The sequence below is a fragment of the Cyprinodon tularosa genome, unplaced genomic scaffold (assembly GCF_016077235.1).
Source record: "Cyprinodon tularosa strain WSP-4 unplaced genomic scaffold, ASM1607723v1 ctg61, whole genome shotgun sequence".
In the NCBI taxonomy this organism is placed as follows: Eukaryota; Metazoa; Chordata; class Actinopteri; order Cyprinodontiformes; family Cyprinodontidae; genus Cyprinodon; species Cyprinodon tularosa.
In genome coordinates, this window is record NW_024039352.1 from 33164 (window position 1) to 177342 (window position 144179).

General features: G+C 40.1%; 2 protein-coding genes and 3 long non-coding RNA genes across 5 annotated transcripts; 3 read left to right on the forward strand and 2 right to left on the reverse strand.

Annotated features, from left to right (window-relative positions):
- The first annotated feature begins 5305 nt into the window (after positions 1 to 5305).
- On the forward strand, positions 5306 to 17782 carry LOC119798121. The gene is made up of 4 exons (XR_005282671.1): positions 5306 to 5424; positions 14125 to 14251; positions 14907 to 14996; positions 17716 to 17782. It is a non-coding gene; the product is annotated as an uncharacterized LOC119798121 (long non-coding RNA).
- A 4803-nt stretch (positions 17783 to 22585) lies between these two features.
- Positions 22586 to 38586, forward strand: LOC119798105 (NACHT, LRR and PYD domains-containing protein 3-like). The gene is made up of 11 exons (XM_038307451.1): positions 22586 to 22589; positions 22910 to 23037; positions 23143 to 23371; positions 23510 to 25286; positions 25996 to 26169; positions 28238 to 28411; positions 29886 to 30059; positions 30761 to 30934; positions 31220 to 31393; positions 35259 to 35305; positions 35448 to 38586. The coding sequence occupies exons 1-11, from the start codon at positions 22586 to 22588 to the stop codon at positions 35939 to 35941; spliced, it is 3549 nt and encodes a 1182-aa protein (XP_038163379.1). The 3' UTR covers positions 35942 to 38586.
- A 5599-nt stretch (positions 38587 to 44185) lies between these two features.
- LOC119798106 lies at positions 44186 to 47160 on the forward strand. Its single transcript, XM_038307452.1, has 2 exons — positions 44186 to 45025; positions 45076 to 47160. The coding sequence occupies exons 1-2, from the start codon at positions 44186 to 44188 to the stop codon at positions 47158 to 47160; spliced, it is 2925 nt and encodes a 974-aa protein (XP_038163380.1).
- A 13467-nt stretch (positions 47161 to 60627) lies between these two features.
- On the reverse strand, positions 60628 to 60879 carry LOC119798070. Its single transcript, XR_005282660.1, has 2 exons — positions 60842 to 60879; positions 60628 to 60755 (listed from the first exon to the last, which is right to left on the reverse strand). It is a non-coding gene; the product is annotated as an uncharacterized LOC119798070 (long non-coding RNA).
- Positions 60880 to 65483: 4604 nt separating this feature from the next.
- LOC119798101 lies at positions 65484 to 76472 on the reverse strand. Its single transcript, XR_005282670.1, has 7 exons — positions 76406 to 76472; positions 75661 to 75782; positions 73799 to 73921; positions 73699 to 73720; positions 73304 to 73342; positions 66204 to 66300; positions 65484 to 66107 (listed from the first exon to the last, which is right to left on the reverse strand). It is a non-coding gene; the product is annotated as an uncharacterized LOC119798101 (long non-coding RNA).
- Positions 76473 to 144179: the final 67707 nt, after the last annotated feature.

Consider the following 144179-nt stretch of genomic DNA (forward strand, 5'->3'; position numbering starts at 1 on the left):
CGGCTATAAGAACCTTTGCTGTTTGCACTGCATCCAAACACCGGACCCCATCTTTGGAATTAGCTGCATCTGCAGAGTCGATAAGAGCAAGCTGGAATATGCAAGGATCATTGAGTGCGCTCACTGTTCGCTCAGCTGGTGCATCCTGTGCATCAGCTGATCGGAGATCATGCCTTACATGAGGACTCAGCCAGTTTTCATAAAAGAAGCCTAAAGCTTTTGGTTTTACTTCCTTAATCTGAACCGGAGACATAAAAAAAAGGAAAAAGAAAAAAGAAATGGACTGGTTTAGAGGGAAGCTGTTTAGTGTAGTTTTGCCACAATGTGTTCCTGTTTAATGTTTTGTAGAATACATCCTTTTTCAACCCCTTTTTTTTTTAAATAAACTTGTTTATGAGTATTTGTTTTCTCCTTCATTAGTGATATACAATATTTAAATCGTGACACCCTTTGATCAAAAGGACGTAGTGTTCTTGTTTAATATGAGGCTTATTAATAAAAATATCCTCCATTTTTTTAAGAATTAATAGCAAATTCATTCGAGGCAAAACTTTACTGCTCTTTTGATCTTTTTTTTTTTTTTTTGGCTTTTTAAATTTGATCCATAGGGCTTAGTAATAAATATTATTTCCTTTTAAATTTCTCTTGTTGAAAAATACAAATTTAATTCAAAAATACTTATCCCAAAGGGAGATTAAATAAATGAATGCAAAGGGCCAATGGGATCTCTTTGGATGTATACAATTAGGGTTGTTTCAATACTCTCCTGAATAATCAAAGATTTTATCCACATTTCTTTATATTTAGTCTAGAATTCTCAAAAAAACGTCTTATAAAATATATATAAAACATCCTTGGAGCTTTTTTAAATCAAATTATTTCATTCTTTGCTGGGGGGGTGTTTTACTGCATAGGGTAGGTTAGCATTTTTGATCACTTGCATACCCCTTACAAATGGAGTCCCACCCGTCCCTCAGTGAGGTCTAGAAGCACAAGATCTATATCCAGCCATTCAGCAGAGATGCTGCTACATGACTGTACATCTTATTTTGGCATTTGACCAATTAGCTGAGCCCTTGAATGATATATTACCTACTGTACACTCAGCAGAAAAAAAAAAAGTTTACAAGTCAAGAAAAAAAGGTCGACAGCTCATTGAAAAGTTAAAAAGTTAATACGCTTAGTTAATAATTCTATTTAGGTTTACAAACAAAAACATGTAAGTGCCAGTATCAGCATTAATGCCTCTAAGCCTTAGAGGGTCAGACATTTTATTCTTTCAGTTGTATTTTTAAGGAAAATATTTACACATCAATTCAGACCTTAATGGGACTGTTAGGAAAGTAGGGGCTGTAAAAACAGGAAGAAACGTTGGTTTAACCTTCTTTAGAATAGAGCTCTGCTGCCCTTTTGTGGAGAAACTATGTAATAGACAATATAGTGAGACAACGGCAACAAAAAGAAATACTATGGATATATCCTCAGTAGTTATATATGTGTTGTGGATTTATATTCTATTTAATTCCCAGCCAGCTGGAAATTTACATTTATGACACTTTAAGATGTTTATTTCCCTCCCCGGTAGGGATGGAAATATCTTATCTAATCAGATATTATTTTGGCTTTTATTTATTGTTAATGAACATATGCCCTACTAGCTGTGTTAGAACAATAACTGAAAGAGTGATTAGAGCACTAATTATGGTCAAACAGTTAATACTCCACATACATGGAATAAAATCTCCACAACTTCTGTTCAAAATATAAGAGTTTATTAACAAAAATCATTCAGCTCCAAGTAAAACATATTTCAGTTTAACACTCTTAACTAAAACTAATGAAACTCAACTAACTAAACTACTATGTACAAAGAGGAAGGGGAAACATGGTGTAAAACCATATTAGCAGTTTAAGATGGAAAGTTTATCTGGAAGAATTTGGGATATGATCAAATTAGCTTGTCACTAATTTAGAGAAATTAGAATGTTTTCAGACCAATTCACAAATCCATGTGAATAATGTTTTATTCCATGAGGTGAATAAAACATTATTTGGCCAAATAATGTTTTATTAAATGATTTGCTAAATCGAGAACCAATAACTTTTAGTGAAATGATTATGTACCCTCTTTGAAATAGCTAGCAGCAAATAGACATCAGGATTCCATTAAATTACTTTTAGTCATACTTGGTAATCGAAATGTAATGAGCATATGAGAAAAGAAAACACATGAACACTAATGCTATATCAGTGTTAAAACCCTTAGTGAAATAAAGTTTGCCCAAGCTTAAACAACCGCTCAACACGTTACTGTATAGCATAGCGTAGCATGCAGTCCATCCTGTTATTCTTGTTCTCAGTCATCAGTGAACACATGAAATGATCAACATCATCAAAAGACATATTGTTTGTTCTGTCCCTAATCATGCCTGACCTGCAAACCTTTTTGTCCATTTCCATTTGGAAGGCTTGAGTTTCATCCAGCTGCAGCTCAGCAGTCGAGCCAGAGGAACCAGAGGTTTCATTGTCTCAGTGGCTCACAGCAGGGTTCCTCTTTGTCTCAGGCTCACAGCAGGGCAGCCTTTCTCATCCAGTCTGGCTCTGTCCTCACACAGAGGCGGGTGGTTGGTCATACCTCTGTGACTTGCCATGTGACTTGCAGAGATCTTACTTTATCCTCTTCTCTGGTCATCATGTCAAGATGAAATATGGACACTGGCGGGGGGAGCTCAGGTCCTGGCTCTTCTCCGTGGAGCCCACTCGATTTTGGCTCGGATTGCGCAGAGAGCCAGTTTGAATTCCCGTGATCCTGGCTGCTGGATGGAGCCAGTTTAAAGTTGTGCAGTTTTCCAGGTCTTGTCTCTGTTCCTCACAACCAGTGGGTTTGACTGTATCCATCTGAACATAATGTTTATTTTAGATAGGAGTAATGTTTTGGATACGTGCAAGTAACAGCCCAATACACATAAACAGGGAAAAGTGTGGTCATTTGTACTAGTAACTGTAATTACATTTCAGATATCTAAAATGTTCCTTTTAGATAGGAAGAATACTATCTAAGATATCTGAAATGCATATTTCAGATATGTCAATATATTTTCAAGAAAATATATGTTAAAACGGCCAATTAAAATAAGTAAAGATTTGTAGATATTTGAAATGTAGTTCTTACTAGTTCACATGTGACTCCGGATTACTTATAATGTAATTTATACTGGTAGAAATGTAATTATTACTCTAACATACAATTTTGATAGGGACATTGTAATTGTAAGTAGGTAGAATGCTTTAGTGCTATTGAGATAAGACATGTGACAAGTCAGGCCGCCTATTTTCATTTAAAACAGAGCCCCATTATTCTTTTGCAAGTATCTAAAACTGCAGTTAGATAGGCCTTATTTGTCATGATCGCACCCCAGTAGCTGATCTAATTTATCACTTCATTCACCTGCTGTATTGTGGTCGGAAAATTTAGATTTCTCTTGTCTTACAGATTTAGTTATGCTATTTATCCAGTGAAAAATGTTTTTACTCTGTTTGTTTCACCTTCAGGGCTGAAAAAATGTCTTAGTGAGGGCTGGTTTTAGATAAAACATACTTATTCCCACAACAAGCCAAATTGTTTCTCAAGGTTTGTTAAAGTGTGTGTGATTTGTTTTTACTGAGACACAACCTTCACAGTTTTTTCATCAACATAAGTAAGGGAGACAAACTCTGTCTAGTCAGAATAGGGCCAATCACTGTGCCGTAAGGACTGTATGATGAACTGTTCTCTCTTTGCGAAGATACGAAAATAAAGAGCTGACTGAATGAAATGCATCGATATCCGTTTATTTAACTAGGGTGAATAGTTGAATACTTTTTCCCCCACTACACGTACCCTCCCTGCTCTCTAATTATCATTCATCTTATTCACCTGCTCCTTCTGCTTTATATACAGTTCAGCACACTTATCGGGGCCAGATCATTAGCTATTCATGTTTGTTTGTTTGTTTAAGTTAGATTTTTAGTTAAGTCCGTGGTTCATGTCCTGACTCTCGGGGGCCTGTGTGATGAGACTGTTTAGTGTTTGTCTACTGTCTCCTAATCGTGGCCTGGCTGGTCATGTTTGGCTCAGCAAGGTGGGGGGAGCTCAGGTCCTGGCTCTTCTCCGTGGAGCCCACTCGATTTTGGCTCGGATTGCGGAGAGAGCCAGTTTGAATTCCTGTGATCTTGGCTCCTGGATGGAGCCAGTTTAAAGTTGTGCAGTTTTCCAGGTCTTGTCTCTGTTCCTCACAACCAGTGGGTTTGACTGTATCCATCTGAACATAATGTTTATTTTAGATAGGATATTTTTGAATATCAAAATGGCCGGCCATAAACCTAGTCATCACAAGAATACCGATGCAGACGCTGCAGAAGCCATTTTGTAGAATTGGTGGGGGGAGCATTACATGCAGCTGCAGTTGGATGATTTGCTGTCCCTGAAAATCCCACACCGTGGCTTGATTGAAATTTAAAATATCTCCTCATAAGAATTATTGAAAAAATGTACTACTAACATAATCCTAAATTAACATATCTTCCTAGGGTTTGTGTCAAAGAGTTGGACTTTCCAGGATTTCCTCTATTGTTTACCAACAAAAGCTGCGATTGTAAAACGGTGGGGGGTGGCGGCCTAGAGGTTAGGCAGTGTTGGGCACGTTACCTTGAAAAAGTAATTAGTTATATTTACTAGTTTCTTCTTTCAAAAAGTAACTGAGTAACAAACTGAGTTACTCCACAATAAAAGTAACTAGTTACTAGTAAAAGTAACTATTGCGTTATTTTTGCGTTTCTCTCCCCCGTAACCCCTTACCAACTGTAACCTGCCCCCCACCTTCTCGCTTTGTGTTTCCAAAGCCAGCTTAATAGAGCGGACGACAAAGACAAGTACCTGCAGAGAGTTTTGCATTTATTGCAACTCAATGTAAAAAAACATCAGGGGGGAACGCTATCTGACGGGCCTATTAACCCCAACAGATAGCGTTCCCCCCTGCCTAACATGAGGGAACGGTATCTGATGCGGTGTAAATATCTTCAGGCTGCATTACCTCTACTCATGGGTGTGAAGTTTTTTAACAGGGCATTCAGATCTGGTGAGTGTATGAAATTAATAACTTGGGATGTCTAATTCTGAAATCATGTGTGTTTGTGTTGTTATAGATACTGCAACATCCAAAAAAATTTAATTTCATTTTCTTTGTTCCTCCATAGATCCGATAGAAGGGAACAGAAACTGTAAAGAAATCAGTACTGTATAACAGCAGTGCATTTTTATTTTGACTTTCACTTTGATCTGTTCTTGTTCAGACAGAAAACACTCCAGGTCTATTCCAGTTTTGTTTAGACTCAGTCTGTTGTTCAGATCTCGTTTTTCAACCCTTTGGACCATTTCATCAAACTGTAAGTTTGCTTTGTTTCCTTCTAGAACCTTGACTTGAGGATATTTACTGTTTGTTTCTGCTTTCTAATACTTGAACGGCAAGCTCACTTCATATTCAAGTACACCATTTAATCTCTGCTGTTTGAAGACTCAGAATAGAATAGATTTCAACTTCATTGACTTCACACTGTCAAAAGTACAAAGCAATGAAATGTGGTTTGCATCTATCCAGAAGTGCTATACAGGATAAAAATATTTATTTACATGAGCACAGATACTATGTATGTATCGACTATAAATAGTACCGTATATATAAACAGAGAGTAATTGTAAAAGGCTATAAAAGAAATAAATATGAAAACTATATACTGATTATACAGCAATGTTGGGATATGGCTTTTATGTATATATTAGTGGGGTTATTATACAGTATACATAATGAGAGATAACAGCAGATAAAAGATTTGCAGATTATATACAGCTATAGTTGAAAAGTGCGTGTAAGTGGAGTTGGATCACTGGATGAGCACAATCCACATTTTATTGTTGGGGCAGTCCTTATAGTTGGTGTCAGGAGGCGTTCAGCAGCATGAGTGCTGTGGGGAAGAAATTGTTCTGGTGACTGGGGGTTCTAGTCCGTAGGCTTCTGTAATGGCTCTTAGGGGGTGTCATGATCTTTTTAAGGGATTTGACCCACATGCAAGAAACAACTCAGAGAACCAGAGAAAAGCTTTAGCAGATTTATTGAAAACACGATGAGTTGGATCCAGTGTTTCTCAGAACGCTGGTGGACGGGAACAGGAAGTGAGAAGGGAAGTTCAGTGTTTAGTTCAGCCTCAGTGGGAAACTTGAGCGGCAACTTGCAAAGACAGAGACTGAAATGGGACTCACGTTTCCGGAGAAAAGGTGTCCTTCCCAGAATCCAGTCGGTGTAGGTTAGTACTGAACTTGGTTGACTCGTTGGAGGGCGGACAGGGTTCACTGTGGTTTGGTTGGTTTCTGAGGAGCGATGGAGCTGACTGCCACTTAAATTTCCAGAAGTACTTGAACGGTTCGTGTGGAGATTTATCCCCTGCTCTGTGTGAAGCTCAAACAATCCTTTCAGAGGGAGGAGGCCAAAACGTCCAGTTAGCTGGATGACTTCCTGCCGAGAGGCAAAGACAAAGACAATAAGGTTAGGCTCGAGGAAGCAAAAAAAATTGAGTTAGACTCTGCTAGACTCAGCTTGGCTAGAGTACCCAAAACTGTCAAACACTCTGGCATCGAGGTAGTGGCAGTCAGCAGCTTAAGAGTCCTCAGATAATGAGGCAACCATCCGCAGGTGTGTGGAAGGGCCAATGAGAACCGGGCACCACCTGGTGGTGGAGGGAAAAAACACAAACACACAACCCACACAAACTGGATTTGTGAGGGTTGAAGCTGAAGTCCATGATGAGCTCCTTGGTATTTTCAGTGTCCAGCTGCAGGTTGTTTGTGTTGCACCACTCAGCCAGCCTGTCCACCTCCTCCCCTGTAGGCAGCCTCTTCATTGTCTATGATGAGTCTGATCGCCATGGTGTCATCTGCAAACTTGATGATAGCATTGAACAATAAATTAATATTGAACTGAAATTTTACCTAATTATCCATCCATCCATATTCTCCTGCTTAGTCGTTGTCAGGGTTTGCGGTGGGGCCGGTCCCTATCTCCGGAAGTCTATGGATGACAGGCAGCGTACACCCCTGACATATTACCAGTCTGTTACAGGGCAACAGAGAGACAAACAATGACACAGAACTATCAACACACTCACACCAAGGAGAATTTAGAGAAGCCATTTAATGTAACATTCATGTTTTTGGGCTCTGAGAGGAAGCCAGAGTACCCAAAGAGAACCCACGCAAGCACGAGAAGAACATGTAAAATCCTTGCAGAAAGACCCTGGGCCAGGAATTTAACCCACCACCTTCTTGCTGTAAGGCAACAGTGTTGCCCACTGCTGCACTGTGCAGCCCTCAAATATGATAATGATTGCATATTTTCTTGCTTTCTTCTTTTGCCTGACCAAACTGCATCAGGTTTTTATTTACTAGAGCTAAACATCCATACATTCCATTGAGACAACAGATTCCTCCTGCCGATGAGTTATTTCAGTATAAAATTTAATCAGTATAAAAGTATGTTTCATTCAGAATGTCGCAACCATGGTTGACACCCACACTTTTCACACTGCTGACCACTGTCACTTTCCCCCCCAACACTTGTAGTCTGTTACTCCATATTGAGTGTGAAACCGTGAGTGTGATTCATCTGTACTTGGAACACACCCTCCGGATGGGGGACCACCACCCCAGTCTGTCAATCCAGGGGAACTGCCTTCGATGTCAAACGCAATACTGCAGAGTTGAGCTAACCAACACAGCCGCAAAACATTCAGAGCCTTAAGGTACTCAGGGCGAATCTCATCGACCCCTGGGGCCTTCCCACCGAGGAGCTCTTTAACCACCTCAGTGACCTCAGCACCAGAGATGGGAGAACCCATCCTGGAGACCCCAGGTCCTGCTTTCCCAATGGAAGAAGTGTTGGCTGGATTAAGGAGGAGTTCAAAGTACTCCACCCATTGACACATAAAGTCCTGATTTGAGGTGAGCAGCACACCACGCCCACTATAAATACTGGTTGTACTGCACCGCTCCCCCCTCCTGAGACGCTAAATTGTTACCTGAATTTTTTCGAAGCCACAGTCTTTCACAAGGCTCTATCCATAGCCTCTCCTAACTCTTTCCATGCCTCAGCTACCAGCTGAGCCACCTGCCGCTTTGACTGCCGGTACACATCAGCTACTTCTGGAGGGCCACAGGTCAATAAAGCCTGATAGGAATCCTTCTTCAGCTTGACAGCTTCCCTCACTGCTGGTGACCAACTGTGTAATTGAGGGTTGTCACCGCGACATGCACCGACCGACAACCTTGCGGCTACAACTCTGACTAGCCACCTGAACAATAGAGGCACGGAACATGGTCCACTCAGACTCAATGTCCCCCACCTTTTTTAGAACGTGTTCAAAGCTCTCACAGAGGTGGGAATTGAAACTCCGTCGCTCTCTTTTTTCAGCAAGATTCAAGATGAAGAAAATTAAAGGGCGAGTGAAAACAGATCTTTTCAAAGAGAAAATTCTATAAATGATATAAAACGAAAGGAAAAATTAATAAATTAAAACCTTTCTGTGGTGCACTTTTGTTTTAAACAAGCTAATTGTTGAGTAAAGTTACTTATAATAAGTCAAGTAACCAGACATTTTAAGAGTAGGGATAATTTATTCAAGTCAAAACTACTCTTGAAAGCAGTGGGTCACTTCCTCTTCTCCCTTTTCTGCTTTGTCATGGAAATGCAAGGATAACTGTAAACACATCTGGTACATTCCACTTCTGCAATACTGATTTTAAAGCCTTTTATGTATTTAGATATTTAAATTCATAACTATGTATTTTCTTACGAATTGTAGTCTCTCAACTAAATGTGAAGAAATAGAATACATAACCTTTGTGTGAAAGTTTTGTATCAAAGTTGATTTGTTTGTTTTTGCTTACACAAACAAAATACAACAGCACCTCAACAGCAGACATTTCACAAATGTAACAGCCTCAAAGTGTTTAGCTTTAGCCCACACAGGGGCTATAGCTAAGCTGGAGTTCTATTTATTTGTCTTCATACAGTAATTCAGTTCAGTTTATTTATATAGCTTCAATTAACAACACACCATCTCAAGGCACTACAGAGACAATCAAACCAGATCATAAAATCAGATTGGTTCAAAGTTTTCTATCGAAGGAAAACCAGCTGATTGCATTGAATTATTGACTTGAAGGCAATTCCTCACATCAAGCATGCCTGTACCAACAGTAGAGAGGAAACCTCCCATTTGATAGGAAGAAACCTCCACCAGAAACAGTCTCAGTGTGAGCAGCCATCTGTCGATGCCAACTGGGGTTCAAGGAGACAGAAGCAGACATAGAAAAAGAAGCAGAGATAAAAAAAAAAAAGGTAACTGTCAACCAGTTCTACAGGCAGCCCATCCAGTAAACACACAGCCAGGCAGATGAGCTCCAAGACAGCTCCCATGTTAGAGCATAAAGCAGAGCACATACACAGGCTCTGTCAGAGAAACAGGACTACAATGACAAAAGGCCAAGCTCCAACATGTATAAGCAAAGGTGTTGATGGCAGTAGCACAGCTGCTATTTCTCTCCAGGATGGTGTTACAACCAAACAAGAACAGACCAGATGAAGCTACTATGAGAAAAAGCAGAGAGATCATAATGTTAGAGATTGAAGTAATAAATACTGCAGAATGGGAGAATATAGATAGAATGAAGCGGCATGATCAAAAGCTGTCCACATGTCATCCAGCAGTCTAAGCCTATAGAAGCTTAACTATAGAGATAGCTCCAGAATCCAGTTATCCACCCAGCTGATGAGCAGCTGCTTGCTGTATAAATCTGTAAAAAAAAAAAAGCGAGTTGAAAACTGTATGAATATTGGGTCCTAGCTTCTGAGGCTATTATAGATAGAAGCAGCAAAAAACACCTGCTGCTTCATTTTTTATGCTTGTACACATTAGGGTCCGCCACGCCGCAAGAGAATCCTCGATGCTCCTGAAGTGCATCCACTAAAGTGTGTACAGATGTGTCTGGTGCTTCTGCTGCTCCTGTGTTCAATGACAGAGAGTGGCTTTGCTATATTAAGAGAGAAAGTCCACCTCTTAAACATCACATGTGCAGTCAGTTAATCAAGATTACGATCCTGCCTTCAAATATTATTTTGCTGTCGGACTAGCACAAAACCTCCATACACCGGTGGTGCTCCGTCATGGGAAATCCCCTTCAATTGCAGCCTCTGGCCTGGTTGCCTCTTGGCAGTTTTCTGCAACTATTTTCGACAGCTGGAAGGATATATTAGTGGTTTTCATGTATGTAATCCAAACTGAACACACCAGAACCATAAAAGGTTTCGACATTTTATGTAAATTTCAGGCAATAATAAACTGTTTCAGAGGAGTGATCCTAGTTCTCTGCATCAGCAGTGCTGTGTCTGTCTCCCCGCCAGCTCCCAGATCAGCTCCTCTAATTGGTTGATCTGGCACGTCAAGCAGCACAAGTTCAGTTTTTCCAGCAGCTGCAGCTTATAAAGGATGTCAAACGCCTCAGATGCTCAGAAGCTCATGAGGCGCTGCTTCGGCTGCTCAGATGAGTCAAAATGCGCTGCTCCTGGTGCTCGAAATGAGCTGCAGGACCTTTTGCTGCACCTTGACGCACGTCAGCCATTGACTTTGCATGTAAATCAGCTGTTTTTGCTGCTTCCATCACGTGTGCTGTGAATGTAGCATTAGATTGTCATAGAAAATGAATGACAACATGATAATGAATTGATCTTACCTTGAAAACTATAAAACAATAATTAAAACATTTTATTTCTTAGTACTTTTCCCTCTAGTCCTTCTACTCTAATGCAAGAGACATCTTAATTTCATATGAATTATTCCATATTTGCTAAATTGAAAACTAAACTGAAGATTTCCCTTGGTTGCTTTGGGACAGTTGTGGTCAACAATATCTGTACACATTTTAAATAAATATGAAGATTAGTCCAAATAGCATTATCATTATGCCAGGTAGCAATATAACAAGAGAGTAACAACTTTACAAAAGACTTATTTATTAGATGTTGAACGGCAAAATTTTAAGTATTCCTACGTAGATGATAGGGACGTCTTTAGGACCCTATATTTGGGGGAAATGTGTGGCCTTTGCTGACCCACTGTTTGAAGCAACAAGGTGTGGAGCTGAGGCTGTGCGCTTAAAGACTTTTTAAATGAGCAGATGCTCACAGGCACTCTTAAAACAGTCTGAATGGCAACCTTTACAGAAAGAAACATGTCTATATAGTAAAGGAGTTGGTGCGCAGTTAACATAACCCGGTTGGTGGATACCAAGCCTGTCTTTTCCTGGCAAGGAAGCTTCTTAACACCTCGGCCTCTGTTGACTTATTTTACCACACCCCAAGATTTCCCCCTCCAAACAGTTGACTTTTCATAGGTCTATGCCATACACATGAGCTCTGCAATACCATGATCGAGTCAGTCATCCAAGGTGGTTGATACTGAGAAGGATTGGAAACTGAAATCCTTAAAGGTGTCATGATGGGTTCACAAGTGAGACCCAGTTATGCAGAACACCACGGAGACGGAAACAGAAGTAAAAGGTTTAACAATGTTTATTGTTACAAGCACAGAGTTAACCACTGGTTCTGGTTCAGGCCTGGGGAACTGGTTCACTGGAGTCTGCGTGGGAGACAGTTCAGTTAGCGTTTGCTCAGAGGAGTTTGATTCAGACAGTTTCAGATTTGTACCTTGAGGGTTCTTGGTTAAAGCCTTGAGAGGGAAACTGTTGGGTCCGGAGATAGTTTGTTCAGCAGAGTCCGTTAACTGCTTCAGCGTCTTACTTCTTGAGAGTGAGCTGACCTTGGCTTTGAGTTTCCAGCTCTTAGTCCAGAGCTGCATGGGAATCCAGAGAGAGACTTCAGGTTTGGCTCAGAGGGTAGGCTCGGCAGGTTAAGCTCTTCCTGAGCTTCACAGGAGAAAAACAGGTTTCCTGGAAAACAGAGACAAAGGTTAGAATCCAGTCTGGATTCAAAAGTCAACAAAGGTTCTAAGAGATACTAGGCTTAGGTGCTAACCAACTGGATCAACACTGCGGCGTTGAGGCAAGGTCTGAAGACAGCTTAAGTACTGTGGATCCTCTGATGATGGAATGAGCTCCAGCTGTGCAGGAGGCTCGACTCAGGAGGATCCACGGCGGACTCTGCTGGAGGAAGGTGGTACTTCTCCAGCTCCCAACAAAAGGATGAATTAATGAAATGAAACAAAACACATATGAATTAAGTGTTACTCACTGGTTTGAAGACAAAACACCAGTCCTTAAAATATTTCTTTCTCATTGATGAGGCCGTTAACAGAGCACCTGTCGTGCTTAGCTCATAGCTTAGCCATGTCTGCGTGGAGTCAGTTTGCAGAAAGATACATAGTGCCTGTTAGAGAGGGGAGATCAGATGCAGGAGTGTTTTCCCCCCATGACGTCATAAAGGGCGTTTATTTCTTATTTTTCTGACCGCACTCAGTTCATTCAACTGAAGACCCTCAAATCCACCCCCTCCCCCATCACCTCAGGTGTGCCCCAGGGCTCTGTTCTGGGGCCCCTGCTCTTCTTCATCTACCTCCTTCCCCTTGGCAATATCTTCCGTAAATTCAATATCCACTTCCATTGCTATGCCGATGACACCCAGCTCTACCTCACCATGCAGCCATCGTCCTCTCTTCCGCCCGCCTCCCTCACAAATTGCATCTGTGAATTAAAGGCCTGGTTCACCAACAACTTCCTTCAATTAAACAGTAGTAAAACCGAGGTTCTCCTCATTGGCACCAAATCAACTCTTTCCAAAACCGACAGTTTCCAAGTCACTATCGATAGCTCCTCCATCTCCCCCTCCCCCCAGGTTAAGAGTCTGGGTGTCATCCTCAATAGCACACTATCTTTCCAATCCCATATAAATAACATTACCCGGTCTGCCTACTTCCACTTAAGAAACATCAACCGCCTCCGTCCCTCCCTTACCCCACACACTACTGCCATACTTGTGCACAGCCTTGTCACCTCCCGACTAGATTACTGCAACTCTCTCCTCTTTGGACTTCCTCAGAAATCACTCCACAAACTACAACTGGTCCAGAACTCAGCTGCTGGAATCATAACAAGAACTCCCTCTATCCACCACATCACTCCGGTCCTCCGACAGCTCCACTGGCTCCCCATACAGTTCCGCATTCAATATAAAATTATCATGATGACTTTCAAGGCACTTCACCACCTTGCCCCCCCATATCTGTCAGACCTCCTGCATGTTCCCACCCCCTCCCGTGCTCTTAGATCCTCATCTGCTTTGCACCTCTCTGTCCCCTCCGCCCGTCTCACCACCATGGGGAGCAGAGCATTCAGCCGCTCTGCCCCCCGCCTCTGGAACTCTCTACCACCCCAACTTAGAAATACGGACTCAATTCTCCATTTTAAAATGCAACTCAAAACCCATCTGTTCAAGATTGCTTATTCTCTTTGAAAATATCAATTTCACTGTCACAGCCTCTGTATTTTTTAAATGTTTTTAAATGTCTTTATAATTATTATTTTTATTTTTTCTGACACTTTTTATGTTTTTGTACGGTGACCTTGAGTGTCCAGAAAGGCGCCTTTTTAAATAAAATGTATTATTATTATTATTATTATTATTATTATTATTATTATTATTAAGTGTACCTACAACCTTATTAATAAATTGCTAAATTGCATTACTTTTACTTATAATGTTAAATCTGACATACTAGACTCACTGATAATCACACCTTATATTTACCCTTTTTCCCACACATCCCACCATCAATATAATGTGTCCCAGAGAGGTCCTATGAATTTAATTGGATTTTTTCCTTCATTAAGACCCATATCTTCTCATGTACTCTTGAATAAGCAGTTAAAAATAAATTTAATCTACGTATGAATATCCCTCTATTATTATTATTTTCTTAATTCGTATATTATTGTTATTTATTATTATTACTGTCGTTTTATTACCTTATTATTGATTTCTTGGTTTTTCTTGCTCTTTTTTTTTCTTAATCTTTCTTTTGCAGGTGAATGTGGGATCTGACTCGGTTGTGAATTCAACAGGATGGATCCAGGTGGGGACAGGGGGGAGGGACTCCCTCCCTCTACAACTACTCTATGTGGGGAACATAAAAGCCAGAGCAAAGCTCAGAGGTAAGCTCTCAATCTCTAATAGTCCATATATATCAGACCAAAACAGATGTGGTTATAAAGCTGTTGCTGTTCATTTTGGTTGCTTCATCCAGACTGAACTGAGGCAGCTCAGCTTGGCATTTGTAGGTTCTCACCAACAGCAAGTCAGTGCTGCAAAAACAGCAGAATGACACCAGCCTGTTGGTTAGAGCTCTTGGTTCCAACATGACATATGTGGAAAAACTCACCAGCTTCCAACACATTTCCTGGATTGTGACGATCAACATTCAACATTATTCATTCTAGAATGAAGGATGGATAATCACCAAATATGAAAGAATCTCTTTATTGATTTTTAATCAATATACAACCCAGATTAATGGAACTAACTAGTCACGCTATGTAGGCATTGATTGGGTCTCAAATTGGTTTTAAGAAAATTAGCTTAAATGTAGCAGAATCTTTGTTACTCATGTTATTTCAGTTCCTACACAGTTTTTCTGCATCAAAACTAAATAGACAATTAACATGGAGCTGTTTTTTATCTTGTAGACTTTCACATTTGGGTGCCAGAATTTAGCCTGGTTCTTGCACATATGTGTCCATATTATAAATGCTATAAGGGATGTAGGTAGAAGCTAACAGAAATGTGTTTTTTATATTTTTTTACTGTCAGGATGTATGAAGCACTCACATCACAATCAGATCCCAGCCCCTTGTCCTCCAGGACCATTCGTTCATCTTCTGAACCTTTAACTTCAGAGAGGTGAGTTGCATCCAACTGCTCTAACTTAGGAAAATAAGTCATTCTGAAATATTATTTCAACAGGTACTTTTCAATTCAATTCAGTTTATTTATATGGCGCCAAATTCACAACACATGTCATCTCAAGGCACTTTACAGTTCAACCAGATCATACAGTCAAATCAAAGGAAAAGTACACCCAAAACATGATTAGCCTTCATTTTCTACTCACCCCCATGCTGAACAACACTCTGGAGTACTTTTTTGATATCTCAAATGCATCTGGAGATCTGGGAGGCTTCTTGCTGTCTGCTGACATTCAAATAATGGAGGTCTATGGCGCCCGAGGCAGAAAGGTCCATAAAAGTCCACAAAAAACGTGTCAATATTCCTCCATACTGCTCGTCCAATGTATTCCAAGTGTCCTGAGTGGGTAGCATCCAGAATTTACTCGAAACGAAGTCGTTTAGAATGTTTTTAGAGCATAAACAGTAGTGTATAGGATTTCCTAAAAGCGCGTTCATGAGTCTACGGAAACCGCGGCAGACCAAACCAGATGAAAGTGCGCATTCAGCTCGGCAACGAACTCATGCTCTTCCTCAACACTGAAGTCCTCAGACATTTTTCTTTCGTTGTTTCTTTCTTTGCACAGGTAAACAGCACATTTCTTCTTCTACGTTTGCATTATCGGCAGAGCACCTTTTTAAATGTGTGGCATTTTTTATAATTCAGTTGTTGAAAGTCCCCACTTGGTTTGTATAAAATGACACAAGTCCCCTCTGAGATAGGATGGGGCGACATACACACTCCAGAATGGGTGAAATTAAAAGAAAAGAACTGAACTGAATAATTATTTTTAAAGACAAAAAATATGTATGGCAACACAGGCTCTAAGTGTATTATCCCACTATAGAAAAGGACTATGGGGGCTTAAATATATAATAAGCATTTATTGTTAAATGTTAATCCTGGAGCAAATGTCACATAGCAGTGAGGGAGGAACAGTGAACGCTCGCACAGCATAGAATTTACAGCCCTTCACTGCACGGTTTAGGTTCTGTTGCATTGATGAAATTATAGAAACACAATAAAGAGGATCTATGGTGAACGTGTTTCTGTTGGGTGGAGTTGACTGAGTCATGTGGAACCAAGCAGGAACTGACATCCTTCGGAGCAGAGCTCTCTAACCCTGAAATCCCACATCCTCCGTCACCATCGTTCCTTGGTTTGATTTATATTTTTAGGATTTGGGGGAAAAAATGGAAGAAAGTTCAGATACCTGCATCAAAGCGCTACCTGTTTGATCTGTGGATGGTTTTCCATCCTTACAGCAAAACTAGCAGCAGTAGTGGAGTTTGGAGATGCAATCCACTTCTTAAATCCAACTTTGCGCTCTTCTAATTTATCCAGAAGTTCTGCAATCATACTTTTTCTCTAACTCCCAACTTGGTGGTCGGCTGCATATTTAGCCTTCCCTGGAAATGCCTTTCCAAATGTTTCTTTTTATTTTTTGACAACCTCTCATTAAAAAAGCAAAAATGATCATGAAAGACCAAGACCAAATGATTTGGTCCATTCTTTGAAACCTCTTTCCTCATTAGCTATCTTCTTTTTTTCTGTTTGGGATCCATGGTCTGAGACACACCCACCGCTTTGTTTGCCTGGCACCACGCCACGCTGGTTGCAAGTGATGACCACTGATATCTATGGCTGTGAGGCAAATTATTGTTTAAATATATTTATTATACAAATGTTTACAGCATTGAAAAACATAATACATTTTTGATTGACCTCCTGCAAACCATACAAAAAAAAAAATCGATTTTCATACATTTTTTAAAAAGCTCCAGGGAGCCGCAGGGGGGATGCTAATTAGCCGCATGCGGCTCCGGAGCCGTGGGTTGCCGACCCCTTGTCTAGCCGTACCCACTCAATGCATGCGCTGTATCACCAGCTCCCCAAGCGAGTGGCCCAGCATTACTGTAAGCTCATGCTGCAGGAACTTTATCATGCCTTTGCCTTCCTTGGACTCATATTTTAAATATTACTTCCTCTATTGTCCAAACTTTCCAAATGGGCTCTCACTCTTTCTTATTCCTCAGTCCTTAGCTCAGTCTCCAATGGTCCTCTGCTTTCTTCCTGCACAACCACTCTCTCCTCCATGTCATCACACGTGATGGCAGTGTTCTAAGCTTCACCTTGATTTCCCCTATTTACGATTTAATATCTCTCATTGTCTGTTCAATGTTCGCAATTGAGTCACATATTGCTTGTATGTAAGGGACCAAAAACTCTAGCGTTATTATCCCTTTAACCTTGGCTGCGGCACTTGTTGTAGCAATGGATGTAGCATTAGCATTGGCCTGCTGTGGCTCAATCAGGCCTTTGCTAACATACGTATCCATCTTCTTGTTAATTTTAGCCTGTTGCTCGGGCAGGGGACCGGGGTGTTGAATCTTTCTAGTACCACATCCAGGCATTGGTATTAAAATCAGTTTAGCTTTGGAAATGTTATTCTCACCCAAAATACAGTCCTTTCAACAAAAATGGGCGGACTAAAGTAACGATATAAATATATTTGGCTTGGGGTAATGGATCATCTTTTCAAGCGGCTATCTTTGCTAAGAGCCCACCTGATCCTCTCTCTACTATTTTAAAAGGTTGTGATGTTTTAGTTTGTCTGTTTTTAATTCCTTGGACTATATCTCAGATTAGATTATTTTTTTCTTTTTTGTGTCAGGACCCAACAGACATTTAAATTTGATCAAGAACTAAGCAATGTGTCCTTCAAGAGTGATCGATCAAGGCCTCTGCCCCCTGACTTTAAATCTTCTGGACCTCCATCCTCAGACAGGTGAGCTTTATCAAAACTGTAAATGTTTGAACAAATTTCTCTCATTTGAGTCAAATAAATATTGGGACTCAAGCTTGCTCTGATGTTTTTTTTTTCAATTATGAAATTCACCAGGTCTACTGACCGACTAATGAAATTAAACTCCATGTTCCTGTCCCAGAAAATAATGTCTGAAGAGAAATTATTTTTGAATTTAAAGTCGAAGCTACACTTTTACCTTGTAAACATCATCCAAACTGTGTTTTCATTACATTTTTCACAACTTCTTATCATGTCACAGAAAGAAAAAAAAACTTAGAGGAAATAACTTCATGCCTGCCTCAGCAAAAAGGGTTGCATAAATAAATTAGAATTCACAATTCAAAGTGGTCAGACGAGAGAGACATCAGGCAGGACTCTTTTTGTCCTGCCCCAGACATCACAATTATGTAAAGTGAAAGCAATTCCAAAAAATGTTCAAGAGCTACATTTCTTATTGATATTAAATCATCAGTGTCCTTTAAACTTACTTACTAGTTACTATGAGTTTACAGCCTCCTTCAGCAAGGAGTGGGGGAGTGAGTCTCTCTTTCCCTTCCCCAAAGGACCGAGGGGGAGTCAAGAGGGGCTCCATTCCTGCAGGCAGTAAATGAGTTACATATGCATAAAGCTTCCAGTAACCCCATTAAAATTAAATTATAAGATGTTATTATATTTGTCTTTTTTTGTTTTTGTAACTTTTACAATATTTTAGGTCCCCTTGGATTCAATTAATGCACAGCCTAATCAAATGTCAAACTGTACTTTTTAAAATATTACTGAAAATTACTTTTATTCAGACTGTTTTTCACCATTATCAGTCTGATATTTATATTTATCTCTTGGCAGGATCAAAATACTACCAAAAATGTATCCTTTATTATCATTTTTAATCCAGAGCTTATTTAACTTATAGAATTCATCTTCAAATTCCCTGCAACATTTTAACATGCAATAATAAAAAACAAGTTTTTTTTTTTACACTACATATCTTTGTCATGATCGCAGCCCTAATAACTGCTCTGATTACTCACTACATTCATCTTTGGTTCCCTTCCCACACTCTAATTATCATTCATGCTATTTACCTGTTCGGTCGGTTTTATATACTCCAGTTCAGTCCAGTTATTCGGTCCAGATAATTAACCCTATTTTTTCATGTTGGTTATTAATGTTTGTTTGTTTTTGAGTTTTAGTTAGGTCCCTGGTTCTTGTTCTGACTCTTGGGAGCCTATGTGTCGAAAGGGTGTTTGTCTCCTGACTCATGCAAAGGGCAGTATGCAGACATGGAGACTGGTAAATCTGCTGCAGTTAGTGTGTGTGGGAGACAATAAAAAGCATAGATCTTGTCAAACAAGTATATATATATATATATATATATATATATATATATATATATATATATATATATATATATATATATATATATATATATATATATATATATATATATATATATATATATATACACTGCTCATAAAAATTAAAGGAACACTTTAGAAACACATCAGATCTCAATGGGGAAAAAAATCATGCTGTTTATACTGATATGGACTGGGTGATATGTTTGGAACAAAAGGATGCCACATCATTTGATGGAAATGAAAATGTTTAACCTACAGAGGGCTGAATTCAAAGACACCCCAAAAATTACAGTGAAAAAATGATGCTAGTCCATTTTGCTGAAATTTCATTGCAGCAACTCAAAATGGTATTCAGTAATTTGTATGGCCCCAACGTGCGTGTATGCTTGCCTGACAACGTCGGGGCATCCTCCTAATGAGACGTCGGATGGCGTCCTGGGGTATCTCCTCTCAGATCTGGACCAGGGGATCCTTGAGCACCTGGACAGTCTAAGGTTCAACCTGGCGGCGTCGGATGGATCGAAACATAATGTCCCAGAGGCGCTCCATTGGATTTAGCTGAGGCGGGGGCCAATTGATGGTATAGATTCCTTCATCCTCCAGGAACTGCCTGCATACTCTCGCCACATGAGGCCGGGCATTGTTGTGCACCAGTAGGAACCTAGGACCCACTGCACCAGCATAGGGTCTGACAATGGGTGTAAGGATTTCATCCCAATACCTAATGGCAGTCAGGGTGCCATTGTCTAGCCTGCATAGGTCTGTGCCTCCCTCCATGGATATGCCTCTCCAGACCATCACTGCATCACTGACCCACCACAAAACCGGTCATGCTGAACAATGTTACAGGCAGCATAACGTTCTCCACAGCTTCTCCAGACTCTTTCACATCTGTCGCATCTGCTCAAGGTGAACCTGCTCTCATCTGTGAAAAGCACAGGGCGCCAGTGGTGCACTTGCCAAATCCGGTGTTCTGTGGCAAATGCCAATCAAGCTCGACGGTGCCCGGCAGTGAGCACAGGGCCCACTAGAGGACGTTGGGCCCTCAGGCCACCCTTTTGAAGTTTGTTTCTGATTGTTTGATCAGAAACATTCACGCCAGTGGCCTGCTGGAGGTCATTTTTTAGGGCTATGGCGGTGCTCCTCCTGCTCCTCCTTGCACAAAGGAGCAGATACTGGTCCTGCTGATGGGTTGTAGACCTTATACGGCCCTGTCCAGGTCTCCTGGAGTAACTTCCTGTCTTCTGCAATCTCCTCCATGCTCTTGAGATTGTACTGGGAGACAAAGCAAACCTTCTGGCAATGGCACGTATTGATGTGCCATCCTGGAGGAGTTGGACTGCCTGTGCAACCTCTGTAGGGTCCAGGTAGCGCCTCATGCTAACAGTAGTAACAGTGACCCTAGCCAAATGCAAAACTGGTTAAAAAGAGTCAGTTTGATAGTTATCTCGTTGTTGCCCCTCTAGGGCACCTGTTCTTAAATTCATTAACACCAAAGCAGATGAAACGGATTAACAATCTGAGCAATCTCAATGCGAGATTGCTCTCGGAGAACGGGATTAACTTCAAAGAAACAAATAGCCATTAAGAGTTAACAAGGCTAACGAAATAGCTCTAATGCTCAGCCGAAAAACTAAAGTTCAGTCTTTTAACTCACTTCAACTATTTTCAGCATAGTAGTTGGACAATTCTGGCTCAACAGAAATAATCTGACACTGATAAATGGTAGCAGGCGGCTTAAATAGAGGCAGGAGCAGGTAGATCAGATAAGCAGTAATGAGAAAGCAGGCAGAGTTAGACAAGTGAATGAAATTAGAAATTAAGCCAGTCATTAGTGCCAAGATCACGATAGCCTGGGCTTGTTAAAAGGGAAGGTACAATATAATGTCGGTAGTCACTACCTGGGTTTCTCATCCCCATGGGCTAACCCAGCACTGGTAAGGTCCACAGTGAGGTGGGCCATAAAAAAAATAAAAAAATTGTGTTTGTCAGAAGTGTATGCTTATGTTGTGAGTGTAGTTGGATCTCTGAGGATCCTTGTTTGGGGTTATCTGCCCTTATTTATTTATGAGTGTGGTGGCTGTCTTTGTCCATATTTATCTTTTCCTTATAAGAGAGGTGGTTGGTGGATGTATATGTAATGAGTATAGTTGGATCTCTGAGGATCCTTGTTTGGGTTTATCTGTCCGTATTTCTTTATCAGTGTGGTGGCTTTCCTTGTCCTCTTTCCCTTAACTGGGTGGAGTTGTCCGCTTACAGTTCACCTCAACAATAAGTCTTCATTGTCATGGTTTGAGTCATAGGCTGGAATGCGTTTGGTCTGATGTTATTGATCTAAATTTTAGATGTAGTTCCTGTTTAAGTTCCTAGGTTGTTTGCACAGTCAGTGCCGTCCAAGCAGGACTGTGTCCACTCTACCTCATAGCTAGTCCTAAATTAGAATTCCAGGACTAATGACCTGATGATTAGTCAGATGATTATAGTTAAATGTAATTGTGGAAGTTGGAGTGTAGCTACGTTTTGTAAATGTAGCCTTCCAATGTTGACCACTTGACAGTAAACAAAGTGCACAAAGTTTTGAAGCTTAGAAAAGAAAAGCCTAGCAGTTGTATCATAGAAGGCTTTTGGTTTTAGAACTTTATGTAGCTGCTGAAGGAGCCGTCTAGCTAAGTTGTTCAATTTAGCCTTCAGTTTTTAAAGGAAATGCAAGTAAAAGCTGTAGAAAAGGTACATAAAGTGGTGTTCTAAGGGTAGATGCCAGATGGCTTCCCTGTGTGTCTGGTTCCAAGGCCAGACCATCCGGTACTGTAGCTCCGCTGGAGCTGGTCTGCTCCCAGAGTCAACCAGCCTCTGGACTCCCCTGCTGGCTTCTTGCACTTCTCTATTCTTCAGTGGAGGCTTCTCTAGTCATGCTAGGTTAGGTGGTGAGAACAGCTGGTTGCTGGAGGCCGCAGCAGGTAACAATGAATAGACAGCAATGGAAAAGTACCATATTTAAAAGCTTAGATGTTTTACAAACCTTATTCTCAAATTCTCCTCAGGCACCAGTTCCCCCAACCCTGCTAAATGGGACAATTGTGGGCTACATAGTATACTGTTCATTCAGTAGCCTACAGTATATCTGTATTACCACACATAATGTAGACAGTTATGTTGCATCTTTGGGCTTCATATTTAGGGCTTCTCATTGTGTCAGATAAATGTAAATCTTATACTGCGGTAATAATGTTTGTCATTGTCTAAGCTGAAACAGTGAATTATAAGATAAGATACAATTTTTCAATATTTTTTGTTTATATTTCTTTGTGAGCTTTGCAATGTCCCTCATTGTGAAATGAGGAACATTACCTATACAGACATCTTTTTGGAAAAGCATGGGTATGTCCTTTCTCCACCTAAAAAACAGGATCTAATGTAAAATACGCTCATATAACAAACAATTTGCCAAAAGGTAAATTTGCTTACTCTGGATCTTAAATATTTTTTTGAAAATTTGATTATTTAGTCTACTAAACATGGTATAAGGAATATTCAGAAATTGATTCAAATAAGTGCTAAATACTTTAAAGTAGTTGAGAAAAGTTTAGAGAAACACATAAGAGTATACAAGCACCTGGTACGAGTAACAACAAGGGCAGTTACCTTTTTGTTTCAAGATTTTAACAGTGCTACACTTGATGATCTAATCTCTGAAAAAGCTAGATGTTCATTTTTATTCTCTTATAATGATTCCTGGTTCTTTCACAGACTGGACTTGCAGAACTCAGATGTTCAAATTGATTCATCTTCCCAGCAGCTTAACACCCAGCTTGACTCCATATTTGTGGTCTGTAAATGTTCAACAACTGGACTGTCAACCTGTACATCCTTTTTCTGATGTTGGCTGCATTACTTAAATCTGATGTGTCTTCCCTAAAATATTCTGTTACAGCTGCTGGAGGACCATATTGTCACATTTGTGAAGAAGGAGCTGAAAAAGATACAGAAGGTTCTGAGTTCGCATGAGCCAGGATCCATAGAGAGTCAGAAGGATGATATTGGGATTTTGGAAGGTGAGGATAAAGAGCTGAGTGGGAACAACAGGCAGGCATTAATGAAGATCATACTAAACTTCCTGAGGATGATGAAGCAGGAGGAGCTGGCTGATCGCCTGCAGAACAGTAAGAGGATTTTTACAAAGATTTAACCTGATGGATAAATCAAACATTTACTGATGTCTATAGAGATGTGATTACAGTTAGTGAAAAACAAATTAGCTGATTGTGTTCCTTTTTAATTTTAATTTCTGTTTCATTCAGAAAATCTTTTAGCAGTTTGTCAACATAAACTCAAATCTGGTCTAAAGAAGAAGTTCCAGTATGTGTTTGAGGGGATTACTAAAGCAGGAAGCCAAACCCTTCTAAACCAGATCTACACAGATTTGTTCATCACAAAGGGAGGAACTGGAGAGGTCAATGAAGAACATGAGGTCAGACAGATTGAAGCAGCATCCATGAAACAAAACAGACCAGAAACAACAATCAGAACAGAGGACCTCTTTAAAGTCCCATCCGGAAGAGATCAACCAATCAGAACGGTGATGACAAAGGGAGTGGCTGGCATTGGTAAAACACTATTGACGCAGAAGTTCAGTCTTGACTGGGCTGAAGGGAAAGCCAACCAGAACATCCAGTTTTTATTTCCTTTCGCCTTCCGAGAGCTGAATGTGTTGAAAGAGAAAAGGTTTAGCTTGGTGGAACTTGTTCATCACTTTTTTGTTGAAACCAAAGAAATATGCAGCTTTGAAAACCTCCAGGTTCTGTTCATCTTTGATGGTCTGGATGAGAGTCGACTTCCTCTGGACTTCCAGAACAAGGAGATCCTGACGGATGTTACAGAGTCCACCTCAGTGGATGTTCTGCTGACAAACCTCATCAGGGGGAAACTGCTTCCCTCTGCTTTCCTCTGGTTAACCACACGACGTGCAGCAGCCAGTAGGATCCCTCCTGAGTGTGTTGGCATGGTGACAGAGGTCAGAGGGTTTACTGAGTCACAGAAGGAGGAGTACTTCAGGAAGAGATTTAGAGGTCAGGAGAAGGCCAGTAGGATTGTCTCACATATGAAGACATCTAAAAGCATCCGCATCATGTGTCACATCCCAGTCTTCTGCTGGATCACTGCTACAGTTCTGGAGGATGTATTGGAGACCACAGAGGGAAGACAGCTGCCAAACACTCTGACTGAGATGTACATCCACTTCCTGGTGGTTCAGACCAAAGTGAAGAAGGTCAAGTATGAGGAAGGAGCTGAAACAGATCAACACTGGAGTCCAGAGAACATACAGATGATTGAGTCTCTGGGAAAATTAGCTTTTGACCAGCTGCAGAAAAGAAACCTGATTTTCTACGAATCAGACCTGGCAGAGTGTGGCATTGACATCACCACTGCTTCTGTGTACTCAGGATTGTTCACACAGATTTTTAAAGAGGAGAGAGCGCTATACCAGGACAAGGTGTTTTGCTTTGTCCATCTGACTGTTCAGGAGTTTGTGGCTGCTCTTCATGTTCATCTTACCTTCTTCAATTCTGGTGTCAACCTACTGGAAGAAGCAGAGATAAAATCTAAAGGGCCCAAAGAAAATTCTCTCTATCAGATAGCCATTGATCAGGCCTTACAGAGTCCAAATGGGGACCTGGACTTGTTCCTCCGCTTCCTCCTGGGACTTTCACTGAAGACCAATCAGAAACTTCTACAAGGTCTGCTGACACAGACAGGATGTAGCTCACAAACCAATCCAGAAACTATTGAGTACATCAAAGAGAAGATAAGTGAGAATGTGTGTGCAGAAAAAAATGTCAATCTGTTCCACTGTCTAAATGAACTGCATGACTGCTCTCTAGTGGAGGAGATTCAAAACTTTTTGGTTTCAGGACATCTCTCCACAGATGAAATGTCTCCTTCTCAGTGGTCAGCTCTGGGTTTCATCTTAATCTCATCAGGCAAAGATCTCAATGTGTTTGACCTGAAGAAATACTCTGCTTCAGAGGAGGTTTTCCTGAGGCTTCTGCCAGTAGTTAAAGCCTCCAGTAAAATGTTGTAAGTACAAAGATTGTTACCTCATTGCTTCTCATTATGAGAAATTGTTAATAATGAAGACCTTATTAATTCAAATTGGTTTAGTTTATTTATAAAGATCCGTATTACCACTACAGGCAGCATGAATAATAGAATTGATAAAAATACAAATGAATGGAATAGACATGCCATTTATTGTCCAAAACTTGGAAAATTCCTTTGTATCAGTTTCTGAAAAAATAGGTAATGAAAGCCGACAGATGGACAAAAGGCTATAAAACCTGAAAAAATAGTTTAAAACAGGGATACTTAACTCTGGTCCTCATGGACCAACTGTACTTCATGTTTTCGATGTGTATATTACAGTGTAGATGTAAATAACAGATATGGAGCAGATGCAAACTGTACAAAATAGCAAATTAAAATTAACTAAAGAAGTAAAGGAACACAACAGTATCATCCACCCTTAAAGAATATGACCGGAATCCCACTCTCAATAACTGACTAATAGAGCCTACAGAGGCAACTGTGGTAACTAGAGGAAAACTAATTTCACATAATGGGAAATTTTAAAAGGAATTTGTGATAAAGAAAAACAAACATTTAAATGAGCAGTTGTCCTTTAAATCAGACAATTCATTATTTTTTCCAATCAGAACATTATTGGCAAGCGTAAAGAATTGTAACTGTTTTTGGATTGTTAGCTGATGTTTCTCCCTTTTCTCCTTAGATTGAGCGACTCTAACCTGTCAGATAGAACCTGTGAAGCTTTGTCTTCAGTTCTTTGCTCTCAATCCTCCAATCACATAAAACTGGACCTGAGTCACAACAAGCTGCAGGATTCTGGAATGAAGCTTCTATCTATTGGACTGGAAAGTCCAAACTGCAAACTAGAAACTCTCAGGTAAATGCTCTCGACCCTGTTGAAACCACACATTTATTCATAACCTGCCACCAATGATGATGTAATTGCTTATTCTGTAAAATTTTATTCCCTTGTTATGATCCAGCTGAGCCAGAGAACACAGAAATTAGAATTTAAACATGTTAGAGGCTTACTGTTAAGTCTGTCAGAGCTTAAACAGAAGAAGAACCAACTTATGATAGGACACACTACCAAAAGTTATAGTTAGACTTCACATTTAATGAATAAAATCATCAGTTTAATAGAAATTAGTATGTCATTTAACAAATAAAATTTAGTACAATGTTTGCCTCAGTTTAGGCAGGCCACAAACCACATACTTAAATATGAACTATATTTGTCGGTAAAATAATTTTAATTACACCAAGAGAAAGCATAGACTTTCCATATAAATCAGATGCATTGACAACTAAAACACTTTTGGTGTCAGCGCACCGAAAGAATTGTCAGCTTTTGGTATGAATTACTGCTGTGGGGTCACAATCCTAGATATATTAATGACTCGACGCAATAAGATGTATTCCTTTGCCATACATCCTTTACCAATCTGACTATATGACTCAACTCTTTTGTCTTGGTAAAGTGTGTTGAGATTACATGTCTTGCGAATTATACAAATAAACTAAATCAAATTTGATTTAAGTATTCCTGAACAGGTGATATCAATTGGGTAACAACACTCAGCAGCTAATCAACTCTAAGTTTAGGGTGAGCACAAGCACATAAGAGGGTCAAATCAAGGTAGTGCGTATAACATGATTCTCCCTGGAAACAAGTACAGAAGCCTTTAAAATCTTAATTTGAAGCTACACCCTCAGGGCATAGGGAAAGAGAAGGAAAGGAGAGCTTTCCTTTAATGGATGCCTCCTTTTCTTGTTGGTGCATGATGCCCGTTAGGTGTTGACAGACTGCATATGCCATCATCAAAGTGTCCAATTCGATGGCTGTGAAAGATGCATTTTTAGGCTTTTGCCCTGCCATGGTAAATCTCATTATCTGTGTTACATTGATTAAGGATTCTTATATGTTTGTGCTGTGCCTTATCTCAAAGATACAGAGATGTTAAGTTTGGTTACAAATGATATTTATCTGAGTAGGGAAGAGTAGGGTAGATCTACTGAATATATGTAGAAGTGGTCTGCAAATTCTTGGGGTTGCACATTACAGACAACCTCACCTAAACTGTAAACACCACCTCACTAGTCAAAAGGGCACAAAATAACTTGTTCTTCCTGCGGAGAATAAGGAGAGCATCAATGACCCCTCACACCCCCACCATGGACTGTTCTACCTACTGCTCTCTTGGAAGAGGCTTCGAAACATCTGATGCAGTTCCAGCAGGTTCTGAAACAGCTTCTTCAGCTTCGCCATCAGACAGCTGAACTGTTTAAAAATCTCTAAATCATGTTACAGACTCTGCATAACACTGATAACAACAAACCAAAAATACTGAATATTTGCACTATATATAATAGTGTTCTGAACTTCCATATTAATGCATTTTTTTGACCATGTTTTTTCCTTCCACACTGTTTACATTTGATCACCGATGCAGTTTATGAAATGGAAAAGTTCATTTACTGTCTAAGAAAGCAGTTCTAAACAAAATTTCATTTTTCTATAAACTGACAATAAAAGTTGTCTAAGTGTAATATACTTTTTACTCAGCGAAGGTTGGTCATTCTTTTTGTCTGACTAGGTAAGAGTGGGGTAGCCCTACTTGAAGTATCTGCTTTTTACTCAGCTAGTGGTTGTTATTATTACTGAAATGCAGCTTAGATAAGCTGGGTTTCAATTGGAGTGTCATATCTGTGATTAGAGGAGCAGGAGAACAGTCCAATCAGGTTTCAACCGAAATCTCCTATGAAAAGAAATTTTATTTTATTTTTTATTTTTCTTTGGATTTTTTCAAAGGTTTTGCATATGTGCACTTTTAGTAGGTTCAGTAAAGTTTAGACGTTTTATAAACGGGACTCCAGTTGTGTATGTAAATTCTACCACAAGTTTATCATGATTACATCATGTGTGTTGAATTGTGTCTCTGCAGCTTGTCAGGGTGTCTGATCTCAAAGGAAGGCTGTGCTTCTCTAGCCTTAGCTCTGAACTCAAACCCCTACTATCTTAAAGAACTGGACCTAAGCAACAATGATCTTGGAGACTCAGGAGTGAAGATGCTGTCAAATGGCCTCAAGGATCTTTCCTGGAGACTGGAAACTCTCAGGTATGGAGGGACATGGTGATGGTGCAAAGGCTTGTTAGTGGAAGAAGAGCAACAAATGTATTATCTGTCCTTCAGCCAGTATAACAGATAGTATTTTAGGTTTGTGTTTTTAACACAAAAGATCATGGGTTAAAAATAAAATGGTACATTTATTAGCTACAATCACACAGTCTTATATCTAATAACTAAGCAAAACACTAAACAATACTGAAAATAAGCAAAATTAAAGAAATAAAACGGGAAGAGGGGTTTAAGAGTCCCTTTAAAGTCCGGGATGTTCGAAGTTTAAGGCTTAATGCATTTGAAAGTGTCCTTTATAATAGCAGGAGAAAAAATGTAAATAAACCCTAATACAGATGTTAACTGCAGTCAAAACAGTGAAGTTTCATTCAGTTTATGGTGGAAAATGAATAATGACTCAGGAATGCATTAAACTCTGATGAGACTCAAAGACCCGCTAGCTTAGCTGGCCGCAGGGGTTTTGGTTCTGGTCGGGTCTAACTGAAACAAAGAGAGGGTTAGCTGACGATGTAGCAGTTATCTTCACCAACATGTGACTGGTTTGATCTGTAGTGAGCATTAGCATTCAGTTAAACCTTTAACCATCAGTTGAATCAGAAATCTTATTTCAATTAAAAAAAACAACACGACTATCTATCTCTACCTATAGTTTACCCAGGCAGAGCACTTATTAAGCATCAGATATGAAGGAGGGGGAAGGATGCAGTTCGGTTCAGTGGAGTGAAGGCCTTCAGCTCGGCCTGGTGTTCTGCAGACCCGTCTTCGGTCCAGTCCGTTCATCCAAAAGCAACTCAAAGAGGTTTGGATTAATCCGATGTAACAATAAGAAGCGATTTGCAAGGGGGTTAATTTTATAACTCACGGTAGCACGCGGGTAGTCTCCCATCTAGCTGCGGTGGTTAGCACGTAGCCAGAGGTTGTAACAGCACCTCCATGGCGCTGCTCTGTACCTCTGCTCACAGGAGGTTATAGTCCAGTGGCTTCTAACGGCTCCTGTTGTTCGGTGGTTAGCAGAGATGGATTAGCTCTGCCTGTCTCTGCTTGAGCAGAATTCAGGATACACCTCATTCGCTCGGTTTCAATCGGTGGAAGAGTAAAAACACTGCGTTCAGCTCCTTCTGAAATGCAGGAAAAGGGCAGTCTGACTCGATCCAGCAAGCACAGACTTCTCCAGAGGGATTTGGTTGCTACGTAGCGTAGCCCTTAGCTGGAAGCGCTTTTGTCTAGCCTTTGAGCCACCGGAAAAAATAGGATGCTGATATGGGAAACTAGGGTTTTTAAAACCTCCAGCCGAGGGGTGTGTCTTCAGAGCGGCGTACTACAACATCAGCAAGAATGGATCGCAACATTTTTATAAAATGAATTAGACTTTCTAGGGGAAACTGAAAATTATAAAAATTGAATTAAGAAAAATGCATTGCTTGACCATTTGTTTTTCTCCCTGTCTCCTCAGATTGAGTGGCTGTGACCTCTCCGAACAAAGCTGTGAAGCCTTGGCCTCAGTTCTCAGCTCTCAGTCCTCAAGTCTCAGAGAATTGGACCTGTGTAACAACAACCTGGGGGATTCAGGAGTGAAGATTCTTTCTGCTGGACTAGAGAGTCCAAATTGCAAACTGGAAACTTTAAGGTACTTGTTTCCAGTCCTTTCAAAACCAAATTTCTATCTATTGACAGCTTTTAAATATGATCTGCTTTATACTTTAAAAATAACAGGACACATCTTTGACAACCAAAACTGTTAGATTTTGGCCAGAGATGGTTTAAAAGAGGGGTCAAGGAAGTTATCTTTATCAAGAGAGAAATATCATTACTAAATACAGTGGGAGGCCTATGGTTTCAGCTTCCAAGCATTGACAATGTGGTCCTAGAACTCATTCGAAAAAGCACTTACATCACAAATAAAATAGTCAAACACATAACCTCTACACAACAAAAGACTTCAACAACCCTGGAGTGTCTTTGACTTGAATCGGACTTTAAATGTGCTTTTATTATGTTGCTTAAAACATAAGTGCTCCAACTAAAGCTTGCTTTACAGAAATGACAAAGACTTTTGAATATGTGTTAAAAAACTGAACGAAAGTCCAGTTGCCTGATTTAAGACTATTTTATGTTTGCCATGGTTCAGATTACTGTGATTTTATACAGGGTGGTGTAAATTTCAATAATAGCTTTGGTAGCTCTTCTTATCTGACCTTTATTCTCTTTGAATCCACACCAGTGCTGTATATTAACAAATTAGCATCGTTTCTTGCATAGATGTATATATGCATGTATGTGTGTATGGATGGATGGATGCTTATCAGCAAATTATTCTCACTGTTTCAGACTCAGTCGATGTGACATCTTAGAAGGAAGTTGTGAAGCTCTGGCCTCAGTTCTCAGCTCCCAGTCCATCACTCTTACAGAACTAAACCTTAGTAATAATAACCTGCATAATTCAGGAGGGAAGAATATCTCTGTTGGACTGAAGAGTCAAAACTGCAAACTGGAAACTCTAAGGTGAATGTTTTCAATCTAAAGCTACCTAAATACCAGAATAATGGTTCCAGTAGGACCACCTGTTTATATTTGGTCAGAGTTTGAAGAGGGCTTAAAGCAATCTCTTTTTGCAGAGTTTGTTATTTTTTGCTAGTTTTTACTTTCAGGATTTATAAGTTTGAATGTGAGAAATGTTACTTTTATGACCTATAAAACTAAATACATTATATTTATATCATAACCTTATTAAGAACCAATTTATGGTGTTTTTTTATGTTTTTTCTTTTTTTATTTGTGTGTCTGTAGCTTGTCAGGCTGTCTGATCTCAGAGGAAGGGTGTGCTTCTCTGGCCTCATCTCTGAACTCCAACCCCTCTCATCTGAAAAAGTTGGACCTGAGCTACAACCATCCCGGAGACTCAGGACTGAAGCTGCTTTTGGCCGGAGTTAAAGATCCACACTGGAGACTGGAAGATCTCAGGTATGGATGAACATGCTGCTGGTGAGAATAATGTCAGATAGAGCAAGGAGAGTGGGAAATGTGCTCTAAGGGTTATTAATCTGACTTGCTGAAACAGATCATCTGATTATGATGGGGTTTAGGATTAGGGAAATTTTAAATAGTAAAAGGTAAATGTATGGAATTTTACCTGTTTAAATTAAAAAAAGAAAATCTTGGCAATAATTCAGTAGATAATGCCATTCCTGTGTGGTAAGTTGATTTAGACAGAAGACTACAGTTCAAAGCTTAATTATATAAAACACACACAAAAAATAATTCAAATGGAAGTTCCCTCTGTGAACCAGTGGAGACCTTGGAACAGCTAAAAGCAGATCATCTGCAGTCTTTTCAAGCAGATCTGACTAATAACATAAAAAGTAGATCAAGTGGGGACGTGTTGGACATCCTGGAAACATATATGTTTTACCTTTCATACATCAATTTAAAAAATGGTTAGTGAACAAATTTGACTTTCAATATTAAAAGTAACGTTTCATCTAACTTCCAAATTTTTAAGATACAAATTGCACCATTAAATCATGATAACAAGCAATAAATATTTGCTCAAACATAATTACTTTAGTCTTGTTTTCAATAAAAATGAGAGCTTTAGAACATTTCCAGCTGTAGCAGCCAAACATTTAATCAAGATAATGTTATTTTTGGTTAGATTTTTAGATGTTAGGATTGGCATATTGTTTGTTAATGTGTAGGTCAATTAAGTATGTGCAGATATTTTATCATTTACCAACTAGTCAGGGGAGGAGAAGGGGGTGAGTGTGTCAGTTGTGCTCCAAACCTTCTTCTCAAATTCTTGTTCTTCTTTCAGAACTCATTCCCTTTTCTCATGTAAATGCCCCATTGGCACTTACCTAGGAAGGACCCAGTTTGGGTTTGTGGAAAGTGCTAAATGGGACAGTGTAGGCTAACATACACTATATTGCCAAAAGTATTTGCTCACCTGCCTTGACTCACATATGAGCTTAAGTGACATCCCGTTCCTAATCCATAGGGTTCAATATGACGTCGGTCCACCCTTTGCAGCTAGAACAGCTTCAACTCTTCTGGGAAGGCTGTCCACAAGGTTTAGGAGTGTGTTTATGGGAATTTTTGACCATTCTTCCAGAAGCGCATTTGTGAGGTCGCACACTGATGTTGGACGAGAAGGCCTGGCTCTCAGTCTCCGCTCTAATTCATCCCAAAGGTGTTCTATCGGGTTGAGGTCAGGACTCTGTGCAGGCCAGTCAAGTTCATCCACACCAGACTCTGTCATCCATGTCTTTATGGACCTTGCTTTGTGCACTGGTGCACAGTCATGTTGGAAGAGGAAGGGGCCAGCTCCAAACTGTTCCCACAAAGTTGGGAGCATGGAATTGTCCAAAATGTCTTGGTATGCTGAAGCATTCAGAGTTCCTTTCACTGGAACTAAGGGGCCAAGCCCAGCTCCTGAAAAACAACCCCACACCATAATCCCCCCTCCACCAAACTTTACACTTGGCACAATGCAGTCAGACAAGTACCGTTCTCCTGGCAACCGCCAAACCCAGACCCGTCCATCAGATTGCCAGATGGAGAAGCGCGATTCGTCACTCCAGAGAACGCGTCTCCACTGCTCTAGAGTCCAGTGGCGGCGTGCTTTACACCACCGCATCCGACGCTTTGCATTGCACTTGGTGATGTATGGCTTGGATGCAGCTGCTCGACCATGGAAACCCATTCCATGAAGCTCTCTGCGCACTGTTCTTGAGCTAATCTGAAGGCCACATGAAGTTTGGAGGTCTGTAGTGATTGACTCTGCAGAAAGTTGGCGACCTCTTCGCACTATGCGCTTCAGCATCCGCTGACCCCGCTCCGTCAGTTTACGTGGCCTACCACTTCGTGGCTGAGTTGCTGTCGTTCCCAAACACTTCCATTTTCTTATAATACAGCTGACAGTTGACTGTGGAATATTTAGGAGCGAGGAAATTTCACGACTGGATTTGTTGCACAGGTGGCATCCTATCACAGTTCCACGCTGGAATTCACTGAGCTCCTGAGAGCGACCCATTCTTTCACAAATGTTTGTAAAAACAGTCTGCATGCCTAGGTGCTTGAATTTATACACCTGTGGCCATGGAAGTGATTGGAACACCTGATTCCAATAATTTGGATGGGTGAGCAAATACTTTTGGCAATATAGTGTATATCCTGTTCCCACTGACTGAAAAACCCGTTTAAACCCGGGATAAATCGGTTTTAAGTGGTAATGGGAACAGCTCACTGATATGTGTATACCTGGGTCAAACAACTCGCAAGTGCCTTGTTTTAAAAGCGGCTCAGCTCTGATCGGCACACGGTTTCACTCGCTAATTCACATCTTTTCTAAAAAGCCAAAACAATCCTGTTTAAATTTAATAAAAATGGCACGGCACTGGTGAGAAGTATTGGGATAGACAAAGCAGTGAAACAATACATCACATTTAGTAGACCCTGGCTTCCTTACATGTTGCTCTTCATTGTTTACTTCCCTGATTTTTGTTGCAGTGCTCCCATTATCAATGCTAATCCAGTGTGATGTGTCACCAGACATCCAACAGCAAGGGACAGAGGCCATGCATTTTGCCAGAAGGATGTTAGACCCTCCATTTTTGCCAATGGGTGGGAAGCCAAATTCTGATTGTTAGCCAATCGACCCCTGTTTGAAAACCCGGGTTAACCTGGTAATTTCAGTGGGGAAGAGGCTTTAGTATGATGTACATACTGTAGCCTACATTTGTCTTCAGCTCACATACTGTAGACAATGGACATATATTATGTTACATTTTTGGGGTTCATATATAATGTAAAATAATGTTATTTTTATGTTATATATGTCATATTCTAAGCTGAGACTGAGAAGTGTTTGATAAGATAATATAAGATGTGTCAATAAGTTGTTTTATCTTTTACATTGTGAACTTTGGAATCTAGTCTCTCATTGAGAAATTGATACGTTCCCAAATAGATAATATACATTGCCTTGCAAAGCATTCGGACCCTTGAACTTTGAACTTTTGCCAAATTTCAGGCCTGAAACATGAAGCTATAAAGTTGTGATTTAATGGTGTTTTCAGGGTGATCAGCTGTGTTGTTTTTACACTAAACATAACATGCATTGTTGCCAAAAATTTCGATTTTGGTTTTGTCTGAACAGAGCACCTTCTTGCACATATTTGGTGTTTCTCCTAAGTGGCTTGTGGTAAACTTTATGGATATATTTAAGAAATGGCTTTTTTCAATGAAGGTTGGATTCATGCAGTACACAACTAATTGTTGTCCTATGGACAGAGTCTGAAACCACAGCTGTAGATCTCTGCAGTTCAACCAGAGTGATCATGGCTCTCTTGGCTGTATTTCTGATCCGTCTTCTCCTTGTTTGAGCTGAAAGATTAGAGGGATGGCCGGTTAGTCGTAGATTTACAGTGGTCTGATGCTCCTTCCATGTCAATATTATCTCTTGCTCAGTCCTCCTTGGGATGTCTAAAGTTTGGAAAATATTTCTGTATCCAAATCAGACTTTAGACTTCTCCACAACAATTTCTTGGACTGGCCTGGTGTATTCCTTCATCTTTATGATAGTCTCTGCAGTTTGAATTGACCTCTGAGACTATCATTGAGCAGGAATTTCATTCCTCCTCTCTGTTGGAGTTTTCCTCTGTTTAGTGAAATATGTTTAATTACAGCCGTACCAACTGTCCTCACTGCATTATCTGAAGTTTGCAATGTTTTAAGCACCATTTTATAATGTATGACAATAGCATGTTTGAGACACATGTAATATCCATGTTTGCATGCTGAAAATGATGATCTGACCTCCCCTTTTCAGGGTGGAGCCTGCTGGAATCCGATGGTTGAACCCTGGTCCCTGGAGATGTAAGTGTGATTCATATAAATGAAGTAGCTAAGATTAAACCAATGTTTAACTGTCCCATCACCTTTTCAGGAGTTTCCATTGCAGTGTAAAAAAAAAAAAAGGTAAAAGCTGAAATTTGATTATGTTTGTTCTCTTTAACAGACTTCTGTCTACTCACATTCGACACAAATGCAGTGAGCAGATACCTGAAACTTTCTGAGGACAACAGGAAAGTGACATTTGATCATTTACACAAATTTGATTACTGGCCTCAGTTGCTGTGTACAAATGCTCTGACTGGCCGCCATTACTGGGAGGTTGAATGGAGAGGGAGAGTTGATATCTCAGTGAGTTACAGCAGAAATAGCAAGAGAAAAGAACCTTGTTTTGGAAGGAATAATCAGTCCTGGAGTCTAAGCTGCTTTGATGATGGGTATTCTGTCTGGCACAATGACATAGAAACACATATTTCCTCCCCCATCTCAAACAGAGTAGCAGTGTATGTGGACTGTCCGGCTGGCGTTCTCTCCTTCTACAAAGTGTCACCTGAATCATTGATTCTCCTCCACACCTTCAACGCCACATTTACTGAACCTCTGTTTCCTGGATTTGAGTTCAGATGGCACCGATCTGGTTCATCAGTGTTGTTGTGCTGAATTGGAGATAAAGACACTCCAACTCTCAGAAAAATACTCTTATTGATGAACAGCCTGTACGTGTCTGTCTTTTTCAGATAAAAAAAAAGCTAATGGATTTAAAATGTTTCCTTTTTATAATTCATTAAAACTTCATCCTCTGCAAGTCCTTTAAAGTTAGAAGTTGAGATTATGCCATGGTTCCATGTTTGTCTGGCTGTTTCTAGTCAAGGCTTTACACTGAATATAATGATGTTTCACTTATTATTTTTATTTGTAAGGAAAGCCAATGTTCGTCAATAATGACTATGACAAAATTATGTAGTTGATGCTCCTTTTTTTCATGACGATAATGAGAACCGCGAGCTAAACTTGGATCTTTGATGACAAAAACTTGATGACTTATGGGTTTGAGTCTTCGTTGACGAGACTAAATAAAAATTTGGGAGTGGGAGTTCAGTAAGACTTTTAAAATTCCTTATTGTACTGCAATCGGTTAAACAAGCCAGGTAGTATCAGTTGAGCAGCTGCGTCCTGTTTGCTCATCCTGCCCACCTGGTTTGTAGAGGTGCACATTCTGCTTGACCACAGATGGATCATGACAGCAGCAGCATCGGTGAAAATAAGCTGGAATCATCCGGTAATGCACGATGAACTCTGACAAACTATATTCTTCCTGCTGTGCTTGTTCAGTTATGCATCTTTGTGCATGCTTAGCTCAGAGTCTGCCCTTTTAGCTCCAGACTGATGGTTCGCTCTCAGCCGAATGGCTCTTCCTGCCCTCACTAGTTCATAAACAATGTGTGGCTGATCATCCTCTGCCAAGCGTAAAATATCCCTTTCTGTAACTATCAAGATTTTATTTCTTCCAGCCTACAGTACAAGCGGTGATGCTAAGCATTCTTTAATTTCTACCTAAATTTATCTATAACTTAAATCCTAAGAATGTATTTGATTGCATGCTGTTTATTTTTGGATAAAGACCCAGATGAAAAGATAAATTTTTCTCATAGATCTCGTTTCTATCTATTAAAATATGATATAAATGTTTCCTTGCATTTTCATTAAACATTTTCATCGTTTCCTTTAATTATTTCAACATTTAGGTAACATATTCATTAAATTTACATCTGGATTGCCATGGCAGTACAAGGCAATTATGTAGTTTATCTCTTTACTTTTTTTTTATATATATATCAAAACCCTTTGAATTTAAATCTACTTTGACCCCTGAGCAGCGGTAACTAATGGGCAAATTCTTAGAAATTAAGCTAAAATTGCCAGGGTAGAGAGAGGGTTGTTTTTCTGTTTTTTGCTTTTTTAGAGCAATGAAGATTTATTGATCTGTGTGTAATGCACAATTCATAGTAGATGAGGAAGTGTTTGCTTTGGGATGGAAACCTTGTATGTCTAAAACCGTTCCTTTATTGTACATTTTTTTTAGCTTGTCTGTCTGCTATATTAACCAGTATGATGTGTTGAACTACTGTAGATCTGTTATTTTCACAACTTGTGAGACACTTCTATGTAAAGTGGGGCATTAATTCATGAAAAGGTTTATTTGAATTCTATAAATAATTTTTTTTTTTTTTGCCAACAGCAATGATGAACATAGCAGAATTCTATACCCACCAATTGTAGTATCTAGGCAAGAGCTGTCAGTCTGGTAAAGAATCTGGTTGTTATTTGAAATTTTAAAGGTTCACTTTTTAGGGAATTTCTGAGTTTTAGTCGACTAAAACCAAACTAAAATAATTACGAATCAAAATTACTAAACTTTTGTCCTGAACACAAAAACTATGAATAAATCTAAGATGTCTGTCAAAAACAAAATGGAGGTCATTCATTTAAATGTTGGGCAGTTTGTCTTAATCACAGAGTATTTTTTGTTTCTGTCTGAATCGATTATTCTCTACAATTTTTAGATTCAAATGTTAATCTTATACACTATATTCTGCAGTTCTATTCCATGTGTAATAGCATGCAATACATTTTTTTTTGCATATGATTCATTTGTTGCTCATGCGATTTTGTCCTTCTGTTCAAATTTTACTGTTTCAATAACACAGTAAAGCCTGCCTAATAAAACTGTAATTCTTTATCAAAAAACTATCCCATAAAGATTTTCATAGCCTAGATACCAGAAAGCATCATAAAAACACTTTATGAAAACAAAATGTTGCTGCCACTTTTTCATATATGCCTGTTTTTGTGTGTATTTCATTGCTGTTGTGGATGTGCGCCACCAGGGGGCGCATGGAGGGGCTTTGCAGAGTAGAGGTTAGTTTTCCTAAGAAGAAGCGATCCCCAGAGAGACCTGATGCATGTGTCAGTCACAAAGTTTAAGTGAACCAAGAAAGAAGAAAACTATTCTGGTACTCAGCCAACTAGGTTTTAAGTCTGTTTATTTGTGGCAGTCATCATATTTGTCAATTGTCTTTATTTTTTGTAAGCTAATTATTGTATTGTTTGTGCCTTTTAGTTTTCACGGTGTGGTTAATAAGTCTGGACAAGCAAGATTCAATAAATCCATCGGTAGAGAAAGCCACTTGTGCCTGTCGTACCTTGGGGAATTACACAAAACATAATTTCATGTACAGGTTTACTTTTTGTACATAACTCTTGCCCTTCTGAGGCTTTGTAAAGGCAAATCTGTGTTTTGAATGGTCCAGTAAAAAAATATATTTTTATTAATGGAGAAGCTATTACTCAGCTGTATGTTTTTATTATATAAAAATTATTTATTTTCTGAGAATGTGTTTATTTAAGAACAACTATTCAAATTAACAAACATTTAGAAAAGGCCCCAGGGAAGAAATACATCACCAATCTGACTAAAACGGAAAACAGCTTTACTCGTCATTAAAGATAGATATTAGATATTTATCTTCTCGCATCTAAAAAACTACTTTATAATTTAATTTTAATTTGTTTTTGTTTTTTTATTTTAATCAAGGTCTTTTGGTGGATGGGGCGGTGCCCTAGCAGCCTCTATTGGCGAGCTACCATTGACTGTTATGCTGATGATACCCAGCTATATCTGTCTATGAATCCAGATGAAGCTAACCCATTACATAGATTACAGGCATGTTTTGAAGACATAAAAACCTGGATGACTCCTAACTTTCTGCTTCAACGCCACATTTACTGCTTCAAATGCAATGTAAATGTAATCCTTGGACCAGAGTCTCTGAAAAAGAAGCTGATTAGCCAGTCACTTCATTTGGATGGGAATAAGTTGATCTCAGATAATAAAGTAAAAAAATCTTTGTGTTATTTTTGATCAGAACCTGTCATTTAAATCCCATATCAAAGAGGTCTCAAGAATTTCCTTCTTTCATCTGCGGAATATTGCAAAAATTTGAAATATCCTCTCTAGGGATGATGCTGAAAAAAGGACTATTGTAATTCTTTACTATCAGGAAGTCCACAAACTGTAGTTAAAATCCTTCAGCTGATCCAAAATGCTGCAGCCAGAGTTCTGATGAAAATTAAAAAAAGAGAGATCACATTTCTCCTATCCTAGTTTCTCTTCATTTGCTTCCTGTTATATCTAGAATATAATTTAAAATCCTCAAGTTTAGTTCTGATGCGTGGCTGAAGCATCTTTGCTGCTCTGGCTGCGCGGTAGAAAAAGTGGGTCTGATGCGTGTTGGACGGAGCTACCCTGTCCTTTCTTTGCCTTGTTCATGTGTTTTGAAGGCGTGGTTTCGAGGGGTAGTCTGAAGGGAGAAGCATGGCTGTGTATGTTCAAAAATATAGCATGCCTGAACCGTTTTTCCAAGATCTTCTACAGCACTTACACCTACACCTTTAATACTTTCCTTTTTGAGAAGGCTTAGACTAGAGTTAGAGTGGCTCAGGTTATCCTGAGCTATCTCTATAGTTATGCTGCTATAGGCTTAGAATGCTGGAGGACATAGGACCCACGTTTTCATCATTCAGCTTCATTCTCTCTCTATTCTCCCACTCTGCTGAACATGTTTGTTCAAATTCAAACACTTTGCTCTCTTTGTGCTTTTCCTCATAGTAGCTTCATCTGGTCTGTTCCTGTTTGGCAATGACTCCATCCTGGAGAGATGTTGGAGATCGGCCTGTTTTTCAGTGTAGTCCTGTTTCTTTGACTGTGACTGGCTGGCTGTGCTCTCTTCATCCTCTGACATGGCAGCTAGCTCAGGGCTCTTCTGCCTGGCTGTGTATTTCCTGGACGGGGACACCTGCGGAGCTGGTTGACAGTTGCCTTTTTGTATCTATGCTTCTTTCTGTATGTCTACTTCTGTCTCCTTGAACTCTAGTCGGCCTCCGCAGATGGCCGCTCACACTCAGCATGGTCTTGCTGGAGGTTTCCTCCTGTTAAAAGGGAGCTTTTGTTAAATCTGTTCTGAAAAAAATATTTCATAATCATCCATTTTTTTCCCTCCATTATTTTCCCATCTGTTATACATGTTTCTGAGATGGCCACCACCCTAAACTTCTCCTTAAATGTGCTTAAATAGTCCTATATTTTGGAAGAGTTTCTGTAGAGACTCAAGCTATAAAAATGTATAAGATAAATACCCTTCCTCTTAACCCTAAAGTCCCCTTCTGAATACTTTAAATATGAAATTATTACATACAGTTCAATAAAGTGTTTTTAAATAAGAGTAATTTTAATTTGGAGGCATGCATGTTCGTCAAAGAACACTACTGCCACCTACTGGTTTGTAACGTCACGGTGCGGTATCGGCTGTTGATCAAGTCCCAGTGCTGTATCTGGTGTTTGTCACAACGCGCTATTATCCAAGTCATCTTGAAAACATTCTCCTTCCAAATGTTGGCTACATATTACGTGTTTTTTCTCTGGCCAGAAGTTTGATGGCAAATCCTCCCTCTGATCAGGAATCAGAAGGTGAAATAGATCTTCTTTTACCTGATGAATTGCAACATCCAACTGTCATGCATGTGGGCATTGTCACTTTAAAAATAGTTCTCACCAATTTAGTGAAGTCTTCTCAAAATCTAAAATAACTGTTATTGATTGCAGATGTGTATACAGTAACAGTACACATTGATTTAGCTTGTAAAGTGGGGAGAATGGTGCTAGGCTTGCCGCACCGTGAGGTCACTGCAGGAAGATGTCAGGAGTGAAGTGTTTCTATGTTTGGGCAAAAATGGCTGGTCTCAGACTCAGTGATCACAACGAAAATTATTACTATTACTTTTTTTTACTTAAAAAATGCATAATTCAGTAAATTACCGCAAAAGTATTAGTTTTAGTTATAGATAATGATCCATTGATTATTCCTTTCTGACTGGACTCCTTTAAATTCTTCCAACTCTGACAGTTTTCTTATGGCAATGATTTTTGCTTTCTCTGGTGGTAACTTGAGTTTTATTTTATTTTTTTTAACAATTTCTAGTCCATATGTCCTGTATCTTTCCTTCCTTTTTCAAAATCCTTGCTTAACGGGCGATCTCCACATTCCTTTTAGTTAAGTACTCATTCACAAACACATTTATGCCCTTATTGCACACATTGAATGTCGCTTGGGTGTGGTCGTGAACCAGTTTTGCTGCTATGCTTCTGCACCGTGGGTCTGGAATTTTATAGGGACTCACAGCAGTTTCCTGCCAAAAGGCAAGGGGGAGCCTACACAGACAGTCGGAAAGGCATACCAAGGACCCGTCACAGCTGCTTTTTGTCTGCGCACTTCCAATTGAGGTCTGAGCGGGTTAGTCACCGTCCGAAGCGTAGTCAGGATTTTTTTGAGGTGCACAGAGACAGTTCTCTTTCATAGCATTCGTTTCGTGTCTCACATTGGGAACGCCTCCAGCGTGACCTCATCAGAAGCTCCTTTTACATTACGCCAGCCAGGATTGGCTGGAAAATAAGCCTGTCAGTGTCAGAGAGGGCAAGGTCCCTCCCCCTATAAATAGGGCTGACACTGTGCTGCTTGTTATTCAAAAACCTCTTCTCGCAACGAGCAGAAGTTCCCAATTAGCTTCCTCTTGGATACCGTCTCTCTTGGAGCCTAGCTTAACAGTCCAAAGACTCGCGCGCAAGCTCGGTCGCTGGGCGCTTTGCTCCGAACTGGTTCGGTATCAAGCGGAGACGTTTTCCTGGTAGAAATACCATAAAACGAGTAGTAATACTCGAGTCAACGCACCGCCTCACGGCTGTACGTTGGTCGACACTGAGTAGCAATACTCCGTAGCTACACCCCGGGTGGCCGAAACGCCGTCCCCAACCTAGCCACACCTGGTTAGCTTAGCTTTCACAAGCTAATTCCCGTGTAGCCCCAAAGCCAATCTCCAAAATAAAAATAAAATAATGGAGACTGCTAAATCCTCTGCGAAAGCGGAGGGGAGCCCCAAGGGACGAACCTGTCCGTGTGGCAATAAAATTTCAAGCTGGGACACCCACCCATCCTGTGTGGTATGTCTCGGTCTGAAACACACCCAGGCAGCCCTCCAATCTACGGAGGAGTGCTCACACTGTAGCCGGTTCTCCCTGAAGGTGCTTCGCCGCCGCCTGGCTCGTCAATCGACCATGTCCGGTAATGACCCGGTGATGGCCTCCACGGCACCGACACAAGAACCAGCCGACCAGGCTGTGTCTTTACCCACCGATGCAGAGGCCGGACCGAGCTGGGGAGAAATCCTCGATTCCGTGGACCCATTGCCACGGGAAATGCCCGAGCTAGGTATCGCTTCGAGCCAGCTCGATTTGCTGTTTGAGGGGGACGAGGAGCTCTCTGACTTGGAGTCGGAGCTACCCTTCTCAGACAACGATGAGGACTATGACCCGGCCCCGGCGCCCTCGGTACGGATTGCAAAACCCGCACCCCCGGGCTCGGAGCAATCCGGTCAGGAAGGTTCCCCGTCGGAGCTGGATTTTGACATGCACGACGTGTGTAAACGCGCTGCTGCAAAGCTCGATATTCAGTGGCCAGAGGTCCAGGCAGAAGCTGCCCGCTCCCGCTTTGACGGAAAAAGGCTGCCTAAGACCCGCAAGACGTCCAGACAGCTCCTACCAATTTTCCCGGAGCTGCTGGAAGAATTGGCCGTCTCCTGGCGCAACAAGCCGTTTAAGGAGAAGCACCCAGTAGCCGGCAGTTCGGTACTGGATTGTGATGGGATGGAAAATTACGGCCTTCGCCAAATGCCACCTGTCGAGCCGGCCGTTGCAACACACCTGCACCCGAAGACTTCCATGTCAGCGGGAGGTCCCGCCCTTCCATCGAGAGCGGACCGCTTTCAGTCAAGCCTGACTGATAAGTGCTACAGAGCAGCCGCGCTCTCAGTCCGCGCTCTAAATGCCTCCTCTATGCTGATGGCCTATCAAGCAGAGCTGGAAGAGCAAATGACTGCCGCACCAGATGCTGCGCTCTGGGAGGAGGTGTGCGTCATTACCGACCATTGCCTGCACCTCCATAAGGTGGCGATCCAAGCGATGGGCAGATCTATGGGACTAATGGTTTTGCAGGAGAGAGCCAGGTGGCTGAATCTCACTACCCTGGCAACTAAGGAGAAGGAGGACCTCCTGGACACACCCATATCAGCTCAAGGGCTGTTTGGGGAAGCAGTAACCTCCATGCAAAAGAGATGGGAGGAGAAGAAGAGGGATGATGAAGCCCTAAAGCTGTGCCTTCCCAGACGTACGTTTTCCGCTGCGTCTGCGACCCCCGCACCCCAGCGCCAAACCTTCGCCCAGGCAGCAGCCCGCTTCCCTCCTGCCTTCAGGATCCCAAAACTGCCGAAGACCCAAGCAGCACCGCAAGGTGCGCAGAAAACATCTGCCCCCAAAGCTAACTGGCAGAAAAAGCCTGAAGGCCCTCGCACGGACCAACCACCCCCCACCTCCACACCGGCGGTGAGGAGAAGGAAGCGGTTGGCCTAACACCGTTCCAGAGAGGAGGAAGCGAGCTGGGATCGCCCTCCTCCGTGGCTCCGTTCCTGAGCCTGTTCAGAGAGTTCAGCCAAACACAGCGTGTGACCGACAGGATGTTCCGGCCTGCTCACCACGCCAGAAAGTCGAAAGACTCTGTTCAATGCGGGGATATCCAGAGCGAACCCCGAACATGTTTCACAAGCACGTCTTTGTGTTCAACTGTAATAAATGCTTCCAGACTGACGCATCCAGGTCGAGAACCAAGGGCGCAGTCAAAAATGTTGAAAAACATAAACATTTCACTCGGGGAGCCGGTACCTTCTTTTTCAAAAGAAGTGAGACCTCTCCCCAACATGAGCAGCTCTGTAGCGCACCAGACGCTACGCGCATGCGCAATGCAGCACGGAGCTGTTTACGTCCCTCCACCCATAGAGGGCGCTCGCAGCTCGCTGTCAGACTGGCCAGTCAGCCAGCTGACAGTGAACATCCACCTTTGGGAAAAATGCACAGACTCAGAGTGGGTGTTAAGAACGCTCAGGAGGGGATACAGACTGCAGTTCACTGCAGTTCCTCCAAGCTTCAGAGGAATAATCCAGTCACACGCGGAGGGACAAGCCGCTCTCTTCCTAAAGGAAGAGATTTCCTCTTTGCTGGAAAAGAAAGCGATACGGCTGATTCAACCAGAGCACAGCAGCGAGGGTTTTTATTCACGTTATTTCCTTGTGCCAAAGAAAGGCGGCCGAGGAATGCGTGCAATTCTAGACCTCAGAGCGCTGAACAGGCATCTAAGAAAATACAGATTCAAGATGCTGACAAACGTGTCCCTGCTGCGCTTTCTGCGTCCAGGCGATTGGTTTACATCAATCGACCTCAAGGATGCTTATTTTCACATCCCAATTTACCCCCCACACAGAAAATACCTGAGATTCTCTTTTCACGGGAACTGTTACGAATACCTTGTCCTCCCTTTCGGACTCTCTCTGAGCCCGAGGGTGTTTGTGAAATGCACAGAGGCAGCGGTGGGTCCGCTCAGGAGGCGGGGAATACGTGTGGCAACGTATATAGACGATTGGCTGATCGCCTCGTCCTCCCACCAGGAAGCCTCACTTCACACAGCTATGATAAAAGAGCACCTGATGGATCTGGGTTTCAAAATAAACCTGGAAAAGAGTTCCCTGTTTCCCTCTCAGAGAATAGCTTTCATAGGTCTCTCTCTGGACTCAATCCATGCCAGAGTAAGCCTAACGGAGGACAGAGTGAAAACAATGCTCAATTGTTTGTCCAGGTTTCAAAGAGGGAACCTGGTATCATTCAGCCTCTGCAGGAGGCTGCTGGGGCTGATGGCCGCAGCATTAGTGGTGATCCCTCTGGGACGTCTCCACATGAGAGGAATCCAACGATGGGTAGCCTCTCACAGGTTAAAGTCACATACCCCCCATCATATGCTAAGAGTCACGGCAGCCTGCATGGCTGCACTGCGCCCATGGCGGAGCAAAGAGACACTGGCACAGGGTGTCCCAATGGGAGTGGTGCAGAGCAGAAAGGTTGTCACAACAGATGCCTTTCTGTCAGGCTGGGGGGCTATATGCGAACGGAAAATGGTGAACGGAACCTGGGGTCCAGAAATGCAGTCCAAGCACATAAATTACTTGGAGCTGAAGGCTGTTCACCTAGCATTAAAGCATTTCCTTCCCATCCTGAGAGCTCACCATGTGCTGATCAGAACAGACAACACAACAGTGGTGGCTTATATCAACAGGCAGGGGGGGCTGAGATCGCTGAGGCTCCACACGCTTGCTCACAAACTAATCATTTGGAGCAGCAGACACTTCCTGTCTTTGAGGGCCACCCATGTACAGGGAGTGTTGAACTGTGGAGCAGATCTTCTCTCCAGGGGGAATCCCATGTATGCAGAGTGGAAACTCCACCCAGATGTGGTGAGGATGGTCTGGCAGCGGTTCGGTCAACCATCCGTGGACCTTTTTGCTTCTCAAGAGAACAATCAGTGTCCCCTGTTCTTCTCCCTGCACGATCGGAACCCACCTCTGGGGGTAGATGCGCTAGCCCACCACTGGCCTCACACTCTGCTTTATGCGTTTCCCCCAATAGCTCTCATTTCACCTACACTAGCCAGGGTACGAGCAGAGGGTCATACAATGATCCTCATCGCACCCAATTGGCCAGCGAAGCATTGGTTAGCAGAGATAACACAGCTCCTCTGGCAGGAACCATGGTCACTCCCTGTACGCAGGGATCTGCTGTCTCAGGCACGAGGACAGATTTTTCACCCCCACCCAGAAAGACTGGCTCTATGGGCCTGGCCCGTGAGTGGTTTAACCTACAGTCGGTAGGGCTTCCACAAAATATTATTGAGACGATACAGGATGCTAGGGCTCCTGCAACACGATCTCTGTATGGGTATAAATGGTCCGTTTTTGAAAAATGGTGCTCAGAGATGAAAGATGTTCCTTTTCAGTGTTCTCTGGGGGTAATTTTAGCTTTCCTACAGAGCCTGATTGATAAAGGGAAAGCTTTTTCCACTATTAAGGTCTACTTGGCGGCAATTTCGGCCTGCCACATAGGCTTTGAGGGGAAAACTGTGGGCCAGCATCCCTTGGTGTGCCGCTTCATGCGGGGAGCTCGAAGGAAGCTCCCTGTTTCAAGACCAATTGCTCCATCCTGGGATCTACCCCTGGTGCTGGATGCTCTTACTACCACACCCTTTGAACCTCTGGATCAGGTGGAATTAAAGGTAGTAGCTCTAAAAACAGCGCTCCTATTGGCACTGGTTTCTGCAAAGCGCGTGGGTGAAATTCACGCTTTATCAGTGCATCCATCTTGCATGAAATTTTCTTTAGATGGGACCAGAGTGGTTTTGCTTCCCAACCCAGCTTTTGAGCCTAAAGTGTTGGGGTCATATTCTCCCATTGAGTTGATGGCCTTCCATCCTCCCCCTTTTTCATCACAGGAGCAGGAAAGACTACACAGTCTCTGTCCTGTGCGCGCTTTACGGATTTATGTGAGGAGGACAATTCAGGTCAGGAAGAGTGACCAGTTGTTTGTCTCCTGGGCTAAAAATCATAATGGAAAAGCTGTTTCCAAACAGCGGCTTGCACATTGGATAACTGATGCAATTTCTTTGGCTTATAGTTCAAAGGGACATCAGCCTCCGGAGGGCCTGCGGGCCCACTCTACTAGGGGCTTAAGCTCTTCATGGGCCCTACTCAGAGGAGTATCCCTGCAAGAGATATGTGCGGCAGCAAGCTGGGCATCATCTCACACGTTTACTCGGTTTTACAAACTGGATGTCACAGCTCCATCACTGGCGCATTCAGTTCTAAGTGTAACACCAAGCAGGGAGCAAAAATAATATATATATAAATATATATATATATATATTTAAATTCATATAAATAAATGATGATGACAGCAGGCGCATAATGTGGGATCTGCTGAGCAATACGGGAGTCAGAATATCTTTCGTTCCCAATGTGAGACACGAAACGAATGCTATGAAAGAGAACTTTAGGTTACTTTCGTAACCCCGGTTCTCTGAGTAGCATGAGTGAGTGTCTCACCAAACCACCCTCCTTGCTCTAACATTGCGAGGAAGAGGTGGTCATTCTTTTGAATAACAAGCAGCACAGTGTCAGCCCTATTTATAGGGGGAGGGACCTTGCCCTCTCTGACACTGACAGGCTTATTTTCCAGCCAATCCTGGCTGGCGTAATGTAAAAGGAGCTTCTGATGAGGTCACGCTGGAGGCGTTCCCAATGTGAGACACTCACTCATGCTACTCAGAGAACCGGGGTTACGAAAGTAACCTAAAGATTTGATGGTTGCAGAGGCTATGCATCAGAAGCATAAATTGGCCTTTATATATCAGATGACAATGTATGGTGTTTCGGCCTGCCTTTGAGTAATTTTATAACAAGTCATGGTGGATCTACTGTCAATAGTAATGTCTTTAGTATTGTAGAATTTGATCACTTGTTGTTCGAGTTTAAGCCGTTCACTTGATGGTGCATCCTCTCCTTTACTCCCTCACTCTGTGACCCGGTGTTTAGTCTCCAGCCCAGATATCACCACTCCCTCCATTTTGGTGTAGTGCTCCAGCTGTTCCAGTCTATTTCCCAACTGTTCATTCTTTGTTTTCAGTTACATATTTCAGTTGTTTACTTCATCAGTCAGTGATTGTTGATCCCCCACTTTCTTTATCTAACCCGACCTAAATTTCAGTGACTGGTTTACATCTTCCATGTTTTTATGACCAGCTCTTAGCCATGTTATGATGTTGGGCCTCCAGCAGGCCTTAATCCGATAAAAAACACACAGAAAAAAAGTGATTTTGATGTACAAGACAGCAAAAAGGATCCTGTACTCTTACACGAAGAACTAAAAAAAAAAAACTTTCTGAATTTCCCTTTTACATGCATGGTTTATACAGCTATTACTTATTTGTGCACCCCCTTCAGTGTCCACCACAGTGAATTAGTCAATTTGCTGCGCATGTGCAGAAAGGTCCAGACACAGAATTAGATGTTAGTTGTAAACAGACGGCGCAAAGAGACGAGCAGAGAAGAGAAGAGAGGAAAAGAAAGATGAAAAGAAGCTACCCTAGTGGCGCTTAAAAGAGGAGGGGAAAAAATTAAAGTAGGAAGCTGCTTTTAAAGTTACCAAAAATGACTGACTTCTGCTCCTTCTCTGAGGCAGCATCTAAAACCAGCAACAGCCCACAATTAGCATTCTGATGAAGGTTTTCTGTCATCTAGGTCATAGTCATGCAGGAAAACAAAGTCCAGTGGATTGCTTTTTATTTTGTTTTTTTGAAACCAAAATCGGCAGCTGTAACATTGGTCAGGAACTGTTGAGGAGGGTCCGTCGTGTGGAGATTAACTACTGGTGAGTATTAAACCTTTGAAGGGGATGTCCCCCCTATATTGTTAAGTATCTATTTACCTTGAAGAAGGGTCATTTTAGAGTAAGTTTTGAATTTCATTTGTATTTGCTAGTCCAGCATCATCAACTCAGCTAGTAAACAGAGTACTTCTGGAATATGACCCAGTACTCTGGCGAAAGCAGCTGTCTGATTGAGAATTTTTGTAAAACAATGAAAAATCTATTTAGGTGTTTTTGTTTTTTTTTTTCATGTTAAATTTCAGGAAAACCTCAGGCTTTTAGTTTCAGGTGGTTTAATCCTCAAAAAAACATAAGGAAGTTATTATCAACTTCCCACTCTGCATTACAGTTTTGTATTAACATTGCTTTAATGTGTGTTTGTGTACAGCTGTGGGAGCTGAGGGTGAAGTTAATTATAGATTAAATAATTTACTGTTAATTTACTGTAATATATGTATAAATATATAGACAAAATTGAAGTTGCATGACTTTCTCAAATTTCTACTTTAGCAATTGAGTAAAAATACTTTTACTACTATTTAACCACTGGGTAAAAGCCTTATACTGTGTTTTATAAGTGATTGTTTTCAGCATGAGACAGAGATGGGCTGCGATGGAGAGAATTCTAGAATGATCCAGCCAGATTTTCTTAATGATGTTGTTCCACCAGACTGCGAGAGTCCAGCATCATCCACTCAGCTAGTAAGCAATGTACTTCTGGAAGATGACCCAGCACTCTGACTCAAGAAGCTGTCTGATCGAGCACAATGCTCGATAGTACGGAGAGGACCACTCCAGGTGAAGGACTGGATCTTTCCGAAAAATGGAGACGGGCACAGATTTACTTCCAGCTATTATTTCATTCAAATGAAAAATGGAGAACAGATAAGCAGATCATGGCTTGTCTACAGTGAAAAGAAGGACTAGGTTATTTACTTTTGCTGGCGCCTTTTTGGAAACAGGAAGGAAGAATCAGCTAAGTGAGCTTAGTGCTTGGAAAAAATCTTCAATTCCTTTAGAGACAGCACGAAAAGTCACCTGAGTACAAAACATAGAGAGGAAAACAACAAGAAAAGAGACAAGAAGAGAGGGAAAAAAACCTAGAACAAATAATGGATGTCTATTCTATTAACATTTCTGTATCTGTATAATGGGTCTGTTTTATGTGTTGTCTCTCAATTCAGAGGGCCCCCTGCCTGTCTTTACCTAGGGCCCCACATTTCCTAAATCCGCCCCTGCTCTCCACGCCGCCACCAGTGGTAGAGCAAAATAGGTCAGTGCCTCAATCTAAACAGAACACCACCACCAAACCAAACAAACCATACCTAAACCTCAATGACTATAAATGGCTCTTTAAAATACTTATGATATTCTATAAGATTATGTTTCAGTATTTAGAAACAGGATTAGTGAGAAGAATATAGTATGAATATAGTGTCTCTCCTGATCCACCCTCCTTACTGGTTGGTGGCAGTAATGCACCAAATAGTTGATTGCCTGAAAGCCTTGGTTAGTAAGCATCCAGCATTTTTCTCTGTCTGTTTACCTGATTTCTGCCTCCTGATTTTTGAGCCTGCTTCCTCTTTTGACCATGATTACCTGACAAGCCTCAGTGAGAAATAACTCTCTAAGAACCAGAGTTTCAGGAACCAAGACACCCCGTCTGCTTATAAAAGGTTAGTGGCTTTGCAGTGTGAACTATTAATCATCCATCTCAGCCACTAACCTGTTCTCTCCCCTCCAGAGGCTCTGGTTTCCCTAATCCTGAATTACCTGCAATTTCTGAAATAAAACTTTTAAAGTTATTATCCAATGTGTTCTGGTTGTATCTGGGTCCTAGGTCTGAATCTTAATCTGTTTATCACTCTGGCTCCTTTCACTATTTGAATCTAAGTTAGTTACCTCATATTACAAATGTCAAACTTTATAGAAATGTGTCTTTCTCCCATGTCCGTTGTTTTGATATAGAAAAATCGAATAATCTTCATGACTGATAAAATTAAACCCAACTGTATGAAGGACAAGAGATGGAATAGAAGACAGATGATTAAAATCTGGAGGCTCACTCACAAATTTAGGAATATGTCTCACTCAGAGTGAGTTGAGATCACAGATTCTGTAACACCGGCCCTAAGTTAAATGCTGCACATCATGTCACCAATTTCGCTGCCCTCTGGCCCCAAAATGCAAACTCATAAATTAAGTAAACTGCAGAGTCATTGCTACCAACCTCTGACAGGTTATGGTTTGGCTATTAAAAAGGGAAAAGTAAAATGAAGATGATGTAAGTTTCAGTGACTAAACACCTCATACCTCACTTTTCTGTAAAGTCATCCTGAAACCATTCATGTGTGGGGTTGCTTCTCAGCCAAGGGAGTCGGCTCTCTCACAGTCTTACCTAAAAACACAGCCATGAATAAACAATGGTACCAGAATGTCCTCCGGGAGCAACTTCTCCCATCCATCCAAGAGCAGTTTGGTGATGAACAATGCCTTTTCCAGCATGATGAACCTTGCCATAAAGCAAAGGTGATATCTAACTGGCTCAGGGAATAAAACAGAGATTTTGGGTCCATGGCCTGGAAACTCCCCTGATCTTAATCCCATTGAAAACTTGTGGTCAATCATCAAGAGACGCGTGGACAAACAAAAACCTAGCCCCTTGAACCCTACGGACCCACCGGCGGGTCCAGCTGCTACGTGACCTCGTAATTTTACCAAACCCCCAGTATTGATGTAAAAAACATATTTGGCACAGTTTGGTGACATTTATGGATAAATGTGCCAAAATGGCCTCTCCGCCTAAGAAATTTCTCACTAATACCATTCTAAAATAAATATGATTCATCTGATTGAGTCCAAATTTGGTATATTTTTACACAACATTTAGATTTGAAAGTCTGTACTACTTTTTTGTGCTATAAATAATATTTTGGTAGTGTTTTGCAATGTTTATTTCAAAGAAAATTTTGGCGAGGTTCAAAAATGCAAAATATTTTGTATTTTGTCCCTAATAGTTCAGGCAGGGTCAAAGCTACAATGGTGCTGACACCAGAAAACCATTCTATGACATCTTACCTTTACAGACGTACCAAAAGTTTCTTCTTAAATCTAATAGCTTTGAGGCTATAAGTTATTTACTTTTGTGTGTTTTTGTCAGGCAGAAATTTATTTATACCCCCTTAGGGTGTAAGAGGCTAGACGTTCTGATAAAATGCAAGCATTGATTGTGCAAGGATGTACTGCTATCAGTCAGGATTTGGTCCAGAAGTTGATTGAGAGCATGCCAGGGAGAACTGCAGAGGGAGGTCCTGAAGAAGAGGGGTCAACACTGCAAATATTGACTTGCTGCATTAACTAAATCTGTCATTAAAAGCTTTTGTTACTCATAATATAATTGCAATTGTATTTCTGTATATGATGACAACATCTGAAATACACACATGAAAACCAGAGGGCAGCAGATCATGTGAAAATACATTTTTGTAATTCTCAATACTTTTGGCCATGACTGTAGATACTTGTAGGGATCAAAGACTGGTCCCCAAGATGTTAAGTTTCTTCTTCAGTTGGTTGTTAGGTTTAGAAATGAGATGTGAATTGAATATAGGTTAGGGTTAGGTTTGTGTTGGAAAATGGAGGTTCAGGATCAGGCCATTGAAACGAGTGCAATATGAATGGAAGTCAATGGAAAGTCCCCAGAAGTACAGTGTGACACAATGTGTGTGGGGTGTTGGTCTGTTTGAGCTACAATTTGGGGCTGTGTCTTGTTGAATATCTCTCATGTTGGGGATTTACAGGTCCAATTTTGAACATTCAATGGATCCCTAAGTGGGTAAGGGTCTGGTTTAGGCCATATAAAATGAATGTAAGTCAATGAATTGTCCTCAAAAGTCATGCAAACAAAGGCTGTGTATGTGACGAATCTGAACCAGAAGGAGAGAATAGTATTTATTTATAGTGTTTTCTCACTTATTTTTGTCACTGACCCCCAGCTAAGAGTTTTTTTTTGCTTTATCTTGTGCTTTTTTGTGTTTTTTCCTCTTCTTTTTTTGCGCATGATTTCAGTCTATATCAAATGATCTGTAGATGTGGCTTTTCTCCATGACCAAAGAGGGGAACCAGCCAGGCAACTGAAGAAATGGAAAAGACAGCGCCCTCTGCTGTTTATCTGTGTCCTATAAAAGCCACAGATCCTTTGATTTGTCTCCTCCAGCATTTCATTTGTAAAGTGATTGGCGAAAATGTAACTTGTGAAGGTGAATTTGTGACTCACAGTAGCAGATTCAAGCAGTTGTATTTACTGATTTGTAGTTGCGTCAAGAAAAAACTGAATAAATAAAGAAAGCGGGAAGATTCTAATATCAGTGATTTAATGCATTTCCTTTAGATAAACTAAAAAAAAATGGAGAGGTCAGGATGTTTTATGTGTGACTCATAGCACAATTTGTGTACTTGTACTTCAGAATATGAATAGTATGTGAGAATATAACTTTTTTCTGTAATAAAAAAAAATGTACCAGTACAAAAACTTTAAAGCAGAATAAAGCATATAAGTGGTTTAGGATTTGTGACTACTTCTTGTGTAACTGTACTGAACAAATTGAGGAAGTGTAACTTTTTTCTCATGGTAAAAAAAAAACAAGAAAAAAACAAAGTCACAATTACAAAAACTCTATTTTGTTTCGCTCAATAACTTCAAATTAACAGTTTTAATGCACAAATTCTTCCATTGATCCAATAATCCATTCTGTTAGGTTACAGTATTTAGAAATACAACAACTTTTTTTTAGTCATGTTAATCTGGAGAAAAAAAGGATAAAACCAACATCTTTAATCTGTTAATTAGTGTTGCTCTGATGCCATTTTTGGCCCCAATACGGATACCTGGCTGTGCAGTATTGGCCCATAACGATACCATACAGATACTATCTGTTTGAAATTTATGTGTGTGTATATATGAAGAACTTCATACTACTTGGATGTAAAACCATTGCCATCATGGCTTTCTCAAGCTGCTGCCTACCTTTGTGAAGCAGGAAAAAGACTAATATAAAGTGAATCCAGTAGAACTTTTTATTGCCGACCTGGAATGGGGGACAATAGTTGAATAAACTTTTGGCTCTCAAAATGATATCGGTGCCCTATTTGTTGGTACTCACCGATACCGATACCACCATTTTAGTGCTGGATCGAGGAACCCACCCAATACTGGTATCGATGCAACACTACTATGAATGGAAACCAGCCTTCGGATAAGAAAAGAATGACTCTCAAATTTCCCTCCATTGAAATGTTCAAGCCACAAGAGCAAGAATTACAACAATGGCCGCTGTTATGAAGATATGAAATTCAGTTCAGGTTTCACCAGATTCTTGGATCTGTGTTTTTAATTGGGTCTTGTGTCTTTCACTGTCACTGATAGGGACACACCCTTTAAAAACATCTGGCCTCGGAGTTGCTCAAGCCTCCAAGTTCTTTCGGATTTTGGAGAAAATGTTGCATTCACCATGTTTCCTCTGTTTCTGATCTCTCAGGTACAAACAAAACCTATTTTTCACTAAATGATTACAATTCTCGTCACTTAGAAGCAATTGACGATTGTATTAGACTACATCATAATATATTATGCAACTCTGCATTAATAAATTTCATTTCTATTCAATGATGATAGAACTATAGGTCACTAAACCTGCATCTGGCATGCCGGTATTTAGGGGACACTGGTTATAAAAACAGTCAGCGAGCTCTAAGTGAGATCAAGCCACTCTTTAAATAGAACAGAAAATAGAATGGGTGGAGGCAGAAATTGTCTGGTGATATTTAGTACATAACTTTTTTTTTTTTTTTTTACTTGGTAGTACACCATAACCTTTACACCCTCACAAAATCGTGTTTGTGTGGGGGTGTGTTGGGGGGGGGTTGTTTGGGGGTGTCATTGGGTCGGAAATTTACTGGGGAAATAAGCTTTGCCTTATCTCTCAACCACATCAGTTTACCTAAGAAAGAAATTGAAGAGAAATGATGAGTGTGGGTGTGTGTGTGTGTGTGGGGGGGGGGGGGGTAATTGACTGTAACAAGATAACAAGAAGCGTTTATGGAAATGCTTTTATGATGTCTAAGATAAAAGGTTAATCTTTCGATTTCATTGGAATCTTGTCCTTACTGTCAGCTCTGCTTGTCTTTCCTGTAAGGCTGCCATGTTAGGGTTGATCTCATATAGAGCTTTGTTTCTCATGCTGGGGAAATTTTGTGCATTGCTTTGCCTTATCTCTCACCGGTGCAACCACACCCAATTTAAGAGGACTGTGGAAAGTGTGTACTTGTCATTTTGTTTGTTTTTAGTTTTGGTTTCTTACCTGCGTTTCTTTCACAATAAAAATTGTTCTGGTGGTGCTTTCTGAAAACACAAACCGACAACCTCTGAGAGATATTTAGATTCCCTGAGATAATATCAGACCCAGTTTTTTAAGTATGGCATTTGGAGGAATGTATTCTGTAAATGTGTTTGAATGCTGGGAAATGATCTTACCTTTCTGGTTAATCCACTTGCAGGAAATTGTTACATGGGCATTCCTAACTGTGATCAAAACACACATCATGGTAACACTAACCCACTTACATAGGCTGATACCCACACCTAAACAGATAAGCTGCAATCATATGCAGTCAAATGCTGCATCCAGGGACAGTGAGCAGCCTACAGGTCACAATGGGATGAATTCAAATCTGCCGTCACTTTGGAGGAATCATCTGTTTGTGCAGATATCCGTTTGATGAACATTAATAAAGTTGTGCCAAGATAACACACCAAAAGGACTGTAATTGAGGAAGACTGGTCTGGTCTATATTAAAGATTTAGCACTAAAAAAAACTTATCTAAATAAGTAATTTTTTCTTAAAATAAGTGCATTTGTTCTTGGTTTGAGGAGCTAAAAAAACATCTTGTCAGTGGAACAAGACAATTTAAAATTGCATTGTCTTATTTCAAGTGCATATTATCTAATTGCCTTATTTTAAGAGTAAAGATATTCATTCCATTGGCAAACTATCTCATTTACCTACTCAAATTAAGAATAAGTACACTTAATGAAAGAAATTTTTACTTATTTCTAGATCGTTTTTCCAGTGAGCTTACTTTCAATTAGCAAAAGTTAATACGTTTGTCATAGTCTTCTTGACTATATGAAAGATTATCTTAAATGATCAAACATTTGGCTGCAAGTTTGGAATTTCTGTCACGATTTGGTCACATTTCCTGCATACTGTTATCTATAGAGCACATCAATGGTCCATCAAATATCTTTTTTATCTGATTTACTGAAAACTACTTTAAAAAGTATTCAATAATCACATCATTCATAAACATGTCTTTATCATTGACCTCAGCATGATGTTTGAGGTGCTGCAGTTAATTCCTCTATGATTGTAGAGTTTTATTCAATTGACTTTGTAAAGTGCCTTGAAATAAAATGTGTTGTAAATTGGGATTACATCAATAAACTACATAAAATTTAATGAAAACACATCACTTCTGCTTTCAATTTCAAAAAACAAACTTTCAGGTACAGTATCATTAAACCTAATAGTGTTCGGGACAAAAATAAACCTTTACACTAGATACTTTCATTTTGACAGTCTCTGTCTAAGTTTTCTACACAACACCAATTGACCTTTTTTATCTCAGCATGCTGAAGCTCGGAAATCCCTTACCTCAAAGAGAGGTGATGATGTGGAAACAAAGAAATGCAGGTCAGATATAGATGCAACAAAAGTCTGTTTGCATAATGATCTAATATAAGGCGCTTTGTGTGTAACCTCAGCCACTGCCGCATATCAATACCCCTCGGACTTTTATCTCGTCTCTTTCTACTTTTAAAACTCATGCTCTATCTTCCTGGTGTTTCATTCCGGACCTGTACAGTGACGATCAAGTTTTGGCTGCACATCTCTGGAATACTATCTACTCCAGAAACACCAGAAAGACCAAGCTCTTCTCATCAGGTTTGGATTTCTGCTTTATTTTTATTTTTTATTTTTTTTGCATGTATACAGTAAATCACACCCTAGAAGTTGAAAGTAACTAAGTACAAATCCTTTGCTTCTTGTTTGTACATAGGGACACTGCGAGGAAAGTTTTGGCCTGATGAAAAGGCCAAAAAATGTCCACGTCATAAGGATCTCACTGATTCTTCAAATATTTTACATAACTATATTTAAACTCTTATGCCTATCAAGCTTTTTGTAGTATCGATACAACACTACCACTGACGGTAAACTGTATATGCAACAGACTGCAAAGGTTATGCATTTTACTGTAACACATAAGATTAAAAGCAGAAAAAAAATGATTTGAATACCCTATTGCAAGCATCCCCAAAGTCGGTCCTCGAGGGCCGCTGTCCTGCAGGTTTTAGAGGTTTCTCTGCTTTAGCACAGCTGATTCTGATTATTGCAGTTCAGCATAAGCCTGTTAATCAACTATCAATGTAAATCAGCTGCGCTGGAGCAGGGAAACCTCCAAAACCTGCAGGACAGCAGCCCTCAAGGACCGACTTTGGGGATGCCTGCCCTATTGTATATTCTCCATGTCGTTATTAGCTGTAAGAATCCAAATTCAGCAATTACATTGATATTTCTTAAAGATAAAACACATATTTAAAAATAGATTTTTTACTATAGACTAAAACTTTGAAATCAAAGGACATGGTTACCCTTTATTTGAAGGGGTGTGCATAAAATCAAATGACACTGTCATAAACAAGAAGGAGCCTTTATGAATGTTTATGATTGATAAACGCTGATCAATGATTGTCATACGGTAAATTATGACACTTGTAATCCAATAATCACAGTGTTTAAAATGTTTTTCTCATGACAACTAGATATTAACCAAGACAGTATAATCTATCATAGATATGTCATATAAAGTCTAGTTATAAACTGTTGTTATTTAGATAACATTAACTTTTATGGTGACTCTTTTGAAGGGTGTAACTTTGTGATGGGGACACTCTAAGGGTAGTTACTCCACCCAAACGCTTTCATTTCGTTATTGTATTTTCCAAAAATGAGCTCAAAGATATATTTATTGAATGCTTTCCTATTGTTGAGAACACAAGAGAACAATAATACACTGATATTTCTATTAATAGATAGTTAGAGAGATGCCTTTTAGGGCATTACATATATAGGGCCCTAAAACATTAATGTATAAAAAAAAACAAATAAAAGCAGATTCCGATGCCAAAATTGATATATCATGCAGAAGTACAATTTCAATTCCATCCATCCAGAAAAATATAGATATGCTGCATCTAAAATATACCATAGCATTTTTTTGTTCTTATAAACTTTCTGGTAATCTTGGATTTTATTGCATGTTGCATATCCCAGTAAATCTGTTTCCGCTTTAAATCTGCAGCTCTCCCTACTTCTCTCTGTGATGTGTTTAAAAAGATTTATAAGCTTTTTACTAATATAATGATGCCAGAAGCAAAATTTCACAATATGTAGAAAATCTGCAGTCTGATTCTATCTGTACTTCATTCTAATCTGTAATTCATTCATATCTGTGTTCATTCTAATCTGTGACTGGGAGTCATGGTCCACTGAGAAGCCAAGCTTTTTTTAACTAGTAAAGAAAAACAAACTACCAGTATGTTTTCTCAAGCTTCTTGTGTTATAATACTAATAATACTTGTATAAACTTAAAATCTGTTGCCATTTTTAGATGAAAAAGCTCTGTATGTCTAACGAACGGTCTTTTCGGCGGAATGATCTCTAATTTTTTTAACCTGCCCGTCTCCTAACCTTTCCTTAAACATCTAAGTAGCTGCTGGTTAATATTCACTCAGTGCTGCTGTGTCTTTTCTTTCAACCACGTAGCTACTTTGTACGCAGTGAAATTCCACAAATTCCAACGCAAATCAGATGTCTCAAAGCGACAGATTTGATGATGTAATAACAGGATGTGGGACACATCTTGGACACGGGAGAGGGGGAAAAAAAAAATCATAGACTCAAAACTCCCTGAATGAACACAGATAACTGCACCCAGCTCTGTTACTGTCAAGTGTCCTATAATTTCATGGCTTCCTACACTTGAAAAGGAGGACTTGAAGACTTCAGGAATTCACTCAGTCTTTTTATTTTCACCAATGAGTGAGAACCAATAAACAGAACAGAGCAGAGCAGGTGAAAAACCTACAAAACACATACAAAATACTTTAACATACATTTTAGACATTTGGTTCAAAGTTAATAATTATCTTAATGACTAATTCAATTTTTAACCTTAAACATACATTTCTTTTATGATTTTAACCATAAATTCAAGTGTTAAATTATTAAATTCCATATCTGGTTGAATTTGAACCAAACAAAACCAAACATTTTAGAATGACATTTTTTTTCTTTTTCTTAGGACATAAGTTTTTACATTAGACTTCTTAAGATACATTTAGTGGAACCAAACTGTAAAACTAGCAGTGCAAACTTTTACTTCAATAAATTCTGCATTTAATTTCTCTAATCTGAAACTACAGTTAAATTGCAATCAATTGAGCCCAGTTAATGGCTTACCGGCAGAGATGGCAAAAGTACTCACTTTCCGTACTTGAGTAAAAGTACAGAAACTTGTGTTAAAAAATACTCTGGTAAAAGTGGAAGTACTGATTAAACTTCTTTACTCAAGTAAAAGTAACAAAGTACAGGCTTGTAAATTTATTTAAAGTATAAAAGTAAAAGTAGAAACCACTTTTTTCATGCCGTTGCCTACATTTTAAATGGATGTCTGCCAATAGGACTAGATCTCCGTTGTGTTCATTTTCAATCATCTCGTCGTCCATGCTACTATGCTAACGCCACCAAGCTGCAATGATTTGCCGCCAATGAATACCGCCGAATCTGTCGATTCATCTTGTAGTGGTGCGTCAAATACAACGTAGATTCCCATCCAATTAGATTGAATTTGGTATTGATTACGTGAAAAATAATAACGGTAACTCCATTGAAATGATTCAAAACTAAAATAACGAGCCAATTTTTTAAAATGTAAGGAGTAGAAAGTACAGATATTTGTGTAAAAATGTAAGGAGTAGAAGTAAAAAGTCGCCATAAAAATAAGTAGTAAAGTAAAGTAAAAATATCAGAAAAATCTACTTGAGTACAGTAACGAAGTATTTGTACTTCGTTACTTCCCATCTCTGATTACCGGTAGTCCTAGTGATGGGTTGATGAGGCGTCATGTTTCGACACATTACCAAACTGTATTGATACTGTGTCGATACTGTGTCACTGAATACTGACACCTGCTGGACATTAAAAATCCCTACAGGCAACCTAGTTGACAGAGTTAACTGACACTGATTTGATGACCTATTATATTCACTAATATGATGCAATTCATTGTATGATGCATTGTATTATTATTAAAACATATTTGATATTTTAGACACAGTCAATGAATAATGAGAACCTGCATCATAATTTAATAATCTCTAATCTGTATTTATTTGTCTATCCTCATCCCCCAATACATCTTCCTACACCTTATTTAATTGATTTTATTTTTCTATTGTATATACTGTGTCTAAACATCCTCTATTTTCTTGTATGTGCAATTTTTCCTGCTACTGGAAATACAATTTCCCGAAGAGAGTAATCCCAAGGGATTAATAAAGTCAAGTCTAAGTCTAAGTCTAAGTAAACATGTAGTAAATGAAGATGCTTGTTCACTGGTATTTTTTTTTTTTTTTTTACAAATTTTTATTAAAAAAAAATAAGTTTTGAAATTCAGTCTGTTGCGCTTTTTTGATATTAGTTCTCCAGCTGTGGAAAACACCCGCTCACACGGCACAGATGAAGCTGGAGTGCACAACAATTTTAAGGCCAGGCGGAAGAGGTTTGGATAAACCGTCCTTTAGTTTTTCCAATATACAAGAGGATCCTGGGACCTCGCAATATTGCCCTCTGCCATGTATCTCTGCACCTCAAGGATGGCATCAGCTGTGGCACTTTTGGTCTGCCTCCCCACTTCGAGATCAAAATGTTCCCAAAGGTCATCTTAAAAAAAAAATAGTATTTTAGTACATGAATCAAGTGGAAACTCTGAGAGGAACAGGATGAAACAAGGACATTAAAACAAATACCTTATTTTCCGAAATGACATCAAAGTGGTCCCACACGGGAGAAACCTTTCTTTTTGCTTGAGGAAGCTCCATAATTTTTGATGAATTTTATATTCGCAAAACACGCAAGATTGTTTTGGCAGATGCGCATCCTTATAAAGGCTTGTCAATCAGTTCGAAACATCGTGACTTTTCCGTAGCGATACACACGTCGACACAGGTTTCGCACTATGAGACAGACACATGCGCCGACGCATCGGTGTTGCCCGACCCATCACTAGGTAGTCCTTTTAAGTCCTTTTCCATAAAATGCTGCTTTGGAGGCTGTGTTTGCCTTCCTCAGCTCTGTTGCAAAACCAGTAAAGCTGTTTGTGAATTCCTTATTACCTGAGTTGAGGGTGCTGCTGATTGGGCCAGATTTCTTTCACCTGCTGAGAAGTGCTGCAGAGTGGCACACTAAAATGTGTGTGTGTATGTGCACACACAAATGTCTGTTCATGCACCCCCATCTGAACTAATGAGCAGATCTGCCAAACAGTTACTTTTGGCTAAAGTAAATGAGCAGCAGGGGGAGAAGAGCAGAGATTATTGGTGGGACATGTCAACACCAGTCCTTTAGAAAGTTATGCCTGTTATGTAAATATTTGATGGTATCAGTCGCATAAATGCCTTCCTTGCAAATAGTCCTACTTGTTTAACTTCACTTGAGGAAAGAGAAAATATTATTGACACAATTAAAATCCTCTTATGACAGCAAAAGAAAAGACCAATTACTCACGACATTGTAAATTAATGTTAAAAAAGTGTTTAATTAATTAACATACATCTAAATACTTTTTTAAAGGCCATAAACATTCAGAGAACTTTCCTCTTCATGACAGGTGAAAGTTAATCTTGCCCCTCTAATATGCTATTTAACAGCCAATAAAGGCTTTTTGCACTTACTCACAAAAACATCAGTCTTAACATTAGTTAAAAATGAAAGCAACAAACTGGATTAATTAGATTGATTTAATCCGAGCACATAGAGAGCAGACCGCACCAAGGAGCACAGATGTCAGGCCAGGGGTGAACTCATGAGGAAGTTAAAAAGATCTAAATATATATCTTGCACCTTAAACATGCACAGCCCTGAACACTGCTCATTAAAACATAAAAGAAAAACTTATTGGAATGAAAATTTGAAGCTCAATAATGGGAATGTCTTCATTTTTCATCTAGATCATCACATCAGCCCCGTATGAAGTTATCTGCACAGAAATAGCAAAAACATGGAAAACGGCGTGTGTGTTCTGACACTTTGGGGAATGGCGGCCTAGTGTTTAATTCAATTCAGTTTATTTATATAGCGCCAAATTTACAACACATGTCATCTCAAGGCACTTTACAGTTCAACCAGATCATACATTCAAATTGATACAAAGTTTTCTATCTAAGGAAAACCAGTTGATTGCATTGACTCATTGACTCAAATACAATCCCTCACACTAAGCATGCTTGTAGCGACAGTGGAGAGGAAAAACTCCCTTTTAAGAGGAAGAAACCTCCAGCAGAACCAGGCTCAGTGTGAGCGGCCCTCTGCTGAGGCCGACTGGGGTTCAAGGAGACAGAAGCAGAGACACAAAAAGCAGCTGTAAAAGGCGGCCCCGTCCAGGAAACATGCAGCCAGACAGACGAGCTCCGAGCCAGCTCCCATGCCAGAGGACCGGAGTCCTCTGGGTTTTGGCTCATTATGTGGGGAGGTTCAGTTTTTATCCAGTAAGCCTGGCTCCAGGGAGGAGACCAGTTTAAAGTCCTGCTTCAAGTTCCGGTTCCTACGTCCTGTCTCTGCTACCCTCTTCCACTGAGCCTGCCTGTCTGCACCTGGTCCTGTCTGCTCCTGTGCGTGACCACCTGGTCATGCTTCTGGTCCCAGTCAGACTCTGAACCCTCCTGGGAGCCTGTGGATGCCTGGAAGTCTGGATCCTGCCACCTGTTCCTGTTCCTGCCTGATCTGGATCCTGCCTGTTCCTGTCTGTTCTGGATCCCTCACCAGGATCAGCTTCCAGCATGACCTCTGGGACTGCAGTACTGGGACATTCGTGGTCTGGACTGTTAAACCAGGTAAGTGACCAACACAGATAATCTTCTATCAGTTTATCGTGGTCACTTACCTGTGTTTCTCCCCTAGAGTGTCTGAGATTGGGCGGTGCCCCGCCCCCCCGCCTGCAGTGTCCGCGAGCCACAGCTCCGCTTTAGTTTTTGTTTTGTTAATAAACGTTTTGAACTTTCCTACTGACTGTCTCTCCTTGAATACTGGGTCCATCTGTCCTCAATTCATGACATTTCACAATTTAAAGACTTGTTTGCGTAAGTATGAGACTGTATCATTAGATTTACACATTTCGAAACTTCTAAATTTAGGAAGTATCCTCTGCTCCTTCCTCATTTACAGTACCACTATCTTAACAGATAAAGCCAGCTTAATAGCAGGGTATATGCCTCCTCATCCTCAGCTATTTTTTTTATAAAGTACAAACCTCAAATTCCCTGTCTGCTTGGATTAAACAAGTTAATTTAAAAAAAACTTAAACTTAACTCTCACTTGAGTAACTGCTTAGTTTAGTTTGTGCACCAAACTTATGAAACTTATTTGTAAAAGAAAATTAAAAACATAAATTTTTACACCTTACAGGTATAAAATCTAAATCTGAATTTTTTGCTCTATAGCATAAAATCCCAATCAAAATTAAAATGTTCTTTGGTATCAATAAGGTATTTCTGAATTGAATTGAACTGAAAAGCATTTGTTTGTTTTTGTCTTGTTTTAAGAGACATACAGTACTTTATAACTTTACTCATATTTTATTTGCAAAGCAGTGAACAAAAATCAGCATTGTTACAGTAAGGCACTTTAAACAAAATAAAAGCAAAGCATTGACAATGTGCAAGTTGGAAAGGAAAGTGACTAAAACAATAACTTAAAGAATAAACACATTAAGAAATAAAACACTTTCACGGTTATTCAAGATGAATATTTGCTCCTGCAAATATTTAGGATATACTTTCTGATTAATACTACAATATAGAAAATTACATTTAAAATAAAAAATTTAAATTAAATTAGAAGCAGGATGTTTTTAAACATGTATGACAGTTAAAGCAGGAATCTTGTTGAAATTGTAAAAAAAACAAAAATAAAAAACGCAGAGCTAAGAGACTACTTCAAGTATAAAAGTATAAAGTAACTTTTAAAAAAACAGCCAGATGCCACTATATGAATTGAAAGCTCAACTTTTCGACTATTTAGAAAGATTCTTTGAGATAGAGCCAAAGATGAGGGAGGTCTTGTTGGTCTCCGTCTCCCGATACGCTCTCGCCTGTGTCCGACCTTTCAGACATTTCAACGTCTTTTTCTGAATCCGACATTGTAGCATGGCATAGACAATTCACGTTTGCAGTTTGAAGAACACCTGCTTGATTCTGATGATTTCCTTTAGCTAACCAATGAGTGTTTGCGTTATATGACTCATCAAATTACACTAGTTTTCACTAGATGTGGATGGAGCCAATGATCTGCATTGGATGGCGCACATGACATGAAATAAATATTTATAAACATTAAACCGAAGCCAAGAGTAACGAGTAACGTTTGTTTTAAAAATGTAAGGAATAGAAAATACAGATACATGTGTGAAAATGTAATGATTAGAAGTCAGAAGTAGGATGAAAAATAAGTAATGGAGTAAAGTATAGATACCTAAAAACTGTACTTAAGTACAGCAAGAAGTATTTGTATTTCGTTAGTTGACATCTCTGCTGCTGATTAACAGGCTTTTGCTGAACTGCAGTTATCATAGAATAGCACCGCACTCATAGCATTAATAGTCATGCGCTGTATAACGGCCAGAGGAATCGTTTAAAAAAGCTCATATGCATCAACTCTTTAGGTCACAAAGTCTGCGGTGTACCTTTAAAGATTTGTCATCCGATTAGCATTTCATTTAACTTTGATTGTCATTATTAATAAAAAAAACTAGTTTTTTTCTTTTCATATTTAGAAGATACTCTGATACTGAGATAAAGGGGATGGGTTAAATGCAGAGAGTGAAATTTGTTGCTCTGTACTCGTGACAGTGTAATGACAATAAAAGCTGGAAAAAAATATTGTTCTAAAGTAAAACATCAAACATTTTTGTATATTTCACAATTTAATGAGTTGCTTTACATAAGAGACTGTATCATTAGATTTACACATTTCTAAACTTCTAAATCAGGAACTGTCCTCTGCTCCCTTACTCATTTACCACTATCTTAACAGATAAAGCCAGCTTAATAGCAGGGTATATGCCTCCTCATCCTCAGCATTTTTTTTATAAAGTACAAACCTCAAATTCCCTGCCTGCTTGGATTAAACAAGTTAATTTAAAAAACTTAACTCTCACTTGAGTAACTGCTTAGTGTAGTTTGTGCACCAAACTTATGAAACTTATTTGTAAAAGAAAATTAAAAACCTTAATTTTTACACGTTACAGGTAGAAAAAACAAAATCTGAATTTTTTGCTCTATAGCATAAAATCCCAATCAAAATAAAAATGTTCTTTGGTATCACTAAGGTATTTGTGAATTGAATTGAACTGAAAAGCATTTGTTTGTTTTTGTCTTGTTTTACGAGACATTTTTGCTGAACTGCAATTATCATAGAATAGCACCGCACTCATAGCATTAATAGAGTCAAGCTCTGTATAACGGCCAGAGGAATCGTTTAAAAAAGCTCATATGCATCAACTCTTAAGGTCACAAAGTCCGCAGTGTACCTTTAAACATTTGTCATCCGATTAGCATTTCATTTAACTTGGATTGTCATTATTAATAAAAAAACTTGTTTTTTTCTTTTCATATTTAGAAGATACTCTGATACTGAGATAATGATACATTATGCAACATGAACAATCCAGTGGGGAACAGGAGAGGTCATCAGATATCCATTCCTCATGGGACTTCATGCTATCCTCACTCACAACTGCTGCTCTCTGATGGTGACCTCCAGAGATCCCCCCTTTAAAGTTTGCAATAGACGATCTTATCGGCGCCAACCAGAGTCTGCAGAGATGCATGAAAATGTTATGAGAGGATTATAAATCTCATAATGTCGTCTTGTTTAGCCTGAATGGCTAAGTGCTTGTTGTTTTTAGGCGGGATCCCTTGGAGGTGATGACGTGGACTCCATGTGCTGTTAAACTATTTCTGCCTTTGCTTGATCCTGATTGTTCCTCAGTGTTAAATCATGTTAACACGTTCTCTCCATCTGTATCCAAACAAACAATTACATGTTTCTTTAGATCATATAAAAATTGTACAGTGCTGACTATGCTGTGAAAATATACAAATGTTGTGGACATACCTTGAATGTATGTTTCGTAGAACATAGCAGCAAATTACAGCAATTGCTACTGCTGAGATGACAGAGACAGGAATAAGCCAATGATTTGTCTGGATTTCTGGGGGGAAAACACAGAAATAGACATTTGATGATTATTGTAAAGCTTCATTAAATACTTTTTTATCGCATTATCAGACGTTTTAGGCAGGAAATACCATAGTTGGTAGATCCAGGTGTCTAATTGGACACTTGCTGGTTCAGCTTAAACGTGGGACAGGATTAGCAAAGAATTTAGAATATTAAAGAGTCTCAGGATTCTTTTCTCAAAGCTTGATTTTAAGCTTTGGAGTAGTCAGTTTAAACCCCCTCTTGGCTTTCTGAAGGCCTTTCATTTTTATTTAGTGTTTGGCTTTTCTCATTGACTCTCTGTCCAGTTCAGGTCCCATGTGATGTCCCGGTGCATTACGCATACTTTTCCTAGTTAATTATTAAGAATTTAAGGGATAAGACCAATTTAAGTCTAACGTCTTTCTTTAGGATTCAGAGTCAATTCTGTAAGGACTGGGATAAACCTTTCCTTACATAATCTGCAACATCTATTTGACCTACAGCTCCGCACCTCTGTAGGTTACATAAGCATTAAAAGGATATTTATGTTTTTTCATGTGTATTAAGTAAAATATTAATCTTGTTACTTTTTTCCCCTCAGCTTTTTATTGTCATTACAGTCACAAGCACAGAGTAACAAAATGGAATTCTGTGCATTTAACCCATCCCCTTGGGGAGCAGCGGGCTGCCATTGTGCGGCACCCGGGGGAGCAGAGTGGGGTTAAGGGTCTTAGCTCAGGGACCCATGGTGGCAGTCTGTGGGAGTGGGGCTTGAACTCACAACCTGTGGATTCCACTAGGCCACAGTCCTGTATGTCAATTAATACCCAAAACTTTGCTAATTGTTTATAGGTTGCTCTAAAATAGGCAATTATGCCCAAAGAAAGACAATGAGAATAAAATATATAAATGTGCATATACTTTTGTGTGCTTTTACATAACTCTAAAGTGGAGAATTGCAATGTTTTTGGAAAAACCTTTCTTAATACAACATTTAAATCTTTGGAGGATAAAAAGTGCCAAAATTAAATAAATAAATACAGCATTAAATAAATAAATAAATGTGTCATTCATTAATTAAAACCACGTCACTAATATAAAGTGCCACAATTAAATAAATAAATACAGCGATAAACAATTAATTAAATGTGTAATTCATTAAATAAATAAGGAATTAAATATATAAATGTGTCATTAATTTAATAAAATATGTCTTCATTTTATAAAAAAAGTATATATAATTATTTCAGTGTGCATTTAATTATTTCATGGTCCTGTGTCGCAGTGCATCGAAACCATTAAAAGAATCTGTCAAACTCACCCATCAAAGTTAGGGGGCAGGGTTGATGCGAATCGAGTCTCTGTAATCGATTTGCTTCGCCTTAATGTGCAGGGTGACCAATCAGGTGTTAGATAACCGCCCCCTAACTTTGATGGGTGAGTTTGACATTCTTTTAATGGTTTCGATGCACTGCGACACAGGACCATGAAATAATTAAATGCACACTGAAATAATATATTTTTTTTTAATAAAATGAAGACATATTTTATTAAATTAATGACACATTTATATATTTAATTCCTTATTTATTTAATGAATTACACATTTAATTAATTGTTTATCGCTGTATTTATTTATTTAATTGTGGCACTTTATATTAGTGACATGGTTTTTATTAATGAATGACACATTTATTTATTTAATTCCACATTTAATTAATTATTGACACATTTAATTATTTATTTAATGCTGTATTTATTTATTTAATTTTGGCACTTTTTATCCTCCATATAAACCAGTGTTCTCCATTAAATAGTAAAAATGTTGGAATTTAAAGTATACATTTCAAATTAGTGGGCGTGTTATGGGTGATATACTAAAACTGCATATTCATATTTTCTTTTTATATGTCCACATTTTACGCATAATCTACAGCAGATTATTCACTACATATGCCAGAACAGTGGGGTCTCAAGAAATAAATTAATTGTGTGATTGACTTTAATGAATCCAGATTCAATATAGAATCAAAGTAGGCAGTTCATATTGACATAGTAACATGGGTATTACCTGTTATTTAAAATCAGCTGCCATAATAAAGTCTACTACAGTTTTCTTAGTGGTTTTAAATAGTTTTAGTTGCAAAAACATTAATGTTGGAAGCAATAATGGATGTTATGGATGAATTAGTAAACCTAAATAATGATGATGTTATTATAGCAGCAGTAAGAATAAATATAACTTTTCTGTTTGAAATGAGAACAAAATACTTGCTCTACAATTGTTGGAGTAAAAGACAGAAACATACATTCTCTATGGGAGGAGCAGGAGCTAAAGAAGGATAAATGTATATTAGGACAGCCTCTTCATGCTCAGTCCTTTGAGTTTCCACTAGGGTTGATAATTCCCTGAGAAAAAAGGGACGCCTCATGTGCGTTCCAGCTGACCCGTTTGCCTTTACTCCTTCCTGGCGTGGTGATTTTTTTTTTTAGCCCCCCCTCTGTGTGTGAAATGACTTTTTTTTTTTTACTATTTGACTCAAATCTGCATTGAATTAGTTGCATATTTGCAAGTGACCTGAACACATGGAAAACAAATTATTATCCAGCAATTCCCTTTAACACAAAATAACAAACTTCGCTGAAAAAAATAAGTATCTTAAACAAAAGCTTAACTTCAAACTGCAAAAATTAATATAAAACAATAAATAAATAGTGCACATTTTTGGTGCAACAGCAAACTTGTGCAAACTTGTAAAGATATTTGTGCCTTAAATACAATGACTGTAGGCTACAGTTGTAAAACAGAAAAAAAAAATCATTATGTGGTGATAGCCTACTTTTTCTACTTGTATTTCCTCTGAGCTCTTGCAGCAGTGAGGAGTTGTTGCAGAGTACAACTCTGGGCAAGACAGTTGATAATTGAGGCTGACAATGAGCTCAGCTTTAATTAATTCAGTGGAACATTTGTACCACACATTAGTTTATTTGTTCTTCCTCCATCCATCCATTTCCTGTCATGCTTTATCCCAAGTGGGGTGGCAAGGGGTGCTGGTGCCTATCTCCAGCTATCTACGGGCGAGAGGCGGGGTACAACCTGGACAATTCGCCAGTCCATCGCAGCATTTGTTCTTCATTAAGGAGAAAATCCTCTCCACAAAACCAGTGCAAGATGGGATGCTGAGGACAAAGGACACAGCAGCTTGGATGTTGGGAAGGTAAACCCATTTGCTACAGAAGAAAAGCGCCGCCACACTGTGCAGTGTGCTTTATATTCATTATGGCAGACTTTTTCCACCCAGAGATTTGTTTTTTCCCATTCCTCCCTATATTTCTTCATCCTTTTTTTTTTCGTCGCATCAGTATGCGAAGGTGCACCGCCCCAAAAACAGCATCAACATTTAATTTAATATATTCGTTCCCCATACTGCTCTGTTGTCTCCCGCTATCTTCTCCATGAGCAACCCTTTATTCTGGATGGTTAAATATACATCATGGCTAAAAGTTTTGAGAATGATTCAAATGTTATTTACAAAGTCTACTGCTTCAGTTTTTGTAACGGCAATTTGCATATACTCCAGAATGTTATAAAGAGTGATCAGCATAACAGCAATTAATTGCAAAGTTAATATTTGCCTAGACAATGAACTTTATCCCCCAAAACACATTTCAACGTTATTGCAGCCCTGCCTTAAAAGGACCAGCTAACATGGTTTCACTGATTGCTCCATTAACACAGGTGTGGGTGGTGATGAGGACAGGGCTGGAGGTCAATCTGTCATGATTAAGTAAGAATGGCACCATTGGACACTTTAAAAAGAGGCTGGTGCTTGGCATTATTGTTTCTCTTCTGTGAAACATGGTCATCTCTAAAGAAACACGTGCAGTCATCATTGCACTGCACAAAAATGGCCTAACAGGACAGAGAATCACAGCTAGAAAGATTGCACCTCAGTCAACAATCTATCACATCATCAAGAACCTCAAGGAGAGAGGTTCCATTGTTGCCAAAAAGGCTCCAAGGCGCCCAAGAAAGACCAGTAAGCACCAGGACCATCTCTGTAAAAGTGTTTCAGCTTAGGGCTGGGCGATAATTCAATAACGATATATATCGATCGATAGACGTGTGGCGCAACAGAAAAAAAGAGGGTCGATAAAAGTTCGATAAAAAAGAAACGCAGTTTTCCTTCCTTCTCATTGTAGCCTAGCATGTAGGTTTATGCTAGTCACTGCTTCCTCCCAACCAATCACAATCGCGGACCCAGGCACGCCGTCACCAAGCGCCGCCCTCTCAGACCACAACACAGAGCACATGAAGATGTCGCAGCAAGGAGAGGCGGAGGAAATTGTTTCAAAGAAGGGTTTCTGTAGTTCGGCAGTTTGGCAGTATTTCAGTCATGGCAAGTCGGACCAAAAACAAACCACAGTCATCTGGAAAATGTGTCGGGAACCAGTGAAAACGAAGTCTGATAACGAAACCAACTTTTTTTTTATTTTATTTTTTTTTTATCATCTCAGCCGCTCACAGCCGCAGGAGTACGAGCTGTGTAGGCCCCGGTGCGGCTCTCCTCCGAGGAATCTTCGGAAAATGTATATATATTTTCAGTTCTGGGCAGTTTCCCACGTAGTTCTAACAATTGAGATAAAAATGCTGAGGGGCCAGAAACTTCAAAGTAATAACTCAGGTTAAAGCAGGAAACGGGGGCGGCGGTGGCGGTGGGGGGGCATTTATTTATTTGTTACCGGTATATTTATTTTGGTCACTTTTCTGGTCACTTTAGTTTATTCTCTGTCAGTATTTAATAACATGACTCAGGCCTCTTAAGTTATTTTTCTTTAAAACAATTGTTATGGTTAAAAAAGTAGATTAAATAAAGATTTAATTAGAAGTCTGTGTTTGTGTTTTTTATTAAAATTAAATCATTTAGCAATATTATAAAAAGTCCAGGCAGAGCTGCACATAAAATATGGTTTCAAATCTTTTCAATAATTATCGATATCGATCAATATGCATTTTTTTTTATCGATAAGCTTTTTTTCTATATCGCCCAGCCCTATTTCAGCTGCGGGATCAGGCTACCAGCAGTGCAGAGCTTGCTCAGGAATGGCAGCAGGCAGGTTTGAGTGCATCTGCACGCACTGTGAGGCGGAGACTCTTGGAGCAAGGCCTGGTCTCAAGAAGGGCAGCAAAGAAGCCACTTCTCTCCAGGACAAACATCAGGGACAGACTGATATTCTGCAAAAGGTACAGGGAGTGGATTGCTGAGGACTGGAGTAAAGTCATTTTCTCTAAGACATCTGGAAAACAGCTTGTTCAGAGAAGATGAGGTGAGCGCTACCACCAGCCTTGTCTCATATCAACTGTAAAGCATCCTGAAACCATTCGTGTGTGGGGTTGCTTCTCAGCCAAGGGAGTCAGCTCTCTCTAAAAACACAGCCATGAATAAAGAATGGTACCAGAATGTCCTCTGAGAACAACTTCTCCGAACCGTCCAAGAGTAGTTTGGTGATGAACAATGCCTTTTCCAGCATGATGGAGAACCTTGCCATAAAGCAAAGGTGATATCTAACTGGCTCAGGAAACAAAACATAGAGATTTTGGGTCCATGGCCTGGAAACTCCCCTGATCTTAATCCCATTGAAAACTTGTGGGCAATCATCAAGAGACGGGTGGACAAACAAAAACCTAGACGTTCTGATAAAATGCAAGCATTGATTGTGCAAGAATGTACTGCTATCAGTCAGGAGTTGACTGAGAGCATGCCAGGGAAAACTGCAGAGGGAGGTCCTGAAGAAGAGGGGTCAACACTGCAAATATTGACTTGCTGCATTAACTCATCCTAACTGTCATTAAAAGCTTTTGTTACTCATAATATGATTGCAATTATATTTCTGTCTGTGATGACAACATCTGACATACACACATTAAAACCAGAGGGCAGCAGATCAGGTGAAAATATAATATTTTTTTCCTTATGAATACTTGACTGTATGCTGTCAGCTCATAAGTCATGAGGCAGGCCAGGGCCCGGGAACAATTTTACCGTAAGTTTTGTTTCTAACGTGCCGGTGCTCTTTATTTTCCATTAGCTTTTTACTGACTATTTTTTTACTCTCACAGTAATACGGTACAAAGTGCGTTCCTTCTCCAAAGATACGGGACAGGTACTTCTACTTCTACATACGGAACTATTCTATTTTTCAAGGGATGGTTGGCAACCATAGTTTTCACTCATGTCTTCCGAACATACCTTAACTTAAAACTAATCGTTTCTCCAGTGCTTTTGTACCCCTTTGTATCAAAACTGTTATATTTGGATGGAAGAGTGTTTAAGTAACTTTTTTGAAATGTGAACTGTTTTCCTTGTTATGGACTATTGCTATTTGAGCATCTAGTGCACTCTTGTCTAAACTGTTGGGAGTAACACACTCAGTGACTGTTTGTGATTTTTTTCTATGTTAGACATTTGTTTATATAATGTAGCAAAAAACTAAAACATATACTCTTCAGAAAATGGATGGAAGCCAAATATCAGTCAAAATCCAATAAATCTATTTAACAGAACTTAAAGGGAGCAGTGAGACCACTTAAAGAAGTACAATTGTTATTAAGCTCCTTGGAAAACAACGATCAACGTTTCTTTTTTTCTTTTTTCTTTTTTAACAGTGTCCTGTCTGGCGATGTGGCAATAAGAAAGATTGTCTTGATGCCAAAAAGAGCCCAACAGATTTTACTCTCACAAGTGGAGCAGTAGGGCTATTGCAATAGCGTTCTGCTTGATGTATGCATATAAATAGCTTTATTATAATTATACAGGGAGTTTTACAGATTATATGGACACTGCAATGTAAGTAGAACAGAAAAGGAAAAAGAAAAAAAGGAGAAAAGATTAGATTCCGCAGTTTCAGTTCTGCATGTTAAACCTGCTGTTGTGACTCATCAACCACTGCATAAAATGTTGTGACTCATGCAATTACTACTTAAAATCTAGATCGCTTGTTGTAGTTCCTACCTTCTTCTTTATAATGTCCACTGCTCCCTGTGCAGTTAGCTGGGGGGAAAAAAAGATTAAAACTTTTACATTTTGAACTCTTACAAAATCTCACTAGATATTTTGAGCAAAGTATAAGATATTTTGGATATTGTTGCTTAAAAACACAGTTTAACTGTTGAATAAAAAATAGGGCTTAATATCCAGGTAACATTATGCTGAATTGAATATCTTAGATTGATATAATCAACTTTTTTCATTAACATTTTACAAAGTAAGCTTTCTGGAAATGTAGTCAGGCAGCGTCTGGGAAGTGATGTTATCAGACTGAAGGTGAATGAAAGAATAAGCAGTTTCACAGACTTCCACAGTGAAATACTACTGCATTTGCATCAACTAAACAAGCAAATACTCACCAAAACATGTTGCTTTATACCCCTGAGTGAAACAAATTAATTCATTAGAGTAATACTGAAGATTTTAAATATATATGTATATATTTAAACATTTTCATACCATAGACATGCAGTCCAGAGAGTACATTATAGCCTCAGAGCAGCTGTAAGTTTGTAGCGATGTCCTGTTCCAGCTGATGATCAGCTCCTCATTGCTGTTCTCATCATTTGCCAGAACATGGCCCTAAAAACAGGTATTTACTCTACATATATATATATATATATATATATATATATATATATATATATATATATATATATATATATATATATATATATATATATATACAGGTAAAAGCCAGTAAATTCGAATATTTTGAAAAACTTATTTCAGTAATTGCATTCAAAAGGTGTAACTTATACATTATATTTATTCATTGCACACAGACTGATGCATTCAAATGTGTATTTCATTTAATTTGATGATTTGAAGTGGCAACAAATGAAAATCCAAAATTCCGTTTGTCACAAAATTAGAATATTGTGTAAGGGTTAAATTTTGAAGACACCTGGTGCCACAAACTAATCAGCTGATTAAGTCAAAACACCTGCAAAGGGCTTTAAATGGTCTCTCAGTCCAGTTCTGAAGCCTACACAAACATTGGGAAGACTTCAGATTTGACAGCTGTCCAAAAGGCGACCATCGACACATTGCACAAGGAGGGAAAGACACAAAAGGTTATTGCTGAAGAGGCTGGCTGTTCTCAGAGCTCTGTGTCCAAACACATTAATAGAGAGGCAAAGGGAAGGAAAAACCGTGGTCAGAAAAAGTGTACAAGCGATAGGGATCACCGCGCCCTAGTCAACATTGTGAAAAAAAAAACATTCAAAAATGTGGGGGAGATTCACAAGGAGTGGACAGCTGCTGGAGTCAGTGCTTCAAGATCCACCACCAAGAGACGCTTGAAAGACATGGGTTTCAACTGCCGCATACCTCGTGTCAAGCCACTGTTGACCAAGAAACAGCGCGAAAAGCGTCTCACCTGGGCTAAGGAAAAAAGAGCTGGACTGCTGGTGAGTGGTCCAAAGTCATGTTTTCTGACCAAAGCAAATTTTGCATTTCCTTTGGAAATCGAGGTCCCAGAGTCTGGAGGAAGAAAGGACAGGCACAGGATCCACGTTGCCTGAAGTCTAGTGTAAAGTTTCCACCATCAGTGATGGTTTGGGGTGCCATGTCATCTGCTGGTGTCGGTCCACTCTGTTTCCTGAGATCCAAGGTCAACGCAGCCGTCTACCAGCAAGTTTTAGAGCACTTCATGCTTCCTGCTGCTGACCTGCTCTAAGTTGGCCAGCCAACTCCCCTGACCTTAGCCCATAGAAAATCTGTGGGGTATTGTGAAAAAAGATGCAGAATGCCAGACCCAAAAACGCAGAAGAGTTGAAGGCCACTATCAGAGCAACCTGGGCTCTCATAACACCTGAGCAGTGCCAGAAACTCATCGACTCCATGCCACGCCGCATTAATGCAGTAATTGAGGCAAAAGGAGCTCCAACCAAGTATTGAGTATTGTACATGATCATATTTTTCATTTTCATACTTTTCAGTTGGCCAACATTTCTAAAAAAAAATCCCTTTTTTGTATTAGCCTTAAGTAATATTCTAATTTTGTGACACGGAATTTTGGATTTTCATTTGTTGCCACTTCAAATCATCAAAATTAAATTAAATACACATTTGAATGCATCAGTCTGTGTGCAATGAATAAATATAATGTACAAGTTACACCTTTTGAATGCAATTACTGAAATAAATCAAGTTTTTCAAAATATTCTAATTTACTGGCTTTTACCTATATATATATATATATATATATATATATATATATATATATATATATATATATATATATATATATATATATATATATATATATATATATATATATGTAACTTTTGTAGAGCATATTCATTTATTGAACTTACTGAGTTGTTGCTCCAGGAATAGACACAATCATTGCTTCCAAACTTTGGCACAACATAAAATGTTCCATTATTTGTGTCCAAGGTAGTGCAGTTGATCTCTTCACAGAAGCAAACAGGAATACCTAAGGGCCAAATGTCAAAAAGGATGTCAACACGTGTCAACATTTTTTTAACAATGTTGACAACATTGTTAAAAAAAATAAAATACACATATTATCTATATTATAGTATAGTATATTATAAATCAGGGTAGCATTTAATGAATAGCACTGCTTTTGACCAGAACTAGTTTTAATAACAGATTTAGATAAGATCATTTTAAAAACAACAACATGAACAAAAGAAGCGCTCTCAGCATTTATCTAGATTGCCAAACTGAAAATTACCAGCGAAATAAAATCGATTTGCTGAGTTTCTTTAAACAGCAGAGATGAAAGATGAGGAGTGAAAAGCAGGATCAGGTGAGTGAATTGGTTGCGAATAATAATCGTTGCACAGATCTGGGAATTTCCCGGGAAATTTTCGGGAATTTGCAGGATAAAAGTCTAATGTAAATCAGTAATACGTTTATAAAGAAGGTAAAGCTTTAAAGTAATAAAATGATGACAAAACGATGCATTGGTTTACATTACAAAAGTTCAGCTGTGGAGCAATATCACGGAAAATATTATTTAAGATAAAAAGTCTCCAAGCTCACGCTATTAGCTATTAATGATTTATTTATAAGTTAAAGTAACATTCTTACCAACAAAGAGAAAGGGAAGGAGAAATTAGATCATCATTCCACAGCTTAGTCCGCTAATGAAGCCGCTCTCTTTCAGTCTGACTCTGACTTTCACTGAGCTACAGTAAGAGGCGGGTATGCTGCCCCGCCCCCAGAGAGCAGACGCACCCACAAACCTCTGAAAGTAAAGGTAATACAGATAAGATTGTTTTTTGAAAAATGCTCTTAACAGAACATGAGCCAAGGCCAGGAAGTCTGAATTGAAAAAATGAATTAATCATATAACTTTTCTTATAGTAAAAGAATAAAATGGGTCCCAAAGACTTCTTAAAAGAAAATACCAACTTTATTGATCCCATTCATTATCTTTCACTTAGGGTTGGTGAGTCAACAAAGTGGGTAAAGTGCAACAAAGTTTCTTTGGAAACACATTGGCAGGCCGTATTGACATTTAATAGAAGCGCTGTCCTCTCTAGTGTTCCATTTGTTGATCTCTAAAATAAGATTCTTCCTAGTCAACACTGCATTTATGGAAGAGGATTAGGGCCAGTGGGGAAAAAAAAAAGTTAACAACTGCAGCGTCAGGCGCTGGATGGATGGATGGATGGATGGATGAATGGATGGATGGATGTTTAAGAAGGTCAAATTTCTTCAGATCTTTCAGTTTCTGTCTGATGCTGACCCAGCAGGGGGCAGCATATAGAGAGACAATCAAGTCCAGTGAAGTAGATTATCTGCTAGTATACAATTATTAGCCACAGAAATGAGAGAAAAGGAAGTCAGATATGCTGTTGTAAAAACTATGCTTAGAGGTTTATGTTGCAAGATTTCCCATTTCTATTTATCCTCCTTTCTTCTCTCGCTTTGTGCAATTCAGATTCTGTGTTGACAGCCTGCTCTGTTAAAACATATGCATTGAAGCAAGTTAGATCTTTTTGTTGGATTACCTCAAATTTAGAAGGCATATAAAGTTTGAAAAAGTAAAGAATTTTTACATGAAAACATAAAATAAATCTTTGATCTATAAGGTTGTTTCTTTCCTAGAAATCCATAAAACATACCGGTATAAGCATTTGCTATAGATAATTTTTTTCTAGATTAGCCTTATCATAGTGTTTGTGGGCCTTTCTTTCTATAAATCACAGCATAAAAAATGTGTAAAATGAATACATTTTTAACCACCTGATGTTAAAACCTTTTTTTTTTATCTGTTTTCCCTGTTTATTTTCTTAAAGGGTCAGCATTCCTCGCAGCGACCTCCTGCCACCTTACAAGTACAAAGCTCATTGGAGAAGCAGCGTTGATCATTCAGACAGTTTTGGATTACCGTTGCACTGTCTATCCGGATGGTCGAATGCAGGCCAGAACATCCTGCCTCCAGCCAGAAGCCTAGACCTGCAGAGCAATATTAGGAGGAACTTGGATGGCTCCTTGGGGCGAGAACTGCAGGACTTGTCTTCACTCCAAAGAGACCAGAAGCCTGAGCAGATCCCTGATTCAACTTTCAGCACTTCTCTCCAAAAAGAAAACCAGCCTTTCTTTCCCACTGGGCTGATAGGTCATCTATGGATTTCTAATAGACTGTAACTCGAGTTTTAATCATCATCATCCAAAACTGTCTTTATCTGTCTGATGTTTTTCCAATACGATCTATTAAAACAGAGATCTGAATATTAAGTCCAGGTGTTGCTGTAAATGGCTTATGAGCTAAAGAAAATCCTGTTTCTTTACAGTTGCTGTTTTTTGTCCATGTGAATAAAAGCTAGAAGAGATTTAACCCTAAAAAAAAAAGGAAATACAGTTGTTTTGTATTTGTATGACAGGAAGGCATTGAGGAATTATTTTCAGGTGGGAATGGAGCCTAGGCTGAATAAACTGATAACTCGCCTTTATCCACCTACGACACAGCCAATAAGCTTTGAACCACGCCTCCGAGAAAGCATCAAATGCTCATCTTAAAAGGCCTCCGACCCACAACTCATCTGCTACCTAGTGCGCAGGCGGGGGATGCACTGTGACTTCATTCAGATGACTCCATTTCAACCCACCTCCAGCCCCTCCTCCATCATAGCTAAAACTTAATCAGAGTGTCATTCCTCTCAAGCTCTACTGCATTCCCTGTCTCATCTTAACCAGTCCAGCAGAAGACCGCCATGTTAAGCCTGGTTCTGCCAGAGGCTTCTTCCCATCAGGGAGTTTTTCCTCTCCACTGTCGCTTCATGCTTGCTCATCATGGACAGGTTCTCTCAACCTGTGGTATCAAACCGGACTTCCATCTTCCAGGTCCCTGAGTATCAGCTCACGTAGTTCACTGGATCTCCCCATAAAGCTCAGCAGACCGTCTCTCTAACCAGCAGTCTACTGACTGACCAACTTCATCTATCTCCACTCAACCACCGGTTTCAGGCCTGGGGGGAACAGCCTTGTTCTTTACTCCTGTTCATGCATATCTATCAATATTAAGCGCTATGTTTCCTGCTGAGGTCTGAGTGCCCAAGACAAAGTATTGTATCAATAAATTTCTTCTAATTGTCTTTTCTCTTCATGTGAGTTTTTCATTTTAAATGTCTCCATGTCTGATTTATAGGTGCTCAAACAAAAAAAAAAAAGAAAAATATTTAGCCCCGCCAAATTTTTTCCAAAAATAAAAACTGCTAAACACCACGAAACCCCATTTGAAACTTTAAATGAACCCTCAGACTTTATAGCTCCACATCTGGACTACAACTCAGGTAAATTTGGACTGAATAAGTTGAAGCATGTTTGTTCCACAAAGTTTTAAGTTGGCAGTGTGCTATACTGTAGGTGGAAATGTAAAAGTGGAAAAATGCATTTTTAGCAATTTTAAATCTCATTTTATGTGTTTACATAGCTATAAAACAAAAAAGTATTTGTAAAAAAAAAAAAAAAATTTAAACATGTTTTACAAAATTTAAAGCCCCATTTGAAAGGCATGTTGATGAAACACCATGTGACTGTGTTTTGGCCAGTTCTATAAATAGATAAACATGAACAGATGTCAGCTGGGCCCGGTACCAGGCTGGCCGGGCTTAAGGGGTTAAAAACATTGGCAAGTGCTATTTTGTGGAAATAGTGCCATAACGTATATTACAACATCGCACATTTTATTTGCTAAAACAAAGCTTTCCTAGTAAAGCTTTATTCATAAAGATCTTATTTAATTTGTTTTCTGATTCAGTGATATATTAAGATATTTCTTCCCCATCATACCGTAAAGTACCGAGATGCAGTATACTTTAATACTATTAATCATATTCAGTGGTAGTTTTCATTTTTCACGGCAAATTCGCAGGTCAAAAAACTATGGTATTTCTTTAAAATATGGACATTTCCTAAAGCACTTTCAGAGTGAATTGAGCAATAAATTGTTCCTTTTTTATGCACAACATTATTACTAATATTTCTGAAGCAACTCATACCTATTCACAGTAGAAGACCATTCACTTTATATGTTTAAAGAAACAAATATATTATTTGACAACAATGAAAAGACAGTGAATTAAATAAAAAAACAATAACAAAACAAAAAATCACAATAATCAAGATAACCCAAATGAAATAAATAACCCTCTATGAAATAAATTAAAAGGTACTATAAACCAGATTACCTTAGCAGAGTGAAAACCCAAAAAGGGTAGTCTGACCCTGTGCTTGCATGGAGCATTTTTCTATTAGAAAAATATTGAACTCTTAGATAGAAACATTTTTTCCCTCTGGGATTATTAAAGTATTTCTGATTCTGACTGATATCATCTCACTAATGACAATCACTCATGTCTCTACTTTTATTTTATTTTTCTTTTAACAGGGGCTACACTTCACCTTCTGATAGAGATCATGTTATTTCTTCTGCCGTGGGACGGGTCTATTTCCAGCATTTGAAGCCCAAACCCATTGATGCCAAATACTCTGAGCCTTGCCATCCACTCCCCATTTCCCACACCATTATGGCTCTTTGACTTGGTGCTCCTCTGAAGAAAAGAGGAGAATCAAACTTAATAAGGTATTGATGCCCTTTATACAGTTAACAATTGGTATGGCACGAAAGAATAAAAAAAAATTTAAAAACATAGCTTCCTATACCAGCAAGATAGATCTATCTATCGACTTTTTTTATTAAAAAGTTACTATACTATAGTAAGTGAAATGTGCCAGTTTGCTAACAGAATGTGACGTTATAATACCATTAATTTATCTAATATACGGTATATTGGTTTTAGTTGATGTGAAATAAGGAGGAAAATATGACGTTTGTTTGAATGGAAGGATACAAGAAACGATATAAATGTATACTTGCTGCAAATTTATTTTTAAGTCAGCAGAGACAACGGATCCATGAAAAAAATGTGACTACCGACAGCTAGCTTTCATAATCCCCCAAACGTTAATTTAAAGGAAAATAACATTGTCAACTTGTTGGGTGTTTTTGTTGTTTTTTTTCTCTTATTTTTTTAGAAGTTAGGCTTCAACTTGATTGGCCGACGTCCATTATGAGCTCGGTCATTGCTTGGCTCGTAAATCATGACGATGGTAGGCCGAGACCCATTGTGAGCTCGGACCTTGATAGGCTGGTGTATGGTGACAGTGATTGGCCGACGTCAATTGTGAGCTCGGCTGTCGATAGGCTCGCTCCATTGTAAGCTGCTGCAACATTGGAATGGAGAGGGGCGACGCCCGTTGGATGAGAAATACAAACTAATATGAACGAGGTAGTGCTTGGGTGCTGGTGTAGGTACCAGATCTGCTTGGGCCCTGCTGATGCCAGTGACGTTATGCTACATGATTGGCTGCCGCATAAAATAAAACATTGTGGTTGCCCAGACAACGATAATAACATCATGCAGCATGTGTGTGTCGTTTCATGAGCATCTATAGTGTTAGCGTGCCAAATGATTGATGAAGTTTTACCTGATTGATAACAAAACTGAAAGAAATCTGATAGAAATCTGATAATGGTGAACAAAGTAACTGCAAGACCATAATATAAATGGGGAGAGCTGGGTAGCGCTGTGGTTAACTGAACTCAATAGCTAACAGGTTGACCTATTTTAGCTTGTTCAGTTAGTCATATTAAGCTACACTAATTTGTGTCAGCAACAACCGTTAATTTTCAACACATAGCATAACTGTTATTTTCTTTGACTAAATTCTCTAAGAAAGTAATTTTTTTAAGATCTTCCATTTGTCCTTCCTGCCCTCAGATCTTAATAATAGAAAATAAAAATAAGCTGAGACTTTTTTGTGTCACCTTGTGAAATGGCAGAACTCAGTCTGTCTTAGAGTACAGCGCTTTCCTTCAAGACTGACAATGATTGTTTTCTCCTTTTGGCTACTTTAGATCGCCAATGAATATAAAATAATAGCAAATATAGGCAATAATATGTTCAGACTCCCAAAGAGATGGGATTCTTAAGAAACGGGTGTGAGACAGTTTGTCCAAGTGGCGTTTTCAGGCTTAGACTGGTAATCTGTGATCCCGGGCATTTGCCTAGCGGGACTGTCCTAATTTCAGCTCGCAAGGGCCGGCCCTCCTTAAATAATACCACCCCCAACACTTACTCTCCAACCAAAGCTCCTACCTGTGGCAGTAAATAACCCAAGGAGCTCAAGAAGTAATACAATGTTAACTCCCTAAATGATGCATGAAGTATATATAGGCCTTCCTTCTAATGCACATCCCAGTGACGGTTGGTATATGGTGTCATTTTCTATTTCTTCAAACTGTAAAATCCTTGCAACAAACTAAATTATAATAAAACTAAAATGCTTTCTTTAAACCAAACTACGATGTTCCTCTTTTATTTGGTGAAATTATGTTAGATTATTTAGCAAAAATATGTTGCGGTGCATGATGGGGTTTTGCATTTGAAGGCTAATGTTTCCCGTCTTACGTGCATTGGACGTTAGGCAGCATTAGTCAATGTCGCGTCCATAAGTGGGCCGGTGTAGATGGAAAAATGCCAGGGCCATGACTCAAAATTGTTCCCAGATCTGGTACATACACCGGAGGTTCTGAGTTCAACTCCCGCAGACTGCCACTCTGGCTCCTTGAACAAGACCCTTAACCCCGCACTGCTCCCTGGGCGCCAAGGGGATGGGTCAAATGCAGAGGTGAATTTCTCCAGTGTGAGATTAATAAAATTAGATTAACAATTTTTTAATAAATATTTTTATTCTGCTAAAGAAAAAGGCAAAACAGAAATTATCTTTAAAAAGAACAGTTTTCAGTTGCTGTCCCCTAAGTTCTAAAATAAGCTGACACTGCGAATTAGAGAGGAAGGCTTACTTGCTGTTTTTACAGTTTTTCTCAAATGCTAAAACACATTTCACAAACGTTTCGTCCATGTTCTTCAATGTCTAAACACAAAACCCTTTTCTAAAGCTACATAAACACAACCACACCTTCTCCCTTCAAAACTCAAACTTTCACACCAAAAGAGCAGCTCGAAGCTTTCAAAAATGTAAACACTATACACATCATTACACACTACATCAAAACAATTGAAAACACAATGCTCAATTTGTGAGAAGGTTCTTTGTTTCTTTACTGCCAATGCATATTTTTTGAAACTTTACAATTATGGATCTTCTTAGAGTTCTGCAGAGGATTGGGCATTTAGATTTGTGAGTTTCATATGAAGGGTATAAATCTATAGTAAATTCTGTACACTACTGTAACACAACTCACTGCAAAAGCAGAATCTATTGCACACAACAGTACTCTTGAAAACATGATCAGGGTGTGAAGTTTTTTAAATTCATTTTACAGTATTTACACCACAATCACTGTGCGGCATCATGTCGCTGAGCTGCATCAGGCCACATCACCTCATCCACATCACAGTGATGGCTCTTTGGCCAATGATGTTACGGCCTCTTTGCCTTCGTGTGTGCAGGTTGAAGCCAGCCTCATCCAGGAAGAGGTACTCATGAGGTCTGGCCATCGCGTCCAACTGTAATATCCTCTGTGAAAATGTGAAAATGCACAGGTGTTCAGAGCAACAGTCAATCCGGTAGCATATTACGTACTGTATTGTTCAGAAGTAATGTAGGCCACTGAGCAACACAGTACGTTTACTAACTGTACTGTGAACATGGATGTATACTTACTTGCACATACTCGTAACGTAGGTCTTTGTGTCGTGCAGTTTCGCTCAAAGGGAACCCTATAGACTTGTTTCATCTGCATCTTTTGGCGCCGGAGAACTCGGTCTATTGTGACCAAGCTGACATCATCAATGCCCTCAAAGTTCACATTATCGTCAATGACTTTGTCTCTGATCTCCCGGAGTCTGATGAGGTTGTTCTCACGAACCATATCCACAATGGGGGTTTCTTGTGCCGCTCTAAATATGGCAACCCACCCACCTCTATGTGGCATTCTTTCAACTCTAAAGAAAGAAACGTGTCGTCAATTGACATGTTTTACAATACAGTAACAACTGATTTGAAACTACTGTAATAGACTACTTTCGCAGGCTTGTAAAATTGTATTGTGACAAAGAAAGCAATAGAGTACAATACCTGTTGTGTTGTCTGAATGCCCTGATAATGATGGCCACGGTGAACCTACTCAGGTTTGGACGGACTCTTAGCCCTGCTTCAGCCATTGTCATGCCATGGACAATGACATGGTCAATGACTGTTGCTCGCATCTCGTCCGTAATGATGGTACGAGGTTGTCTTGCTCTCCCTCCTGGACCTTCTCTCCCTTGTTGGCCTCCCCCTCTTCCTCCCTGGCCTGCTCCTCTTCCACCATGGCCTGCTCCTCTTCCATCATGGCCTGCTCCTCTTCCTCCCTGGCCTGCTCCTCTTCCTCCCTGGCCTGCTCCTCTTCCTCCTTGGCCAGCTCTTCTCCCTCCTCTGACGCGATGACCTCTTCCCCTGACTCTGCCTTCATTCATTGTGTTTTTTTGGAATCTTCAGCAAACTGTGCACTCTGAACTTGCTTTTATACATGTGGTCACAGCATTAGCAACAGGTGTTTTCAATTTTGAGTCGTTGTGTGGAATGAATGACGCCAGTTGTGTACATTTTGTTCAAATATTGCTGACTGTGGCAAGCATTTTGCATCACAAGAGCTTTCATCTGAGAATATGAGCAGAGTTCTTTTGCAACTTGTGTTTTAGCAAGGAAAAATGTGTTAAGATTTATGTGAATGGAGGATTGTGTTTTGTGAATTGTGTCTTCATGTGAAATGTGTTTATGGTATTGGAAAATGATGGCTAGATTTAGTAAATGTTTTTAGACAACTGGTCATTTGGTTTAGAGGATTGGCTCTTGTGTTTTAGCATTTGAGAAAAACTGTAAGTCCCCTCTTAAAACATGTTTTTTCCTCCTTGGCTTTTATGTCAGTTTAAGATTTTGGCTCTTATGTTGGCCTGTTTAGGTATTTAGTCAATCTCCTTTTGTCTGCTGAAAATATTTAATCTGTGATTGACCTTGTGGTCCATTGACCTATATTTAGCTTGGTTACTTGCTGCACGTGTGGAGCCTGACTTGGCCTTGCACTCCTCACACTAGGACTAGTCTGGCTTAATCTCTTATTCTGGAGTTTCTGAATGCAGATTTTTGTGAAATAGAGCCCTGGTTTATTTCAGGGTGAGGTGTTTCTTTTGACTGCTGATTGTTGTATAAAAAATGGGGTTAAAAAAAAAAAGACAAAGCACTGAATGTTGGAAACTGTAAATCATAACCCAGTCTTATGTTTACATTTCATCACCATGTTTAAATTTTATCACTGCTGCCTACATTTTATCACTGCCACACTTTAAAAATGGAAATGTCTTGAGAGATGTAATATCGAAATTACTTTTTGTATACAGTAAGTCTAAGTCTAAGTACATGATTTGCAGTTGAACAAAATAAATAAAACATTTTTTTTAATCTTGCCTCTCTCCGTCAAACTGTGGGCCTTTGCAAGTAATAATGGTGTACTGTTTAGATTTAAGAGGGAAGTGATTCATTGTGATCTTAGAAGGATTCACTTCTAGGATAAGTCATGTAACAACATCTGGAAAGTTGCAACGTAATTAAACATTGTTACATCTAGTGTTGTGTGAAAGACATGCATCATACTGTAGGTTTATGAAAATCTGCTACAAATTCCACGTCACGTCATCGTTTTATTACAAAATTGTTTGCAATGAACACTCATACAAGCCTGAGACATTCTGTAAAGCCTGACTTTGTGGTTTAGAGATAAAAAAAAGAAGTTTATTGCACTCTAAAGTTGTCAAACTGGTTAAACTGTTTTGAGTAGGTGGAAACTCCTCCGTAACTCTGTAAGAATGAGAGGGTTTCCCCTGGGGATGCCCTTTCATTCTACAGGTAATCCCCAGGAGAACACCTGGAGGATGACATCACAACAAGTGAAGGAAATCCCTGTGTGCGAATTCTTCATGGGCCGGGATTACAACAGGTTTGTTTGCGCAACAATTTCTTGTGGTTCCAATATATAGAAGTGAGAGTTTGATCGGAGAAAGCTTCAATTTCACCAGTCTAGTAGGGGCAGACAAAAGGCCTGAGTTGATAATCTGATCCTGAGTTTAAACCCAGGAGGAAAACTAAAGCATGATCTGAGATGTTTTTTTGTTTTTGTTTTGTTTTTTTAGCATTTTATCATTTTATCTTGATTGTGACAGTGTTGTCCTTTGTGGTTGAATGGTGATTACTGCAGAGGAATTTTCCTAATAACTCAAACAATACACTGTACATAGATTCTATCATCATTGTCATGTTTTTACAACTCACTCCTATACAAGCCTCCTTCCTTTGTGTATTTTTTATGCATAGTAATCCCTGTGGCTGCAGTCAGAAGACAGTTGTACAAAAGACTGTTAATTATTCGTTTTCAGCCCTCTAGTTTAGGTTTTCCTTATCAGTGTTTTAGATGTAGTATTTTATTTCAGCCACTAGGTGGCTCCACGTTCATATATGTTACATCTTGTATATGGATCTGAGCATTGAGTGGTGCGGCTCTCAAGGCTGACTTCGTTTACTTCCTTCTATTGTGTGCGTCCAATGAACGTAAGTAATATTGTTGTTGGTTTAGTTCGGTTTCATAAATGCCTGAGAGCTGTATTGTACTGTGTTCTGTCGAATATTATGGTTGTTTAGTGCTGTTTACATGTATGATTGAGAGCTAAAGGTTAGCTGTTAGCATTAAGCTGTTGAGCTAGTTTAATTGATGCAGCTGTTACTGTTTCCGGTTGAAACGCAGGGTTTATTATTATTATTGTTTACATTTTCATAGTCAGATATTAGCCAGTTATTAGTCTATAGTAATGTTTAAAGACGTTTATTCATTTCTGGATATTTGGTTTATTTGTGAAATGATTTACAGACAGATTCTCATAATTTTTCTTTGTTCATCTTTGTAGAAAACCACACACACACAGATACACACTCATGTGAGCCCATCACACGTGCCTTTATATGTATGGCTGAACCTCATGAGCTAATTAAAAGGAAGTAAAGCTCAATTCTGGACTTGGACATTCCTTTCTTTCACTAACTCACCTGGACATATATATCAGCTGTTCTAACCCGACACCCTGGAGTGATTGTTTATCCATACCCAACATAACCGAATCAGCCTCAATCTTCAACACAATTTTGGTCCTTCGAGCCGGATAAAGCAACCACTACAGTCAATATGTCAAGGTCATATGAAAGAAATGTGAGAGATGTAAACCGCCCGCAAAGATCAAGGCAGATACCATCATATCTCCAGGATTATGAGGTCAGCCATACACCAAGGCACCACATTACTGAAGAGGAGCAGCCATCTTCATCTGAAGTGCTCAGATATCTTAAAAGCATGAGAGAGGAAAGCGACCAACTACGCAGAGAGGTCCAGCGTCTTACAGATATAATCCAACAATCTCCTGGACAGGCATCAAAACCTCAGTCACAATCCAAGAGCAGGGAAGAGGACATATCTACTACACCAGCACCTACAAGTAAGCCGACGCCATCTAGTGGCCACATAAGCCCACGTCAGGCAGTAAGTGCCCCATCGGTGATTAATGATGTTCCTCCAACTCCACAAAGCCACCGACGTGACCACATTGAGGACCTTGACCGCTGTTTGCAGGAAGTGGGATTAATCAGCAAAGATGACACTTCCTCTGCAACATCTCGAAGCTCATCTCCCTTCTCCCAAGTCAAGCCTATGGATTATGATGTTGATGATCGTCTGGAACCAGAGTCGTCACATCAAAGAGAGTGTAAATCACACCGTAAAGCTTGTGATAAATCATGTGATCGCAAAGGACCTCATTTTAAAGCAGCATCCAACTCTGATGTCAAGTATTATCCCAACAATGAGGATGAATATGATCGCTATAATGAGCCCTATCACCATGATGACAGATCTCACCATTATTATGGTGTCTCTCCATTCAAGTCAAGTCACCCAGACCACAGTGACGAATATGGCCCAATGAGGCCCAACCGACCAAATAGCCCAAGCGCTCGCCATGATAGCCGCTACTCTGGAAGAGAGAGGGGACGATCTTCTGACTATAGGGATCGCCATGATGATTACCAGGCATCACGCTATGACTGTGACAGAGAGAGAGGTCGGGGAGACAGATATCCATCTGACCGCCAACATTCCCCCCACCTAGATCCTTCCTTTGGTAAATCCTCAGCGCTAGAGTACTACCATGGTCCCAAACCAACTATCCCTTACTTCAAATCCGAGGATCCTCGTGAGTTTGCCAGATTGAAACTAGCCCTCGACAACTTACTCCCATATGATGCTCCAGAGCATTTTAAGTTTCAAATACTCACCGATCATCTCAAATGTGAAGAGGCGCTACTTATAGCCGACTCATACAGTAACAGTCCACTCCCATTTACAGACACTATAAGAGCGCTCACTGAGATGTATGGTCAACCACAGCAGCTGGCGCTGAAGAGGATTTCTGATTTAATGGATGGACCTAATATCCGACCTGGGGACATTAAAGCATTTAAATCTTTTGCCCTTCAAGTTCGAGCCTTAGTAGGAATGCTGCAGCAACTTGGAAACCAAGGATGGACAGAACTGAGATGTGCATCACATGTCTCTCGTCTCCTAGTGAAGTTGCCACATGACCTAAGAGCACACTTTCATAGATTTGTGAACCCTGTTCATACTCCAGTTCCAACCCTGCTTGATCTGGCTGACTGGCTTGAGTACGAAGTACGAGTTCAAGTTAGTGGAGATCAATACAGCAGTACCTCCAATAGAGAGAGACAAGTCCCACCCAAGAGCCGACGTCCTGACTACAAGTCACAAAGATCTACAGCGATTCTACTTGGCAGTCAGTCTCCTCAGTCAAAGATGAAATCAGATAGGACTCCAGCTGTGAGAGAGCTCTCTCAGGACAAGCCAAAGAAATACTGTCCCTTCTGCGATACAGAGCTTCATTATTTGAACCAGTGCAGCAACTTCAAAATCCTGTCAGTAGAGCAGAGGACAGAGTGGATTAAAGCAAACAGACGATGCTGGCGTTGCGGACGGGAACATCAGGCTGCCAGGTGCAATCTCAAAGCCAAGTGCAAACAATGTGATAGGAAGCATCTGGATATCCTGCACGAGGTTAATGCCAGCCAACTGAGCACAGCGCCCGTCGAATCTCAACCACCTCAGCCGAGCACATGCCTAGTGAGTTCTGTTTCAGAGACACTGTACGTTGATCGGCCAGCCAGAAACAATCAAGTGTTACTCAAGTTGTGCCGTGTCATACTCCAGAGCGGTCCAAAGGTACTGGAGACCTATGCAATACTGGATGACGGATCAGAGCGCACAATACTCCTACATGATGCAGCTCTTAGCCTGGGTCTTCAAGGGAAGCCTGAAGACCTCACACTTCGTACCGTCCGGCAAGAAGTCTGCACCATTAACGGTGCTACTGTCTCCTTCTCAGTTGCTCCTGCTTCACAGCCTAGTAAGTCATACCAGGTCAACAAAGCTTTCACAGCCAAACAGCTAAATTTATCCTGCCATACTTACCCAGTTGAAGTTCTGAAGGAAAAGTATCGCCATCTCAGAGACGTTCCACTGCCATCCATTAAAGGTGCCCAGCCATTGCTGCTGATAGGGTCAGATTACCCACATCTAGTTACGCCAGTGGAACCAGTACGTCTCGGTCCACCAGGTGGGCCTGCAGCAGTTCGTACCAGACTAGGATGGACTTTACAAGGCCCCACAAGTCTGTTATGCCATCAACTGTCTTCACAACAGTGCCTCTTCACTAAGTGCAATCCACTGGAAGCAGAGCTTCTAAGTCATGTGGAAAAGTTGTGGCAGTTAGATACGCTGCCATACAGGAAGTGAACGGTTGATTACCAGGTCAAGAGAAGATTTGGAGGCAGTTCGCATACTAGAAGATAAGACCACCAGAGTAATGGTTGATGGTGTGAACAGGTATGCTACGCCATTGTTATGGAAACAGGACTTCCCACCTCTCCATGCACCTAAAGAAGCTGTCTTACCACAGCTGCGTGGGACAGAGAAACGGCTGGTGAAAGACCCGGAGAAAGCTACCATTTACTCCAGAGAAATCCACAAGCTCATTGATGCTGGTTACGTCAAACCTATAACCCCAACCAAGGCAAAGGAGAGCAACTATTCATGGTTTATTCCACACCACATTGTTCAACACAATGGGAAGTACAGAATAGTCTTCAACTGTTCCTTCATCTTTAATGAGCAGAGCATCAATAATCACCTTCTTCCTGGGCCCACACTTGGAGCCAGTCTTCTGGGAGTACTCCTTAGGTTCCGAGAGCACCCCGTGGCTATCAGCAGTGATGTGAAGGGAATGTTTCATCAGGTGCGCCTGCTGGATGAGGATAAACCCTTCCTTCGTTTCTTGTGGAGAGATGTTAAGGTGGACCAGGAACCTACTATCTATGAGTGGCAAGTGCTCCCTTTTGGTACAACGTGTAGTCCATGTTGTGCCACCTTTGCACTACAAAGTCATGTCCAAAAACACACTGCACCAGAAGAGGATGCCCGTCAATCAGTAGAACGTTGTTTCTATGTTGATAACTGTCTGCAGAGTCTTCAGTCAGAGAACCAGGCCAAGCAGCTGGTGAATCGACTGCACACAGTACTCAGGGAAGGTGGATTTGAGCTCAGAGAATGGGCCAGCAATGTTCCTGCTGTCATCAGACACCTACCCAAAGAATCAAGGTCAGAGAGCAGCACACTTTGGTTCACACAACAAACAGCTAACCCTCAAGAACGCACTCTTGGATTGTTGTGGCAGTGTAAGTCAGACACGCTCTGCTATAAGCAGCACAACCATGACTGTCTTGAACCAACTATGCGTAACATCTATCGTCTTCTTGCCCAACAATACGATCCTCTGGGATACATTATTCCATATACGACCAGAGCTAAGATCATTGTACAGCGTCTTTGGGACAAGAAGAGAGGTTGGGATGATCCTAATCTCCCTGAAGATCTGCTCCAAGCTTGGAAGTCATGGGAAGAAGAGCTTCCCCAGTTGTCCCAGATCTCCTTACCCAGATGCTACACTGACCACAACACAGATCGTAGTACCATCAGTCAGACCATCCATGTGTTTTGTGACGCATCTGAACGTGCTTATGGATCAGTGGCGTACCTGCGTAGTGATAATGGGGATGGAAAGGTACAAGTTGCATTCGTGGCTGCCAGATCCAGAGTCGCTCCAAAGAAGCAGCTATCGATACCTCGACTCGAGTTATGTGGTGCTTTAACTGGAGCACAGTTAGCTTCAGTGCTGCTGAAAGAACTCACCATCAAGATCAAAAATGTGATGTACTGGACTGATTCCACCACAGTACTCAACTGGCTCAAATCCAATTCCTGCAGATATAAAGTGTTTGTAGGTACAAGGGTTGCAGAGATACAGGAATTATCAGATATCAAATCCTGGCGCTACATCGATTCTGCTTCCAACCCAGCAGACGATATCACCAGAGGGAAAACCTTAGCCCAACTGACTGAAAAAAGTCGTTGGAATCAAGGACCATCCTTCCTCCTGCAAGCATCTGACCAGTGGCCTGAATCATCAACTGACCACCTTATTGAGGAAATGGAGGAATTGAGGAACCCAGTATTCTGTGGTTTAACTAACTCCCCACAACTAACTCTTCCTGACATTCAGCAGTTTAACACCTTTCAAGAGCTCCTAGAAGCAACTGCAAGAGTACTCAATGGAGTGGCCAGTGACAAGTCTCCCACTGCTGATGACTATCACAAGGCTGAGTTAGCTCTTTTCAGACAGGCTCAGGTTGAAAGCTTTCCAGAAGAGATGATGTTACTCAAATCGGGAAAGGCTCTTCCATCTACCAGTAGAGTGCTCACACTCGCCCCTGAATATGATCAGACCTTAGATCTAATTCGTGTTGGAGGTAGGCTCCGCCGATGTGAAAGCCTAGGCCCAGATGCGCGCCATCCCATTTTACTCTCGTCCTCTCACCCTGTTTCCAAACTCCTGATCCAACATTATGACAAACAGCTAAACCACCCTGGAGCAGAGCGTGTTTTTGCTGAGCTGCGAAGAAAATACTGGCTACTTAGAGGGAGAGAAGCCATCAGGAAGCACCAGCATAGCTGTGTGGACTGCAGGAAATGGCGAGGCAGCCCTCAAGTCCCAAGGATGGCAGATCTTCCACCCTCCAGTTTGAGGCTTTACAAACCGCCTTTCTATTCCACCGGGGTGGACTGTTTTGGTCCAATGATGATAAAGGTGGGACGTCGCAACGAAAAGAGGTGGGGCATCCTGTATAAGTGCCTTACCACCCGAGCTGTCCATCTAGACCTCCTCCCAAATATGGACACCGATTCCTTCCTAATGTCACTCAGACGTTTTATATCTCGAAGAGGAAAGCCTCATGAGATCCTTTCAGACCAAGGAACTAATTTCAAAGGTGGAGATAAAGAACTTAAAGAAGCCTTCAGTACCCTGGAACAAGCAGTGAAGGACCAACTTGCTGCTCAACAGATTCATTTCCGCTTTAATCCCCCAAATGCTCCGCATTTTGGTGGGTCCTGGGAGCGAGAGGTTAGATCAGTGAAGAACGCTCTCCGGATCGCTCTTGGAGTTCAGTCAGTGCCAGAGGAGGTGTTGAGAACAGTCCTTATTGAAATAGAGGGTATTCTCAACTCCAGGCCCTTGGGCTATGTTTCATCTGATCTGGCTGATCCCGATCCAGTCACGCCCAACTGTTTGTTGATGGGGCGGCCGGACTCCTCCCTTCCACAAGTGGTCTATCCCAAGTCTGAACTTTTAAGTCGAAAAAGGTGGCGACATTCTCAGGTTTTAACAGATCACTTCTGGAAACATTACATCCGCCACTTTCTTCCGACATTACAAGCCAGACAGAAATGGCAAACAGAAAAGGATGACATCACTGTAGGCACTATAGTGCTGATTGTTGACCAACAGACACCAAGAGCCCTCTGGCAAGTAGGAACAGTGACAAGTGTCATACCCGGAGCAGACGGACGCGTGAGGACAGCTGTGGTTCAAGTTAAAGGCAGGACCTACACTCGGCCAGTTGTTCGCCTCATAAAGCTGCCTGCTCTACCTCCAGATGATTAAGAAACCTACTGGTCAAATTTGAGTGTCAAATTTGGGGGCGGCTGTACAAAAGACTGTTAATTATTCGTTTTCAGCCCTCTAGTTTAGGTTTTCCTTATCAGTGTTTTAGATGTAGTATTTTATTTCAGCCACTAGGTGGCTCCACGTTCATATATGTTACATCTTGTATATGGATCTGAGCATTGAGTGGTGCGGCTCTCAAGGCTGACTTCGTTTACTTCCTTCTATTGTGTGCGTCCAATGAACGTAAGTAATATTGTTGTTGGTTTAGTTCGGTTTCATAAATGCCTGAGAGCTGTATTGTACTGTGTTCTGTCGAATATTATGGTTGTTTAGTGCTGTTTACATGTATGATTGAGAGCTAAAGGTTAGCTGTTAGCATTAAGCTGTTGAGCTAGTTTAATTGATGCAGCTGTTACTGTTTCCGGTTGAAACGCAGGGTTTATTATTATTATTGTTTACATTTTCATAGTCAGATATTAGCCAGTTATTAGTCTATAGTAATGTTTAAAGACGTTTATTCATTTCTGGATATTTGGTTTATTTGTGAAATGATTTACAGACAGATTCTCATAATTTTTCTTTGTTCATCTTTGTAGAAAACCACACACACACAGATACACACTCATGTGAGCCCATCACACGTGCCTTTATATGTATGGCTGAACCTCATGAGCTAATTAAAAGGAAGTAAAGCTCAATTCTGGACTTGGACATTCCTTTCTTTCACTAACTCACCTGGACATATATATCAGCTGTTCTAACCCGACACCCTGGAGTGATTGTTTATCCATACCCAACATAACCGAATCAGCCTCAATCTTTATACCCAACATAACCGAATCAGCCTCAATCTTCAACACAACAGTGTAGCACATTCATTGTTCATAATGCCTGCATATCTACTGCAAAGTTTGAGTGGCACAAAGAAAAGTCAGACAGCTTCTTAACCATAGGAGAAGTAATCAGAAGGAGAGTTGGAACAGGATCCAGAGCTCTGACAGACAAAATCTGAGAACAAGAGTTACAATTAGTAAATCTTGCTAAAAGGAAACCAGAAACTAGTGATGTTATCTCTAACACCTAGGCTTCGATGCACGCTTCAAACTCGACAGGGTAGTTACGGTGAGGCCTTAAGGGCAGATTAGACTTCTGCACCGCACACGTCGCATGTCGCTTGGGTCTGGTTGTGAACCAGTCTTGCTGGTTTGCTTCTGCACCGTCCGTCTGGAATTTCTAGGCACTCACAAAAGTTTCCTGCCAAAGTGCAAGGGGGAGCCTATTCGAGAACTTGCAAGAACTTCAGAGGATGGTCACGAGACCTTCGAAGGCGCCAGCGGGAGTGTTTATTTTCCAAAACAACAATGGTGCATCTGCAAGATATCACGGTCACAGAGATGGATCTAGAGTTGCTAGACATTCAAGAGGATATATTTATTTATATAATTTGTCTGAGGCATCATACAAGCGGTTGTACCTCTAAGGTGCAGCATTACTTATCTGCTTCTCCTCTGGACCCAGCAAAACATCCACTATCACAAAGCTATCTATCCAAATCTATAGCACCAGGTCAAACGGTTCCTTATCACAGTCGTGTCCTCTGTTCCCTGTGAATTTTTTCAAAATGGGAGAAATTGTTTCCATAAAAAATAGAAAAAAAAACAAACGTAGTTTCCAAAAACATTGTACACCAAACATAAAAAAACATGAATGAAAAACCAAAAATCAGAACTTATTTATGAATTATTGTTTCATCGAAAAATTATTCAGCAATTTTTACAAAGTACTAAAAACACATATTCAACACATACATACAAATGATTAGGTTTGATGTTATGAAAAGGCAGATATATTAGCAAAAAGGGCTTTAGAGAGAACAATAATGATAACAATTCCTTTTGGGAAAGGTAAATCACTTAAGAGTAAAGAAATAGAAAAATGCCAAAAGAGATGGAATAAAGATAAGAAAAGAAAAGGTACAAAAATCAGTATTAGATTAATTAATAGAATCATTAATGAGAGAAACAGAAGGGATGAAGTAATAATGATCAGATTAAGAGTGGTTCATATCTATTTAAATGATGATTTATATTTAATAGGGAGGAAAAATAATGATAAATGTGAAGGATGCGGGAAAAAAATGTAAAACAACACGTAATAATGAACTGTAAAACTTATGAACATGAAAGGGAGAAATTGAGAAGAAGGGTTGAAAGGACAGGCTAAGAATGGAGTTTTAGAGGAATATTGGGAAATATAAAGGATCTTCAAAAATTAAGGAAAGCATTATTTATTTATCCACAGAATACAAAATAAAAAAATAGAATTTGATGTAATGTTGCTACACACTCATGTACAGTAGGTGGCTGTATGCACCTTAAAGTTGCTTGCGATCTGCAATATAAAAGGCTTTGACTTTTAATAACTCTTTATTTGCACAATTCAAACATATAAACAATTGACGTAAAACAAGTGGCAGTAAAAAATCACTACTAAGGTAAAAACAAATGTCAGCTAAAAATCATTAAATGAGGAGCTTGTTAAAATGCAGTTCTCCATCATCTGTCACATTACATAAAATTTTGCTAAAACCCCACAGCTGAATAAAATCCTCCATGTCCTGTGTGGCTCTGTGCAAGTGAAACAGTCTGTCTCTATGTGACAGCCAGGTAAATGGACATCTTTGCTTCACTGTTTAAAAAATGTGAAAGTCGGGCCTTTGGCTTATTCCTTATATTTTGGGAAACTCCTCCTATAAAATGTTTGTAAAAACTGTCCAAAAAAGACTAAAAACACAAATTAAAAGGCTAAAAATTGTCTTTAGCCTTGTGCATTCCATAAAAACATGGAACGCATTTTCAGACACACCGCAGAAAGGATATATTTCTAGATAGATTTAAAAGACCCTGATTAATAGAGGATAAAAATGAGTTTGTGTCGATGGCGCCATGTAAAATCCTCAATTGGAGATCAGCTGTTCGTTTTGTGATCCAAGGCTTGTATAAAGTCCTTCACTTGGCTGCTTTTCCCTGAAATTTTTCAGTCCAGATGCAGACCGGTTGGTTCTGAAGGTGTCTTTGATTAATGACTTTTGTGTAACTGTGGCAAAGGGCTTTCTGGTCCATAATTCATAAAACCATTTTATGTGGGTCCCGGCTGGGCAGCAGTCCGCTTCGCTCGGGGAAAAAATGATCCAGGATCAGGCCAGGAGAGGTGTCGGGTCCGGATGGTTCTGATCCTCGCAGTAGGAACGAAGGAGGCTCCTCTCCTTGGCCAACAGATTTTCCCTCTGAAGGTCCAGGAAGCACCGCACCTGCCTGGCGGACCGTACCCTCATAGCGGATCCAGTGGCTTTGACTTTAAAGAGGGACGGTACTGCGGTGTCTGCCAGCCGTCCCACTGTTGTCATCTTGGAGTGCCTTCGACACCCCTGGACCCCCGACGCCACACAGCTCCAGCCTTGACCCAAAGAATAAGGGCTCCTGTAAAATCCAGTGCAGAGAGTTACACGTTTGGGACGATCTTAATTTAACCAGGGCGAACGATTTAAAAGCACCTGATAAAACTTAGGCAATCCCCTTAACTTTAAAAGATTTTAATCTGTTAAAAACAAAGGAGCATCCAGCCCCAGGTTGCTCACACGTCTAAAAATACAGCTGGCCACATCCCTCTACATTAAGTCAGAGGGCCCCGACAGGTATCTCTGAACAAAGCGTAATCTAAAAGCTGCCATTTTTCCGGCTAGGTGGACAAGACCCTGGCCCCCCTCTTCTCTGGGTAAAAACAACGCACACTGTGACACCCAATGAAACCCATTACAAAAAAAAAGTTGGCCATCTTGGCTTGAAGGTTGCCCAACAAACCGGAATCTAAGGGTCTAAGCAGGAAAGTTTGTGCCACAGCTGCGATGCGACAAGGTTATTTAAAACCCTTCCTCTGCAAGACATGTGGGAATACAGCCATTTGCCAGTTTGCTTTCTATTTTCTGCTCTACATCTTTCCAGTTCTTCTTTTCCATGTTATCAGAGGAAAAGAAGGTTTGATGTTAAACACATGCTGCTCCAATCCACCATGCTTTCACCCACACAGTCTGGAGAAGAATAAGGAGAAGCAATAAGAGAGAGAGTGAGAAAAAAAGGCAAAACTCCAAGACCCTGACATGAGCAGTAGAAAAAAAGGCATTGCTATGCTGTTTTGCAAACTATTCTATTGTTGTTCCAGTTATACTGGATATATCTCCAGTTGGAAGTTGAAGTGTTTTTTAACCTCTGATAGTTTAGATTAATATTATTTGTTCCTTTCTTTTTAGCTTCCATTTCCATGCTTGGGCAAAGGCTACTGTACCTCAAAGCATGAATTAACCAATGGGCTCCTATTAGATTTTTATTTTACACAAAACATGCTAAACAACATGTCTCATCTTTGTGTGTTTCTAGTCATAAAGTTGGTTAATTACTAGACTGGCCACCCAGTCTGAGTAATACAAAGTTGTGTAATTCAGTCTGGTACACCACCACATGACTCCAACCAGACTCACTGCTTAAATTACAGCGCCTTTCTGCATTTTTGCAAGTTATGCAAAATGATGGCAACCTCAACGGAGCAATGTTTTGAAGATGCACTTCCTTATGTCCTAAGTTATATTGAGCTATCCTTAAATCCTTAACAACAAACATCTTTAATGTAATTAAAAAAAAGAAAGAATTTTTTTTTTCGATTTTCTGTTCAAAATTTTTAACGGATTACAAAATTACAAAAACAGAGCGTGTCGCTTGTAGTTTTTGCGTCACATCCATGGTTATCTTATTGGTTCTTTGAAATACAGCTCTGCCAGGTCTTTACCAGACTGATACACTGGGTATGAAAATCACACCCAGCCTTGGTATTTTGAGAAGTGCAACGAGACTAAATTCCTCCCTTAGAAAACGTGTAATCAAACCAGCTCTCTTCAACCCATGAAATGAGACATGCTTTTGATATCAAAGAGATAAATTATGAATTTCTCAGTAATGACACTTGTTGTAAGTTTAAGCATTGTTTATTTAAAATGACAAAAACTGCTATCATACTTCAAAATCCTAATCAATGTATATAACAGCTTGCTTTAACTCATTGTAAAGCCACGCATTCAAATATCCATGTTTATAATAAACTAGGAATAATTTTAGCCTCTCTGCAACTCCAACCCACTGTCCAGAGCAACAGTTATTTAACAGTAAAAACAGAACAAAAGCAGATTGCTTCCCACGACATTACTCCGGTTTGAACAGAACAAAAACCAGTTAAACCACTTTAATCACATACTACAAACCACACTTCTATTGATGTGGCTTTTAATTTATAGTGTGATTTGCTTTTAATTATCTGTTAACTAAAATTGCAAATGTTGTTTATCATACCTTAAGAGCAAATGGTTTGTTTTGCCTTGGCCAAAGAATCCGGTCATAACAAGATGTCATCGAAGCACCCTCTGCATATTCAGCCTGAAAAGGGCAGAAGAAAAGGGCAAAAGCACATTCTTCTGTAGTATGACTCATATCTTAAGGCTGGCTGTTATCTTTCAAGTTTTCATTATGTGAAATTAAGAATGCAGTCCTCAAATCTGTGGAATGAAACAATAACACAATAGATTTACATTATTTAAATATTATGGGCAGTAAGGAAAAGTTAACTAGAGGGTATTTAAACATTTGGTAAAGATTAACTATTAGATGTTTTAATGACTTCACATGTCAAAATACATTTATGAATTGTACCTTATTTTAATAGCCACTTTAGTAGCTTATATAACCTTTTTAAAACTAGTTGTAGTCATAAAACTATCTATACTCCTTTGATCTACAGTATCGTCGCTGTTTTGTTTTCTTTCATTTTCTCATTTCAAGCACTCTTTCCTTACTCTATCTCTCTCTCCTTAGTTGTTATACCATCTTTCTTTCTCACCTCCCTTTCTTTCTCTGTGTCTGTTGTATATGATTTTACTCCCTAAATATTTTTTAAAGTTTAAATTACAAGTGTACGGAACCTTATGGCAGCGGTCATAATGGTTGTGCTTGTGAAAGCAAATCTATTGGGCTATCATCTAGCTCTGGGACATCTATTCTCAGAACACTGGAAAAAGATTCATGCACACTGTCCAAATTTCATGTCTGATTTTTTATTGATGTCGTTGAATCTGGCAGATTCCAGACAGATTCTGGTTTGTCAATTTTGTTGCGTTATCCAATTTTACCAGCATATTATGAATCTATTAAATAAATAGAAGTGGAATTTATAGTAAATAATAAGTCATTCAAATGAAGGGTAAAACCAATTAATAATTATTAGTTAAATGTTATAACTGAAATCTGCTTACTTTTCAAGGCTGTTTAGTCTTTTGCCCAAGGATATACTTTGACGCAGCTTTTAAAATCCAGTTGCCTTTCATATTTATTAATTTAGACTATGGCTATCAGCAGAGTTATTAATCACCAACCCAAGGAAAAATTCTCTGTTTCTTCAAGTGTTAACAAAAAGGGGGAATCTGGCTCTGAGTGATAAATTATTCACTATTGTTTATAACCACAGACACAGACAGACACCACAGTTAGAACACGGGTATCTTTATTACCTAATAAGCCCTGTTTCAGTATTATTGTCATGATCGGTTTAGAGATAAACCCACATGCAGAACACCACTGAGACTTGGTAAAAGGTTTAACAGAGTTTATTAAAGTTTCACACAAACAAGACAAGATTCAGGTTCTGGTCCGGGCAGGATTCTCTGGCGTCTGCAGAGACGGATAGTTGGTTAGCTGGGTATGCAGGTAAGTTAAATGGGTTTTCAGATTTTTCAGTGGATACCTTGAAGAGGTCCAGGTTTGTTCTGAGAGAGGGAACCGGTTGGGTCCAGAGACTGTTGGTTCAGCAGAGTGCTTAGGCAGCAGCAGCGTCTTACTTCTGACTTCCAGTGAACAGACCTTGGTTGAAGTGATTAGCTCTGTCCCAAGAGCAGCAGGTGGATTCCAGAATGTAGTCTTAAGGTTTGGCTCTCTAGGGCAGGCAGGCAGATTCTGGTTAAGCTCATCCAGAGCTTCTCTTGAGAGACTGGTTTCCAAACTTGGCTAACACTGCGGCGTCGAAGCAATGTCTGGCAGCTGCTTATAAGGGCCGGTCTCCTGATGAGCTGATGAGCGTCAGCTGTGCTGGAGGGCTCCAGCCCAGGAGGATCCGCAGCGCACTCTGCTGGAGAAGGTGGAGAATCTCCAGATCCCAACAATTATTATGTCTTATAAATAAGCAAAGACTACACCCTAGTAAAAATAAGCAAAAGGCTAATAAAAAGATAGCAGCGGATAAATGTGAATTAAAACTGATGCAGGGATCTAAAATGCAACCAAAACAGTGAAGCTTCATTCGATTTTACAGTGAATAATGAACAATGACTCAGAAATATAATAAAATGCAGCAGCGCTGGTGCGAAACGGATTAGCTCAGGCGACACCAGGAGGCCAGGCTATGAGGCAGGGCCAAGCCAGGACAAAGGGCCATAGATTTTTGTCCTAACATGGCCGCCCCACGTGTATAGATGGCTGACGATGAGGTAGCCTGAATTTAACAATACTAACGAATCAAACTGTAGTACCCCTGAGTCTTTCTGTCTAAAACACTTAAAGAGATCCACTTTTATGCCCAAAACATTAAGTTCACTAGTAGCAACAAAAGACATCTGGCCATCGGAAAATTCTTTAGATGAAATGTTAGTTACTGTGTCTAGGGCTGGGCGATATAAAAAAAAAAGCTTATCGATAAAGAAAAATGCATATTGATCGATATCGATAATTATTGAAAAGATTTGAAACCATATTTTATGTGCAGCTCTGCCTGGACTTTTTATAATATTGCTAAATGATTTAATTTTAATAAAAAACACAAACACAGACTTCGGATTAAATATTTATTTAACCAACTTTTTTAACCATAACAGAATTGTTTTAAAGAAAAATAACTTAAGAGACCTGAGTTATGTTATTAAATACTGACAAAGAATAAACTAAAGTGACCAGAAAAGTGACCAAAATAAATATAACAAATAAATAAATGGACGCCCCCCCACCGCCGCCGCCGCCCCCTGTTTCCTGCTTTAACTTGAGTTATTACTTTGAAGTTTCTGGCCCCTCAGCATTTTTATCTCAATTGTTAGAACTACGTGGGAAACTGCCCAGAACTGAAAATATATGTATATTTTCCCGAAGATTCCTCGGAGGAGAGCCGCGCCGGGGCCTACACAGCTCGTACTCTTGCGGGTGTGAGCGGCTGAGATGATAAAAAAAAAAAGAAAAAAAGTTGGTTGTGTTATCAGACTGGTTTTCACTGGTTCCCGACACATTTTACAGATGACTGTGGTTTGGTTTTGGTCCGACTTGCCATGACCGAAATACTGCCAAACTGGCGAACTACAAAAACCCTTCTTTGAAACAATTTCCTCCGCCTCTCCTTGCTGCGACGTCTTCATGTGCTCTATGTTGTGGTTTGAGAGGGCGGCGCTTTGTGACGGCGTGCCTGGGTCCGCGATTGTGATTGGTTGGGAGGAAGCAGTGACTAGCATAAACCTACATGCTAGGCTACAATGAGAAGGAAGGAAAACTGCGTTTCTTTTTTTATCGAACTTTTATCGACCCTCTTTTTTTCTATTGCGCCACACATCTATCGATCGATATATATCGTTATTGAATTATCGCCCAGCCCTAACTGTGTCCTAAAGTTGCTGCATGTCCACGGCCTGCACCCGGCATTTGGATGAATATTTTTCCTGTCTGCATTTCTTCTCCCTTTTTGGCCTTGTCTCTTGTGGTTGTAGTTTTCACCATAAGACATTTTCTGCACCATTTACCTTCACAAATGCTGGCAGGGTTTTTCTTTATTTACAACATCTTTAAGACTCATTCTAAGCATTGATGTAACCAATGCCTAGAAAGCACTGCCCTTATCACCCTTACACATTTTTAACGATTTTCAAAGAAATAATCTTTTTACAACGTTATGCTTTTTAATGGCATTAAAGTCTGAAAAAAGGATATAATTGCTGACTTGGACCAAGACTTAAAGGCACCAGAGGAGCAGTTTCTTAGTATAAACCAGCCTTTAAGCTTTTTTCTTTCTTGAACTTGCTCAGATCCACAGTGATTTCTCTACATTCCAGCTGAAACAGGTTTAAAAACCTCCTTTGTACATCAGAAAGTTCAGCTGAGAGCTGGCCATTAACTATTTATTTGTTTCAGTTTTGTTGGAGCAAGGATGAATGCTAAAGCTGCAGGATGTTGGCACTCGACACAACTTTACCTACACTTGTGGAAGAGAAACTTAGAATACGTGTCTGTGTCAGGTTCTGTGGAGGTTTTTAGAGGACCAAAGGCAGATACTAAAGCTGAGGCAGTTTCTTGAACATTTAATGTTGACCCATAGGGAGCAAAAGCAAATTCCAAAACACAATCCAGAAAAAACTAAATCCAGGAGACGCCAGAGAAAACACACATGAGGGGCCAAGAAATGAAGCCGAACCAGCCAAGAGTATAACGATGGGATAACTAATGTGCAGATGAGTAACTGGTGGGGAAAGAAACATCTGGAAGGGAGCTAGGGAAAAGAGACTGAAACAAAAGCACAACAGAGGTAAACAGGGAATACCTAAGAACTCAAATATAACCAAACAATTACTAGAATAACACAAAATGGAAATAAACCCAATGAAAACTCAAAAAGAAGACATTTAAAGGTTACTCACACACGGCTGATTCAGTGAAAAAAATGCAAAGGAGACCAATCTTCATTCATCATGTCTGTTATCATGGGAAACTGGAGAACTACTAATGTCCATTAAGAGGTTACAGTCCCTTGCTATTGGGTGTGGTCAAATGACTCATGTTGTACTTCATTTTGATGATACAGAGGATAAAAAAACATAGGTATCAAAAGTTTGCGTTGAAAGATAATTGTGGAGCTATTTTTTATTTTTATTTATTTAATTGGTGTATTTTTTCATGTGGAAATTGCTCCTGAAAACCTTAGTCCTTAACAGGTTTGTACTCTACAAAAACTAACTTCTGCATCTTATATCTTTAACACTGATTCAGATTAAAAATTCGTTATCCAGTTCTTTGTATTGCAGTATTCATTCACTCAAACCCGAGTTCAGCACGTAACTGTTACTGATTGAGAGATCTTACTGAATCTTACTGGGTGGAATTCAACAAAATAAAAATAGGATTTCTATTGTTTTTAATCATTACATTTTATTGTGAGTGGTGAGCAAAAAGTTTTATACTTGGCCAGGGTGCTGCACCCATGCATCTCTGGGTAGAATGTAGAACACTTTCTCTTTTCTTATCTCCTCTTGTTGCGCTAATTAAAGTTATCATTACCCTGGTAAAGATAGGCTCTATGTTTACACCTTGAAGCTTTCTCTCTCCGTTTCTTTTTCCTGAAAAGAGATCAGTCGCGACAAACTCTTTAAATATCACTTAATAACTTAGATCAGAGCAGTTGCTTTGGGTTACAGAAGGCAGCTGCTCATCCCTGGGCTCACTTCTCGGGAAGTAGCCCCAATAAACAGTTAAAGAGGAATTTTATACATCTCCAGTCTGCCACAGCATCACATTTTACATCATACACCTTAGCAGATGAGGAGACATCCATGGCTCCAGCCTTATCAAAATATGACACTTTTTTCTGAGCTGAAGGACGCCGCTCTCAATCTATTCCCAAATCTTTGCCACATAAAAAATGAAGATTATAACTGTATATCCTGACAGAGGAACTGTCTTAATTAGATAAACTACTGGGGAAAACATCAGTTCTGACATGCAACAGGCAGCTAATATTAAGATGTGATAAACACAAACATCATCAATGATAATTATCCTAACAACCAATTACAAATTGCAGCATATCAACCCTCTTTTTAATTTTTTTCCTCTCCCCAGGAAATAGTTGAACTCACAGAGGAAGTTTTTCGGATGTGATAGTGGTTGGTAATACTGCTAAAAAAAAAAGCCGGCTGTTACCCTGCAGCATAGCCACAGCTTCCTCTTACACAAAAGTCAATTCTTCATTACCATGACATGGCAGAGCCCAGACACAAACCAGTTTTGATTGTTTTTAAGGTTTCATCTCCTGGTTTTAAAACATAATTGTGTTTTTCCTTCAAGATTAATAATATGGGTGTTGACCTTATTCATAATTCCTATGTACCAGAATCATGACAGTTTCTTTTTAGGTTAGCACCAGCTTAGTCCATGTTGATGTACAATCAGCTTTGTGGTGGGCGGTGAGGCATGAGCCTTTCCTGAACTTCCTCACGTTTCTCAAGAACTGGCATGAATGTTTGTACCGCCACAGATGTAGTTTCTCTCTGTATCTCTTACATACAAACGCATTAAACAGGTTTCAAAATTATCTGAACACTTCTAGTAAATCAAGTGACAGCAGGGTACATCAAAACAAGTTCTCATTCAGACAGTTTGGGTTTCAAAAGCAGATCTTCTTAAGATATATTAAATATAGCTACCAAAGAATGGGCTGTTAATTCTAATACATTTATTTTGGGATTATAAGAATCTTTTTTCTGTACCTTTCAAATATGGTTCTGTAGAGGATCACACATATCCACACATTTACAGACACAAAAGCCCTATCTTTACAGAAAATCATCTTTGTATTTAATAAACAATGGTTTATGTTACAATAGTGAGTATTTGTTATGACTTACAACAAACTGGACTCGGTCCAAAGAAAAAGACCACAAAGACAGAAAGAATTTTCTATATTCAAAGCATAATCAAATGTGATTCCTATCCAACAAATGTTTAAGTGATTTGATCATTTAATAGATGGAATGAATAGAAGGAACGAAATCTGGAGGGTTGTGATCAGAAGGAAATAACCCTCAACTTTGAGCTCGAGAAGTGTTTCATTATTGGACTTCTAAGTCATGGATTCTCCATAATAGAAATGTAAATGTAAATCCTTTATTGTACCGCAACCGGGAAATTCACTCTGCATTTAACCCATCCCCTTGGGAAGCAGTGTGCTGACACTGCTGGCGCCCGTGGAGTGTTGTGTGGTTAAAGGGCTGGTTAAACTCCCCGCAGCAGTGTGTTGCAGATATTTCTGATTTATGCCCAACATTGACACACCACAACGCAAGAGGGACAATCACAAACTACGCCCAGCTGGTGAGGAAGTGGTGGCAAGTTTGTGCGACAACGGAGGGACATGAGAGTGAAAAAAAAACGGGGATCCTGGTGGAAAAAGGGTCCCAGAGTTCTAACGCATCTAGCTGGTCCATCTTCACGAGTTGTTTTCCACAATGGTGGTCATACGAACAAAACAAGCTGGTAAGGTACCAAACAGGAAATATGCAGTGTAGAGCGATGTTTGGAGAGGTGCAGCAGGGTGTCTGTGGCAGGGGCGGGGGCATATTTGCGTTCACTACAACACACACACATTACAACCTGGTTTCTGAGTATAAATCAGCCTTAAGGGTCTTGCTCAAGGAGTCTGAGTGGCAGCCTGTGGGTCTTGATACCAGAACCTCCACATATCCTTGCTTAAGCATTAGGTTGTTCATCAGCACACTTGACAACAGGACACCTTGCTCGATGATCAACTTTGTAGTCATATCTTTTTATCCTGGTACAACCTTGGACACTACAGTCAGGAGAGAGGGCCTCCTCTGTCTCCAAACTCTATGCACTGCTCCTTGCTCTGTTTATCCCTCCTCAGTGCAAGGGTAGAAGCTTGAATTATTCTATTAATTACATCAGCACATGGCACTGGAACAGATCTGTTAAAAGAAATGGCTCATCTATATTTTAAACTGTACACTGCAAAAATAATCTCGAAATAAGTAAAAATTCCTTAAATTAAGTGTATTTACCTTTAATTTGAGTAGGTAAATAAGATAATCTGCCAATGGAATGAGTTTTTTACTGTTAAGATAAGATAATTACATATTATGCACTTAAAACTGTTTTTTCTTATTTTTAAATTTAAATTGTCTGGTTTCATTGGCAAAGTGTCTCACTCACCTCCTCAATTCCAGACAAAATGCACTTATTTTAAGAAAATATGACTTGTTAAGATTTCCATTTTTTGCTGTGAAAATTCTACAGTGTTAGATATGCAGTGTGAAAGTACATTGACTCTTTTAGAGTTATGACATCAACAACTGGAGTAAAAATACACAATGTAGAGAGTTAATTTAACACTAGTTCAGAGTGGGACCAAATGCACTCGGATTGGTGTTAAATTAAACTATTAAAGTGTTACTTTAACACTGCAAAATGTATATATTTTTATGCAGATGCTTTTCTGTGGTAGATACCCTAAAAATTTGAGCATGGGTTCATTCATGTTTACGGCCAACACAATGCATTAAGGTAAAAATAATAATAATAATCCTAACTAGTTTGGTTCTCTGTACTTTTAGCTGTAAAGAAACAGGGCTTAACAACAACACAACACATGTCATCTCAATGCACTCTACAGTTCAACCAGATCATACAGTCAAATTGAGTCAAAGTTTTCTATCTAAGGAAAACCAGTTGATTGCATCGACTCATTGACTCGAATGCAATCCCTCACACTAAGCATGCTTGTAGCGACAGTGGAGAGGAAAAACTCCCTTTCAACAGGAAGAAACCTCCAGCAGTACCAGGCTCAGTGTGAGCAGCCATCTGCCGACGCCGACTGGGGTTCAAGGAGACAGAAGCAGAGATACAAAAAAAAAAGCTGTAAAAGGCGGCCCCGTCCAGGAAACACACAGCCAGGCAGACGTGCTTCGAGCCAGCTCCCATGTCAGAGGATGAGTAGAGCACATCCAGCCAGTCACAATCAGAGAAACAGGACTACACTGAAAAAAATGGCTGATCTTGAACATCTATAACAAAGGTGTTGATGGCAGCAGCACAGGTGATATTTCTCTTCAGGATGGAGTCACAGCCAAACAGGAACAGACAGATGAAGCTACTATGAGAAAAAGCAGAGAGAGCAGAACGTTAGAGATTGAACTAATAGATTCTGCAGAGTGGGAGAATAGAGATAGAATGAAGAAAAATGATAAAATAGGGGTCCATATGTCCTCCAGCAGTCTAAGCCTATAGCAGCATAACTATAGTGACAGCTCAGGATAACCTGCCACAAACAGGAAAGTTTTAAGCCTAGCCTTAAAAGTAGACAGGGTGTCTGCCTCACGGACTTAAACTGGTAGTTGGTTCCATAGTAGAGGAGCCTGATAACTAAAAGATTTGCCTCCCATTCTACTTTTAGAAATTCTAGGAACCACTAGTAAACCTGCAGATTGAGAGTGAAGTGCTCTGTGAGGAACATAAGAAACAATCAGATCTCTGATATCAGATGGAGCTTGGCCATTTAAAGGAATAGTACACCCAAAATATGATTAGCCTTCATTTTCTACTCACCCCCATGCTGAACAACACTCTGGAGTACTTTTTTGATATCTCAAATGCATCTGGAGATCTGGGAGGCTTCTTGCTGTCTGCTGACATTCAAATAATGGAGGTCTATGGCGCCCGAGACAGAAAGGTCCACAAAAGTCCACAAAAAACGTGTCAATATTCCTCCATACTGCTCGTCCAATGTATTCCAAGTGTCCTGAGTGGGTAGCATCCAGAATTTACTCGAAACGAAGTCATTTAGAATGTTTTTAGAGCATAAACAGTAGTGTATAGGATTTCCCGAAAGCGCGCACATGCGCGTTCACGACGCTACGGAAGCCGGCAGTCCAAACCAGCGCATTCAGCTCGGCAAAGAACTCATGCTCTTCCTCAACACTGAAGTCCTCAGACATTTTTCTTTCGTTGTTTCTTTCTTTGCACAGGTAAACAGCACATTTCTTCTTCTACGCTTGCATTATTGGCAGAGCAGACGCTGAATGCGCACTTTCATCTGGTTTGGTCTGCCGGCTTCCGTAGCATCGTGAACGCGCATGTGCGCGCTTTCAGGAAATCCTATACACTACTGTTTATGCTCTAAAAACCTTCTAAATGACTTCGTTTCGAGTAAATTCTGGATGCTACCCACTCAGGACACTTGGAATACATTGGACGACCAGTATGGAGGAATATTGACACGTTTTTTGTGGACTGGACCTTTCTGCCTCGGGCACCATAGACCTCCATTATTTGAATGTCAGCAGACAGCAAGAAGCATCCCAGATCTCCAGATGCATTTGAGATATCAAAAAAGTACTCCAGAGTGTTGTTCAGCATGGGGGTGAGTAGAAAATGAAGGCTAATCATGTTTTGGGTGTACTATTCCTTTAAGGCTTTATATGTGAGAAGGAGGATTTTAATTTCTATTCTGGATTAGTTTTGTGTAAAATCTATTATTAGTTCAGCTCAGAACTTGTTTTTTAAGTTTTTGTTTTCTAAATAAGAATGTGATTAAAACTGTGAAAGTTTAAAAAGACTGAAGAAGCATTTTAAGTTTATGCAAATATGACATTTTTCACCATTTTATTTTGTAGTAAACATGTTTATGTTACTGACAGTGATTCAATGTGCTAACAAAATGTGAAATGTAATTATTTGAAAATTTCAGAACGTACTGTGATGCTGTTGTTGACAGATCAGGCTCCCTTTTCTCCTTTTATTTTGGGTGGGTCTGATATTAATGGCGAGCAAATCCGTTGGAATAACTGACCAACTTGTCGTGTGACACAGAACAGTGTGATAGGCAAGCTGCAACTAAGGTTCCACCTACACTGCCTGGCATTTACCCCCTCTCCTACACACATGCACAGATATGCCTGGACTGGAAATTCCACTTGGAATCTTATGAAGTCTGCACTTTAAAAAATGAAATTGTCTAGAGAGCTGTTCTAAACTAAATTTATTTTTGTTTACACTTGTGTTTACAAAATGACAAAATAAATATGTCTAAATCTAACTTAAAGTCTAAATGTAGTGTTGAATAGATGTTTGCCATTGAAGCTGTGTTTTATTTAGGAACTAAACCTGATTTGTCTGATTAGAGGGGTGCACCTTAGTACGAATTAAAAGTAACCATTTTGATTGTCAGACACTCAACATTGGTACCAAGAAAAACAGAAGGGACACTTTTGTGAAATAATTTTTTTATTTTGTCTTTTTTTTAAACAAATTTCCCCTGCACCATAGCCACAGCTTCCTCTTACACTAATTATCATGACATGGCAGAGCCCACACACAAACCACTTTTGATTGTTTTACAGTAGTTTTCATCTCCCAGATTAAAAAAATAATTGCGCTTTTTCTTGAAGCTCAATAATATGGATGTTGACCTTCTTCATAATTCCTTTGTACTAGAATCATGAAATTTCTTTCTTTCCAAATTACAAGGCAGCAATTTCCAACTTTAACCATGTGCCTGAGTCTCATACATTTCAAGTCCTTCTGTGCCTAACTGAATCTTCTGGCCCAACATCTCAACATCACCTGCTTTGAGATCTTTTAAGTAGCAATTGTGTAACATGATGCATTTGCAGTCAGGGGCAGGTAGAAAGGAACTGTATAAGAACAAACCAGACTGTGGTTTTAGAGGAAGTCTAGAACCAGAGAAGCAGTCAGAATCAGACCTGATCTGGTTTTGCAGACAGAAGCAGTTGAGGAGAGGATAAACTGTGGCTTGATGCTGCAGACAGGATCAAATGTGACTAGAAGCCAAAGATATTTCCAGTGAGGCAGAGCGATAGAAAGAGGCTGAGTAAAAAATAAAATACATGGAAACAGCTCATGCAGATAGGCAGAGAGGCAAGATAAGACGTTCTGGCAGCGAAGGGAGACTGAGGCAGGTGTATAAAGGCAGGGAAGCAGATAAAATAACTTGGCCGTTATTACTGGCAACAGATGTAGCTAATTATTGTCCTGAATGCTGTTTAAAAGGTGACTGAGGATTATGTAGCATGAAGTGGGAATCAGTAATTCCAAAACCGAAACATGACACACCAAGTTAGAACCGTTAGCTTATCTTGTCAAACAAGGCTAACGTATATCCTCTCTCCCCACCATTATGTCAGGCTTGGTAGCCTCTAGGTACGAATAAATTTTGCGACTTTTTGCTTTCAGACTCCGCATGCTGCTTGGTGTCTTTCCCAATGGCAGAAAAAACAGTTTAAACCCTGGAACAATTGGCTTTTAGTGGCAGTGGGAAAAGCTCACTGACATGTGTCTACCCAGGTCAAAGGACTCGACAAGCAACCCTCGTTAAAATCCTTACATCTAAACAGCATGCTGTGGGAACACTAAAGACGGGTTAATTAAAGATAAGTATTTTATTTTCTTATAAGTCCTGCAAGGTTTCAGAAGTAAATCAAATGCCTTTGTAACATATTTAATCCAAAGCAAACATATACTTGTTCAGTTACCAGCCACTGTTGGTCTTTAAGACAACAAAGCTTGCTACCAGTCATAATCAGTTTTATTTTCAGAGGTTGTGTGCAGAGAGCAAAACATGCTCTCAGTTCCACATGTTCACAGTGTAAACATAATAAACTGTATAAACTTTAGAGGAGATGGGATAAAAGAATTAAACAATTGTACATAGATGAGGAAACAAAACATGTCTGTCAGGTTTATTTGACCCATTTTAAATGATTTTAGTAGTTATAGGGTGTGCTCCTTTCTCTGTCATGTAATGGGTGAATAGACAGTCAGCTCTCTCAAACAGATGCTACTCAGTGAGCTAAATCTTCATAAAAGCCGCTTTGTTGACATTGTAATCACCTTGTAAGTATGAGGGAAGAAAAACATCCACCTGTCTGTTTGGCTGAACAAAGCCCCATTGTGTTTAAACACTGTTCATGCCAAGTAAAGCAGTAAGCTCACAGTTAACAGATGATTTAATCTGACACGTGTCAGCCAAACTCTCTCAGGTGAATTACTTGATCATTCTGAGAGACTTTTACTCTTTCAATTTCTGCTTGTATCTGTGTTTCAGTTGATGTACCAAAACTGCAGGAATTTCTGGAATGTTTAATCTGCTGTTTATTTAATATTTTGACATTTATTTCACATACTTATATAGCCTTTATCTGTTAAACTAATGTAATCTGAGCAACAAAACAATGAGGCCTACATGTCAAAGATGAAGGATTGGTGGGCTGCTTTGGGCAGCAGAAGCAGCTGCTTTACATGCAAAGTCTATAGTTGGCGCGCATCAAGGCGCGTCTGAGATCTGGGGCTGGCAGGAAGACAGACACAGCACTCGATAAGATCACTCCCCTGAAACAGTTTATTAATGTATGAATTAATTTAAAATGTCGAAATCTGCCTGAAAAATTTGTTTACTTTGGTTATAGTCTGGTTGAACTGTAAAGTGCCTTGAGAGGACATGTGTTGTGAATTTGGCGCTATATAAATAAACTGAATTGAATTGAATTTGGTTTTATTGTCCTGGTCCCTGCAGTTTGTGCCACATACCTGAAAACGCTAACATCTACTTCCAGTCACCATGAACAGTAAGGGAAAAACCCCAAAAGGCGACCTGGTCTGAGGCAGCTGCTGCTGGGGATTCCCAATGACAGCCCACCACTGTTGTGTGGGAGTCTGAGCGCCTCCGACAGTGAAATAATATCTTAATGCAGGATCGTAATCTTGATTATCAGACTGCACAGACAATGTTTTGAGATGCACTTTCTCAAATAAAAATATATTAAAACCAATTTTTACTCACTTATCACAGCAAATATAGCAAAGCCACTCCCTGCCATTAAGCACAGGAGCAGTAGGAGCACCAGACACATCTGTACCGTTTACTGGACGCACATCAGAAGCATCAATGACTCTCTCTGAGGCGCGTCTGACCGTATGTACAGGCATCAAAATTGAAGCAGCAAGCACAACACAAAGTGCTTGCTGCTGATAGCCTATCACTTGAGGTGTGAACGTAGCATAAAGATAACAAAGCAGTTAGAGACAGACATCAGTTGATGTAACATTCACAACTGTTGAAATACTTTAATACTATCTTAAATTCAGATGATTCCAAAGAGTAACGAAGTTCAGGTAAAATAAAAAATCGCACATTCATTTCACCTTTGAAGTTCGCTACCCAGTGGAAACGGCTGAATTACTTTAGCATCAAAAGCCAGTCATTAAAACCACATACGCACTAATAGTCACCGGCTGCAGAGGCTTTCATTTTGAGTCATTTCTACGAACTGCTGAGCCACTTGATGCATCATCTGTCATCGGCCGAGAACAAGAAATAAGCAAATGCGATCTTGCTACACCCACTTTGACCCTGGAAATGTTACTCCGCCAATGAGCTACTTTAATGAAGCATTCTCAAGCTTTGGTAGGAGGGTGAGTGAATAAGTTGCACCAAATATGAAATTACAGAGAAGTTTGGCTTAAAGCATAACATTATTTTATTCCTCTATTAGCGGTATGATGAAAACAATTTTAGAAATGTGTAAATCTAATGATACAGTCTCATACTTACTTTAGAATAATATTTTTTTCCAGCTTTTATTGTCATTACACTGTCACGAGTACAGAGCAACAAATTTCACCCTCTGCATTTAACCCATCCCCTCAGGGAGCAGTGGGCTGCCATTGTGCGGCGCCCGGGGAGCAGTGTGGAGTTAAGGGTCTTATCTCAGGAACACAGAGTGGCAGTTAGTGGGACTCCTACTCAGAACCTCAGTATTCCGTGCCCTAACTGATGGGCTGCCACACCCCTATGAGTCACTTCCCTCTCCACTAAACTACCACTCTACATGGCCACAATGCAAATCTTAGCAAACCTTTGAACTTGATGGGAAACATCAGGACAAAGTAATGCCAGATCCTGTTTTGTCCACATTTACTATAATTAAATTCTGACTTCAAATTAAGAAAAAAAAATTAGGAGATTCAATACATTTCTAATTAATTAATAGGTGTTTGGGAAACTAAGTGGCCTACAGCCCATCGATCATCACCCTTTTTAAGTAATATTTAGAGCAATAAGTTGTAATGCTTTTGTCTGACTCCCTTTCAGACAGTTATCATTATGCAGAGGTCTGTTTCTGCATGGCTTTCTTTGGTCCCATCACTGTCATTTGTAGCCCAAATACAGTATGTAACAGTGGGAAACAATGAAAAAGATGCAGTAAAGACAAACAGGGGAATTACCGTTTAAGTATAGCAGAGTCAGAAAAACACAGGACAATAGAAACTGATAATTATTGGAAGGGTGTGGCTTAGGGAGAAATTTCTAAATGTGTAAACACGGGTAAACAGCTAAAGAAACAAATTTGAACATACAAGAACCTCTCCAATAGTATAGAAATAATTATTACTAGCTAAAGTAAAGACAAAATCAACCAAAAACACTGAGAAATAAGCAAGAAAAATTATGTAGAAAACAACAACAAAAAAAGTAAAAAAAAAATAATAATAATAAATTAAACAACCTAACGTAGCAAAGATAACAGATAACAAAATATGCATGGCAAGGCATAAATAACAAAATAATGACAGGCTTAAGGTGGAATAAAACAAAAAAATACATAAATATTTATAAAATTTAAATCAAAATAATCAAAGAACAAAACCCAGGCTCAGGTTTCTTCAAGTGATGTTTTTTTACATTTTACAGTGTGGTATTTTCACATTTGAAATGCAAATCGAGGTTTACCAAATCTTGAAGATGAGTTTTTATTTTATGCTTATGATAGATGCAGCTCCAGAGACTCTTGTTTTTGTAGACAAAGTCGTAACATCAGATAAACAATCAGGTTTACCATCAGGGTGCTTCTGTTCCTGAAACCAAAGGGAGCAGTAAGAGTGTGTTTAGTTTCTAACACCTTCAGCTTTTTTCATTCTGTTTTCATTTTGTGTTTTTAAATACCTGAAATGTGAAGCCCTGTGATTTTTTTATTTGTTTTGTTTTGTTGTTTTGGGATTTTTGTTGCTTTGGGCATCTTTTCTACTTATTATCATGTAATTTTCATCATATATTCTGAAGTCTTTATAAACTGAAGATTATAAGCCCTAATGGTAGCTCTTAATCTCTTACTCCCAACAATTATATATATTGATAATCATATATACATCTCTAAATCTTTTAGAAGGAACTAACTTGCTGATGTAAATTGTTAAAGGATGATCTTTTTTCTCTGGAATGCTCTTGTTCCTAGGCGTGGCAGCTTTGTCTTTAATGGAATGAAGATTATCTTCCAGTTAAATCAGAAAAAAAAACAGAACACCTTCACAAACAAAGAATTCTCATAAACTTTAATATCTGCTTTGAAAATGCCCGAGCAAGAAACCGCACCTAGTTTGGACAACAGAAAGACAATGAAGAACAAATAACGAAGCAAGGAACATCACAAAATTTGAATAATAGGAAGAGGATTTTTGGATAAGCTCCTTACATTTAGTGAAGTTATCAATTCTATCTGAGTTATGCAAAGTGGCAAGGCTCAGGTTTCTTCAAGTCAGCTCCTAACATATTTGTTTGATCTTTTTTACATTTTACAGTTTGGTATTTTCACATTTGAAATGCAAATCGAGGTTTACCAAATCTTGAAGATGAGTTTTTATTTTATGCTTATGATAGATGCAGCTCCAGAGACTCTTGTTTTTGTAGAGAAAGTCGTAACATCAGATAAACAATCAGGTTTACCATCAGGCAGCTTCTGTTCCTGAAACCAAGGGAGCAGTAAGAGTGTGTTTAGTTTCTAACACCTTCAGCTTTTTTCATTCTGTTTTCATTTTGTGTTTTTAAATACCTGAAATGTGAAGCCTTGTGAGTTTTTTATTTGTTTTGTTGTTTTTGTTGCTTTGGGCATCTTTTCTACTTATTATCATGTAATTTTCATCATATATTCTGAAGCCTTTATAAACTGAAGATTATAAGCCCTAATGGTGACTCTTAATCTCTTACTCCCTACAATTATATATATTGATAATCATATATACACCTCTAAATATTTTAGAAGGAACTAACTTGCTGATGTAAATTGTTAAAGGATGATCTTTTTTCTCTGGAATGCTTTTGTTCAAAGGCGTGGCAGCTTTGACTTTAAAGGCATGAAGATTATCTTCCAGTTAAATCACAAAGAAAAACAGAACACCTTCAAAAACAAAGAATTCTCATAGACTTTTATATCTGCTTTAAAAATGCCCGACCAAGAAACCGCACCTAGTTTGAACAACAGAAAGACAATAAAGAACAAACAACGAAGCAAGGAACATCACAACATTTGAATAATAGGAAGAGGATTTTTGGATAAGCTCCTTACATTTAGTGAAGTTATCAATTCTATCTCAGTTATGCAAAGTGGCAAGCCCCCTTGACCAGATGGCTATTCAATCGAGTTCTACAAAAAAAATCTCATCCGAATTATTTGTTTTTCAGTTTAAAAAGCAAATTAGGGTTGGTTCAGCACCCCCTATTAAATCCCTGCAACTAAGTATATTTTGGTGTCATCTGACCACAATTTTCTGCACCTATTGTTTGTCTTGCTTACATGGCTTCACACACAAACTGCAATCAAACCCTCTCATATATTTACTCTCTTTAATAACAGCTGGATCTATGAAACCAATATGTCCATTTTCTTTCACTCGATGTTGTTTCTGGAAACAAATGCAAACAGCACTCAAGGCACTAGGGGTGTAAATAATAATCGTTTTGTATCGATGCATCGATCCAAAAGCCGACGATCCGATGCATCGACACGTCCGCAAGATAATCGATTAAAGTTTTTTTTTTTCCCTCCGGTCTAAAGTCTCCCTCCCGTGCTGCGGTGCCGCTAAACCTATTTTGCCCTCCTACCGCGCTTCCTGGTTATACTCTTACAGCAGTTTGTTGCAGCAAGCTTCACACAGACATTTTTAAATTATGCTCAGTATTGAAGCGTGGTCTGAGCTACACACTGTGGGTCTAGATACGGCCGAGGCGGTGAGGAAGTGGGGACGAGTTTAGTCCGACGACGGAGGGAAAAAAGAGCGGAGATTCAGCTGGAAAAAGGCTCCCAGCGTTCTCGCGCACCTCGCTCTTCTAGCGGGTCAAACTTCACGAGTTGTTTTCCGCAATTTCGGTCATAAAAACAAAACAAGCCGGCCTCCTGTCTGCTGCACTGTTTGCGGTCAGCTACAATCTGGGAGAGGAGCAGCGGAGCGTCTCTCAAAGGGGCCGTGACGCAACACTCTGGAGCCTTCTTCTTCTTCTTTTTTTTAATGGCGGTTGGCAAACAACTTATAGGTGCATTACCGCCACCTTCCAGAATGGAGTATGGACCAGACAAACTATTATATTCTCCCTAAAATACCCGTTCTTCTTAGAAAATTAAAAATACTACCAAAAACTACATCCCCAGATGACCTTTGAAACAATTCCCTTATACACTATATTGCCAAAAGTATTTGCTCACCCATCCAAATTATTGGAATCAGGTGTTCCAATCACTTCCATGGCCACAGGTGTATAAATTCAAGCACCTAGGCATGCAGACTGTTTTTACAAACATTTGTGAAAGAATGGGTCGCTCTCAGGAGCTCAGTGAATTCCAGCGTGGAACTGTGATAGGATGCCACCTGTGCAACAAATCCAGTCGTGAAATTTCCTCGCTCCTAAATATTCCACAGTCAACTGTCAGCTGTATTATAAGAAAATGGAAGTGTTTGGGAACGACAGCAACTCAGCCACGAAGTGGTAGGCCACGTAAACTGACGGAGCGGGGTCAGCGGATGCTGACGCGCATAGTGCGAAGAGGTCGCCAACTTTCTGCAGAGTCAATCACTACAGACCTCCAAACTTCATGTAGCTCAAGAACAGTGCGCAGAGAGCTTCATGGAATGGGTTTCCATGGGCGAGCAGCTGCATCCAAGCCATACATCACCAAGTGCAATGCAAAGCGTCGGATGCGGTGGTGTAAAGCACGCCGCCACTGGACTCTAGAGCAGTGGAGACGCGTTCTCTGGAGTGACGAATCGCGCTTCTCCATCTGGCAATCTGATGGACGGGTCTGGGTTTGGCGGTTGCCAGGAGAACGGTACTTGTCTGACTGCATTGTGCCAAGTGTAAAGTTTGGTGGAGGGGGGATTATGGTGTGGGGTTGTTTTTCAGGAGCTGGGCTTGGCCCCTTAGTTCCAGTGAAAGGAACTCTGAATGCTTCAGCATACCAAGACATTTTGGACAATTCCATGCTCCCAACTTTGTGGGAACAGTTTGGAGCTGGCCCCTTCCTCTTCCAACATGACTGTGCACCAGTGCACAAAGCAAGGTCCATAAAGACATGGATGACAGAGTCTGGTGTGGATGAACTTGACTGGCCTGCACAGAGTCCTGACCTCAACCCGATAGAACACCTTTGGGATGAATTAGAGCGGAGACTGAGAGCCAGGCCTTCTCGTCCAACATCAGTGTGCGACCTCACAAATGCGCTTCTGGAAGAATGGTCAAAAATTCCCATAAACACACTCCTAAACCTTGTGGACAGCCTTCCCAGAAGAGTTGAAGCTGTTCTAGCTGCAAAGGGTGGACCGACGTCATATTGAACCCTATGGATTAGGAACGGGATGTCACTTAAGCTCATATGTGAGTCAAGGCAGGTGAGCAAATACTTTTGGCAATATAGTGTATCTAGTTTATATTTATTCCTGTCTAACTCTCTACACAACATCTCTCTTTCCTGAATATATTTAGTACATTCTAAAAAAATATGTTGGACAGTTTCTCTGGAGCCGAGGTATTGCATTGAACTCATTACACTGATATTGTGCAGTATTTTTGCAGTATTTTTTGATGCAACTTTTCTACTTCTGTTATTTGCTGTTGTTTCTAAAGAAAATGCATAACGATATTACAGCTTTCATTGATTTATTTCAAACTTGAAACTTTGTTTAGCCTGTAAGGTGTAAAAAAAATAAAATAATAATAATTAAAAAAAAATTAACCGATTAATCGATTAATCGAATCGAATCGTGGTGTATTCTTAAGTATCGAAAATAATCGAATCGTTGGGTCAGGAAATCGATACTGAATCGAATCGCCATGATGGATGTGATTTACACCCCTACAAGGCACACTCCACCTAAGAGTCAGCACAGAAAGTTATCACACCCTTTATACCCTTGCAGCACACAGCAGAACATTGATGAGAAGTAGATGTGGAAAGGTAAAACAAACTAATGTTAACAGCATATATATTAAACAAGATAAGGTTTGCAGTTTCCTGGAGGAATTACACTCCTTCACACAAAAATGCAAACAATGTTCTTCTGCTGAATACAAGAATATACAGTCATTCTGCCAACATTTTAGGACACAATGGATTAAAGAGCCAGAATAATGATACTGGATCCAAGAAATATCAAAGTTATTTAAATCCAAGCTGAAAATCTTAGAAAGGAACAGCCTTCATACTAATCATTCTTTAGTGTAGCCAACAGCTATTTTCAGGAATAATTGTTTATTATGTGTTATCAAAAGCTTAGTGATGATTTGGTTTGACTCTCACAAATTTGAGCTATTATTCAAAAAGGTATTCTTTCTCGATTCAAAAGACAAAGAAGAGCACTTGCTAGTGGACCAATGTGCACCACCTATCCTGTTCTTTTGCTTTTCTAATTTGACTTTCAGGGACATGAAGACACACCTAGAGAAACAACATCTACCGGTATGTGATCTATGAATCCAGTTTAGCTTTTGCCTTGATTCTAAGAGCTTGATTTAAAACAAATCTTTTGTTAGCGCCACATTTTGAACATTTATTTTAAAAAAATTTTAACAGTTTTTTTTCAAATGCTGCCTGATTTTTGTCCTCTCAAAGAAGATCAGAACAGTGGTGCGTTCAAAACTTGATTCAGTTAAACATTTGCTTAGCTACTTGTTTAACACACACTTCCAACACTTACTGTTGTGCAAACAAAGAAACTGACAAAATGCACTGCCTCTGTTTATCTTTATAGCAGTGAATGTGGTCATTACCTCATGTCAAATGTATCTAAACCATCTGCAAACCTGTTTAGAGCAGGATTGGCACCAAGAGAATCAGGCTTTATTACATAAGTTTCGTATGGAAAATGTTGGAAGCTGGAGAAGTACCTCTCTTCTCCAGCAGAGTCCGCTGTGGATCCTCCTGAGCAGAGCCCTCTGCACAGCTGCTGCTCGTTACCATCATCAGGAGGACCCTCTACTTAAGCTGTCTTCAGACCTTGCCTCAACGCCGCAGTGTTGAGCCAGTTGGTTAGCACCTAAGCCCTGAACCTCTGAGAACTTTGCTTGCTCTGAGATCCTTACAGGATCCTAATCTTGTCTCTGTTTTTCCAGGAAAATCTGATCCTCCTTCGTGAAGCTCTGGAAGAACTTAACCCACCGAGCCTGCCCTCAGAGCCAAACCTGAAGACTTCCCCTGGATTCTCTTGCAGCTCTGGACCAAGAGCTGGAGATCCTAAGTCAAGGTCAGCTACGTGTCAGAAGCAAGACGCTGAAGCAGCTAACGGACTCAGCTAATCAGACTCTCTCCAGTTCCAACAACCTTCCTCTCCAAGATCCATTCAAGGACCCACAAGGTACACACCAGAGACTATCAAAGGACAAACCGCTAAGAGCCCAGCTAACTAACTGTCTTTCTCACAGACTCCGGTGAACCCGTTTGCCCAGGACCATAACCAGAACATACTATCGTTGGATTGTCTTCAATAAACTCTGTTAACTTTTCATCTGTTTCCTGTGTCGTGGTGTTCTGCATAATTGGGTCACATTAGTGTACCGATCATGACAGAACACTGCGGCCAAACACAAGGCCCAGCAGATCACTTCACCCGCCACTTGGAAGAGCAGGCGGCCCAACTAAATGGACATGCCTTGGCCTTACGTGAGCTAAACACCCGCATTGAAATGCAGAACCAGGTAATTCAAGGCTATGCTATTTACTTTAATAGTGCTAACGCCATACCGGCAGCGCAACCATTTCCGGGTCCAGTTCCACCTCCGCGGTCACCAGCAGTGACGTCATCAGAGTTCCGCCCAAGCCTCCCTGAAAAATTCTCCGGTAATATGAAGGATTGCAGAGGATTTTTATTTCAGTGCAGATTATTGTTCCAGAACTCTCCCAACAGTTTTTCGACGGACTTTAAGAAAATAACCTTTATTCTCTCTCAACTAACAGGAAGAGCTTTGGAGTGGGCCCAGGCCAGATTCCCCTCAGATGAAAGTCTCAACTGCCGATACTCTGATTTCATTTCTGAGTTCTCCCAGATTTTTAATCAAGAAACTGATCAAACAATTGACTCTCGTGCTCTTTTCAGTATTAAGCAGGGAAACTCATCTGTGGCTGATTTTTCGATCAACTTCCGGGTTAAAGCAGCGGCTTCCGGATGGAATCAAAGTGCTCTGAAGGGAGCTTATTTCATGGCCTTAAATGAGAATATTAAAGACGAACTGGCAACTCTCGACGAACCAGCCTCCCTTGAGGATCTAATCAAACTAACTATTAGATTGGACAACAGAATTAGAGCCAGAAGCAGCTCCAAGTTAAGAAATTCTGGGTCTCATGCCTCTACATCTGCTTCAAATATTATGACTGTTTCTTCTCCTCCCACAGGGCGACCTAAAGCCCAGTCCCTCCCTCTGCCTGTTCAGGCTTCACATTCTGATGGTATGGAGGTCGAACCTATGCAGGTGGGACACACTCGGCTTACTCCTGAGGAGAGGCAAAGACGTTTTTTGAGCAGACTTTGCATCTATTGTGGTGAAAGTGGACATTTCATTGCTTCCTGCCCGGCTAAATCAAAAGGCAGGGCCCGCCAGAGGATCTGAGGAGTCTGGCGGGCCAAACCAACTCTAAGAAATCTCCTCGATTGATGCTTCCTGCCACTTTGTTTTGTGATAATCAGAACCTCTCCTTTTCTGCCTTTATTGACTCAGGCTGTGAACGGAACCTCATAGACTCTAACCTTGTTCAACAGTTGATGATTGAAACTGTTCCCCTTTCTCAACCTCTCCGTGTCTCTGCCATTGATGGGAAAAATCTCCACCAAGTTACTCATCAAACTCAACCCCTCGAGCTCCTCCTCTCAGGTAACCATCGTGAAACTATCAAATTTTTTGTCATTCCCTCCGCATGTTCCCCGTTGGTGCTCGGATTCGAATGGCTGGAGAAACACAATCCACGCATTAATTGGACCGAACGTCACGTGGAAGCATGGTCTACGTCATGCCATGAGACTTGTCTTCGGTCGGCAGCCCCCGTGGTGGGGCCTCCTAGAGGGGGGGAGGAGATGGACTCCCCTGACCTACCTTCAGTCCCCTTTGAGTACCATGACTTGGCCCCGGTCTTCAGTAAGGTCAGTGCTACGTCCCTTCCACCACATAGACCATATGACTGTGCAATTGAGTTGTTACCTGGAGCACCGTTACCCAGCAGCCGTTTATACAACATCTCCAAACCAGAACGAGAGACAATGGAGAAGTATATTAACGAGTCTTTAGCTGCTGGAATTATTCGTCCGTCCTCTTCTCCTTTGGGTGCTGGTTTCTTTTTTGTTGGCAAGAAGGATGGTTCATTAAGACCATGCATTGACTACAGAGGGTTGAACCAAATCACTATAAAGAATAAGTACCCTCTACCTCTCCTAGCCTCAGCTTTTGAACCAGTTCAGGGGGCAACAGTCTTCACCAAACTGAATCTGAGAAACGCATATCATCTCCTCAGAATCAGAGAAGGTGATGAATGGAAGACTGCTTTCAAGACACCATTAGGTCAGTTCGAGTACCTGGTGATGCCTTTTGGTTTAACTAACGCCCCCGCCTGCTTTCAAGCACTAGTGAATGATGTTCTCAGAGATTTTTTAAATGTGTTTGTCTTTGTCTATATAGACGACATACTCATTTATTCACGGAACTTAACTGATCACAAGAAACATGTCCGCCTGGTGTTACAGAGGCTACTGGAGAACAAGTTATTCGTCAAGGCAGAAAAATGTGAATTCCACCAACCATCAGTGACCTTTTTGGGGTTTGTGCTCGAGGGCGGGCAGGTTAAGCCTGCTGAGGACAAGATAAAGGCGGTATTGGACTGGCCGATTCCTGAAACTCGAAAACAGCTTCAAAGGTTTTTGGGGTTCGCCAATTTTTACCGTCGTTTCATTAGAAATTATAGCCAGACGGCTCAACCTCTGACCTCTTTAACTTCGGTTAAGAGGAATTTTCAATGGACTCCCGAAGCTCAGTCTGCTTTTGACAAACTGAAATCTTTGTTTTCCAGAGCACCGGTGTTAATTCAGCCTGACCCTTCTAAACAGTTCATCCTCGAGGTTGATGCTTCGGATTCTGGCGTCGGAGCCGTCCTTTCCCAGAGACTCGACTCAGATCAAAAGATTCATCCATGTGCTTTTTTCTCCCGCAGACTCTCATCAGCAGAACAGAACTACGGTGTTGGAGATCGAGAACTATTAGCCATTAAGTTGGCGTTGGAGGAGTGGAGACACTGGCTAGAGGGAGCTGAGCACCCGGTTCTAGTCTGGACTGACCACAAGAACCTTGCTAGCATCCAGTCTGCCAAACAGGCCAATCCTCGTCAATCCAGGTGGTCCATTTTCTTCTCCAGATTTAATCTCGTTATCTCCTACAGACCCGGATCAAAGAATGTGAAACCAGACTCCCTCTCGCGCCTATACTCCGTCGATCAACCCGAGACTCCAGAGCCAGTCCTCCCGGCCTCTTGTACTGTGGGAGTCGTGAACTGGGAGATCTCCGATCTCATTAACTCCGCCCTGGCCACGGAACCCGACCCAGGTAACGGTCCGGCTAACAGAACTTATGTCCCGTCTTCCGTCAGGTCCAGGCTCATTCAATGGATGCACACTGCCAAATTCTCGGCTCACCCTGGAGTCAGTAGAACCATCGCTCTCATCACCAGACGCTTCTGGTGGCCCACTCTCCACAGGGACGTAAAGGAATATGTGCTGGCCTGCCCCATTTGTGCTAGAAACAAGGCCTCGCATCAGCCACCCTCTGGTCTGCTTCAACCTCTTCCGATCCCTTCACGTCCATGGTCCCACATTGCCATAGATTTCGTCACTGGTCTCCCCGTCTCTCGAGGTATGTCCACAATACTCACCATCGTTGACCGTTTTTCCAAGTCCTGTCATTTAGTCCCTCTCAGGTCATTTAGTCCCTCGGCATTCCAGACTGCTCAGCTTCTCGTGAAACACGTCTTCAGATTACATGGCATTCCCCAGGAAATCCTATCAGACCGTGGTCCTCAATTTATCTCACAAGTTTGGAAAGCCTTCTGTTCAGCTCTGGGTTGTAAGTCTGCTTTGACTTCAGGTTATCATCCACAATCCAACGGTCAGACCGAGCGCATGAACCAGCACCTTGAATCCACCCTCCGCTGCCTAACTTCCAACAACCCCACCGACTGGAGCCAGTATCTCCCTTGGATTGAGTACGCCCATAACTCCCAGAGATCCGCTTCCACCGGCCAGTCACCATTTCAGGTCAGTCATGGATACCAACCACCACTTTTTCCCGCAGATGAAAAGGAGATATCAGTCAGGACGATCAACCAACACATCCGCCGCTGTCAAAGGGTTTGGAAGGAAACCATCACCACTCTCAACAGATCATCAGAAACCTCCAAACGTTTTGCCAACTCTAAGAGACGTCCCGCTCCTGAGTACACCATCGGACAGGAGGTATGGCTGTCTACCCGGGACATTCCCCTCAAGGGAATGTCTCGGAAACTGTCTCCCAGATTCATCGGTCCGTTTAAGGTTTCCCAGGTCATCAGTCCCTCCGCAGTCCGTCTCCAGCTACCTCCGAGTCTACGCATCCATCCCACCTTTCATGTGTCTCAGGTCAAGACCTTTCAGAAGCAAGACGCTGAAGCAGCTAACGGACTCAGCTAATCAGACTCTCTCCAGTTCCAACAACCTTCCTCTCCAAGATCCATTCAAGGACCCACAAGGTACACACCAGAGACTATCAAAGGACAAACCGCTAAGAGCCCAGCTAACTAACTATCTTCCTCACAGACTGCGGTGAACCCGTTTGCACAGGACCATAACCAGAACATACTATCGTTGGATTGTCTTCAATAAACTCTGTTAACTTTTCATCTGTTTCCTGTGTCGTGGTGTTCTGCATAATTGGGTCACATTAGTGTACCGATCATGACAGAAAACAAAAATTCCTGTTATCCAACCATTAATAGGTCCATGCATCGGTGCTAAGCAAGTAATGGAGAGAGAAAAAATAATTTCAAGGTTAAAAGCTAATCCAGCTATAAGAGAATAGAAAATGATTGAGTCAAAAAAACAAGTTCAAGAAAAAAAAAAGAAGCAGAGCAATGTGAGTAAGCACATTCCCTTTGGTAAAACCCCTAGAACCCCACTTTCTTTCATATCCTACTACTTCAGCTTTAGCCGGAGAGATTGCTAATTGCTTTGATGTCGTTGGTAACCCAGAAGGCATATATTAGCCCCCCTTTACCGTATACAAACCCACATTTACTCAGGCCTAACAACTATTATCTGATGAGCTGTTAAGAAAATATAACCAAACCTCACCACTTCTAAAAAGTCCCCTCCTAAGTCAACCTCCTAACATTGGTCATTTGGTGTTCATTTCTGTGCACAGGGGCGCAACTACATATTTTTGAGGTGGATGCGAAAACACATGATCGGCGACCCCCACCCACCCCCACCCGTACAGTAACCAATGTCGTTCAACTTTCCATTAGACAGTAAACGAAAACAGTATCCTTTGGAAATCACCTCTTACTTTTCTCTGCTCTTGGATATGGGCCATCATAAACTTTCGGTGGGCCATTTTCAACCATGTACTGCCTTAATATGTCCTCCATTTTGTGTGGTAAAGGCCATTCAGATGGATCTTCTGAATAAAGCCTTGCCTCAGCACTCTCCTCTGCAGCTCTCTGCTCCTCTCCCTCTTCATCATCTGGTCCTCTCTGCTCCTCTCCCTCATTGCACTTTTCTGTTCCACATTCTCCCAATTTTCCCAAAAAAGAACACAATGAGAGATGGTCATCAGAAATTCAAACCATTATGGTATATATGTTTTTGCTGCCTCCCTAATGTATTTATTCCTACCTGATGTCCTCACTTGTCTCTTCTATCACTGACCTCATGTCTGTCTCCTTCACCCCTTGTCTGTGGCGTTCTCCACTAAGTCATATGGTCAAAATCATTATAAATTAGTTGTAAAAATTACAGATCTTAATACAGTTTTTAAAAATAATGTTTAAACATTATCGATTGGGATTAAGTAGCTGTTCCCTCACTTCCACCTAATATTAGACCAACCTGTTGCTTTCCCCTGTCTGTCCTGATTCTTCCTCTGTCATCTTCTCTTCTTTCTCTCCATCCTCACAGCTGAATTCAATTAATTTTATGATAAGTAGGGTTAAAAAATACAGCAGTCAAACTACAATAAAAATTAATCTTTAAATTTGAATGATCTTCTTGTTGGATAACAGTTACTGACTGGACACTGCATCTGATCTGACTTATCAGATACATCACACCACCACTGTAGTGATACTGAATAAAACATTTAAACTTAAGTGTCCCCCTGCCAAAAAGGTTGGTAACATGGGTCACCGAGTCTAAGGGCTATAATGACACTGGGTTAATGTGTCTGATACACACATAAACTTGTACAACTCATCTTTAATAAAAAAAAATCAATAATAAGAAATATACATATGAGTGAATAAATTGCAGCCTAGAGGGTTAAGCGTTTTAGCTTCCCTATGTTAATATTTCACAAGTTTTATTTCGGTCATTCTTACACTTAGTGTGTGGATATGTGTGTGTTACAGGCGTATGTATCAGATATTCCTAGAAATACGGAACAAATCGCGTTCCTTATCGCTTCAAAAGGGGACGCAACATTTAACAGTCAAATATGGGGCGACTCCGTATCAGACTAGCTTTATCTGACCTGAATATTTACAACCCTCCTGTCCTGTTGTCGATACACTGACAGAACTTACCTACTGTCTTTCAACCACATTGAAAGGCTTTTTTTCATCCCGCCAACAACTTTATCCTTCTCCCTTTTTCTTTTTCTGTTTTGCGCCCCGGATAGTTGTTTTTTTCTGGCGCTCCATCTTGCTGTTAAGTGCGCACTACCAGCGGTAGTCAAAGATAAAAAAAAAAATAAAAAATAAAAAAAAACACGCCTGAGTGCGCCTCTTAGGGGCGCGTGCGCAAGCCACCTGTGTGGGAAGGGAGAGCGACAGGAGGAGAGGCGAAGGAGGCGCATAATCAGAGGGGCGCATCAGAGGGGCGCATAATCAGAGGGGCGCATAATCAGAGGGGCGCATAATCAGTGCTGTCTCTCTGTTATTGATCGTTTTATGCTGTAAAACATAGAAAATGAAAACTAGAAAAATTTATTTTCTAGAGAGGTTTTTTTGACACCCCCTCGAGTGCAGCGCCCCTATGCGTTGCATGCGCTGCATACCCAGTTTTTGCGCCACTGTCTGTGCATCATAGGGGTGCTTCTCCAATAAGGAAAATCCCAGCAGACACTGCAGTGCCCATTAGTTCCTGACCTATATCAATATTCACATTGTCTATAATGGTACTTTGTCAATATTAGAAAGCAACAGTCTATTGTCATACTTTCATGAATGAAAAGATTGAAGGAAGTCATTGGTTTCAAATCGTTCTCATCTATAAACAGAAAGTGAACGTGAACTGATAACAGCTTTCTATGCTTCAGTAACTGATTTCATACACATAGTCAAAGTTCAAAGAACCTTCTAACTGTTTCATATCTAAATATAAAGCAAATCAGGTAAATATGTCTGTTTTCTCTTTCTGTCAAACATGTTTAATGCTAGAGTACGATCAAATGCTGCAGGTTAAAAAAGCTTCTCTCTGAACTTCTTGACAATAAGTATACACATTTCTTGAATGTCTATGATTCCTTAGAACATGCAGAACACTTCCAACAGGAAGAATACTGAGATCCTAGATGGTCTAATGGGACTCCTCTGAGCCTGGGAGACTGGCAGCACAGTCGAACATGGGAGCTCAGAAAATGCAGGGGGAAAATCCCACAAGGCTAGAGCTGAGGATGCAGCTGGCTAGACTGTTGCTAAAGATACAAGACCCAACAGAGAAGTTCAGAGGAGCTAGATCTGAAACCAGGAGCCAAAGAAAGAGCTTAGGAACAGGATGGTGCGAACTCAAGGATGGAGCAGGGCTTAAAAAAAGAGTTAATATTTCACCTTAAAATCTAAACTTTAAGACACCTATTATTAAAACCATGAATTAATTACTCTCATTCAGTATTACTGTAATGAACTAAAACCTTCTATTAGCTCACATTCTGTATGTATATTTGCAGGAGGTGCAGCAAAGCAAATCGTATAAAACAATTTTATTTCAATTTATTCTGCTCAAGGCAAACATACCTGAAAGAGTAATTTATTTTACCTTATAAAACACTAAGCACTAACCATACAAATAAAATGCAATATCTAAAACATATCAAAAGTGATTAACAGAAGGAGACCGAACAACTTACCACTTTGTTTCATATTAATGTTGCATGAAAAACTGTTGGTGGTGCTTTTAGTAGACTTAAGCTAACGTCTAATAATATTCACTCTTATGTACAATTCAACTTTATTAAGAAAAGGCTTGAAATGACTTCAAGTGTTACATTTTAGAATTTGCACTGACCTTTATTAGCTTGAGTCTTTATTTGAGGCTTACTGGAGACTTGTAAAACAATGACTTGGTCCCATCTCTGCTAGACACGGGAAAGAACATAAGGCAGGTCTGGTCTGACTGCTGATGAAGAAAAGCCTGGTGTGACACTCGGAGGATGTTGGGAAACTGCTTCCTTTTTTTCGAGGACAGATTCTGCTCTGAGGTGGTTGTGGTTCTGCGGGCCACTTCGAGGTGGAAGAATGGCCCAATGCAGGTCCAATGAAAACGGACCAAAGATGCTGACTTCATCATTACCTTCCTTTAAATATACTATTACAGACTTATTCTATAAACATTTTGTTCTTATTAAAATCTGACAAAAATTGTGCCTCCAATTGTGAAGGTTTGATGCATATGTAATCAATATAGAAAAAGTTTTTTTAAACATAGAGAGTCTGTAGAATAGAATTTTTTATCCCTTAGATAGTTTTGACATGAAACCTGACAGTTAATCAGTGTGGATCAATATATTGCCTCTAATTCCACTAAATTAATGCGTTCACTTGTTTTAAGTTCTCTAAGTTCCCAAATTAGCTATTTAACTAGTTAAAATAATATACTTGCACTAATTCTAACATTTTTGGAGGATAAACACAAAAATAATTGAAGGTTTCATCTTTAGAAATCATTCTTTATAGTAATTTTTTTTTCAGAACAGAGAAAGTTAAACATTTGTAAGTGCATGTTGTATTTTTATTTTATTTTGAAAAGCAAATATTTGGATTTAAATGAGCAGAAAATATAAACATTAATGAGACAACATTCCTGAAATTAGGGTTTAGGTGTAGAAGAATAAACCAGCTGTGGTAAATATACCTGAGTTGTTCATTGAGATCCAAATTAAAGAGCAGCGAAACGGGTAATTAAACTCTAAAGGGGTTTGTAACAAATCAGGGATTTTTTTTTTTTTTTTTGATTACATAAAAAGAGTTTCTCAACCAAGTTGAGGCTTATAAACTATGGCAACAGTTTCATATTTTAAGCTTTTAAAAATCCCTTTTATTAATTTATTCATAAAGTATTTTCACAAATAAAAACAGATTAATCATAGGGTAACCATGCTGGATTATATAAGCAAACAACACTTCAAACATTTTAAGGTCCCCTTGATAGATTCAAAAGAAATACTCGTCTTTAATTTGAAAAAAGGTTTATTAAACATTTGGAGTAAAGACAACAAGTAGCATCACTATGGACTACAGGTTATAGCAACACAAAGGTAATGGGACTAATACATCTATGTAATACAGGATAATTCTACATCAGGGCTGAATACAAGAATAATATGATCAAATATATCCAAAAATATACTGAAGGTAAAGGGAAACTGGTTAAACGAAACTGGATCAAATAAAAACAAACAGTTGCTGTTCTTTAACCAGTGAATTAAAAGAAAAAAGGTTTTTAACACCTTTTAACTGGATTAATTGGTGGAGAGGTCTGCCTGGGAAATCTACCAGCTGGTGTTAAAGCACCATTGAGTTCCTAAGTGCTTTAATCTGCCTCAAAGTGCACCCAAGAAGCAGAAGACAAAAATGGCTTCAAATCAACAAAAAACAGATTCCACTTTACAGTCCATATACTTTTGGATGGTGCTATATAAATAACATTCTATTTATTATAAACATACGTTATAATCAAAGTTATAAGGCAATAAAGGGCCTGATCTTCAAAAACTGCACATGAGGACAACTAAATTGCAGGTGCAATTTTTTGTGCGTGCAATAAGTGAGCATGTTGCAGGTGATCTACAAAGATTGGTGTGCATGAGGCATGAACACTGTCTGGAAATGAGATGCACTGACACATCTGCACAGTTTATACACATGCTTTTTTTCCCCCTTTAATATTTAGGCTGACTTCAGGTAGGGGGCAAGTGCAGTACAAACAACAAGCTACACTACATGAGAAAGTAGAAAACACAGCTGTTCTCTAATTTATTAATAGAGCGCTAATAATAATGCACGACTTGTATGTAGTGCACTATTAATTAATAGTGCCCTACACATGGGTATTCTATCTCAAACACCTAAACAATAGTAAAAATAAAATGATTAAAAAGATTTGCACTCTGCAGGCTCTTGTTAATATTCTATTTTGTTCTGTTTCATTTTCTTTCTTTATAAAAATGCCACAATATTTAGGTTCAGTCATTTCTCTATTTTGGTTTAATTGTTAAAATTCTCTGTCATCCTGCTGTATTAATTTGAGCTAAAGCAGGATTAAATGACTTCTTCTTTATAAATAATACACTATTATTATTATTTGTGACAGTCCAAATATTTTTACATGTGCGCAGGATCATTGGGATTCTACCAAAACCTGAAAAAATTTAAAATTGGCAGTTGATTTTCTGATTTAGGAAATCTCTTAGCAATCTTTAAATTCCTTATGCTTCACTAATTAATTTGCACAGTTTGGACATTAGAACATGATTTCATATTGGGCACATACACAAAAAAAAGGTTGCACATGCTGTCTTCTAGATTGCAGACACCTTCTTTGAAGACCAGCTCCAGTGTCCAAACATGTTTCCATGTATTTTGACACACAAACCATCTGAAGATCAGGCCCATAGTATAGATATATTAATGCAGTGGTTCCAAAAGGGTGGGGTGACCTCTGGGAGAGACCCAGTGAAAATGAAGGGGGAGGGGTAAAGTAAACTAAATAGATTTTTTTTTTCTTTTATCTATTGAAATACATTTTGAATCCTGTTACACAGGGTTATAAACAGTTAAAGCCTTAGGGAAATTGCTGTTCGAACGATTGCAGTTCCGATTTCTCCCGAGTGTTGCACGAATTTACCCGAGTGTCATGATACGTGGTTGGTTTGCTAGCCCAAGGATGCAAAACTCCACAGACACAGAGGCAGGATTAAAGTCCAATGTTTATTTGGATGAACACAGGGTTCTGCCCTGGAAGGCAGGGGAGACAGAGTACAGGTTAAACTCAGGGATAGATTAACAAACTGAAACTCACTGGTTCGCTGGTTCAGGCAGGCAGAGTAGCACAGGTAACGGACATGGCAAGGCGTGGCAAAACGTGGTAAACATGGCAAGGAACAAAGACTTGGGAACCCATGACTAACACATGGCTGTGGGTAACACAGGCTACATGGCTTGGGAAAGCATGGCTACAATCCGGCTCAGAGGGAAGCTCTCCCTCAGCTTAAATAGGGAGAGCTTAATCAGCAGAGCTGATGGAGGACAGGTGTGAGTGCTGAACAGCAGCTCCCAGGGAAGGATCCATATCGCCCTCTGGAGGGCAAACCCCTGGATCCAAACAAAAACAGAAGCCCACAGAATGGGATCCACACCGCCCTCTGGAGGGCAAACCATGGATCCCAACAGTACCCCCCCCCTCAAGGGCGGATACCAGACGCCCAAAAACAAAAAACCAAAAAAAACCGACCTAGGGCGAACAGAGGGGGAAACAGGCACGGGGGGGCCAGGCACAAAAAACAACAGGGACCAAAACTCAAAACAACCCACCTAGGGTGGGCGAGGACAGAGAAAGTCTCAGGTGACCGGCCGTGGGGCCGGGTAGCAAGGCTTAGTCTCTGGTGGCCGGCCGAGTGACCGGCAGCAGGACAGAGTCTCAGGTGGCCGGCCGAGTGACCGGCAGCAGGACAGAGTCTCAGGTGGCCGGCCGAGGGACCGGCAGCAGGACAGAGTCTCAGGTGGCCGGCCGAGGGACCGGCAGCAGGACAGAGTCTCAGGTGACCGGCCGTGTGACCGGCAGCAGGACAGAGTCTCAGGTGGCCGGCCGAGGGACCGGCAGCAGGACAGAGTCTCAGGTGGCAGGCCGAGGGACCGGCAGCAGGACAGAGTCTCAGGTGGCAGGCCGAGGGACCGGCAGCAGGACAGAGTCTCAGGTGGCCGGCCGTGTGACCGGCAGCAGGACAGAGTCTCAGGTGGCCGGCCGATGGACCGGCAGCAGGACAGAGTCTCAGGTGGCCGGCCGTGTGACCGGCAGCATCTCAGAAGCTGCAGGGGCCATGGAGGAGGGCGCCTTCTCTGCTGCAGCAGGAAGCGCGGAGGAGGACGCTGTTTCTGCTGCTGTAGGAAGCTCCAAGTTGGACGCCGTCTCTGCCTCTGCGGGGAGCAACGAGGAGAAAGCCGTCTCAGCTGCTGCGGGGAGCGTCGAGGTGAACGCCGTCTCAGCCGCTGCGGGAAGCGTCGAGGAGGACGCCGTCTCGGCTTCTGCGGGGAGCAGCGAGGAGAACGCCGTCTCAGCTGCCGCGACACAGCAACAGGCTCAGCAGCAACCGACGACTGTGGCTCAGGGTGAGGCTCAGAGGAAAGCGTCGACTGCAGCTCAGGAGGAGGCTCAGGGGAAGCCGCCGACTGCAGCTCCACCCCTGGAGCAGGGGAGACCAGCGACTGTGGCTCCACAGGAACCCAGGAGGCTGCAGATTGCGGCTCCGGATCAGGAACAGAAGAGGCCGCCCATTGCGGCTTCACATCAGGAACAGGGGAGCCCGCTGGTTGCGGCTCCCGGTCAGGAACAGGGGAGGCCGCCCATTGCGGCTCCCGGTCAGGAACAGGGGACGCCGCCCACCGCGGCTCCCGGTCAGGAACAGGGGAGGCCGCCCATTGCGGCTCCGCCTCAGGAGGAGAGGTGACCACCGATTGTGGTTCCGGAGGAGGCGGCGAACAGCGCATAGAACGCCAAAGGGTCTCCAGATTACTCATATACTCCCGATTCCAGCGATCCCGCTCCTCATCACGTTGGCGACACCACATTTCCCATTGGCGATCCAACTCCTCTTTACGTTGGCGCCGCTCCATCTCCCGTTTCCGGATCACCTCCTCCCACCGGACTGATGCTGGCGGAAGAATCCGAGCAGGCTTAGGGGTCTCTAGACGGCTCGGGGCTAACTCAGGGGCTAACTCAGGGGCAAAGGCAGCCACCAGCTCATCATAGTGACGACGAAGCGCCTCCCACCCGGGAGGTAGCGGACGGCGCTGGGCGGGCCTCACCAGGTGAGCGTGCTGGGAGTCTGCTGGGCTAGTCTGTTGGCCGGATCGTTCTGTCATGATACGTGGTTGGTTTGCTAGCCCAAGGATGCAGAACTCCACAGACACAGAGGCAGGATTAAAGTCCAATGTTTATTTGGATGAACACAGGGTTCTGCCCTGGAAGGCAGGGGAGACAGAGTACAGGTTAAACTCAGGGATAGATTAACAAACTGAAACTCACTGGTTCGCTGGTTCAGGCAGGCAGAGTAGCACAGGTAACGGACATGGCAAGGCGTGGCAAAACGTGGTAAACATGGCAAGGAACAAAGACTTGGGAACCCATGACTAACACATGGCTGTGGGTAACACAGGCTACATGGCTTGGGAAAGCATGGCTACGATCCGGCTCAGAGGGAAGCTCTCCCTCAGCTTAAATAGGGAGAGCTTAATCAGCAGAGCTGATGGAGGACAGGTGTGAGTGCTGAACAGCAGCTCCCAGGGAAGGATCCATATCGCCCTCTGGAGGGCAAACCCCTGGATCCAAACAAAAACAGAAGCCCACAGAATGGGATCCACACCGCCCTCTGGAGGGCAAACCATGGATCCCAACACCGAGTAAATAAAGTGAATGTGATTGGTCGTTTAGAAAGGGGATAGGATTGTTCTGGCAGAAGGTTCGCAAGCAAGTTTGATTGTGACCGGTTTGTCTCAAGCATCTTGCTAATCAGTTAGCTTTTTAGTGCTAGTAGGTTCCCAATGGGAAATTCCATTGGGACCAAGTAGCACTAAATTGGTGACTTAGAAACGACACTGTCAAGGAACGCTATGGACAGAGGAAACATGCAAGAGGAGGAGAGTTTGGTGTTGGATGTCGTGGATGAGTCTCCTCCGTCATCCATTTTTTATTTAGAGGAGGAAAGCAGGGACGAAGATGTTTGGGAAGAGGACAGAAGCTTGGTTTGGTGTAGAAGGCTTCCAGCCGTACATGTTTGAGCCCTTGCCTCGCAACGCTGCCAGTTCTGTTAGCTCTACGCCTGCTGAAGACAGACGTCCATCCCTTTAAACACTGGGACGGAACTCAATGGGAAAGTAAGTGGCAAAGATTGACAGATGCCCATTGATATATGATTGGCAGAATTTAAATGTTCAGGCTGACGTATAACTAACTGTCCTGCATAAGATCATGGAGAAAAAAAACCCAGATTTTAAGACAGGATTTATTTTGTTTTTATAGAAATTTTCTAAATTTTGTGACAATGTCGTCAAATAAAAAGTACATTTATATAGATGTTTAAACCAGATTTTACATTTAAACATGATTTCCCTAGGACTTTAAAGCTCAAATAATTATCTTTAGAACCCTGAACCTGTCTGAACGCTGCATGGATTCCTGGAACCCTGGATTTGTCTGTTCCTGTTAGGATCGGATACCCCTGACCGGGTTACCGACTCCTGGATCTCAGAATGGTCCTGTTTTGAGCTGTTTTCCTGACCTAGTTTGGACACCTGCCAGCTCACTGGGGCTGCTGCATCGGGGACACTCTGGGCGGCTCCGCGCCGCATTTCATTGGTTGGATCTTGCCTTACCCTGTTAAACCAGGTAAGTGACTCATGTGGTCACTTACCTGTGTTTCTCCCTCAACCAGAGTGCCAGTGATGGGTGGCGCTCTGCTTCCCAGTGCAGCCGCTGCAGATCCGCAGATCCACATCTGTTACTTCTGTTTGTTTGGATAAACATTTTGAATTTCTCCACTGGCTGTCTTGCCTGAATCCTACATTCTGGGTTGCTATTTTGTGATTTAAGGGAGGTTGTAGTTTATTTTATTGCAATATGTAATTTATTGCTGTTCAAAACAAAGGAGGGACGACTGAAGACACCAAAACTTTGTTTTAAGCCCAGCCAGTAAAATTTTGGAACCACTGCATTAGTTAACTAATTTATATACTACAGACATATCGCAGAAGCTTGGAAAGACACAATTCATTGCTTTGTTGTTTTTCCTGAAAAAGGCCAAAAGCAAACTTTATCATTTGTAACAGATTCTTACAAGATGGATATGAAACACAAGCTGTGAGTAATGAACATATGAAAAAAAAACCTCCACAGTTTTTTTTTTTTTTTTTCTATTTATATTCCATACTGAAAAAATACATAAAACTACAAGCTGTGCAAAACTTCTTCTAAAAAATGTCTTCGCGTCCTTCTGGTTTCTCCCATACTCAGAGGTGACCACATCCTGTCAAAATGTCTGTCAGACTTGTCTAAGTTTTTACAACGGATGTTTTTATCAAAATTGTTAACGGGACTTTTTTTTTGTCAATTTTAACACAGGATGTTTGACTCAGTTATATTAACTGCCTATGTTTTATTAACTTCTCTATGGTGCAGGAAGCAATACTAGCTTAGTTAACGTAACCACAAAAACCTCAATAGGCAGTGATGTAACTGCATTTACTTTAGTTAGTAAGTTAAAGTAAATTTTTGGTTCACCTCAATCTCTCTTAAATTTATACAGCTTAATATATAGAATATAGCTTAGACAAAAAAGAAAGGGTGAAGTAATACAAAGCAGTTTATGTAGGGTTAGAATTACAGACATTGACATAAAAGCATTCTAAAGATTAGCATTTCTATACCTCTTAGTTGGCACCGCATTTAAAGTGGAAATAACCCCAGCTTAAGCCCCTCACCTCGGCCCCAAAGTGGTCTTGGCCTTCATTGCTTAATAAGGGAAACACTTCAGGGGAAACTTTGAGAATTAGTCTGGAGATGAGGTTCCTCTTTTCTATTGGGTTTACTTTCACATTAAGGCACAACAGACGAGGTTGTAGTAACTTATGCTAGGGTTAAAATCCAAAACCTGCTACTCCTGATATATTTTATTCAAGATAATCTGAATAAAAATTTAGTTTGATTGATCGTTGCTCATGTTTTCATGCACAGAAAATCACAACAGAGCAGAAACAAATATAAACCCATCTTATTAGGAATCTGCTGCAAGCATCTCATCTGCACAGGACCAGCAGCCATTTGCATCTCTATGAAGAAAATAACAGTTATGTTAACGTAGAGCATTGCAAAAAATTTGTTTTTGTATAAGCATAGGTTATTAAGGATACCTGCTAATGGTTTAAAAAAAGCGTAACAGCAGAACACAGGAAACGATCCATGGGACAAACCGGGGGTATCTCGATCTCCCTGAATAAGACAGATGTTAGAAAATTTATCTAACAGTATTGCATACTTTGTAGAAAGCTTAGCAGACTTCTAGCAGCTCGTGTTGATAAAATTAACATGTCTGCAGCTAACATCCAGTCCTGTCTCAGAATGTACAAATACTTTTGGGGTTTTTTCTGCCTTTTGCTGCTTTGCACCAATCTTCTATCACCATAGCAACTCATTCAGGAGCTTGGGTTAAAGTAAAAAAAACATGACACCTCTAATCAATTTGCAAAGAGTATCTAAAGGTCATATGCTTCGAAATGATGCCGTGTTCAAACAAAGTCAATATCAAATCTTTTTTTTTAAATAGCATCCTATACAAGCGCTTAAGACAGTAAATTGTGCATGCCAGGCCTATTGGTGGCGCTTAGCGGGAACACCATATAGTCATCAAAAACTGCATAAATGCACAGACAACCCATGCGAGCCAAGAGCAAAAGGCAGCAGAGGCACATGCTGGTTACAAAGAGAGAGGGCGCTATGACATCATCGTTTTAAAATGTTGGGACATCATTTTACATGAACACACATCAAAACGCCATTTTAAATTCTTTTCACTCTTAGACCCAGTTCCAACAGGAATTACTTTTGTTCAACCAAAACACCTGACCTGTGTGGATCGTACAGGCAGGCTCAGACTGGTAAAATCATACCGGCCCAAACATTTACTCTCCGGCCAAAGCTCCTACCTGTGACAGTAAATAACTCAAGGAGCTCAAGAAGTAATCCAATGTTAACTACCTAAACGATGCATGCAGTATATATAGTATAGCCCTTCCTTGTCATGCACATCCTTGTGAACGTTGGCATATGGTGTCATTTTCTATTTCTTCAAACTGTAAAATCCTTGCAACAAACTAAATTATAATAAAACTAAAATCCTTTCTTTAAACCCAACTACGATGTTTCTGTTATATTTGGCGAATTTATGTTTGAATATTTTGCAAAAATATGTTGCTGTGCATGATGGGGTTTTGCATCTGCTTACATTATTCCATTTTATTGCCCAAATGCCACCTAGACTGGCGGTGAATGCTCACACACCTCTGAGCTTTCATGTTTTAATTCTTGAAGAGCTGCTTTTTTGCCACTATATTGTATTGTTTTATGTTGGTGTTTTTACAACACTCAGGCTCAGTGTTCATACCAATGAAACAACATTATTTTGTGCTACTGGAGAACAGAAATAAGGGGATCATTGTTTCCTCTGTTAAAGCCTGACTAATTTGCCTGACTATAAATGTGTCATATTTATTAGTCTGTGCATATCACAGGTCATAAATAATAACTTGGATTTAGTGGATGTTTCTACCTGTTTCATTGGCAGATCCTCTGGGATGGGAAGTCAAAGGCCTCTGAGAACAGTTTTCTGCATAAAAAAACCCAAAATGTTTAAAAGGAAACTTCAAGAAATAATATTAACAATAAGCTTTACTAGCATAAGACTGTTTACCACCACCCACATTATAAGGAAGATATATTATATTAATATAGTGAATTTGGTTTTTAAAGTTAATAAAATGTACTTTTCAATCGATCAGTCGCTTTAGTCAGTCTGTTACTGCCATAGTTGTGGAGCTGATGGCTGTTTTATCTGTTTATTCCATTCACCTGTCTAATTGCCCAGTTTTTCATAACCGTTTCATCTGATGCACCTGGTTCCTGCTGCTATCTATGCTACCTGTTTGCCTGCCATCGGCACCAGATTTTTCGAGCTGTTTGTGAGAGTAACACTAACGATTGAATATCATTCTGATTTTCTGATCCTGACATTTTTCGGCTAGTGGGACTTCTAGGTTTTGCTTTGCCCCTGTATTTGCTCTGTTAGCCAGATCTGTTCTGGACTGATTCCTGGATTCTGCCGGCATAATGAACTTGGACCTGTCATCCGACTGCGACTTTGGATTCCCCTCACGGATACTGCTGCTGCTCCCTGATGGCTGGGGCCGGCTCATTAGTCTGCTCTGCTCATTCACTCAGAACTCTGCGGGGACGGCTCCCGCTGCAAGCTGTGGAGAAACCTCCTGATTGGATTCTACTCCTTCCTCCGGAGTCGGACTGAACTGAGAACCAGGTTAGTAACCTATGTTCATAGTCATGGCCCATCTAAGATTCAAAAACTTTGCCAGAGAACCCAGTGCTCCCGCCGCAGCAGACGAGCAGCCCTGTGTTCTGTATTTAAAATAAACGCTTTGAATTTTCCCTCTTTCTGTCTCACCTGAATATTGGGTCCTACATTCTGAGATCATTGCAGTTACTCTGATTAATAATCAGACAAGCCAGTACTTTATAATATAGTATAATTGATATAAGAAGAGAGAAGAAAACAAAGGAATTACACATAGGTTCATGCAACATAATAATATTTGCATATATAAAACTGGATAGAAATGTTTTCAATATTGAAGGACATGCACCATCCCATTAATACAGACAGAAATACAAATCAACTAAATTCAAATTCCTACAGATGGGATGTGTCACCTATGGGGTAGGTTAAGCATATAACTAAATAAATCAGAACTGTTAAAAAAAAACAAAACATTTACATTTATCTTAAAACCATCAATGGTATAAAGCAGGCACTCACGGTTACATGTTGCTTGTTTCTCTTGTTGCTGGGCAAAAGTAAATAAGAGAGAAAGGAGAAAATAAGAAATAAGATTTTTGTACACATATATTTATTTAGCTCTGAGTTTCAGTTGTAATGATAGTAGATACCTGATCAGGGCAGTCAAGACTGTACTTGACTGTCGTGTCACACCTGTAGGTGTACAGAGAGCTGATGTTTGAAGCAATCACCTGGAGTTTGTCATTCTCCTCACTATTAGCAATGACGTAGTCCTAAAAGGGGAACATAATGAACACGAATAAAATCACAACACACAGGACTTAGGATTTTGAATGATTTTTAGGTTTAATGGTTTAACAAAAAAGTTGATTTTTATAGAATCCTTGTGATTTAAAAACAAACAAAAAAATACATTTTTAAAAAGATTTTTTAAAATTGTGAAAAAAAGACATATGCTCACATTAAAAAATAAAGGTCTTTTTTGGCGCAGTGGATAGCACTGCTGCCTTGCAGCAAGAAGGTTTCTGGTTTGATTCCCAGCCCGGGATCTTTGTGTATGGAGTTTGCATGGTCTCCCTGAGCATACATGGGTTCTCTCCTGGTACTCCGGCTTCCTCCCACAGTCCAAAAACATGACTGTTACGTTACCGTACTGTAATTGGCTTCTCTAAATCCTCCTTAAGTGTGAGTGTTTGTGAATGGTTGTTTGTCCTGTTTGTCTCTGTGATGAACTGGTGACCTGTCCAGGGTGGACCCTGCCTCTCGCCCGTAGACAGCTGGAAATAGGCACCAGCACCACTCCCAACCCCACTCGGGATAAAGCGTGTCAGAAAATGGATGAAGTTTTGGAGAACTCTTCATCATCAGTGTGATATTTTTGTTCTCAAAAACCCTAACTTACAGAGTCAGACACATGTAGTGAACAGAAAAAAACATTAAAGATTATATAGAAATGCATAACTGTATAAAAATGTATGCAATTAAATAATCTAACTTAGAACAAATGTGTTTTTTATTTCATTTGTTAGAAAATTCAATGACAACAATCTAACTTTCAGTCAATTATGTCATGGTCCAAGCTTTAAAGTGTTAAGTTTGATCGTTAATAACTTACGGATGAGTTGCTCCAGGAATATGAACATCCAGAGCGTTCTTTCACAGGAACGGTGTAAATTACACCATGGCTGGTTATGGTTGGGATGCATTTCAGCTCCTCAGCGCTGCAGATTTTATCTAATAAAAAACAAAGAAGTCTCTAAACAACACTTTGCTTGATATGTTTAGGTTTATTACAGCAGCATATTCTAACATTTATGTTTGATATATTATGGATATTTTTCTTTATATTCTCTGTTCACAATATTTTTTCATAGAGAGAGATCATTGCCATCAAGCCTCCAATTCCTCTTCAAAAAATGTTTAGTTTCAAAAAGACATTCTAAACAAGCATAACAGTTGTATGAAACTGTAGACAGCGGTTAGTATTGGTCTTGGCTCCGCTTCAAAACCAACTAATCTGAATGTAAATCAAATATACTAAGAGAGTTATTTTACTGCAGATAACATGCTAGGTATGTGCAGCAAAAACTGCTGGGGGCAAAAAAACAGTTCTTGGTTAGTCTAGACTGATCACTATGAATCAACAAGAAAGTGAAAGCACACTATATTCATATTTTCCAAATAAATCACTGAAGACAGATCTGATTTGTATGAGGGTGGCTGCTAACAACACTACGTACGTCAGTGCTGTTTAAATTAATGTACTAACTGAGCTGAGCTGCTATTATCTATCATTAATTTAAAAAAAGACTCATAAACGACTGCAGAGACAAACTCTGTATTGTACTATAGTGTTGTGAATATTTAATTGCTTTTTTTTGTTAGTTTTTGGTTGATATTCTCCCACAAAAGAGGCAAGGCTGATTTTATTAGGGGTGTGGGAAAAAATTGATTTGGTGATATATCATGATTTTTGGATGCTCGATATAATATTGATCTATGAGTTACTAATATAGATTAAAAAAAAGAAAAAAACATGACCGAAAAACAATGAGGGAAACGTTTGCTGTGCAACACAGAGCCATATCTGTGGTTGAGACAGTCATGACTCAAACCACAAAGAACATGGAAAACAAAAGTATAAAACAATCTGATAAACATTTACAGCACTCGCTTTATTCCTTATACATTTAATTTGATAGCTGGGGGAAATATCGCAATATATAATGATATTGCAATATTGTGATAATATGGTATTGCAACCCAAGTATCATGACATATATCGTATCACAACACCCATGACAACACTCACCAGGCCAGCTGACAGCCTTGGTGTGTGTGTGTGTGTGTGTGTGTGTGTGTGTGTGTGTGTGTGTGTGTGTGTGTGTGTGTGTGTGTGTGTGTGTGTGTGTGTGTGTGTGTGTGTGTGTGTGTGTGTGTGTATGTATGTATGTATATAAAGCCTTAATTGATCAATCTTTGAATGAGGGGTCTGTCCTTAAATTTTTCATTTTTTAATTAATCTTTTCTAGAAGCAAGATAAACTAAAAGTTAATTTCATAAGATAAATATATTTCTTTATTGAGTACATACGATCTATTTATTTTTATGTTTATATTCATACATCTTTGCAATTTTTATCTTCTTATCCCATTTATAGATTTTTACTTGTGTGACAAAATAATTTGGACCACAAAATGTTCTGGTCAAAATCTTTCTTAACCCTTTATTGGGCACTCAGTGAAATACTGTGAGATCCATATTTCTAGCCAATGGTGTTATTGGAATCCAGGAAAATACCTTATTACCTATGAAAATTTAAAACAATATGAATATTTTGATGGCAAAAATTATTGACAATGTAGTAACAAGAAACACCAACTTGTCTAAATATATTAAGAAAAATAATAAAAGTGCTTCTATAATAATTTCATGAAAAACACTCTGAGAGTGTCTAATCTGCCCTTTACTGTGAGAGTAAAAAAAATAGTCAGTAAAAAGCTAATGGAAAATGAAGAACAAGGGCACATTACAGTGGGCACTGGTTGGAAATGGACGGTTTCCTGCGTGATTCCTGTGTGATTCCCACGTGAATCACGTTGTATTTCCTGAGGCCAGTTTTTTTATTTCAAAAAGAACTGCAATGTACCCGGACAACCACCAGGTGGCGCTTGGGACCTCTGCCGTGCTGAGGGTGACGTTTGTGGGCCTGCAGTCAACTGAAAAGCAGGTTTATTGGGGATCTTGGTGTGATACTGTGCTATTTTATTTTGTTTTTGATTAAAATAAAGTTAATGAATTAATTTAACATAAAATTATGCAGTCAAGTGACTGCATAATCTTATTTTATGAAAATGGTTGCGTAGTTATAGATACACCTCCGATCTTATCTGAGAACTGTTATTTCTATTTATCTGCATCGCTATTATTTAATGAAAAATAAAATTAATTAAGTTGGAGCCGGGGATACGGACTGTAGCGCAACCAGAGAAAGGCGACAGAGACAGTGCTGCGGCTGGTGATGTTGAAATTAAAATCATATCCAAAGTTGATTCCTCATTAAGATAAGCCAAAGTTATTCAAAAGGGTATGTAAGAAAATATATTTTCTTTAGTTTTGTAAAATATAAGTGCCGTTGAAAGCTTTGTTTTTGTGTGTTACTTTCTTGCCGTGCAATACGTGACACCCCTCCCAGTCTGGTCAAGTAGCAGACTGGGAGGGGTGTCACGTGTTGCGAATTTATAGCGCAGTGGTTAAGCTGAGTGCTCTGTGGACTAACAGCTTGTGGGTTCAATCCCAACTGTGGCCGAGTTGCCTTAAATGTTTTTTTTTTTTTTTTTTTATAAAGTAATGAAAGTTAGAATGTAACCAGGTTTTCTATTTTTGAAACAACAATTGGAGTTATTCGTTGGACATTCACGCATGAGCCTGTATAAAAGGAGGAGCTGACTTTGCATGTAAACTCGCTGCTTCTACATCAACAGCGATGTTGATGAGTGGAAAAAAACCCCACCTGGTCTCCTTACCAAAGGGAGCACCGCACATTTCAAGGGATAAAAAGACGTTTATGTGCGCTTATAGTCGTGAAAATACGGTAAATTCTAACACTATCCATTCACAAAAATATAAATCCTACGGGAATGCCAGGGCCCCGGGCTGCAGCCCCGGTAAGCCCCTGCTAAAATCCGTCCCAGACCTGGATATACGGTATAGATATTGCTTATATATTGCCACAGTGTTTAGATATTTTTATAATTCTATTTACCCTTATATGTGTCATCTTGCACGATTGTACCATAAAAAAATCCCTAGTTTGTGAACTCCTTCTCTGACAATGTCAATAAACCTGATTCTGTTCCTGAAAAAACTGCTGTGAAACATTTTGTTTCTATAATTTCTATTTCTATATTTCAGATTAGATTTTAAAACAACACAAAGTGGGAAAAGAGCATGAGAGAAAATGTGTTTATTGTGACATTGAGAGTCGTTGGGATGATTTGCGTGTTGTACGGATAAATTCGTTGATCTTATCAATGCAGTCCTTCAAGTCACTCTTCCCCATATCAGGAAACTTTCGCTGCAGTGTTGAAACCACAAAGTTGAGCTGTGAGGGGGAGGGGGTCTCTGTAAATGGTGGTGGTTGAATTCTATTGTCAGAGAACAAGAGAGTAAGTTGTCTGCAAAGTACCGCGTCAACTCTGAATAACCTGCTAAAGCCATTTGTCGTTATTTTTTGCATTGATTAGGCGGGGGTCCTGAGGGGTAGGGGGTCTCACAAACATAAGTTGTTCATGAATGCAGGCAGACCATATTTCTGGTTTTCGTCAAGATAAAAAAAAAAAAAAAAAACGGATTTCATTATTTGGGTTGGCAAGGGAAGATGTTTGGCCTGTATAACCCACACATCAGTCGGACAATAACATGACCAGTCCACTTACAGTATGTCCGCAGCAGATAACCACAAAAAAAAAAAAAAAAAGGAAAAATTCAGATGCTTTTTTTCTATTTTTTTCCCCTTTGGTTGGTGCAAAGAAAAATCTAAATAAAAGTCGAAATATTGGTTGAACATGAATGCAGTTTCTATTTTTGGCAAACTTGTGTAGCCCAAGTTTAGGTTTTTCTTTAACTGTATGACATACTGTAGAAGATTCCTATTTTTATTTTCAGTTTCCAGTTAAAATGCTAACAACTGAATTGTTAAAATAGTCAACACACCTGGAATTAGAGTAAAGTGTGTCATTGTTGTTCTTTAATAAAAAAAAAAGCACATTGCATAGATTGTAATTTTTTTTTAAGTTATCCAGAAACAACTCCAAAAATAACCCTTTATTCCAGAAAAACATATATAATGTATTGCAACTGCATATTTATTGGTCATTGTTTTCATCAAGAGTGTGCACTTTTTTAAGCAGGCTTGAATGATCTGAGAATACTTTGATTGTAAATGAATGCAATTGATTAAACTCAATCTGAAAAACAAAAATGAAACACAAAACTTGTGAAAATGCAAAATCTGTAAATGAATTGTCTTGACAAATAAAAACATTTTGAAGATATAAAAACTGTAAAATAATAGGAAATAAAATATGACTAGAAAGGATTCACAAAAAACTGAATTTTAAGTATTAAAAAATTAAATATATAAATGTTAAAGTATTGCAATTGTTTCCAAATTAATTTTTTTCTTTGCACCA

Excerpts from the sequence above, each read along its gene's own strand:
- LOC119798105 (XM_038307451.1), top strand. Across the intron at positions 23,038-23,142 it reads AGCTTGACTCCATATTTGTG|CTGCTGGAGGACCATATTGT; the intron begins GTCTGTAAATGT and ends ATTCTGTTACAG. Across the intron at positions 35,306-35,447 it reads GAACCCTGGTCCCTGGAGAT|ACTTCTGTCTACTCACATTC; the intron begins GTAAGTGTGATT and ends TCTCTTTAACAG.
- LOC119798106 (XM_038307452.1), top strand. The coding sequence starts at position 44,186 with ATGCAGCACGGAGCTGTTTACGTCCCTCCACCCATAGAGGGCGCTCGC. Across the intron at positions 45,026-45,075 it reads TGGACTCAATCCATGCCAGA|GTTTCAAAGAGGGAACCTGG; the intron begins GTAAGCCTAACG and ends TTGTTTGTCCAG.